The following is a 144,179-nucleotide window of genomic DNA, read 5'->3' as shown; positions in this document are numbered from 1 at the left end:
TACAAAGTAGTGACACTGGAGACTCCTTCCACAAATGTTAAATAAACGTCTCCAAAGCTTTGGAGTCGATTCCCTGATTCCTGGCGTTGTACACTAAGAGTTAAATCGGAAGGTTTGGAGTCGATTCCCTGATTCCTGGCGCTGTACACTAAGAGTCAACTCGGAAGGTTTGGAGTCGATTCCCTGATTCCTGGCGTTGTACACTAAGAGTCAACTTGGAAGGTTTGGAGTCGATTCCCTGATTCCTGGCGTTGTACACTAAGAGTCAACTTGGAAGGTTTGGAGTCGATTCCCTGATTCCTGGCGTTGTACTCTAAGAGTCAACTCGAAAGGTTTGGAGTTGATTCCCTGATTCCTGGCGCTGTACACTAAGAGTCAACTCGAAAGGTTTGGAGTCGATTCCCTGATTATTGGAGCTGTACACTAAGAGTCAACTCAAAAGGTTTGGAGTCGATTCCCTGATTCCTGTCGCTGTACTCTAAGAGTCAACTTGGAAGGTTTGGAGTTGATTCCCTGATTCCTGGCGTTGTACACTAAGAGTCAACTTGGAAGGTTTGGAGTCGATTCCCTGATTCCTGGCGTTGTACTCTAAGAGTCAACTCGAAAGGTTTGGAGTTGATTCCCTGATTCCTGGCGCTGTACACTAAGAGTCAACTCGAAAGGTTTGGAGTCGATTCCCTGATTATTGGAGCTGTACACTAAGAGTCAACTCAAAAGGTTTGGAGTCGATTCCCTGATTCCTGTCGCTGTACTCTAAGAGTCAACTTGGAAGGTTTGGAGTTGATTCCCTGATTCCTGGCACTGTACACTAAGAGTCAACTCGGAAGGTTTGGAGTCGATTCCCTGATTCCTGGCGCTGTACACTAAGAGTCAACTCGAAAGGTTTGGAGGGAATTACAAAAAGGATTGACTGCCTGATCCCAGGCTTTGAAAACTAAGATTCAATTCCAAAGTCGATCACAAAAAGAGTTGACTCACTGATTCTCATTAAGTAAACACATCTGAGCTGGTAACCAGAAGCAGGTGAAATGAGACTTCTCAGTCGTTGCCCAAAAATAAGTCATGTTTTTATTGTTACAGGTTTAAATGCTTATTCTTTTTTTTTAAGTGACGTTTTATCTTCATTCAGCGTGTCATTAATGCAGTCATGATATCGCTGCTATCATAATTCATCATCCAGTTCCATTCTAATGAGCAGATCCATCTCAAAATGTTCCAAACTCCCACCAGCTTCAGGTTTTAATCACAGTGTAACATTAAGGCTTATATTTAAGGAACACAGCATGCAGGTGACCGAGTGAGTGGTAACGCTCATGATGCACTAGCTAAAGGTCAGTAGAGTGGACGAATTCAGGAAGGGCATTTGCGCTTCAAGCCCACGCCTCTCGCTGCAGGCTGGCCGTCTGACTTAAACCGCTTAATGTAAAGCCAACTGTCTGGGGTCCAGGAGAAAAAAATATAGAAACATTTGTGAGTGAAAAATGAGCAGCAGGAAAAACGAGTTCTGTGGATTTTGGGCCTCAGAGGAAAAAAGAAAACAGTAAACGCAGGCAATTATGGCAGAGTGATTTAACGAAGCAGTTTCTCGAACAGCATTTCTCTAACTCGAGGAAACGCTGCGATGTCCTAGAGTAAGAGCTTCACTTTAAATGCGCATAAATATGACATCAGGACCTGCATACTTTTTACTGGGTTTACTAGGAAATCACGCACTAAACAACAAACAAAATAGAAAAGAACATCAAACATTATAATTCCATCGTCAAAAAGGTGTGTGGAGTGAAGGAGGCGTGGTCTTTGAGTCAGTGAAGGAGGCGTGGTCTTTGAGTCAGTCTCAGTGAATGAGGCGAGGTCTTTTTCTGTTTCAGTGAAGGAGGCGTGGTCTTTGAGTCAGTCTCAGTGAAGGAGGCGTGGTCTTTGAGTCAGTCTCAGTGAAGGAGGCGTGGTCTTTGTCTCAGTCTCAGTGAAGGAGGCGTGGTCTTTGTCTCAGTCTTAGTGAATGAGGTGTGGTCTTTGTCTCAGTTTCAGTGAAGGAGGTGTGGTCTTTGTCTCAGTCTCAGTGAAGGAGGTGTGGTCTTTGTCTCAGTCTCAGTGAAGGAGGCGTGGCCTTTGTCTCAGTCAAGGAGGCGTGGTCTTTGAGTCAGTCTCAGTGAATGAGGCGTGGTCTTTGAGTCAGCCTCTGTGAATGAGGCGTGGTCTTTTTCTCAGTTTCAGTGAAGGAGGCGTGGTCTTTGAGTCAGTCTCAGTGAATGAGGCGTGGTCTTTGAGTCAGCCTCTGTGAAGGAGGCGTGGTCTTTGTCTCAATCTCAGTGAAGGAGGCGTGGCGTGCAGGAGTGGAGGAGGCATGGCTTCTTTACCTGCCAATCTTAGTGAAGGAGGTGTGGCTTCTTTATCTGTCAATTAGTCCGTCCAGGATTTCACGATTTCAGAAACGAACTCAATCAAACAAAAGCCGCAATATTCAGAGGAACTTGCAATGTTTCAAAATTACTGCAGATTTTCCACAGATTTGGGCCAAGACGCCTCATGTGACGACATCACAACGCGCATTCAGCCAAAGCCCTCTTCGACTCACGTGCATCGAACATGAGTACAGCTACCAACAAACACCACAGTGAAAGAGTGTGCACAACTATTTTGTGCGACTGCAATTTCACCAATTAAAGTAGTTTTCAACAACAACAAAAAAGCACAGAAAACCTGCAAACCGCTCGGCAAATATTGAATCAAGCATTTTGGCCACAACAATCACAAAAAAAACCTCTCCAAAATCCTGCATGCATCAGCCTTAGTGAAAAGGCATGGCCTCTGTACCTGTCAATCTTAGAGAAGAAGGTGTGGCATCTGTATCAGGGGTGTGGCCTACGTCAGTCCCGGTGAAGGAACCGTTGCATTTGTGTCAGTTTAATTGACAATCAAACTGTATAAAACTGAATCACATGGTTTGTAAAGAAACGTGTCCTAAGAACTATGGTCATATTGAAACGCCGGCCGTGTTAAATGCGTCCCTCACACACCAGATCTTAAACGCCGTATCACGATAGACGTCATTTCACCTCAGAAACAGAGCCACGCCCCCCCGTACTGCTGAGGAATAATACAGAGGTGTGTTCTGTCCTCCTCTCACTGACCTTCACTGCTTCCTGTTTATTTATAAAAGCATTCTACATTCAATTGCCTTCATACATCACCATAACGGAAGGTCGATAAGATCCATAAGGCTTATAGCGGCGCTGTAAAACCCGATCGATGAGTTCACTCACGCTCCCGGCTCACCTTCCTTCTGATGTGGCTTCTCATTCAGGAGGAATAAACTCTCAGTACACTGAACCAGGTCAAATATTAAGTGATCGGATGTGAAATGACCTCATTTCTCTTTGTTCCTTAATTATTATTATTATTAATAATAATAATAATAATAATAATAATATGATTAGCATCATTGAGGTCTGATTAACTGATTAGCTAAAGTGGTTGTTGTATAAACCTTACTGATTAAAAGTAATTATTCGGTAGATGTTTTTATTTGAGGTAAATTAGCGAGAGTTCCGTAAATCCATCGTCTCCATACTGCGCATTCTGACACGTGAGGAACGGCGTTAAGGTGATTATAACGAGGGTAATGCACGTGTGATTTACAGTGCTGACGCTGAAATGTTCACTTCCATTAGCGTATAACACTCAGAGGCAAAGTGACTCGCTAAAGAGTGTTATTAGAATCGTTCCATTTCCACTCGGCGTTGTGCATCATACAATGAAGAGGAAGTAATTCCTTCAACTTTTGTACAGTGTGTAAAGTCTACGAAGTCATATTGTCATGATAGCAAGCTAGATGGTTTGCTAGCTAATATTTCAACATACAGCTGACTAAGTGGTATGCTAACAAGTTGGCTTTCTATTAGCTCGTGTGTAAACTAGCTGGTTTGCTAACTCATAAAATGTTTGCAGTGTTTTAGCAACTTACAGTAACATGTCCTTTCAGTGGTCAGTTTTCTTCTAAATATGTCCCGAGTTACATTATCATTCTAACAAACCATTATGCTAATCATGTAGCATAGCGTGCATACCTAAGAAAAATTCATCACAATTGTTTAGAAATTTCCTTTCAGTGGTCTCGTTTCCTTTTTAAAAAAAAAAACCCGTCCCGAGTTCTATTAGCATCCTATCAAGCTGTTATGCTAATAAGCTGGCATTCTTAACATGCTAACTAGCATGTTAACTAGCTGGTTTGCTAACTGATAAAATATTTACAACATTTTAGCAAGTTAATATTTCCCTTAACTGGTCTGTTTTCTTTTAAGTTATATGAATATTCTAACATATTGTTATACTGTGTTTTGTTAATAAGTCGGCTTTCTACTAGCTAGCATGATAACTAGTTTGTTTGCTAACTTATAAGTAATATTTAAAAAAAAATAATAAATTAAAAACTATACCTGAAATGATATCCTTGATGATTCTGTTGCGAAAATGTTTAGGAAGAGAATTAGCAAATACACAAATTCTGGTTCACTAGCATCCATGCTAACAGTGTGAGGACATTGTAATAATTCACTACAATATGAATCATTTACGTTCAAGTCTGTAATTCGGGTAGCAGCCTGACCTCGCCAGTCGATATCTTTGAATTCTTCTATTTAAAGAAAATCGAAGGAGAGAGCATACTTTTTCTTCTCCGAGCAGTCCTCAGGAAATTTTGGACGATGTAATTTCCAGTCGTGGAATATTCCAGGATATTTCATACGGAGGGATGTGTTGATGTACTTCACACACATATCGCAGAATCACGGCCACGGGAACGCTCCTAAATCCCTGAGTGAGCGCAAATGCACTGTTAGCGTAATTGAACCATTAAGCTAACTGCTACACCATAATAATAACTCACCTCACAGCATCAGCGTCATATCTACAATAAAACATTACCTAACGCAATACAACAATATTGCTAGTTACTGCATTATTGCTAATGCTTTATATTTCATTATACTGACGGCATGGTGTTTAAGCGCCGTCATAACGGAAGGAAAAGATATAATCAGCGAGTTTTGCTGCGTTTTTACGTATTTTTTTTACTTCCTTCCTCAATATTAATGGCCGCTGCATTACGCCATTAGCTCACGTGAAGTTTGTTTGATAACCAATTCAACATCACTGGAGATTTCAACATCAGAATTTTACCCAGAATGCTACCCTCCAATCTCATCATAGGAGAATACACAGAGCTAAATGCAGGGGTGCGAATAATTGTGACATATGTTTTTGTTGAAAAATAAGCCCCCCGTTTAGTACAAATTTTGACACTAAGCTAAACGACCACAAAGCCTAGAGTTCATAAAATAATACTTTTAAGTAACTAACTAACTAACTGAATAAATCATTTTTAATATTATAGAGCAGACTCTATATACTTAATCATTTTTTTGTTGGAATTTGTTTTGTTTTTGGTTCATTCATTGAAGAAAGTCAACAACCGGTTAGATAACTATCGCCATTTCCTATATCATATTTATAGCTTAGCATAGTATGACTATTATTGTTATTGTTACTCAATTAAGTACATAATCATATATCATTCTAGGAGTGATGTAACTATTACTATAATAGATTAATAATCTTAGAACCCTGTACATCAGGATTTCTGTAAAGCTGCTTTGTGACTGTGCCTATTGTTTAAAGCACCGTAGAAATAAAATAAAATGAACTGAAATAATAATAAGAAGAATTTATTATTATTATAGTATATATGCACAAAGTATGTCACTTTACCTTAGTTAGCACATCTAGAAAGAAACGTAGCTAGCACGTATTCACATTAAACTTCGGAAAGATGGACTTTATTTCAAAGTATGACATGCTAGTCATGCTAATTTACGCTATATCCTGTACCGAAGCCCCTCTCCTATATAATGGAGATGGAAGGCCATTATTAAATATGTTAATATATATGAAATATGGAGCACAGGAGTCGTTTCCGCTCGGCTAATTCAATTATCCCTGACCGCATCGCTCTCCATTTACCGAACTGATTAACGCCGGAGTCAGGGCTCTCGAGATCCACCAATCAAACACACCCATTAAACCTGAAGCCTCACACTCACACGGCTCGTGAAAGAAACGGTCAGCTAATTCCCATTAAACTTCATTCCTGCATGTCTTAATCGCTTGTGCTCTGAATTCCGTTTTATACAAGCGTTAGCATAGACCAGGGAACCTGAAGCTAATCGTTCAATTACGTAGCCGCGTGTATGAATATGACATCCGTCCTGGTGTGTGTGCTGTTTAAGAAGTGTTAAAGAATGAAACAGACGCATCGCAGCCTGTGAGAGAATAAACGCACCAGTAACTGGATAAACGAACCACTTTAGAACTTCTGTGTAGATATAAATACCTGTAAACAACTATTTTCATTATCGCTAACTTTCACTGTCGACAACAATTGTTCATTTTTAAGATTATTTAGTGGGTAAAAAATACACAAAAAAAGTTTCATCAAATATACATTTCTTATACATTAAGATTTAATTAGAATTAATAAACAAAAAACAAACAAAAAGCAAGGCCCAAACGATTTAAAAAAAAAAAAAAGGTTATACATGAACAAATACAAGAACTAGATCTAACAATAGCAATGAAAAAGAGCAGACCTAGCAAAAAGAAATTGCATAAGTAAATAAATAAATAAATTAACAAAATTATAAATAAAGTAGATAAATAGTAGTTTAAACATAGAATAAATAAATAAATGAGTGAAAGAACACACAAAATTAGAATGTAAATAAATAAATAAAAGAACATGGCATAAATAAACAAACAAATCAATTTAAATACACTTTTAATTAATAAATAAAAATAAATAATTTTACATTTCTATATTTACATAAAATTATATTTAAATATTTAAAAGACAAGAAATGTATTAACAAAATAATCATGTTCAAAAATGAATAAACTGAGCAAACAAACAAAATGATTTTTTATTTTTTTTTTTAAAATCCCAAATCCTTCCCAAAAAACAATAAAAAATAAACAAAAAATAAACATGTAAATAAATCGTACACAGACAAAACACCTAGACTTGGCAAAAACAATTATGGAAATACATTAATATATAAACAAACAAATCTATTAATTAATTAGCAAGCAAATTAGAAATAAATAAATAAAACATGAATAAAGAATACATTATTACATTGCTTATAAAAACTAAAAAAAAGAATACAAGACTGAGCTCATGAGCAACGTCTTGGTATATTTAACAGACAATCTTTTCTTTTTTTATAATTTAGAGCTTTACTTTTAGCTTAATCATCATAACGTTTGCAGCTGTTTGTTCGATATAAAGTTTGTCGCATGAGATTGATGCTTAAAATTAACAATTAAAGAAACGCATAAAAAAAAAAAGACACGAGTTTCAGTCAGCGGATCTTTTTTGTGTACAGCTGTATTACGTGTCTGTAAAAGCCATATGCAGAACACATCAGTGAAGAACCCTGTTGGGGAATTCCTCCACATGGGCTTTCTCAATGTAATATTACTGCACAGACGGCGATTCTTCTCTTGAAGCATAAATCTAGCTCTGAAAGTGATTTTCCAGAAGTCTCAAAGCAACTCTACATAATAAACCTCGCTCATGAGCTCACGCTGAACACCGAGACATCTGATGTTTTACTTCAACCTGAAGGTTTTGTGGAACTCATATTATGGGTTATTTATTACAACATCTTCACGTAAGACTTAACCGAGCTGAACAACAATGTGAAATAAGTTACCTCTGAAGCAAATCTAAAACGTTCTTAAGATGAAAATTTGGACAATTTTATTTCGTTTAGCTAGTCAGCTAGCTAAAAGGTTTACACCTTCTCAACTAGGTCAATTTCGTGAACGCAAAGTGTTAAACCCGTCGTTTTCCGAACTGCAGAATTTTACTCACTGCGCATAAAGCAGCTAGCAAGCTATCATACGAACTTAGCGTACATACAAATTTTCAGCTAGCGTCAACAGTCAACGTTACCCGAGCGACAGTACAAAACATCTGAAAATCAGGATGCAAAAAAGCATTTCAAGCATTTCACGTAATCAGTGACAACTGATTAGCTAGCTAGCTAGGAACTAGCACTAACAACATTAAACATGTCAATTCTCGTGCTTATCAAACCACTGTGTAGATTCATAGAAAAAGGGAAAAATACAAACAAACCTAGGATTGTTTCCAGAACTAGTGTTTGTTCAATGTTTAAATATGTATAACCTGACATTAGCGTCACTATTCTATTTGTCACAAAAAAAAAAAAATCAGGTGATTACAGGCAGCCCTGGTGAAATGTGCTGTGATTTTGCTGCGAATTTGAACAGCTAACATCGGCTAGCTAGCTAGGTAGGTTTGCCACCTCAGTGGCCACATTTTGTGGCTCTGTTTGCTAGTTTAAGCACTAGCTAGCTCGCTCAGCTTCACCAACAAGGCAACTGGAAGGCGTGGCTTCCCATAATATAACCACCCAACTTTCAAGTTAAAGTTGACCTGTTTAGAAACCGGTTCTAGAATATGTAACGTTCACGTCAAATTCCTAATCGTAAAAGTTGCCGCTAGTTGAGTGCTAACGTGACAAAACGTGACTCGATTTATGAGTCACAAACGCTTCTCCCCTTAGGGTAAGAGGAAACCACTTCAACACGGGTTCCTGGAACCCAGCCACGTGATTAAGACTCTTTAACAGTAGGAATACCATACAGCAGGAACCAGAGTCAAGAACATTGGTAACCTTTAACAAAGCAGATTCGGTACTATGTGTTTCCCTAAATCCAGACTGAAATATATCTCATGTAGGAAGAGATCTGAGAGTAAACAACTTCTTCCAAGACTTTTGAAATAAAAGCTAGTTTGGACATGGGTCTGTATTTATTCAGATCATGTCAGTCAAGATGCTGCCTTCTTAACAACGGCTGGACCACAGCATGTTTAATTAAACGCCGCTGAAACAACTCCATTTTCAAGGGAACTGTTAATAATAGCAGTAACAACCGGACTTAAAACTGGGAAAGAGTCTTTAAAAATGTGTGAACGCAAATCATCTAAAGGACAGTTTGTGGACTTCATAGTAGAAAAAATATCAGAGAGTTGTGAAGGTGACACTGATGTAGAGAGCGCTGATACAAGTGTGTTTCTAAGAGAACGGAGCTATAGGGTGGTATTTACTAGCTAAATGAGATCCCTGATCCACACATTGTCCACCCCGCCCTACCCCGCCCGCCCCCACCCCCCCAAAGGGAGGGCAATATCAGCTAGCATGCTGATATTTATATATTTCTGCTAGTGAAATGAATAGCACCGTGTGTTCCTCGGCTGTTTTGCATTTTACAATACGCGAGGTATTCATTTTTCCTTGAGCCTGTAATCAGCTAGCATGACCGGAGGGTCGCTGTGGAAATGGGAAATAAAAATGGCTCATGTTTAGACAAATGCAGCGAGGAAATGGTCTTGTAGTTAAATTTACAGTACGCAGAGCCCACATCTATGCGCCTCACCTCTGTGCTCGGAGACTAGCCGACGCAGAAATATATTTGTTTAAGCGAGACGAGATTTAGACTGAGATAATGACACTGCTGCGATGGTTATTCTTCACTGTGCCCTTTATTTTCATACCTCATAAGCATACATTCTCAGGTTAATATGTCCTAGGATTTAGGATCTAGTGTGTGTGTGTGTGTGTGTGTGTGAGAAAGAGAGAGAGCGATAATAGAATCTGTCTTTGGATGTCTTTGCTTCATGCATGAAAATGAGAGCGGCTGGTAGCCAGCTAGCTAACATGAGCTAATGTTACAGGATTTCTTAGAAGATTTAGCCATATTCCTAAATGCTCATAATCTCCACTAATGCTAGCTAACTAGAGCTAACCTGCAGATTTTCTGAGAGGATTTTTACATGACATTTCTTAACCTGACAAGAATTCTCAGGGTCTATTCTAAACATTCATCGTGGTTACTGCTAATTCTAGCTAGCACAACAGAAGTTCTGAGAGGATTTTCAGGCTAGTCAGAGAGATAAATTTAGCAAGCACAACAGAAGTTCTGAGAGGATTTTCAGGCTAGTCAGAGAGATAAATTTAGCTAGCACAACAGAAGTTCTGAGAGGATTTTCAGGCTAGTCAGATAAATTTAGCTAGCACAACAGAAGTTCTGAGAGGATTTTCAGGCTAGTCAGAGAGATAAATTTAGCTAGCACAACAGAAGTTCTGAGAGGATTTTCAGGCTAGTCAGAGAGATAAATTTAGCTAGCACAACAGAAGTTCTGAGAGGATTTTCAGGCTAGTCAGAGAGATAAATTTAGCTAGCACAACAGAAGTTCTGAGAGGATTTTCAGGCTAGTCAGAGAGATAAATTTAGCTAGCACAACAGAAGTTCTGAGAGGATTTTCAGGCTAGTCAGAGAGATAAATTTAGCTAGCACAACAGAAGTTCTGAGAGGATTTTCAGGCTAGTCAGAGAGATAAATTTAGCTAGCACAACAGAAGTTCTGAGAGGATTTTCAGGCTAGTCAGAGAGATAAATTTAGCTAGCACAACAGAAGTTCTGAGAGGATTTTCAGGCTAGTCAGAGAGATATATTTAGCTAGCACAACAGAAGTTCTGAGAGGATTTTCAGGCTAGTCAGAGAGATAAATTTAGCTAGCACAACAGAAGTTCTGAGAGGATTTTCAGGCTAGTCAGAGAGATAAATTTAGCTAGCACAACAGAAGTTCTGAGAGGATTTTCAGGCTAGTCAGAGAGATAAATTTAGCTAGCACAACAGAAGTTCTGAGAGGATTTTCAGGCTAGTCAGAGAGATAAATTTAGCTAGCACAACAGAAGTTCTGAGAGGATTTTCAGGCTAGTCAGAGAGATAAATTTAGCTAGCACAACAGAAGTTCTGAGAGGATTTTCAGGCTAGTCAGAGAGATAAATTTAGCTAGCACAACAGAAGTTCTGAGAGGATTTTCAGGCTAGTCAGAGAGATAAATTTAGCTAACACAACAGAAGTTCTGAGAGGATTTTCAGGCTAGTCAGAGAGATAAATTTAGCTAGCACAACAGAAGTTCTGAGAGGATTTTCAGGCTAGTCAGAGAGACAAATTTAGCTAGCACAACAGAAGTTCTGAGAGGATTTTCAGGCTAGTCAGAGAGATAAATTTAGCTAACACAACAGAAGTTCTGAGAGGATTTTCAGGCTAGTCAGAGAGATAAATTTAGCTAGCACAACAGAAGTTCTGAGAGGATTTTCAGGCTAGTCAGAGAGATAAATTTAGCTAGCCCAACAGAAGTTCTGAGAGGATTTTCAGGCTAGTCAGAGAGATAAATTTAGCTAGCACAACAGAAGTTCTGAGAGGATTTTCAAGCTAGTCAGAGAGATAAATTTAGCTAGCACAACAGAAGTTCTGAGAGGATTTTCAGGCTAGTCAGAGAGATAAGTTTAGCTAGCACAACAGAAGTTCTGTGAGGATTTTAATGCTAGTAAATTACCTAGAAAAGGGGATTTTTAAGTCTTCTTCATAAATATGCATAATTGTAGTTCACATGAGCTAACTGGCAGAATTTGTAAAGGATTTTTACAATATATATCTATTTATAATTGCTGCTAATGCTTGTAGACTAAAACGAGATAATTTTTGTCCATGGTGTTTGAAGTAAGAGAAAAAATGTCATTATTAACGTTATTATCAGTGCTATATGGATTTCTGATCACATATCCAGATGCACATTCCCACAAAGCACACAAACGTGTCACATTCAGACGTAAACACAATGTCATATAGAGGACATCGCCTCCTCCAGGTGATGGTTTATTAAATCCACACAAAAACAAATTCAGTTTGTTGTGCAACTTTCCACCTGTAACTTACTTCTTCTTGCATTATTTATGCTAGATTTATCTTTTTTTTTTTCGGAAATATTTCTATAGCTATATTCAACAATATATTGATATAGAGGAGATATGTGTGTGTGTGTATATATATATATATATATATATATACACACACACATACATACTGTATATATGTATATATTTGTATGAGATGTACTGAAATGCATTTTTTTTTCCATTTCTGTGCCATTCCTTGTGAAATGGACTTACAAGTTGTTACAACCCTCACTTGATTTTTGTCTGCATATAAATAACACTATAGAGAATTGTGGAAATGCAATCTGTCCATCATGGGTTGAGTTATATTGGTCCAGTGCTGCTGTATAACACTATCTGCTCTGCTCCGGCACATGTTCAGATCTGATACACAAAACCACTGATGGAAAATCCATGGAGAAGAAGCGTGACGATGCTGGCTCAGAGCAGAACGAGAAATAAAAATGGCACAGCTGTACTATATACGCATGGTAAAATGTACATATTATATATATATATATATATATATATATATATATATATATATATATATATATATATATATATATGTATGATCTCCCAACGTCTGTCTGAAAAGATAAAAAAAATCTAAGAGAGAGAAAGAAAGAAATAGGTTAAAAAGTAAAACGATATAAAAGCTAAAAAAAAAATAAGATACAGTGAAGTTAAAGAAAGATATCTAAAAGTTAAAAATAAAGTTCAAATAAAACACATTGAAGTATAAAAATAAAATACAATACAAAATATAAAAGTTAGAAATAAAAGAAAGGTGACGAAAGATATGTTAAAGGTAAGAACAAACAGGATATAAATGGTAAAAGATTTTTATTTTTAAAAAGTACAATACAAAGTACAAAAGTAAAAAAATATATAATAGAATAAAGGTTCTACTATTAAAGATTTAAATAAAATCTTTAAATAAAAACTATTAAAGATTTAAATAGAATAGGATATAAAATATAAAAGCACATAAAAGATCAAATATAAATATAAAAAGACAAATATAAAGGATAAAAAATGTAATAAAATATCAAAGCTCTAAAATTTTAACTGGAAAATAAATCAAATATAAAAGAAAGAGATTCATATTTGAATGATTTCTTAAATACCCCAAGAAGATTCACAAATATTCTCTTTGTACTTTACACACCCCCAAAAAAACCTGCACAAAATCACTAATTAACATCTAATTGCGTCGTTTCGTTGCCTGCCAGTGAGCCCTTGTGATTAGCCGTGACAGACGCTATTAATCTACACTGATGGCTAACAGCACTTTACTGGACCTCCCCCCTCGAAGAACATCAGTCATGAGGCGAGACTCTCTCTCTCTCTCATCTCACTTAAGCCGTGGTTCTTAACCATCCTTTATTCTGTCTGAAAAGCCATCACTGAGCAGATGTCACATTTCTGCACGCTCCGAACAGGAAAGATGCGTGACATGGAATGAATCTGATGCAAGTCCTCAATTATTTGTCCTGTTCCTTGTTTACTGAAAGGAAGAAAACAAAAATTCGGCTCTATTCATAGTTCAGTCAGAGAAACATGGGGGATTTAATGGAAACAGCGCTGTTTGGCTGAAGAGCGAGGCATCATTGTGCTCGCAAGGCCGAGCCACAAAAACAAGCCTATTCAAGCTGGAGATGTGCACTGGCACCAAATTAAAGGAAAACATCTCCATCTCGCTCTTTACCTCGTACAGATTCAATCAGAGAAATGTTCATTAAAAACACTTGTGTTGACACTATGGCCTGGTCTTGAGCTCGTGCTGAGGGCTTTCATGTCCTCACGATGGCGATCTGAGCCTGTATCCTGTACTTGTAAAAGCTTCTGAAAAGCAAAAAAAATTTTTTTATTCTGTTGACTAACTCTTTCATGCACGGCTTTCACACTAACGCGGATTCAAGGCTGTTTTAAGGAAATATAACATCCCCTCCAAATCACATTCATTTAATATCATTGTTGCCGTTCTCAATGTGGCATGCCTTTCGTATAGCTTTATAAACTTTCTACACAAAATCCCAAGGATTCCAGTCAATACCGGATTCCAGTGAATACCTGAGCTTTTGTTTGCTTGTTTTTAACTTTGAAGCTTTCTTTACCTAAGAAATCTTGCGACAGTAACATCTCTAGCAGTGTACGTCCAAGAATATCGCTATATTTTGCTCAAAGAATGGTACTTTCTATATTTTGGTCATCAACATAAAAAATTTTAATACTGAATGTTAATGTTTTTCTTATAAACACATTAGGAGATTTTTTTTTTTATTTCAGCTAAAATGTTTTATAAATGATCTTGAAAAAAGTCATAACTCGTATAACACAGTTCAATCTATCATTCTGATGCTAATATTTTCTATAAAATTTGGTCATCAACATTAAAAATTATAGACCAGAAGATTGAATGTCTGTTTATAAACACATTTATTTCAGATACAATATTTTATAAGTGATCTTTAGGAGAAAAAAAAAAATCATATAACTATGATATAATAATTCATATAACACAATTTTATTTTAAAAATTCTATCATTTTGGTCATATTTCAGACCTGAATGTTACATTTTTGCTCATAAACAAATTACAAGTTTGTTTTATTTTCAGCATAATGAAACATGAGATTATAACATATATAACATACAATTCGATTTTTAAAAATTATTATTTCTATAATCTGACATCAACATTGAATATTTCAGACCTGAATGTTACATTTTAGTTTATAAACACATTTAAAAAAAAAAATTCTCCAGTTAAAATGTTTTATATGTGATCTAAAAAAGTCATCTATTAAGTTCGGTCTATAATATTGACAATAATGTTTTCTATAAGTTTGGTCATCAACATTAAAAATTTTAGATTAACAAATTAAATGTTTGTTTATAAACACATTTATCTCAGGTGTAATATTTCATAAGTTATCTTATAATAAAAGATAGGGGGGGGGGGTCATAATTCATATAACATAGAATTTTATAAAGAAAATTCAATCATTTTGGTCATCAACATTAAATATTTTAGACCTGAAGGTTAAATTTTTGTTTATAAACAAAGTATAAGTTTGTTTTATTTTAGGTATAATGTAACATGCAATTAGAAAATACTATAGCATGAAATTGAGTTTTTATTTTTATTTTTTCATGATTATTTCTATAATCTTGGTCGTCAACATTGACTACTTTAGACCTGAATATTAAGTTTTTGCTTATAAACACATTGGAAGATTTTCTTTTTATTTCAGATATAATGTTTTATAAGTGATCTTTTAAAAGTTAGCACTCATATTACATGCGGTTTTAAGAACTAAAATATCAAATCTAATAAGAATAAATTATTTATGCATGAAAGGGTTAATCCTGACTTAAGTAAAAGTGAAAATACTTGTTTATTATTTATGTTCCTGGAATATCCATATCCAATATGAAAATATCCATTAATTATTAGTTAAAAAAAAATAAAAAATGCAAATCAATACTGCTCCCCATGATCACCAGAGCTGGAGCTATACTCTTAGAGAAAACCTTTCCTCAAGGGTTCCTAATGAAGGTGGGACCATTTTGCATAGAAGTTTACTGTTAAATTGATTAATGTTCCCCGCTGACCCTCCATACACTGTGTTGCATCTGGTCCTTCTATGGTTATTATTTCCTGTTCTTATTGCTCTGTTGTTAATTAATGTCACCTTTTGTGTGTTAATTCTGTCTAATTTGTTGGTACGAGAATGTGCAGCAGAGTTGCTTCTAAACTGTATAAAGTTCCACGTTATTTGGGTTCTAGTTCTTAGTTATACAGCGGTTCTCTCCTTTTCACCTCAGTCTGCTTCATCTGAGTAACGACAGGATGTTAATGGAGTCATCTCATGACTTGGGATCTTTTCTCAGTGATGTGAGATGGATGGAGTTAAATGGAGTCAGCATCCATTTTAACATTTTAATTTTTTTTTTTTTTTTTTGTTTACGCCTCGGGTCATTCCGAGCAGATTATAAATATCTCTCTATTGTTTTTCTTTCATGGATCAGTTCATTTCCTGACCTGCAGGGGCCCTCGACGTGCTTTGGAAAACGCTGGAAAAACAACATCTCAGCACATTTTTATGCTGAACACAGGAATGTGAGAGAATTTTTTCCTAAAAAAAAAAAAACAAGAGGAAACACACCACCAGAGGACGTCTCTGGACATGGAGAACATTTGTTGTTGTTGTTGTTTGTTCTACATCATGGTACTTTTATTTGTCAAACAACAAAATTGGGATTTAAACCCTTTGCATGTACAGTTAACATTTACAAATCGCCAACCTGAACATAGGAAAGTGAGGAAGTTTTTTTTTTTTTTTTTTTTTTAAATGCATTACAGTAAAAAGTCTGTACATTTACATTGCAGTAAGAACCCGCAACTCTCCTGCCAGTAATTTAATGAACAAGGAATGTTTAAAAATAAAAATAAAAATCATGATCAGAAACAGGGCACAAACTCTTATTTTAGTAAACATCTGAGAAACCAAACACACCCAGTGTTTTTTGTTTTTCTCATTTTGTCCTGAGGGTGTACAAACTTTGATACCTCTGTAACATACCTCTGTGGGCGGGATCGGTTGATTTTATTCCGAACGTGTTCGCCTCATCCCGAATGAACGCTCGAATGTGTAATTTGCGTTCTCAGCCAGTAGCCACGCTTCCTCGCTCCAGCGACGTCTCGGACACGTCCGTTATTGGATTTTGAACGGAACAAATGAAGTTAATAGGAATGAGATCACTCTCGTTAGGATTGATTGGTTCTCTTGGTGCAGAGCCAAAAACGCTTGTTGTTATTTATTTATCTCCTTCCAGTATTCACCTGACTACAGACAGACGGCCCAAGGGAACCGTTTCACTCGCATTACATCATCGGCATCGCGCTAGCGCAGACTTCTGCTAGCATTATGTCATCTCAGGGTTCCTCATCAGTACTGAGATAACTGGAAACGATTGGCGCAATCCCAATGTGGCACAATCCCAAGTGTTCACTTTGGAAAATGGGTTCTTCAGGGGTTCTAGCTTTCTACCTGGAACCCTTTTGGGTTTGAATCATTCCTCCTGAGGGACAGACGGAAGAAATTTCTTCTAAAGTGTACACTTCCACAAACCACTTCAAAATCTAGTCCTTTGGTTCACGCCGGTGTCAGAACCGTTTCTTTGTAGAACCCTAGAAAAGCGGGTTTCCCTTTGCAAGAGGGATTTAAGAACCCTTCATTCGCACTCTTTTTTTCTAAGTGTGTAAAGATTATGTACTTGCAATATTTTCAGAAAGGAAAGCCATGTTTTGTTCTATGAGGATTCCCCCAGAAAATCAGACTGAAAAACAAAAAAAGTTCTAGGTTCTAGATTTAACCTATATTTTACATATTAGCTGGATGTCTAGTTTGGCGTCTAGTGTGAATGTGAGGCCATTTGATTTGTAGAAACAATTCTTTGAAGAGAAGAACTCCTAATTATCAGAAGAACATATGAAGGAACTGTTGAAGAACCCTTTTTCTAAGATAGTTCCAAGTAATAAGACAGTTTACCTCAGTGTTAAATGAATCATGGGTTCTTGGTATTAACAAGACAATATTTAACAAAAAGGTCTCAGTACTTGATAGATTCTTAGAAAATTGGATTCTTCAAGGGTTCTTTATTCTGACAGTTAAAAGTTTGTATTTGTTTTCTTCTTAATACCAGTCATGGTTCTTCAGTGGATAATTAAGGGTTGCTAGCTTCAAAGAACAGGTTCTACATGCTTCATATTCACACAGGATGCTCTCAAAGTGTACACCCTTAGAAAACAGGGTTAGGGTTTCTTAAGGTTCTTTAAGGGTTTGTAGGATAATTAAAGGTTCTTTGTTTTCCTAAAATGGTTCTACTTGAATCCCTTTCTGATAGGGAGACATTTTGTTGTATGGTTCTACATTTATGGGTTCCCCCAGTAGAATAACCAAAGAACCTTTAAGGGTTCTACAATTTCTAAGAGTATGTACACTTAGAAAAGGGGGTTCTTCAAGAATTCACTGGATAATTAAGGTTTCCTAGCCTCCCAAATAGAGTCTACTTGGAACCTACTTGGAATGTCTGGTAGGGAAACATTCTGTTATAGGGTTCTATAAAGAACCAACCTTTACAGGTTGCCCAGAGGGACAACCAAAGTACTTTTAAGGGTTTGGAGTTGTCTAAGAATGCACATTCTTCAGGGTTCTTTAAAAGGTCATTGGATAATTACGGGTTCCTAGTTTCCAAAAAGGGTTGTTCTTGGAATACTTTCTGAGAGAGAAACACTCTGTTGTAGGGTCCTATAAAGAACCTATAAGGGCTTCTCAGAGAGACAATCAAAGAACCCTTAAGGGTTCAGAATTCTTTAAGAGTGTACAATCTTCAGGGTTGTTTAAGGGTTTGCTGGACATTTAAGGTTTCTTAGTTTCCTTAATATAGTAGGTTCTACTTGGGACATGTTCTGATAGGAAGACTGTGTTCTAACATTCTATTAAGAACCTTTATGGGTTCCCCTAGTAAGCCAAACAAAGTCCTATTAAGGGTTCTATATTTTGTAAGAGTGTAAGGTTTCTTTGTGTAAACATAGTAGGTTCTACTTGGAGCCATTTTTGATATGGAAACAAACTGTTGTAGGGTTCTATGTGGAATTGCTAAGGCTTCTAACTTGTTTATGAGTGTATACTCATTAACAAAAAGGGTCTTTTTTTTCCAGGGTTCTTTGGATAATTTGGATAAGTATCTTAGCCGCCTCAAAGGATTTTACTATGTTGTATCATTTCTGTAAGGGAAACTCTGTTGTAGGGTTCTACACAGAACATTAAGAACACAACGATGCCATGAAGATGGACTAATGAAGAACACTAATGCTAATCTTTCAGAATCTAGTAAAGGGTGAAACATTTTTCTCTTTTTGAAAATAAAATCCTGTCTTTTTAATGGCGCCCCCTGGTGGCCTGATGGTTCTAAGTGACTGTGTATCGCGCTTGCAGCTATACTTTGAAAATGCAAACACTTTAACTTTCCTAAAGAGTATCTTATGAGGTAAAGTTTGAACAAACATCCACCAAAACTGCTCTCGTTGGGAATTCTTCCAAAAAAATGCCTCTGAATGGTGAATGCTTTATACAGAAGGTGACACAATCAATACCGACATGCTCTCTGCGGTCCTCTGAGGAAACGTCCTGGCACAAACACACGTGCTCTGTATTTTACTGCAGTCCCTAAGGATTCTGGGTACTGAGTGGGCTTCTTTATATTTATCCATGACTTCCTTTTTCTGCCAGTGTGCTTACTTGAATGAATGAAATGTACACGATACTGCACAGGTGAAAGAACTAGTGCGAATGGAGTGCTGGTACCGTAAGGAACCCATAGTTTAGTGCTCATAGTTTAAGATTTCAAACTGTAAAGACACGGGACCGAGTCGGATCCAGAACAACACACGGATGGATGTCACATTTCACATACAAATATGCGCAAACCATGCGAAGGTGCATTTCAACATGTTATGCCCTAAAATTGAACAAGTCAAGTCAAGTAAACATGTGACATCATGTGAATAAAACAAATTACATTTCATTCAAATACACACGCAGAAAAGTCTTATGGTTCCAGAGTTAATGTTAGTCAGAGGCAGAGATTTATGGCAGGGAAGTGAAAGATTTCCGCTGGGATGAATCCCATTAGCAAACTCCCGCAAGCACAGAGACTTGTTTATTTTTCTTCAGCTCCTCAAGTTACCTCCTCGCTCTCTCTCATCATTCTGCATTTACAGGATAACAAAATCTTCTGGTCTGAAATCATATCGCTCCCGTCTCAGGCTCAAATCCCAAGGACCCGGGCTCCAGGCAGCTAATTTGTCCGACAGGTCAAAGGTACCATTTTTCAGCGATCAGCTAGCAGCGCCTGAGCCTCACAGTGAGATCCCGTCGGTCCACGTTTGTGTTCTGAGGTAAAGAACACTGACAGAGTTGCGCTCTGCCATCGCAAATAAACGTACCAAGGGAACGTGCCTTCATAACTTTGCTAATTCTTGACCTAGCTAGCCTCAGCCAAAGACAAGTCCTGAGAGTAGCGACTTCCTTCATCGACTGGGAAAACGAGGAAGTATTAGTTTGGACTTTAACGAGACAGAGACGCAAGACTGCGGCTGTACGTCAAACGGGCTGTGTGCTAAATTCAAATTAGCTTCATAATGCTAACATCGCTTCATAAACTTTGCACTAACTGATGATGATAGCTGGTTCCTGAAGACAAGTTGTTTGAATCTGTTTGATTCATTTGAATCGGTTTGATTCATTTGAATCTGAGTCATTTCAATCAGTTCAGGTAAGTTGTTCGGATTCATACACGGACTCATTTGTGCTGAACGAGCTCGATTGGGAATGATTAAAGTTACTGAGTTAACTGATTCACTGAAAGAGAGCGGAGTGAACTCGTCATGACCAAAACAGTTATAAATCATCAATAAGAGAAGTTGGTCATTTCAAAAAGATTCACTGAGTCAAATACTGATGGAATCTCAATCATGACTAAAACAGAAACAGGCCATAAATAAGTGAAGTCGATCATGTCCGAAAGATTCGCTAACCCACTGATCCACTGAATGAGAGAGGAGTGAGTCTTAGTCATGACTGAAATGATTCACTGATTCAAAGAGAACAGATTAGTTCTTCAAACTTCCAATTTGACTTTCATGGATGTTTAAGAAAGACCAAATAAAGCATATAACTTAAAATAAATGACAAAAGGATTTGATGATTCAAATACTGACAATGGAGCAAATCTTGGTCATGAATGAAAGAGTCAAATTATGATCCACTGAATGGCAGAGGAGCAAATTTCAATATTGACCAAACATTCTCTGACTCAAATACTGATCCACTGACCAAGACAAGAGCGAATCTCAGTCATGGCTAAAAGATTCAATGAGTCAAATACTGATTCACTGACCAAGACAAGAGCGAATCTCAGTCATGGCTAAAACATTCACTGAGTCAAATACTGATTCACTGAACAAGACAAGAGCGAATCTCAGTTAAATGATTCAATGAGTCAAATACTGATTCACTGAACAAGACAGGAACAAATCTCGGTCATTGCTAAAAAATTCAATGAGTCAAATACTGATTCATTGAACAAGACAGGAACAAATCTCGGTCATGACTAAAAGATTCAATGAGTCAAATACTGATTCACTGAACAAGACAGGAATAAATCCCGGTCATGACTAAAAGATTCGCTGATTCAAATACTGATCCGCTGACCAAGACAAAAGCAAATCTCAGTCTGGACTAAAAGATTCGTTGAGTCAAATACTGATTCACTGAACAAGACAAGAGCAAATCTCTGTCATGACTAAAAGATTCGCTGATTCAAATACTGATCCGCTGACCAAGACAAGAGCGAATCTCAGTCACGACTAAAAGATGATTCAAATACTGATCCTTTTATCAAGCAAGACTTGAATCTCAATCATTTTTATAATAGTATAAACCTGTGATTTGCAGCTACACTACTGTCAGAGCTGCAGTTATAGAAAACTAAATCAACACCTCAACCTTCTGACCAGAATCTAGAATTGACTGTATAATGGATAAAGGACAATCCTGGTCCTTAATATTCTTGTCCTTTATATCAGGACGTTGAGTTCCTAATATTGTCCTAATGAGGTGATATAATGAACCGCAGGCTCATGAAGGTTTCATTTATGTGACCTTTGGTTTTACTCTACTGCAGAAGAGATTAGATGGAGAGGCCAACATTAAGATTAATAAAGACGGCGGGATTTATATCCGACATTACAGACAGACGCTCTGTGATAATGAACACCTCATTACGCCCAGCTCAATGACCACGGCATAATAACCAAACTTCAGTTCCTTATTAAGCTAAAAGATTAAATTAATTTTAGATAGCGGATTTAAAAAGGAAGCTCTTACCAGTAAACGATTAACACTTTGATGTGTTTATTCGTGTGTGTCGTCCCCCTCCCCCCATCATTTGAGGTCCTACAGTACATCTCTTTTCAAGATGCTTTGTTTTTCTCCCACCGGTAAGCAAGTTTTCAGTGCGTGTCATTTCTCTTTACTAACCGCAGACGGAGATGAAAATTTGGCGCTGGTTAGGACACCCTGCTGGGAGAAGCAGAGCCAATATCTCCGGCTCAACCGGAGCACGATGCTGCTAATGTCATTCCGGTTTAAAATAAAGTCGGACGCGAGAGATTCCAGTCCCGGCGAGGGAAACGAGTCGACGCTCTCAAATGCAATTTCATCAGCTTGCTCAGTCAGTGGAAAGCTGGAGGCTCTACCAGCCAAGAAACATTACACATGACATCATTCCTCCATCCGTCCGTGCAAACGCTCGAGTGTGTGGAACGCAGAAGGAATGCTGAGTGTGGAAAACACGGCGCGCTGTTTAAATTCATGGAATTGTGCAGGACATAAAAACGACTATAAACGAACTCGTGGCGGATTCTGAACACCGAGCTGTTTGTGATCGGATCACTGGGAGAACGTGTTCGGCACCATGATGGATGGAGTTGGAAAAGAACTGCTTTGAGGAAGGACAGTGGAGCGATGCGAGCTATTCGTACCAGACCGTTCGCTCGTGTGTACGTGTACGGCGCTTAGCACTCAGCTTAAATGATTGCGCTCGCTCGTTGCAGGTTCAAAAAAGGTGACTTGTTAGCACGTATTAGCGAAGAAAATTCGATCCAGAGGTCGGGTCAGAAGGTGGCACGACACGCTTTGAGGAGACGCTTACTTTCGGCTAGTGATCCCAGTCTGTATGGGATTTTTTTGTCCTTCAAAATTTGTGGCGCAATTTGTGGAATTGTTTGCGCTTTTTTTACGGGAAAACTACTTTAACTGGTGAAATCGCACCTGAACGAAACGGTTCTGCACGCTCGTTCGCAGTGATGTTTGTTGGTAAACGAGCGCTATACGCTGTACTCATGTTCGACGCGCGTGAATCGAAGAGGGCTTCGGTTGAACGCGCATCCCGACTCGTCTCGGCCCGAATCTGCGTAAAAATCTGCGGTGATGCTGAAGAATGTCAAGCTCCTGCGAAGTTTCCTTGATTCTGCGTTCATTTCGATCACCGTCACAAAATCCTGGAGGGACTGTGAGCCCATTTTACGTTCGTGGGAACGTTTATGACGAAGAGAACATACGTACCGTGGGCACAGAATGCAAAATATAGCACCGATACGATATGCTCTATTCGGTGAAACAATTCCATCTTATCCGCGGCGTGCTTTTAAGAACGGATGTCGTCCCAACGCAGCTTTACAGGAATCCGGACGATCTACATATCTAATGAGAAAGAAAAACCCGACACGTGAGACGACACCAAGAAGAAACTGCAGGTTGCACGTCACTCTCCGAACCCACTCAGCTGCTTTAGAGCGTATTCCGGCTCAAACAGGCTGATTCAGACTCCGTGGATTTGAACACGGAGGAAATAAATCACAGACGTTTCCGGAGACATCTGGTCCTCCGTCCGAGGAAGCAGGAAGGCTCATTTGAGGTGTAATGACGGTGATGTCTAGGACACGAGCTTCCGTGCTGCGCACGCGCAGTTTCAGAATCGATTATTTCCACTGTTACATCCTTATACAAGAGTACTCCTCACTCCTCTCTCCAGCACCTCCGACTCAGTTATGATTGGCTGGTTTAATTTTGATTGACAGGCGAGAGAGTAACGCTAGTAAACGACAGTTACGCGGTCTCCCAGCACTGATCTTCTGGGTCCGTTCTTCACAGGACCTACACTCCAGTTCTCGGACATCAGCGCCCCGGGTCGGTTTTTATTTCTGCAGTTGTTGGAAAACAGACAATTTTTTTTACGTTTCACGTTTCCTTTTCGAGTCATTCGTGACGTGACCTCGAGTGAGACGAAGCCACTTCCTGGACAGCTTATCATCATCATCTGACCTCGGGAGCGTGTCCTAATTCCGGGAACGTCTTTGAGCCTGCCGTTTACCTTGAGCTTCATAAATATATATTATGCTCGACCGCGAGTTCATCCGTCCACCTCTCGACACGCGACAAGTTCCTCGTCCCCAAAACAGATGGGGAGAGACGGCGAGTGACAGAGGGGACAAATTTCATTTCACCGCCAGGCGCTTTTTCAATTTCTACTGCCCTCGGCTGCTCACGTCTCTTGACCCTCGGGGAGTGCGTGTGGTGTGTGCGCGTGTGTGCGCGTGTGTGCGCGTGCGTGCGTGCATAACCTCGGCTCAGATGTCCAAATTGCTCAATGTAAATTGTGGCGTGTCTGACGGAGTTCATTTATCAGAGCGCTGTGAGGAGTCAGAATTTGTCATTTAGATGGAGTAGAGAGTATCAACACACACACACACACACACACACACACACACACACACAGCAATCATCATTATCTGCAATGCTAACACCATCTGCACCATCTGAAGCTGCTGAAACCAGACATCTGATCAAATGCAGCCCGTGCGCACGTGTTTTACTCCTCTTACACCACAGCAATTTATCAAACAATGACTTTTTATTTTTAATCCAAGTGCATTAATCAATAAAAATCTTCTGACCAATCAGAACCGAGAGTTCCGCAGAGCTGTGGTACTGAAGTAATACTAAATATTAGCAGTGCCTTGAAATAACAGGGTGAAGGATCGGCTCGGAGAGCTCCAGAGATCGGATCAACTCGCCTCCCCCAGAACGGTCCAAACGACACAATCTGGACAGAGCGCCGCTCTCGTTCTCCGCCGGAGGACTTTCACCGTCCACCATAAACACTTTATTATCCTTCCATCAAGCTCCCGCAGTAGCATATTAATGCTGTTCGCAATTATATTATTACTCTAAATCAGGTTTAACACAGACAGGATCATTTCCTGGTTTACTGCCTTCGTGAGGTGAAAGTCACAGGAGATATTAGAGGACAAAAAATAAATAAATCAGGACGTACTGATTGTAAACGTCCCTGTTTAGGGAGACGACACGAAAAAAAAAAAAATTCCGTTTTAGGAAAAAATAAAAAACGTGTTTCTGCGAGCTGCGAAAGCAACAAGATGGCGGTTTTTAACGCCGGAGCATTTCGCATCTTATTGATTTTTATTCCGCTCGAATCCTGTTGGCCAGCCTTGAACGTCTAAACCGTTACAATTCATCTTTTCGATTATTAAAAAAAATACACATGCGACATTTTTTATGCAAAACCAACGGCCTAGAAATCTTTACTCATGAATATGCAAATTAACAAAACAGACCCTGCCCCTTTTGGTCGTTCATGAACATGCGTCAACTGTTTAAAAAATTTTTTTACGGACATCTCGTTACCGTTAAATCCGTCGAAACACCATAAAAATAACTTTCAGCGTGATAAACAAATAGTTTTACGGTTCAAACGGACCTGCGAGCGTTTGTTCAGAACACGTTCGGATCCGCTGTACGAATATAAATAAACATGCGATTCTGAATAAAAACCTGTAACGCTGAATGAATCGTTTTCAAGTCTTTCCGCCAGTTTTTGCTCGACGGACGATCCTTTTAGCTAGTTTGTAAGTTAGCTAAAAATTTGCTAGCTAATCTGATTCTATAAATATATATATTTTTTTTTAAAAAAGGATACAAACAAATTAGCGCATACATCAGTTCAGCCTGAGCGCCCGGCTGGTCACGTGACGGAGGTGTCGAATTGACGTTAAATGAAATTTGTAGTGTTGAGCTTTCCCGAAAGTCCGCTCGTACTTAACTTCAATAAAGCTGCTTTAAAATCACAGAGTATAAGAATCCCGGGTCTGATCTTCTCGCTAGTCCACAGCCCGCAAGGCATTGTGGGTAACACTTCACTCTCTGTGATTTAACTCATCACCTAAAAGCAGCGTATTGATTTTTCCGTAACGGCTTCAGAAATCTGGGAAACTTTCAGCGGGGCAATTAAAAGAGTTACAGATGTACGTCGCGTGAAGTTTTTTTTTTTCTTCGAAAAAACGAGAACGAACGTAAACAATGGAACGGTTACCAACATTCAGTGGTACGTCACATTGACGTTACGTCACATTGACGGAATTTAAAAATAATTATTTTATTTTTTTTAAAGCTAGACCTGGGGTATATTAAAACAAACGTTTGTTATAAAAAAAATTGACAGTGGCATATTCAAGTATTAATAATCCTCATTTCTGATTGGCTGGAATTTGTCCGTATTGTATAATTATATACAGTAGGAACGTATCGAACTTAATTAGAATATAAGGGAAAAAATTTTCTAAATCAGTGCTGAATATAACAGGTGTAAGAGAATGTAATTCTCTAATCTGTCATGGATTCATCCTTCACGTTATGGTTTCCATGACGACAAAAGCCATGCGCTGATGTTTTTGTTGTAGTCCTGTCTCCAGCCACACCGGTTCGCTACTCTACTGTGTTCTCCTGTTCCGTGTTTAGTCCTCGATTTCTTTGTCTAGTCGGTCTACTTCGATTTGTTTTGTCTATGCCTATGATGACCTTGTCTGTCTGTGTTTTGTCCCCCGACACGGATTATGATTTCGGGATCACCCGAGATCAAGTAAATCCCTAGATCAAGTTTAATCGCTAGCCTGACTCACCACGTGTTACGATCCGATTGATCAGAGGGCGTTGAGTAGTTTTCTAGACCGGCTGCTCTGACAGTAACGCAGCTGAAAATCACAGGTTTATATCAACGCACTGGTTCGAATCGTTTCTATAGCAACAGCTAGTTCACAGGGGCGTCACATAAAAGCCAGCGCTGTAAGTTTTTGTGACGCTTTCAGGACAGAGGAGTTTACGCCTCGCAGTTTTTGCTTTTTTTCCCCCCTGTAACAAAACGCAACTACGACGATCTTCTGGTTTCTCTGAACATCAACACGGTAGTTGGTTCTAAACTGTAAACCGCACTGAAAAGCTGCTTGTGTGTGCATTTCGCACCGTGACTGCAAGTCTAATATTCCTGTAATATCTCGGAAATAAACCGCCGCAAGCGACTTTATTAGAGGAATAATTTCAGGACCTGCGATCCGTCGACTGAATAATTAAGCATTTTAAACCCGTTACAGAGTCGTTAAAGCCAAAATGCAGGCTGGGAAATGAGAGGAGGTAAATTAAAGCGAAAGGAAACGTGTCCGAAGTCGGCGAGCTGAAACGGCGCGTGATTCGGTGAATCATGAGGTTCAGCCCGTAGGAAGTGGATATAATTATTACAGAACGCGCTACAGGCTGCATACATTTGCATGATCTGGATGACAAATGGACCTTTTAGTGTATGTCACAGGATCGTCGTCGGGGAAAAGTGTGTGTGTGTGTGTGTGTGTGTGCGAATCCACTCCCTCGTCCACGTCGTAATTACATCAAACTGTGGAATTAGTGTTTCTCTGCAGGCATCGTTTCAATTCCTCACTCTCTACTCTGTAGATAAAGCACAGAGCAACTCTATAAATCCACCCGGCTCGGCTTTTACGCCACTCGTCCTGCACACCGAGTAAATCAGTGAAATTAAAGCCTGGCTGGAAGACAGGAAGTGGAAATGGCTCGTTTTCGGCAGCAGTCATGCAACAGGAAAACGGTCAAGAACCTGGATTTCTGAAACTGAGAAAACATCACCGCCATTTTTGGGTGTTTTTTTCATGTAATGATCGATTATCATCTCCTCGGTGGCAGTTCTATTCAGTCCAATTCAGGGTTCTAAGGTTCAGGGTTCGGATTCAGGGTTCGGAGGTTCAGGGTTCGGATTCAGGGTTCGGAGGTTCAGGGTTCTGGATTCTAAGATTCAGGGTTCTTGCATGGGTCTGGGTCCTAAATGTAAAAAAAAAAAAAAAAAAAGTGAAAAACTAGTCATGTGCAACATGACATCAAAATAAATTAGTCATTTATTAAAAAAATAAATAAATAAATATTTTATAATTTTTTTTTTTTTAAAGAAAAATTAGTAGAGTAAAATAAAAATAAAAAAATCCCAAGTGACAAATGGATCATGTCAAAGCCCCCATGTGATCGTGCACAAAATCACGTGAAGATAAACGAATGGCGCAACAAGAACAAAAAAAAAACGTGAATAAAAATAACCGTGTTGTGTAAAAAAAAAAAAAATGAAAAAACAAACAAAAAAATTGTGAACAACTGAAGATATGAACGAAAATAAATGGCACGTGATAATCTCGTTAAAACATTCACTACTACACTGAGTGGCTTAGTTAGCGTTATTGTTAGCCTCCCTAGCGTGCTAGCTAACACGAGGTAAACGACTGAACTTGTAACTATAGGTATTTTGTAAACGTTGACACCATGCTAGTCGTTTTGCTAATTACTTTTTGTGATGTTACGTTATATTTTATGCACAGAAGTTTACGCTTGGTGAGGGTTTTTTTTTATATATATATATATATATACAGCGACCCCCAAAGAACGATTGTTTGTTTCACCGTTTTTTGTTTTTTTTTTTAAATTTGCATGCGTCCACCCTGCTGCGGTGTGCGTCCGGCTCAGTGGAGACACACACAGACAATTTCCATGGCCATTTTCTCAAATCCCAACGCGGTACACGGCATTCTGGCGGTCTACTCCTTCTGACATGGATGCGATTTGTTTTCCATTTCTTGGTGAAAATCAACTTTTCACTCGCTCTTGGAAAAAAACAAAACAAAAAAAAAAAACCTCATTTTCTCGGCGCGCTCGCCCGTCAAGTGAGATGACTTTAAAATGGCCGAAGCATTCGAGGCAGAACAAGTGACGGGTGATTTACTGTAGCGTCTGAGCAGGAAACACACACACACACACACACACACACACACACACTTGTAAGTGCTGCCTCATTAAATAATCAGCCTGGACTGTTAATTGAGAACAACAATAACAGTGTTGTGAAGGTCAGGTGTGAGTAATAGTGTTGTTCATAACTCTCAGTGAATTATTGAGGTCATAATTGACTTGATTAATGAATTTATCATGAATATTCATAATTGTAATTATACCGACAAATTAGTTTAGGCGCATATATAATTACCAGGACGGAATAAATACATTTTTAAATGTATCGCCCGTGTTCAAACTCGCACTCGTTATTTAGAACGAAGGACCTTTCAGTGGAAATTGAGACGATCGGTGAACGAAATGGAAATTTCCAGAAAGGATCCAAAGCCGTGACGTTGCGGTATGAAGAACGGACGACGTCACGGGTTCCCCGGTTTTCGGTTGTCCCTGTTTGGGAATCCTTACAGGTTCTATCTAGACTCCTACCTGGAACCCTTTCTGGGATCCTTTTGTGGACGCTAAGACACCTTAACTATCCATTGAACCCTGACCTAAATATTAATAAGACGATAAAGTTCAATCATTCGGAGTGAACAGCTTACACTTAGCCAATTAAGACAGAAAGAAAGACAAGGGTTCTTCGACGTTTCTTAGCGTTTGCAGTTCGACATTTTAAAGCGAGTTAAGGGTTCGGAAAGTGTTTGATTTCACTCAGACGCAAAACGACAGCTTAAAATGAGCGAGCGTCGTGTTCGTTGCCATTTCCTCGACGGGTTTGACGTTCGTCGCGGGACGCCGAGTTTATCTACAAACCAATCGTCCGCTCTGGAGACGTGACACGTATCCAAACATCATGTGTCCTACCTTAACCACGTTAGTACAAATGCAATCAATTTTAATATCCACGGGTTTTTTTTCAAGCTGTGAGGAAAACCCACGGTGAGTGATGACTAATTTGCACAACACCTGACAAGGTGAATTAAGACAAGGGCTTTTTTTTTTTTTTTTTTTTTTTTTGTGATGCATGATCCTCTCGCAGGTGTAATTAACCTTCCAGCTGCACTAATTAATTCGATTCCAACAAGGTCAAGCTCTTTAATTTGAACAATTAAGCTCCTTCCTGGTTTGCGAGAGTAACTTAGTTAGCATGTTGTTTCAATAATCCAGAAATGAGTGTAAGCAGGGGGGCAGCACGGTTGGCACACGGTGCGATCAGAGAGTTCCATCTTCATCCATCTGCCCAAGGGAGTCGACGAAATAAGAGCGATATTGCAGAAAACGAGATGCTGGCACGGACGCTTTCGAGTTTGATAGTGTTTGGAGTGTCTCCGGCCTGCTGCACCATCAGGGTAATGAAGCAGTTGGGCACAACAGTTGGGCAAGAACGGTACTAATAACTACGTATCGTCTACAACAGCACCCCCTTCAAGACCTAACCCATTCCTGTCTAATAGCGCGTAACACGCCAAATGTGACTGCCAACTGTTTCTTGGGCTGCGTCCCAATTTGGCCCCAATACAACACTGAAACGTGACATAAAGCCTCCGTCGCGGAATCGTTAGCGGTGCCGTGTTTTTATTTTGCGCACATCTCAGAACGCCCTAGGGTTAAAAGAACGCCCCTGCTTTTCTACGGATTCTTTTAGTCGGAATCGTCCATCAAGGCTACCGAAAAAAAAAAAAAACAAGCTTAAATTATGAAAGAATCCCATGAATACGCCATCCACTTCCTTTTCAGACCTGACCGGCACACAAAATGACCCGATGTGAAGATGTGAAGGGCTGATATCACGGCCAAGGGCAAGCGCGCATCCTTCTTTACATTCCGGCCGTAATGTTGCCTTTCACGGCGAGATTTATCATACGATATTCCGTCTCAGGACAACACGGGCCGTAAAGCGCTTCTTTTATGAACCCGGCATAAATAAACCTGCAACGTTGCTTGGTATTCAGCACGTAAAAGACACCGAAGAGAAGGAGAAGAAGAAGAAGAAGAAGGAGGAGAAGAAGAAGACAGTCCTGGACACAATTTACAACAGATGGTTATTTATATATTTCCAGGAGCACATTTTATTAGAAGAAGTGCAGCAAGACAAATGAGACCCTGCAGATCTGTGGGTTAATTAGCTCATTACATATTCATTTTATATCTTCCTTGGCAGAGAGAGCGAGAGAGAAGGAGAGAGAGAAGGAGAGAGATGCCACCATCACTCCCCCTACCTTATTAAACACTACTTTAACAAAACCGGGAAGATGGATTTGCACGTCCGGTCTTCTATTACAAAAGAGGAAGAGTCCCACAAGACTAATGTACAGATTTGCACAAGAAACAATGCGTTATCTAATTAGCATGATGCTAACATGTAGGTAGCGCACACACGAAGAGATTAATGAAATGCTTAAAACCAAACACGATCCTGAGAGAGGCACGTTCATCGGCGAGGACTAACAAACCGCCTGCACGGCATACACGCGAATACACCGCATGAATATTAAAGGCCACTGCTGCTAACAACGTCGTGCTAACAAACACGATGACGGGCTGACTCACGGCGGAGGGAGAAAATTAGAAACACCACACAATAAACACCACAGAAGGTTTGATGCCAGATGGGGCAGCTACAATTTGCCTTTTGTTTGTTTAAGGTCCTGAGAGTAAGTTCCGTTTTTTTGTTGTTTTGTGTTTTTTAAAAAGAGCATTCAGGACCAGACAAAAAAGCTACTACCAAAACACACTTGATTCACTTCCTCATTAGTGTTCACCTGGAAGTGGACTGAGACCACCTCACCCACCTGTCTAGTGTAGTGTATGGCCCCTAGTCTGAGAACCCTTCAAGATTCCTTGTAGAAACCTTTAATGTATGATTCTACATCGAACCTTCAAGGGTTCTCCCTCAGGGATGAACACTTGGGCCATTTCCACTAATCATGCCCTTCAAAACCATCCATCCATCCATCCATCTTCTACTGCTTACTCCTTCTTCAGGGTCGCGGGGGAACCTGGAGCCGATCCCAGGGAGCATCGGGGACAGGTTGCCAGTCCATCGCAGGGCACACAATCACACACCCGTTCATACACTACGGACACTTTAGACACGCCAATCAGCCTACCATGCATGTGTTTGGACTGGGGGAGGAAACCGGAGTACCCGGAGGAAACCCCCGCAGCACGGGCAGAACATGCAAACTCCGCACACACAGGGCGACGGCGGGAATCGAACCCCAGACCCTGGAGGTGTGAGGCGAACGTGCTAACCGCCTAAATCCAGTTCTTCGATTTGTCCCAGTGTGAGAACCCTTAAATAGACTTTGTAGAACCACTGGTGTATGGTTCTACATATGACCTTCAAGAGTTCTCTTCGAGGGATTAACAGAAGAACCGTTCACTCCTTATAGAACGTACACTTTTGGCCATTTCCATTTCAAACCTCAAAACCCTGGCGGTTAGATCTAATTCTTTGGTTCGTTCCAGTCTGAGAACCCATAGATATTGGCTGTCGAACCTTTGGTATAAGGTCCTACGTTGAACGTTTCACCATTTCTCCCTGAGGGAAAAACAGAAGAACCATTCACTTCTTCTAAAGTGGCCCTTTCCTTTACAGACATCAAAACCGAGGAGGTTAGATCAAACTCTTTGGTTCTTCCCTGTTTGAGAACCCGTAAAGATACTCTGTAGAACATTTGATATGTGGTTCTACACAGAAGCTTCAAGGGTTCTTCCTCAGGGACAGACCGAAGAGCCGTTCACTTCTTCCAGACCGGCCAGTTTCGCTAATCATGTCAAAACCCTGGACCCAGTGTGAGAACCCTTAAAGATTTATTGGAGGACCTGACATCACAGTTTCTCGCAGCTTAGAGGAAGCCAAGAACGTTCACGTCTCTGAACCTGCTAGAGTTTTCACGCAGGCATGAGGCAAACGCGGACTGAAGAAGGAAATATCGTTGTGTGCGCTCGACTCTTCGTTCTTTAGCGTTCGCGTTAAACTGAGCGCTCTATTGATTCAGTAAAGCTAAGCCAAGCAAGATATTTTAAGAAGGCCAGCAGGAGCTGGGGGTCACAAGGCCCTTAGAGACTTTTCCATTTGTTTTGTTTTTTTGTGGAGACCATTTTTGTGCACCCTTAAAACACGACTTCAATATATTTGACTCTTATCGACGTAATGTTATGCACTGTCTGGGAATAATACGACTCGGAACAAGTATTAATTTGCTGAGGAGAGCGTTTTTTTCCCCCTCGGTTTCCTTTAAAAGGTCAGTCCACTGTAAAATAAACAAATTGCTTTAATAAATAGAAACACACACACACACACACACACACACACACACACATGCTATGTGCTGTGCTCTCCATCTCACCATCTGCCAAATATGTATTGATTTCCATGCATATTTATTACAGCGCAGGTCCTCAGAGATTTCCAGGGAATTGAGGTTTCGCGGTTTACGAATTGTAAAAGCAGGGCTGCCGTTGCTTAAAGCCGGGAACCAGGATGACCCCGAGGCCAAAGCGCTTTTCCTCCACAGAGAACGCTCCTTCCTTTGAATTCCAGCACAGCCCTGTGACTCTTCTCTCTGGCTGATTTTATTTCAGATAAATTCTCGACGCCTGCAGATGCCGGAAGCTCCTGGTAGTCCTGAAGCCAGAGCCATCATTCGTTGTCCAGCTTTCCCCCCGCTAGCTGAGATCACTCATCCGTGATAAGACGGCTGTAACCAGCCATTTTCGGTAACATATTTGTTTACGTCCCTGCCCGGTGTACGAGGAAGACATGAACGCAATCTTTCAGTCCTGACTTATTTCATTTCTCTCGCTTATCAGTTCCAGGTAGTGTAGATCTGGAACCCCAGCAGTTATTGGAAAAGGACTTCTCCCAGCGAGTGGTCAGAGAGAAGAACCAATACCCAACTCCTGATCAAAAAAAAAAAACGGTCTCAAACTCCATATGAAGTTCACAAAATTCCAAAAGATACAGACTCCAGGAGGATTATTATTCTCCGCGTCGTGACGATTTAATACTGAAATTTCACACACCCGTTTTCAGACCACAGATCTCATTATAGATGTTCAGAAAGTTGATGGACATACTGGATAAGCCCTATGTAGAACCACTGGTGAAGAGCGTTTGAACATATTCATGCTCTAAAGTCGCTAAGGAAAAGGTCTGTTCATTGTTCTGGTGTAATGATCGTTTAGTTCCTTCAGCCTCGAAGATCTGAAGTGGCAACCTCTCATAACGATGATTGCTGGAGAGAACCTCCTGGGTTTTGCTTTGCATGCTGTCTGGTCCGATGATTTAATGGCGCACGGAGTTGGTTTAATCCAACCGTCCTAGCGAGTATCTCTCCAGAGATGAAGGACCTACGCGAGCATGGATTGATCTCGCCGTAACGCTTCAGAAGCCTTTTGGTTTTCTTCAGTCTCTTCATCGAGTCTGAGGAACACGAAGCTGAAAGCGTTGATATGGTGGAGGCAATCAGACATGTAGAACAGTCAGAAATATGGAGGGGGAAAAAAACAAGGCAGATCTGGTTCTCCATGTTTCTTCAAGGAACATCCAGGTGTGTGTGTGTGTGTGTGGTGGAGATTTGTAGTTGAGCATCAGGGTGTTTTATCAGGATGGAAGATTACGTGGCTTGCAATACCTCCTACGGACCGAGTGATTTATGGCGTCGAGGAAGTCTGAGTTGATCCACGGCGAATTAAAGGTTTCCAAGGAAAGTTGTTATCTGGGAAAGAAACCCTCTTCTGGCACACACACTTTCTCTCTCGCGCCGCAAACATGTCAGCCAGCATTTGATTTATGGCGTGTCATATCAGATGGTGGAAACGCCCAGGGACTGGGTCTGAGGTATGAGCGCCTTTCAGTAGGGGGTAGAGGAAGAATAAATGAAGTCCCTGAGTTACGATGAGACGGCTCGCATCATTATCAAGCGTCCCGGGCCACGTCCGCACGCTGCGTACGAAATCCTGATGATTCTGTCAAAGGCACGCTAGTTAATGTTGCCAGCTAAGCATATCGGCCTTGTGTTTTGACGGCTGCAGACGCACCGAGCCTTCATAAAAAAATAATAAAAAAAAAACTTCTGTTGACAAGTCATTACTGGGGAATGAGCTTCAGTGTTCCTGAAATGACAAGCGAAATAAGTTGTGTTATTCCCTCGCAATATATATGCGTGAATGCAATATGAGCTGGAGAGAAAGCAGAGAAGGAGAAAATATGAAAATCGCACACGGGTGTGTTGAAAAAGAAAAGCAGACGTTTAGATTTATTTCCCAGGTTCTGGCGTACGCAAAGTCCTAGAATAATCAACGTTACACTGCATGTCATCAAAATTCCTCCGCAGCCGTCACCATTGTGGTCGCCTGTGAGAACGATTACAACACGCGTGTCGTCAGCGCGAGACAACAGGAAGGAGGGGACGCTCGTCAAAGCAACGGTGAACCCTCCAGACACCTGAGCATTAAATATTGAGCATGCAGGTCTGCAAATCCGAACGTATCGCAAGTCCTAGCTGAATAGCTAAACCTTCTTCTACAGCGAAAACGTAAACTTTAAACTATAAACTGGTAGAATGTAAAGTGCGCCGTGTCATACTTCCTGTCGGAAAACAGGAACTCTATTGTTTATGATGTATTTATGATAATACGCAGTACGTAACATAGACGGGACATTTTTGCAGAGACCGTGATGTTAGTGGAGCTGCAGGGTTTGTTTTTATTGGTCAGTATAAAGCCTGTTTTTATTTTGTCGCACAGACCTGGAAACCCAACAAGTCATCGGTCAGAGTCACGGTTAAAGCTTTAAAACAAAGTGTGTTTCAAAAGCTGACATTTAAAACTCAAAGCTAAAACCCTTAACGTGACTCGGTGTCTCCAGACGATCGTTATCCCTGCGCTTAAGAAGTTCTCCCGTGAATCTGAAATGCAAATCAGATGTTAATGCGGCAGAGAGTTCACACCTGAAAGTGTCCCATCATGCCAGGGGTCACCAACAAATTGGACAAAGCCTCCAGAGTAAACAGCCCTCCATGCCTCATTAGGAGTCGAGCAGGTTCACTCTGGCAGATGAAACGGATCAACTTGCAGCTCGGCGGAAAACGCAGGAAGAGTTCAAAAACCGCCGGCGTGTGATTTCCTAATTATTCTCATTTTCCTGCTTTAATTTGCATCTCGTTATCGTCCGAGGTTGTTTATTAAAATGGAGGAGAAGGTCGTTTGGACAGAACGGTGTTAGTTACAGGACAGGAGGGAAAATTACCCCGGGTTAGAACAACACGAAGGGAAAAACTAACAGAAATATTTTTTTTGGGGGGGGGGGGGGGGGGGATTAGGGGGTGACAGAAGGGTTTTAAAGGTGGTTAGGAGGTGTAGCTTCATAGGACTGGATTGAATACTGAACCTTTCTCCTAAAATGTGTCTAACAGAAAAAATGTCAAATATATTTTTCAGTTGTTCAACCATGACTTCCTGTTTCACGGGGAATAAATATGAGGTAAGACGCAGGCAAAATTCCCTTCGTCATTCATAACAATGTTTAAGAGCGAGGAATATAGCTGTGATGTGCAGCAAAAGGTTGTTGAGCTTCACACAATGGGGCGTGTCTATAAGAAAATAGCACAAGCATTGAAAACGCCCATTTCACCATCAGGGCAATAATTAAGAAGTTCCTGTCAACTGGAAATGTTATGAATCGACCTGGAATTGGACGTGTGTCTGTATCGTCTCAACGCACTGTGAAGAGGACGGTTCGAGTGGATAAAACATCTCCAAGGATCACAGCTGGAGAACTGCAGAAGTTAGTCGTGTCTTGGGGTCAGAAAGTCTCCAGAACTACAATCTGAAGTCACCGACATCACCACAAGCTGTTTGGAAGGGTTTCAAGAAAAAAGCCTCTACTCTCATCCAAAAACACACTCGAGCGTCTTCAGTGTGCAGACACTACTGGAACTTCAAATGGGATCGGGTTCTACGGGCAGATGAAACCAGAATAGAGCTTTTTGGTAATAAACACAGAGGTGGTTTTGGTCACACAGAGAGGTAGCCGTATGGAAAAGTCCCTCATGTCCACGGTTAAATATGGAGGAGGATCTTTAATGTTTTGGGCTGTTTTTCTGCCAGAGGACCTGGACATTTTGTTAGGATACATGGCATCATGGACTCTCAAATATCAACAGATATTAAATGAAAACCTGACTGCCTCTGACAGAAAGATTCAAATGGGCCGTGGTTGGATCTTCCAGCAGGACGATGATCCAAAACATCAACACAAAAATGGTTTACTGACCACAACATCAAGATCCTGCCCTGACCATCCCAGTCCCCTGACCTGAACCCCATAGAAAACCTGTGGGGTGAACTGAAGAGGAGAGTCCACCAGCGTGGACCTCGAAATCTGAAGGATCTGGAGAGGTTCTGTATGGAGGAACGGTCTCAGATCCCTCGCCATGTATTCTCCAACCTCATCAGCGTTATAGGAGAAGACTCCGAGCTGTTATCTTGCCAAAGCGAGCTAGCACAAAGTACTGACTAAAAGGGTGCCAATAATTGTTGCACACCTATATTTAACAAAGATATTTTAATAAACCTGTGCTGTGTTTGTAATTGTTTGATGTCCATGAGAGCAGAGTAGTTTTGTGAATTATTTGAACAAAAGATCGAAATGTTAAACAGTAAAGACGGTTTTTCACAGCCTTCCTTGCTCACATTTACCGAGGGTGCCAATATTAGTGGAGGGAACTGTATATAATTAGCTAGATATAGATACACAAATACGCGTACCTATTTAATATATATATTTAATGGATTTAATTCAGATAAAATGAGAAAAGGGGGAAAAAAGAGACTGTGATGAACGATTACGGGAAAATGTCATCAAAGTGAGCTCGTGATTATTTTCGTGTTTGCAGATGAATTTGTCGTTTTCACAGGAAGTGGACCAGAAGTAAAACTCAAATCAATCTCCAACACTTCACTAAACCCCAAACCCACACGTCCTGAGAGAGGAAACAGGAAGCAGGAATTCTGCAGGATTACACCAGCGTTAGCGGATTATTAGCTTCATTTCCATCTGACACACGAACGGATTAAAGGAGATGAAGATTTCCACTCGCTGGTTTACACGCCATCGGATCAGCAGCTCACGTGGGGCACATCACGTGGGCCCAAAGCTCGAGAACTTCATCTGAAAACATTCGCAAACTTCAGTTACTCATCCTGCAAACGGAAGGAAAACGTGCTACGTTTATCCCTCTCGTGCCGTTCTGGACCTGTAGCAAACTGATGCTAATTTATTATTATTTTTTTTAAAAAAAGTCTTTATTTAGTTAGCTTTAGAATAAAGCTACGAACGCTTTACGCTAAAACGTTTTTTTACGCTGTATAAAGAGAACGTTCCGATTCAAGTAGATGGAAGTACGGCGTGTTCGGATATCTTCCCGTATTTAAACACTCGGTCTTTACATTTAAATCAGCGCCACAGGTGGAGAACTCGATGAACACCTCGTTAGCGTAAATTACCACACCGTTAGCTATTAGCTTAATGACACTGCTAGCTAGTTACCTCATGTGAGGAAACCTCAGACTCGTCAGATCACCGGCAGCGTCATTAGCGGTTCATGAGGAAACGAAAACGATGAACCGATGATAAACTGAACGATCAGCTGACGGCGACACGGACACGGTAATCAAGCTTTAACGAGGATCCACAACGGATAGATCGCTGATTATTAGCGTGTCAGTGCTGGGTCAGCAGGGTTAGCGTCCATGCCGTCGACGACAACGCAACAACCATCACGTTCGTACAAATTTTCTCATGAAGCGGAGGAAATAAAGAAACAGTCGTAGGCTCTAAAGGGAAGAGGGAGTTAAAAAGGAACAAAAACAAACAGGAAATCCATCTTCTAAATGTTTTTAAACAGTAGAGTGAGGGGAAAATGAAAAACGGATTAAGAGTAATACTTGAACAAATAGATTTTTTTTTAAAATTTAAAAAATTAAGGAACTTTTAAGAAAAACTAGGTTATAGGAAATAATTTTGGGAATTTTTTTTTTTTTTTTTTTTTTTAAAGTAAACATGAAAATAGGGAAAATGTCAATATTCCTTTAAATTAAATTAAATTAAAATTAAATTAAATTCGCCATTATAATGAAATTATTATAATCTATAAAACTCAGGTGTTTTTTTTTTTTTTTTTTTTTTTTTTTTTAAACATATTACATTTTTTATTGTAACAGTCACGAACGTTTCGTCCTCCGAGGAACCCCGAGCCGAACATCCGGCACGGATTTTAATCCTCATTTCCTCTCCGTCACGTGTGCAGCCGCGCGTGGCTAATTCACGTCACGGCAGAATGCTAAACGCCGCCGTATATTCGGAATCTGTCGACGTTAACGCGATTCCGTGTCCGTGTGTGTGTGTGTGTGAGAGAGAGATATTTAAATGCACGGCTCGAAGTCAACAAGTCACTCGCACCTCAGCGGGGCCTCTGGGACGCAGTGCGCTTTGAATAAACACGTCGTTAATTGTCACGTCGCAGCTGCGATCCCCCCCCTCCCCCGACACGTTTGTTACGCAGACGTTGATCGATTTTCAACTGTTTTCATTCGCTTAACTACGTGACGTCCAATCAGCGTAAACACACTTCTTCCTCCTCTGTGGCTTGGGTTTTTACTTTGACACTACAGTCTACACACACACACGCGCGACAGGGACTTATCGATGGACGCTCCGATTAAACGGATTCAAAATCTTTGTCTTTTTGTGTCAGGAAACAAATCTTAGATCAGTTTTAGCTATTTACAATCAACTATATATATTATATATATATATATGATTATAACAAACTTTAAATAAATACTACATCATTACTGGAATGTCGGCCATTTTGGCTCCGTCCTAAACGCTGTAATTCATATCCAATTAAAGTGCAGCGTCTGTAGCGTAACATTATTCTATAAACTCTACCGTAATGCTGTACAGTTATATACACTGATATATTACAACAACTACACACACACACACATTCGATAAATAGAAAGCGCGCAAGGATGATCTAGTGGCTGGTGTTGGTGCGCGTCCAGCCGAGAGGTTCTCCATCACACTGATTGGACGCTGAATTAAAGAAGCTGCTCGCCGCTCGTCTTCTGTGCACGCCGGAGGATGATGGAGCTTCCGCCGCTGCCGTGATTTATGAGCTAAACGTTATATCACGTTCCTGAGAAAGGACCAATCATCAGAAGGGAGAAAAAAAAAAAAAAGAGAGGAGAAATTACAGGCAGATATCAGCGCACGTCAGCGAACGCTGCGATACGCGAGATGTTAAATCTACACTGTGTAACTGCAGAATAGTTCGTATTGTTCCTCCTCTACAGGATTAAAAATGTACTTTTATTATGACCGATTATTTCAGCGCGCGTGTTAAAATTGCGCACCGATATGTTTTAATCGTTAAAAAAAAAAAAAAAAAAAAGTCGGCCATTACTGGAACGTCGGCCATTTTGTTTTCTGTCCTGAACGCTGTAATTCATATCCAGTTAAAAGTGCAGCGTCTAAAACTCTACCGTAATGTTAAACTTATCTCGCGTTATCGAACGTGTAAACGTATCGAACGTAAAACCACGTGTACAGGTGAACTCGCCCGACAGGTGACCGTTCAGAGTGAACGCTTTGGGCCGAATAACAAACCATCGGTGTTTTGTTTTTTTTCCCCGCAACAAAAAAAAAACCAGAAATAAATAATGAAAAGTCCTAGTGAGAACGGTCCGAGATTGAATTCCAGCGCGATAATTAAGAGTTACACGCTGATAAGAAACACGTCCAATTAAAAAGCGAGCGCTGACGTTAATTCGTGCGGAATGTGAAAACCGTCCCGCGTTATTGTTTATTACGGGCACAGATCTCATCGCTAATAAAGCGGCGGCTCAGCGCGTGAGGTTTTAATCCGTGTCTTCATTCGGAGTAGCTGGAGGTGGCAATTTCATCAACTTCAGTGGAGGAAACACACACACACAGAAAGAGTATACTGGACTATTACGGAGCGGCGACACCGGAGACTCCTTCCGCGTTCTCCACCGTATCGACGATGGCACGCAGTTTTCCCCGAGCCGTTACTATAGAAACGATGACGTGTTAGAACGAGTGCGTTAATATACAGCTGCTGTTATCGGAAACGAATCGACGCCTCGACAACTGCGTAACTGCAGGGAGACGCGGCGCGGCGCGGCGGCGCGCGCTTTCCGAGCGTAACAGCTGGAAGCCAGGTGCAGAACCAAACGTGCGACACGTGCATACACTTTTTATGCGAATTCGACGACGATTTGACAAATGAGCCGACAACAGGCGAGAACACGAGGAGTTCAATAATGAGGAGCTATGATGAAGAACCGGTAGAGTTCTATCTCTCACCAAAAATAAATCAATTCAGGTGTTCTTCATGAAGCCCGAACCCACCGAGTTCTCCTCGATTAAGGCGTATAAAGAAAAGCACAAACTGTGTGTACATACACTGTTCTGTACACTATAGTGCGTACACTCTTACTGGTTCTTCAGTTGGGGAAACCCTTAAAGGTTCTACGTAGGACAGAGTGCTCCCCTAAGAACCTTCAATATAACTCCCTTATATATTTTTAAAAGTGTACAGTCTTAAACAATTTCGAAACCTCTGGGATTCTTAGAACTCACAAACAAAGTGTTTTCTTCTCAAGGGTTCCAAGTACAAAACCATTCAGGAGGCTAAGAACACCTCATTGTGCAGTGAACCTTTAAGAAGCTGTTTTTTTAAATGAAGCCTACGCCCGTGGAAAATGTCGAGCGGTAACGTTTTCTTCGGCTGTCCATCGGGGGAGCACTTCTACGCAGAACCCTAAAGTAGAGCGTGTTTCCCGGTCAGAAAGCGGTTCCAGGTAGAACTCTTGAAGAAAGGGATCAGAGGGGAGTGGACAGTTGTGGAAAAGGCTGATCGTTTTTCGTCACTAAAGAACGTGTACTTTTTATCCGTTTATAGTTGCTTTAAATGAGTATAAAACCAATCAACACCTGACGGATCAGAACGCAGAACCTTCCAGCGCAGTTCATCATTTCATAACAAACAGCCATTTTGGATTTTCTATAATAAAAAAAAATAAAAAATCAAAGTGAATGAAATTCCGGCTTCTCTAACTAACGCATCGTTAAATTCTGAAATAAAACTCATTAACGTCTCCCGAGAGCGTTTTTATTTTCTTGTGTTTCTGCTGGGTTTTGTTATTGTTGTTGTTGTTGTTGTTGTTGTCGGTGGTTATTATTTTTAGCGAAGCTGCTGAGCTGAACTGATGCAACTGGGTGCAAATCCCTGAAGCCCTGATGACCGCTTTTTGAGGGTGTTCATGTCTCCAGATGGCTGAGTGTGATGGGTCCTGACAAGACCGACCTCCAAACACACACACACACACATCTCTCTCTCTTTCTTTTTTTTTTAGAACCCTTAAGGATGATTCGTGTTGTCCCTCTGCGGGAACTGTGAAAGATTCTGTGTAAAACCCTACAAGAGAGTTCCATTAGAAAAGGTTCCACGTAGAAATGCTTTAGGAGACTATGAACCCTTCAATTATCCAGTGAACCCATAAACACCCTTTCTTCTAACATTCTTAAGGCTCGTCTCTCCTGGGGGAACTCCTACGTAGAACGCTACAACAAATGGTTCAAACCTTTTAGGAGACTAAAACCCCCTTGATTATCCACAGAACCTCTAAGGAACCGGTGAAGAACCTATTCTATTCGCGTCGCCCCTGCTATGAGAACCGTTCAAGCTTCTATGTAGAACCCTACAACGGAGTGTGCTTCGTCCATTAGAAAAGGTTCCACAGAGAACTGCTTGAGGAAACTATGAACCATTAAATGATCCACGATTCTTAAGAGTTCTTCGGGTGTCTCTCTTCGGGGAACCCGTAAAGATTCTACATAGAGCAACAAATGGTTCAAACATTTTAGGAGGCTAACCCTACAAGACAGAGTGTCTTTCCATAATAGAAATGGTTCCACATAGAACAGTTTTTTTTTTTTTTTTGGAAGCTAAAAATCCTTACCTGTCTAACACACCCTTGAAGAACACTTGTTTAGTAGAACCTTTACATTGCCTTTGCGGTCCCTCTTGGGGGAACCCTTTAAGATTCCATATAGAACCCTACAGCAAAGTGTTTAGAACCCTTCAGGGTTGTTCGGTTGTCTTTCTTTTGGGAAACCCGTAAAGATTCTATGTAGAACTCTACAAAAAAAAACGTGTTTTTCGACAAGAAACGGTTCCAGGTCGAAACCGTTTTGGAGGCCAAGAACACTTAATTATCCTCAGAACCTCTGAAGAACTCTTGAAGAACCATTTTTACCAAGATGCAAACATGGCAGAGTGCCAAAAAAATGCAATTTAGCAGTGGGGTTTTTATATAAACAATATAAAATAGGCGTATTTAACGCTTTGTTAAGCTCCGCCCCCTGGGTTACTCCTACATACAGAGACGTTAATATCTTGGTCGTTTTTTGGAGCAAAGTACCCAAAATTTTTGCAAGAATGTCATGGATGGAACTGTTGATGGAAACATACTAGATATTCTTTATTTATTTATTTATGGAAAGATCGAAACTCCAGCTAGCTACGCTCCTGGACAATTTCCGTACCCTTAACGACTCTACGTAGAACCCTCCAAATAAGTGTTTGGAAGCAAAGAACCCTTAAAGAACCCTTGAAGAACCTTTTCCAAGAGTAAACCCAGTAAATCATCATCATCATCATCATCAGGATGAACTGGCTGAGTGTGCGTGCACAGATCACACGCACAGCAGATTTGCCAACGATTAAACTTTTTTATTTGTTAAAGAACTTCACCCCATAGTTTCTATCCATTTAGAGTTACCTTTAAGGTTGTGGAACATCCCTGGTTTTGTTCATCGTCTTTTATTACCGAGAAACCGCAAAAGAAGCACAAACTCCTCCGTCCTAGAAGTTCTAGATTTACGTCGGACACTGGAGACTCCTTCCGTGAATGTTAAACAAACATGTTACTATAGAAACGATAACGTTTTAGAACAAGCGCATTCACGGGATAAAGAAAAAAAGCTTAAAATAGTCATCTTCTGTGGAGAAAATCCCTTTTCCTAAAAAGTGTCCAAAGTTTAGAAAGATTCAATCCAGAATTGGTGACGTTCTCCATCATGGAAAGAAAAGAAGAAAAAAAAAACAAGTTCTTATATCTTCCTCTCTCTCTCCGTCCTCTCCATTTAAAAAAAAAAAAAAAAAAAAAAAGGACATTTGTTTTCCGGAAAGATGGGAACGTACAGATCTGACCCGAGTGATCCGTGCTTCAGTGCGCAGTAAAAGTCCACACTCGGATCCAGAGAAGCTTCTGGAAAAATCCAGGCGTGATCCATTAAGATCTGTAAAATATTCCAGCTCTGGTATACGAACTGAATCAGAGCTTTCCGTATCAGACAGGATCCCGGATTCTCCACCGAAGCCACCGATCCGAGTGGAGGCACTTTACGACACCATCCTTTTAACTCGACACGTCTACAAATTCCCAGTATATCCACTCGGATCAGATCCGAGCCAGTCCGGAGTTCTCCGGTTCTCCGTCCAGCGTCCAGGCGAGAGAGAGCGAGCTGAAATAAAAAGAGAACGACGCCGGTGCTGCAGCGTGCTCGGATTCCGAGTCTCCTGCTCCTCGGGATTTCCCGGGATCGGTGAGGAGAAGATCTGCCGCGTCGCCCGCGGAGCAGAGAGGAGACCGATCCCGAGCGTGTTGTCCGTTCCCCGTCACGCCGGAGTTAGACGAGAAGGTGAGCCGGGATCGGACGGACGGATGGAACGTGCTGTTCCTCTCACGTGAGCTGGATGGCAGCAGTACGACTCGGAACGACAGAGGCGGGAGACGCTTTGTCTGTGAGGACGAGAGAGGGGAATGCAAAGGAATGTCAGATCAAATCTTTTATTTAAAGGATCTGATCGGTGCGCGGAATACGTCCTACTCAACACACACACGTTCTGCACAATACGTCCTACTCAACACACACACGTTCTGCACAATACGTCCTACTCAACACACACACGTTCTGCACCTGGGTTTATTAAATATACAGCATACACATGTACATTACTCATATCACAGATAAACCATCACTCTCTCTCTCTCTCTCTCTCTCTCTCTCTCTCTCTCTCTCTCTCTCGTAGACCTTGTTTTTCTTCTCCTTTGGTTTCTGCTTCTTCTCTTTCTCCACTTCCTTTCAGTCTCCTTTTCTTCTTCTAATCACAATTTCTTATTCACTCATTCTTTCTCTCTCTTATTTTTAGTTTACAGCCTTCTTTCTTTCTTTCTCTCTCTCTCTTTCTCTTTCCGTCATGCTCTTTTTTCTCGCTTTTCTTTTTGTTTCTCTTCATTTGTAATCATTTATTTTCTTTTTTATAACCACATTCTTTTGTTTTTCAGCTTTCAATCTATTTTTTTTTTCTTTCTTCTTACCACGCCTTCTTGTGTTTTTTTTTTCCCTTCCTTCCTTCCTTCCTTCTTTCTTGTTAATAAAGAGCAGATGATTTGCTGCTGCTTGATTGTAAAGCGTCCAAAGTCAAACATTTTTAAATGGACGTTTGAGGTTTTTTTTTTTTTTTTATAAACACAGCAACACGTTTTTAATGACATTCAGGTTTTTTTCCTTTCTTTTTTTGTTTGATACTCCTCTCTTTCTTTCCTTTATGTCTGTGTCTTTGTTTTAATTTTCCCACTCTTCCTTGTTTGTTTTTTTCACTTTAACTCCTGAACTCTTTTTTCTCTGACTCATGAAAAACACATTTAGTTATTAGTTTTAAATTAAAATGCATTTTTAAACAAACATAATAAAAAAATAAATAAAAAAAAAAACAGGCTACAGCTTCAGCAACGTGAATAGCAATATGTATTTCACTTCATTGAAATTATAATTTTTTTTAATGAAATTAAAATAATTTAAAAAATCATTTTTTAAAGAGAAAAAGAATATAAAACACGAAACAGCCAAAAAAAAAAAAAGAAAAAAGAAGGAAATAGCAGCAGGCAAGAGATGGCCAATTAGGTCTGCCAAGTTACCATGGCAACCAGGACAGACTCAACAAATGTTGAGTGCTGAGTGTGTGACACACACACACACACACACACACTCATTAGCATATCAGCTACACTGTATTTGTCTCATTTTATCTATGAAGCAATCAAATAAAAAATGTGTACAGGTAGTGTGTATTGTGTGTATTGTGTAGTGTGTGGTGTGTGGTGTGTAGTGTGTAATGTGTAGTGTGTAGTGTGTAGTGTGTGGTGTGTGGTGTGTATTGTGTAGTGTGTGTTGTGTGGTGTGTATTGTGTAGTGTGTAATGTGTATTGTGTAGTGTGTAGTGTGTAGTGTGTGGTGTGTATTGTGTGGTGTGTAGTGTGTGGTGTGTAGTGTGTATTGTGTATTGTGTAGTGTGTGTTGTGTGATGTGTATTGTGTAGTGTGTATTGTGTATTGTGTGTTGTGTAGTGTGTGCTGTGTGGTGTGTATTGTGTAGTGTGTGGTGTGTAGTGTGTATTGTGTGGTGTGTATTGTGTAGTGTGTGTTGTGTGGTGTGTATTGTGTAGTGTGTAGTGTGTGTTGTGTGGTGTGTATTGTGTATTGTGTAGTGTGTGTTGTGTATTGTGTAGTGTGTGCTGTGTAGTGTGTGCTGTGTAGTGTGTAGTGTGTGTTGTGTAGTGTGTGCTGTGTAGTGTGTGTTGTGTATTGTGTAGTGTGTGCTGTGTAGTGTGTATTGTGTAGTGTGTGTTGTGTGGTGTGTATTGTGTAGTGTGTAGTGTGTGCTGTGTAGTGTGTATTGTGTATTGTGTAGTGTGTGTTGTATGGTGTGTATTGTGTAGTGTGTGCTGTGTAGTGTGTGTTGTGTGGTGTGTATTGTGTAGTGTGTATTGTGTAGTGTGTGCTGTGTAGTGTGTGTTGTGTGGTGTGTATTGTGTAGTGTGTGGTGTGTAGTGTGTATTGTGTAGTGTGTGCTGTGTAGTGTGTGCTGTGTAGTGTGTGTTGTGTAGTGTGTATTGTGTGGTTTGTAGTGTGTTGTATGGTGTGTATTGTGTAGTGTGTGTTGTGTGGTGTGTATTGTGTAGTGTGTATTGTGTAGTGTGTGTTGTGTGGTGTGTATTGTGTAGTGTGTGTTGTGTGGTGTGTAGTGTGTATTGTGTAGTGTGTGTTGTGTGGTGTGTAGTGTGTGTTGTGTATTGTGTAGTGTGTGCTGTGTAGTGTGTGCTGTGTAGTGTGTAGTGTGTGTTGTGTAGTGTGTGCTGTGTAGTGTGTGTTGTGTATTGTGTAGTGTGTGCTGTGTAGTGTGTATTGTGTAGTGTGTGTTGTGTGGTGTGTAGTGTGTATTGTGTAGTGTGTGTTGTGTGGTGTGTATTGTGTAGTGTGTGGTGTGTATTGTGTAGTGTGTGTTGTGTGGTGTGTAGTGTGTATTGTGTGGTGTGTGGTGTGTGGTGTGTATTGTGTAGTGTGTGGTGTGTATTGTGTAGTGTGTGTTGTGTGGTGTGTAGTGTGTGTTGTGTAGTGTGTATTGTGTAGTGTGTGTTGTGTGGTGTGTATTGTGTAGTGTGTGGTGTGTGGTGTGTATTGTGTAGTGTGTGGTGTGTGGTGTGTATTGTGTGGTGTGTGCTGTGTAGTGTGTGTAGTGTGTATTGTGTAGTGTGTGTTGTGTATTGTGTAGTATGTGGTGATTGACGCGTCATCTGATAAACACACAGAGTTAATGAGCAGCAGAAGAAATGAATATAAATAGAGGAAATTAGCATAACCGTAACAGAAGGGTTTAGCTGTTTGATCTTCAGTCAGAATGAATGTAACTTTATTCTTATTTTTATTCTTCTTTCTCTTCTTCTTATCACTGTTATTAGATCTGCAGCAGAGCAGAGACCTGAACACAGTGAATAACAAATAAAACGTCCTCTAGAATCTGTTACACATATAGTAGATATGTAATACAGGATATACAGTGCAATCAAATCATCATAATCATCATCATCATCATCATCATCATCATCATAATCATAATAATAAATTGTGTTTTTGTTTAAAGTTCACAAGTCATGTATAATTACGGTGCGATTTTGTTTAGAGAAGTTTTTATTATTCTTAACTGGAAAAGGTGACAATAAATTACTAACAAAAATCAATAAAAACAGAAAAAGGACACGTGAGGGACAGAGAAAAAAGGAAGGAAGGAAGGATGGAAGGAAGGATGGAGAAATGGGAAGAAGGAAAGATGGAAGGAAGGAAGGAAGGAGGGAAAGAAGGAGAGGTGGAAGGAAGGAAGGAAGGAGAGATGGAAGGAGGAAATGCTGAAAGGAATGATGGAAGGAAGAAAGAAAAAGAAAGTAAGAAAGAAAGAAAGAGGTTTAAAAAAAATCTTGGGCAGAGAAATGAAAGCAAGGGGGAAAAACAGACTGAAGAAAGTGTCAAAGCAAGCAAAACAGAGTAAAGAAAGAGAGAACGTGAAAAAGACCGAGCAAAGCGTGAAAGAAAGAAACAAAAAGAGGGATGTTAAAAGAAAAAGAAAAACTGGGGAGAAACTGGGGGAAAGTAATGCGTTTTTGACAAAAGTACTGCACTCATACGGAGCTGAAAGAGACGAGGAGAAAAGAGAGAGAAGAAAGCAGAGAAAACAGGAAGGAAATGGAGATCAAGCAAAAGGAAAAAGAGAAGAAATAAAGAAGAAAAAAAAGAAAAACAACGAAAAAAGAGAAAAGGGAAAATAACACAAGGAAAGAAACTGTCATTAGAAGAAAAAGAAAAGGAGGGAAGGAGACAAAAAAGAGCAAGAAGGAAAAGAAAGAAAGATGTTTGCTAATAAATAAGTATAATAATGCGGGTCAGTGTGAAACCGTTCAAGTCAGTGAACTGCACAGTGTCTTTTACCTCCTCTTCCTCCTCTTCCTCCTCCTCCTCCTCTTCCTCCCTCCATCCTCCTCCACCTCCCGCAGGTGTAAACACATCCATCTGCCCCTCGGAGCGTCTCGTTTCCCCTCCGTGTGGTCGAGAGGAGAGAGACGGACCCTCGACCCGAGCCTTCAGCTTTCTGAGAGCTGTCGTCTTAACAAGCGCCGGTGGGAAGAGCCTGCCAGCGCTCAGCTGTCTCCACAGTGAAGGAGAAAACACCATTCTGAAACATAAAGAGGACGATAGTATGGTGAGGTCGCAGGGGTCACGGTGGGGTCACGGGGGGTTCGTGCAGTCTGGGCACTCGTCTCGCGCTCTGGCCTCCAGGTGATGTCATCCATCTGGCACTAATTTGGTCCTGAATTTCCTTCCTGGGTCACAAGGTGTGACAGCTCGCTCACTTTCTCTGGGTTTGCCCTTGTTCAGTGAACACACACACACACACACACACACACACACACACACACACTTCACTTTAACATTAACTCCAACACTGTACTGTAGCTCTGAATTTGTGTTGTGAATCTCACACAGAGCATTTTCGCATTAAGTATGATTCTCTCTCTCTCTCACACACACACACACACACACACACACACACACACACACACACACACACACACACACACACACACACACACATTATTAATGGCTTTGTTTTAAACATCACATTAATGTGCACAAGATACAGAGATGTTTATAAAAACTTCTGAAAATAATACTTCAGTAAAACACCAAATCTACAGTGATCAGAAGTCAGGAACGAATGAAAGTACGCTAATAATAATAATAATGCATGATGAGAAGGAAGGAAGACTGTGAGTGTTAAGAAAGAAAGAAAGAAAGAAAGAAAGAAAGACAATGTGAGTGTTAATATATATATAAAAAAGAAAGAAATTCTGAGTCTTAATAAGAAAGAAAGAAAAAGAAAGAAAGGCAGGAATCCTTTTCCTGGATGCCCTGAGCAGGCATCTATAGGCCAAAGAGGAACCTGGCTCGCTCGCTCGCTCGCGCTCGCTCTCTCTCTCTCTCTCTCTCACTCTCTCTCTCTCTCACACACACTCTCTCACACACACACACTCTCACACACACACTCTCACACACACACTCTCACACACACACTCACAGAGCTGGTCCAGATGGCAGGCTGTGATCATTTATTTATGAGGAAGTTCACAGAGTTCTGCTAGCCTGCTCTCTGAGCCACCCATCCCACACACACACACACACACACACGCACACACACATATACATATATACTGTACACACACACACACACCACACTACTGCTGCAGTTAAAATGGCGGCACCCATGCACATTTGGCTAGCAGTCAAAGCTAAGTGTAACTGCAGCATCATTTTAATCATACAGCGTCTATTCTTAGCAATTTAACAACACATCTGAGGTAAATGTGATGTTCTGGATGGTTCTGTATCATTTCCACCGTCACTGTGATTTTACAAGCCTTATAAAAGACACCTTATGACAGAAAGTTGACGTTTTTCAATACAACACACACGACTGATGTTTAGCATTTGATGCTAAGTGTAATTACGGTGTAATTTCAGTTGTACGACGCCTTTTCTTAATAATAGCGTTTTTCAATATGGTGGCAAAGTTAGCATTTGATGCTAAGTGCAATTACCGTGCAACGTTAGTTGTGGAACGTCTTTTATTTTGTCATTTTCCAACATATCTGAGGTAAATGTTAACGTTCCTGGCAGTTGTGTATTATTCACAACAATATTGTTCGCATAAAAGTGCTAAACGCTCCCATGGATGCTAGCTAAATCTCGCCAAGTGTGATTTCTGTCTTGTAAAGTCGTTTCTTAGTAATTTAACCGCACGTCTGAGGTAAATGTCGATGTTCCTGATAGTTCTCTCGTTTCTACTGCAAGTGACTGTATAAATGATCATTTAGAGTGTAATTTTAGTCTAACGAAGTCTTTTCTTAATCATTTAACACCACATCTGAGGTAAATATTGACGCTCCTGATATTTCTGTCTGGTTTCCACTTGAATTCACGGTGTAAATGATCAATTACGCTGCGATTATAGTCGTACAAAGCCTTTTTTTTTTGTTGCTAATTTACCAGCACGTTAGAGATAAAATGTTGATGTCACCGTGTCTTTACATTGTCCGTGTAAATGACGTAACGTCTACACGTATTGTACGTGTATTTCCTGGTGCTCAGAAAGCAAATAACTTGTGTGTCACAGTGTTTTTCAATATGGCGGAGAAGTTAGTATTTGATGCTAAGTGCAATTAATGTTAGATATCTGAGGTAAGTGTCAATGTTCATGGCAGCTTGGTAGCTAAAGCTGGATTTTTAGACAACGACACCTCCAAAAGAAGAAATAAGAAATTGTCTGTCCTCACAGTGCCTTCAGTGTATATCACACTATTTTACTTTTCTTTTTTTCTTCTTCTTTTTTTAAGAAATATACAGCCATGGATGGAGAAACATCAATCATTCCCCATATGCAAGCTGTAAATATTATGTACACTCCTAAACACATCACACACGCCTTGATGTTTCAGGTCTAGCGAGCCAATTCCTGTTAAACTCCCTCAGCGTGAAGAGGCCACGGCTTAAACACACAGTGTATATTTTGCCAGATGTGGTGCGATGAAATATAAGAGGGACGGGACGCGTGTACACTCGGCCTCTGTCTTCAGTTTCACTTATATTCTGTCAGGAAAGTCAGATTCACGTTTTTCATCATGTTTTATTTTGTTTTTAGGCAGGGTTTCCTGTCACGCCACAGCGGATCTACATGCTTCACCGGCCAGTAAGAAATCCAAACTTTTGTTGTATGAATTTTATTAGGGTCAATATTAGACTTTTCCCTTTTTTACCTCCTCTGAATGTTTTTTTTTTTGCTTTTCGTGGGTTTCTAAAAGCTAGATGTCAACAAATTATATTAATAGTAGTAGTAGTAGAAGAAGTAGCACAACATTACTACTACCACTACTACTACTAACAACAACAACATCTGGATAGTCAATTTTTTGTTCTCTTTTTTACTATATATATATATATATATATATATATATATATATATATAAGGCACATATGGTTCAACAAACCCTCTTAATATTATTAAAATTAATATAATTAATTAATTAATTAATATATTAATAATCATATTAATATTATTATTTTATATCATCATCGTTGGGTGTAATGACGTACACAAATCCTCATCAAAATATTATAAAGAATCTAAATATCCTAAATAAATATTACAATTTTTGTTTTTTTATTTATTTATTTTTCCATGTTTGGTTGGGTTCTATAGAAAAATAAAACCCGTCTGTCCATCCATATAAACCTTGAAAATGACAATGAGTTTCAATTTTCCCATGTATACGAATGGAAAATTTCACACGCACGGATGATGTTCTCAGCTTCTGTTCTCTTTGTAACGTAACGTTTTAATTGCTATGCACAGCACTTCGGTAGCTCGGTGTAGTAAGTGCTATATAAATGACATTTATTTTTATAATCTAGTTTTCCCTCAGGCGGTTGCAGAGTCAGCAGTTCTGCCAGTCATCAGCACAGATTTGATGGTGCTGCGAAATCTCCTTCACACAAATCCAAACCGAAACCCATATGTGCCGTTTCTTTCCATTTCCACACAAACAAAATCATAACGTGTTTGTTTACAATTACGGGCAAGTAGCCGCATTTTAACAGGTTAATAAAGATTTAATGTTTAGAGGGAAGAGATTTACACAGCCGCGTCTTTACGAGTCAGTAAAACAGGTGGAGGAAAATGTGCTTAATGCAGCCCATGAGCTGTTAAAAAATATTTTTTTCCATTGAAGTTCCCGCCGTTAACAAGTCCATAAAGAAACATTACGGTGTGTGTGGCTTCGCTTTGAGCACAACTGAGCACCAGACTCAAAATCCTCTAAAGTTAACACGATTTTTTTCCGTTCACTAAATTTATCCACGCAGTGCATCAGTTTGACCAGAGGAGGCGCTGTTGTAAACATTATATTATTAAGTTTGCAATGAACCAATATTCAACAATGGAACAAATCACTATCATGTCTGCGCTATAAAATAACGCACAGTGCAAAGATTCTCTCGACGTCTAACACATATATAATTGTTCTTTAACATGTACGTGACCTGGTTTTAAACACAATTTCACACCAGTGATACGCCACATCTGGAAACAACGTCTTACTGTGATGTAATGTACAACATTATAAGAGAACAGTAAAAATGTTTGTTTTTTTTTTTTAATCATTTTGTTATCACGGTATACAGTCATGCTAATATATCTTTATATTCCCAATTTACTCAATAAAATAAATACACTAATTTTTCTTCTATCCAGGCAACTTCTACAGCTACTTTAAAATTTTAACGAGACATTAAAAAAAATAAAAACTCAAGCTCATATAGTTAAAAAAAGAATATAAAAAAGAAAATACTCATACTCAATATCATGTGTATGTATTTGTTAAATATTAATAACGAAATATTTATAATAGTAGCAAAATAATGTAACTATATTATTGAATATTTAACATCGTCGCTATCAACATAGTAAAGATGAAAAATCTCGTAAATGTAACCGATGGCAATTGTTAATTATGATATAATTCACACTCTTCAATTCACCCAATAAGATTTCAAAAACAAATGTACTGATGCTTTGAATTCAACATAAACCTTGATTTAGCGTAAATTTCTGAAGATAAACTTCAGGCTTCTAAAACGTTAAAAAATTATTCATTTATAAAGCTGAGAAAATAAAATATTTGTTTCAAGGAAACGCACCTGGTTAAGTCCTCTGTGGTTCTGACCCACATCGTCTTCCATAGTCTGGTTATCCATTTGGACCCACTTCGCGCTCCACGTTCTTTGTTTTTGTTCTTTTTCATCGGTACGTTTTAGAAATGGTTTTCGGGGACTGTTAAGAATTTTACAATTGCATGTCATAATTTGAGCATTAGTTGTTCGAGGATACAATGGCAAAGTGAACTCACATGATGAGAACACATTTACATGACATGGAACATACACAACAAATTCACTTTATGATCAAAGAATGTTTGATCATAGAATTTTTAACAAATTCATTTTAATAGCAAAATATGAACACTGAGTTTAGAAATATATCATTAGAATTTGAGATTAGTGATCATTTCTTTAATCTATTAAAATGACCAAATAGAACCGTATAATTCCAAGATCTTAGCGTGTATGTAAATAATAAAACAAATACACAGAATGATTAAGAGTTACAGATTTTCAGTTTTAACCTGAAATTGATACTAAATAAGTAAATAAATACAAACATAAATGTGAACAAAGCAACTCGTAGCCTGCTGGAGATACTTCTAGGATTAATTGTATATTGAGATTGTTGAGGATTTTTGAACTTAAGTGCAAAAAACAATTTTATATTCTTTTTTAAAATTTTTTTATTTATTAATAAAGTGTTTGAGGATGTTCACACATAACATGGTACATTTAAATAATATAATAAAACTAATACTTTTTTTTTTTTACCATTTATGAAATAACTACCAATGCAGCAAATTCAAAATAGTAATTTACATTTGAAGAGCTAAATATTTATATTTGTAGTCACTCAGTGGTTAAGTTTCTGTGCTAGTGACCAGAACATTATACGGCCCTTAAGCAAAATCCTCAACCCTCAACTGCTCGGCTTTTTATTTATTTATTTCGGTAGTTTCGATTTTTCACACCGTGAGGTTTTTTTTTGGCTGCCCTTTTGGAACAATGAAATCTTTGTTTAAAAAAAAAAAAAAAAAAAAGGTTTTGGGGAAAAAGAAAAAAACCTCCAGCATGCTCTCCTCACAAATCTGGAAAAAAGACGAAGGTCAAAGGTCATCATGGTGTGCACTTCTGCCCTTTCTGATGAGCTCAGCAGTTTTCCCATGATGCACTGCACTAGTCTGCCAAGTCCTGTTCAGGCCTGGTTGATCATGATAAATGCAACTGTGGTACTTCCTGACAAAAAACGAAAGAAAGAAAGAAAGAACCCAAGTTTCTGAGAGGCTCGAGTTTGTATTGTATTTGTGCACTCTGTTCAACGATTGCACGTTGGCTACACTCAAAACCACAACACTATCATGCTAACTTGAAGTGGTCCATGCTAACCGCTATTAGTATACTCTTTTCCTTCAGCGCCGTTCGTTGTGCGTAATCACTTTCAACGCACTGTACGTGACATCTATTCATTTACTATCACTCGCTGGTTTATTGGCTTACTTGAGGATAGATCTACAAATATAATCACTCATTATTCATTGAATAAAATAACCAGCTAGGTCGCCAAGCGAGTTCCCTTTCGTGGCTAGCGTGCCAGTCACACACGTTCGCTAGATCAGCTTCTAGGTCATGTGACTTCTGGAAATACCAACACGAATTGGACCACAGAGTAGACAGCTAGCTACAAGACAAGCAGTTTGTTTATTTTATCAACAGAATTTTAGTGAACAGCTCAAAGAAATATAGAAAGCGGAAGAGTATTCCAAAGTTGCTGAAACATAGTGACGGTTATCTCTCGCCAGTTTATCGGATTGCCCAAGAATGACTCCGCAGCTACCACAGCTAGCTAGCTACGTTTGTACACACATGCCTCACTGTGGAAAATGTGGGGATTTGCTGAGGAGTCTCAGTTCAGTCTCGTCCATTGAACAGAATTATGGGACTAGCTAAGCTACGAACTGAATAGCCTTTTAAAAGGGGTTCTTCAGACAGGTTCCTTCAGAGAACCTTTAAGATCTTCCAATTAGGTGCATCTGCGTGCTGGTTTGGACATTTTATCGTTCCGTCGCTCCTCGAGCATTCAACATGAACTTCAAAACTGTTCTGATTTTCCACTGAGCACGTCAGGGAACTGGGAGCGGGCAACACTCCACGCGCAACCATTCTGCCGATGACGTCATCACGGCTGATCTTTCTAATGGTTTTTTTTTCCCCCCAGCAGCCGTCCTTCAAGCATCAACGACGAGCTATAACTCCAGCTTTAATTGTTGCGCAAATTGCTCTGCGGTTGCGGAACCACCTTTGTGACGTTTACCAGCGGAGACGTTCATTGGCCACAACAAACGAGGCTCGTGAGTGTGTATTCCTTGTGTGCGTTAGGTTCTCAGAGGGTTCTGCGCCAGGATTTAATCAGAAGCATGAGTTTGTGGGGTTTTACACAAACTTTACCGTATTACATCTGCCTGCGCTGTTACCAACGTGTACGCGGAACTAAAAACGACGGAATACCAAAGTGTACGAAATATAGCGAATAACGGCGTGTACAGAATACTGAAGATGTACTGCGTACCAAAACGTATGAAATGCCAAGGCATGAGGAATACCGACGTGTAAGGAATAAAGTGTACAAAACACCGAAGTGTACAGAATATGAAAGTATTCAAAATAAGTGTATGAAACACCAAAATACGGAAGTATGCGGAACACAAACGTGTGGGAAATACAGCAGGAAAGAACAAAGAGTACGGAATTCTGCACTCCTATTTCCCATAGAACAGTTTTTACCCAGAATCCCCAAAGCAGGATTATTACCTTAGAGATCAGAGATGTGTTAACTATCACTTGACCGAACACTGTCCCAGCTGTGCAAAGAAACGCTTTGTGTAAATCCGACGTGTAAACTTCACTCAGGTGAGGCGGTGCTCGGAATGCCGCGATGCTTCATCACGCTTCATCACTCAGGTGGTCCATACATGCATTTTTCTTTTTTTTTCCCCCTTCCATGTGAGACTACGTTCTCGCGTGTGCATGTGTTGCTCATTTGTCAAATTGTCAGAGAATTTGCATAAAAATGTAGTTTTGTGCGTGTACGGGTCTGCATCTGGCTTCCAGCTGTTACGCACATCTGTCACGCCGCTATGGACGTGCGACGCTGTATATCGATACGGCGGTAACGTATCGACAGTGTAGAACGATTTCCACGATCATCGGTACACCTTTCTGGAGCGTGCTAATATTAAAGTAAGGTCATTTGTGGGTAACTTTCGAAAATAATCGAAAGAAATCTAAAATTACCCGCAATCTCCGTCTTTAATAAAACCTCGTTACGAGTCCCGATTCCCGTCCGAACGCAATTAAACGTGAGCCTTGGAGGATAAAGTAAAGCTTGTTAATACGTTTCTTTACTGCACTTGTGACCATATTAAATCTAATAATACGATATCGTGCGTGTGTGTGTGTGTGTGTGTGGGTCGTGGACCTGCCAGCTTCTCAGGCATACAAAATGAAGTTTTCTCTCATTATACAGTCAAAGTCAGACTCCAGCCTCTCAGAGGGACGTCAATAACAAACAAACTGAAGTGAATAAAGATCAGATTACTGCGTTTTGGCTGCGTAGGCAAAAAAATAATAAATCAACCCTTTCAGCATTGATTATGATAAATAGCAGCTCTCGATGCAACGAGTCGCAACATGCATGAGCGAAGGACAACGCTGCATGAGTTGAATACGCGAAGAGTACTACTAAGGGAAACGTCTGGAATCTGGACAGAAGGCGTGACAGAGCAGCCGAAAGTCGTTTATTTTCAATTAAGGTTGATAGATAAAGTGGTGACGGAAGCAGAGGGAAGTGGGCGGGGCTAGATGCATCAAATCTTAACGGGATTCACTGATTTATCGTGTACGGTATTACTAATACAAATGATCGACAAGGATTTATCCGATTTCTAGACATTTTCACAAATTTGGAATCAGAAATCATCCTTTGTCGGATCGTTTTGATAACTCCCGTCGAAAATGGGAGTGAATAGTGAAGCGTACGGAGTAGTGAAGTGAACCAAATGATGAAGGATAAGGAATAGTGACGCGGACGGAATAGTGATAATATAGTGTATGGAATAGTGAAGTGATTAGCGCATTTTAGAGCCCTCTGCTGGCTGAGAGGTGAATTACAGTTACAGCTTACAAGACTTCAACTTCCTTAACCCTATGGATGAACGGATGGTTGAATGGATGGATGGACTAAAAATGAATGGAAGAACGGATGGGGGATGGTTGGAAGGTTGGGTAAAAGGAAGACTGGATGGATGGATGAAAGGAAGACTGGATACAAGCCACATGAATAGAAGGATGGACAACTGAAAGGAAGACCTGAAGGGATGGATAAACGGATGGATGAAAGGACAGACGGATGGAAGGATGGAAAGGACAGATTGTAAAAGAATGAAGGCAGGAAAGTAAGGATGGATGGACAGATGGATGAAAGTATAAAATAGCAGATGGATGGATGGATAAAGGGACGCAGGGACAAATGAATCAGAAGTAAACAATTCAGTTTGATTCATAAATTCTTCTCAAAATCGAAAAATAAAAATGACCTCAACCAAACATCATACTACATTTTTAACTGATGTTATTTATTTGAGATTTTTTTGGGGATGTATTATTGAAATTTTTCTTTATGCATTACACATTAGAGGCCAGAGGCAGTCCACGTCGTGTCCACGCTGCCCTCCGGCTGTTTTACATTTTAGAACAATTTCTTTTGAAATAAATTCTCGCTTCATCTCGGCGACAGAAAAATAGAATTAATACCTAAATAAATAAAAACAACGGAGCTCCACAATCACTGTTTTATTTCTCCTCAGGTAACAAACACGGCTCTCTCGGATGGAAAACCCTTTCATTATCATCTATCGCTATCGCGCTAAATCTGGAGATATTTACACACTAACAGGCTCCGCGGTCGGAATTCATATCTCCACCTCGCTTAAATCCCAAACCGGCGTCCTTTCATTTTTCCCCCTGCTAAATCTGAGCCGAGTCTGGATCATGCTAATTGCTGGTGGTACCTTGGGGCCTGAGCCATGAGCTCATTATTTTTACCTCCAGAAAGCCCTCACAAACAGCAGGCCCACAGAGGGAGTGTGTGTGAGTGTGTGTGTGTGTGTGTGTGTGTTTTTTCATATTCCCCCTAAAGTGTTAGGGAGTTCCTTTTCATTTCCACAATAACAAGCAAGTCAAATATACTTGCAGCTCATTTCTCTTACGAAAAGAAAAAAAGGAGGAAATCAGAGCTAGCTTAAAGCTCACGGATTATTTTATATCATTTTACGCATGAGAGGCGAATCTTCACTTTAATTAGCTGCTATATTCAGACGCTGACATTAAATTTCTGCTTTTCTTTTTTTTTTTTTTACTCATTATTCTCTTTAACACCGCTCCTCTATTCCCGCTTTTTCTTCTTCTTGTTCTTCTTTTTTTTTTTTATCTCCGAGAGCTGTGCATTTAATTAAGCGGAGGGCAGCAACGACATCGGCTGACGCTTAAGGAGTCCCCCACCTCCCCCCACCCAAACACACACATGTACTTTCTCTTATTTCCTACACGGGCATTGATTTTTAATCTGCACGAACAATTTACACCGATCATCCTGCTCAAAAGTTTACACCCCCCCCCCCCCCGGCTCTTGATGTGTGGTGTCGCGTTCTTGAGCGTCAGTGAACGTTTGCACGTTGTGTAATTAGTCGTGTACGAGGCCCTCGGTGTGAAAAGACGGACCTCGACATCATATTGTTGGAAAGGGCTGAAATATGCAGAAGACGCTGGAAACGTAAAGAACGTGCAGGACCTGGAGGATTTCTCTGAAGAACAGTGGGGGGTTTAACTGCTCAGGACGAACACGGGACTCGTGAAGAACTCTCGCAGAACATAAACACATCGTGTCGTGGATCATCCCGGTAACGACACACGGGGTTAATAATCAAGGGTGTGTAAACTTTTGAACGGGGTCATCGTTATAAATTCAGCTATTATCTTGTGGACTATAATGTAGAGGTGTTATGTGAAATAGTTTATTCAGGACAGGACTAAATAAACAGCGTGGGGTTTTTATCAGCCGTCTTATTTTGTTAACAGTATTAAGATTTAGCAGATTCTGCAAGGGGTACGCAAACTTTTGAGCACAACTGTATACACACACACACACCTCCATCCTCGTATCTATCCAGTTATCCGCTTGAATATTCTTTCCTGCTACCCATTCATCCATCTATTTATCGATTTATTTATTTATTTATTCATACATTTACTCAACCTGTAATATATCTGTTTGGTGGATAGACGGGTGGATAGACTAATAGATGGATGGAAATAGGTAAATAATTGGATAACTAGACAAGTGGATAAGTGATGGGATAAAAACATGGCTGGATGGAAGAATGAATGAAAAAAGACTTGATAAGCAGGATGTGTGGATGGATGGATGGATGGATAAAAAGAATCAGGGAGGGAAAGGTAATCCGTCCAGTATACTGCTAGGTATTCAAATCTACACTGGGATCTGTCCAACCAGCCATTGTGATATACTGATCCATCCATTCACCCATATTTCCAACCACTCATTTTTTAATCTTTCTATCTACCCATTTATCCGTCCTTTCATCCATCAATCCAGCCCTCCTTCCATTTTTTCCCACCAAGCCATACAACCATATTTATCCATTCACCTTTCCATTGTTTTATATCCTCAAACCTTCTCAAGCATTCATATCTATATATATCTTTTTTCCAACCATCCCATCATTATCTTTCCATCTATCTATCCTTCTGTTCTTTTACCCATCCAGCACCCATATACATTTGCATATGCTCATCATTTCAACTCTTCATCCATCCATCCATTTATAATTTTACCCATCAGTCAATCCATCCATCCATCCATCTATTCAGGCTTTCAACGCATCCATTTTTCTACCCATCATGTATCCATCTACATTCTGTTATACATGTTCATGCATCGAGCCATTCATTTTTCCATATATATTTTCCATTCTTCTTTCCGTCCAGTCACTCGTCCATCCTAACAATCTTTTCATCCATTTTTCCATGTCAGACCGTCTGACATTTGACCTCTATTTATATACCGATCGATCAATCTATCGGCTCATCGATCCAACCCTCCTTCCACTTTTTTCACCATCCATCCATCCAACCATCCATAGATCTACTGTTAGACCTATTCATCTATCCTCCCATCCATCCACCCACCCTTTCCTCTGCTCAGCGATGATGAAATCAGAACAGGAAGCCGACTCAGACGGCGTATATAGAGCTGTGTGACATGGTCTGCGAGTGAAAGAGAATTTGGAGAATTGGTGTCCTGACTGTGTCCTCTGCTCTAAATGGAGAACGATTGAGGATGAACTTCCAGACCTAAACAGTGTATAATTACACAGCTGTTCTCAGGAAAGAGATATGGATGTGGGGAAAGCCCCCGTACTGGACGGATATGAACATTCCCAGGTTCTCAGCTGTGTGGGAAAACTATGAGGGACGGAGGAGGGAACAACGAAGGCTGTGGGAAATACTAAGTCTGGAAGTCGCTCAGGCTGTAAATAAAATCATGTGGTTCATATCAGCGAGATCAGTAAATCCAAACCGCGGAGTTCTCCCCCCGCCGTGCAGAGATGAGGCTCGTACGGAGGAACCCTCGATGACCGCAGTGATGATATCCTGCTCGTTAACATGCGTCTGTAAAATCAGAATGATGATGATGCTGCTACTGCTTTACCACGTCGGATTTAATATCCGGCGCAGACGGGCTGCGAGCATCAGCGCCAACTCGGCAGGTTTTTCTTTCTTTTTTTTTTTTTAAAGGCGGGGGGATTTGGAGGATGGTCATGTGACCAGACAGCAGCCAAGCGGAGAGGCTGAATCGAGGTCGAGCGTAAAGTTTAGTGGGTCAGAGAGGCTGGCAGACGACTGGTGGAAAAAAAATGTGTGTGCCAGTCCAAGACAAGCTGAGATAGAGGGAGGGAGGGAGAGAGAGATAAACAGAAGAGAGAAGGGAGTGATGAGAAACAAATCCGAGGGCAGCAAAAGGAAACAGTCTGATACAGATGGAAACGTGGGCGATGAAAAGGGGGAGTATAAAAAAAAACAAAAAAAAAACAGATTTGATTTGAAAATCTAGACGGATGGAGGAGGCACAGCTAAATAAGGAAATGGATGGATAGATGGAGCGTAGATAAATGGATAAACGGATGAATACACAGATACTACGGAAGGGTTCGCTGGATCATTAAGGGTTCTTAGCCTCTTAAAGGTTACGGAGAAGGAAACAGAGTGAACATACTGCATCTGTATACTCGAACACAAAATAATATAATGTAACACACACACATACATACACATATATATATATATATATATATATATATATATATATATATATATATATATATATATATATATATATGTGTGTATATATATATATATATACACACACATTATATATATATATATATATATATATATATATATATATATATATATATACATATACATATATATATACATATATATATACACACATATATATATATATATATATACATATATATACATACATATATATACATACATATATATATATATATACACACACACACACACACACACACACACACACATATATACATACATACATTATATATATATATATATATATAAAAACGTAATATATTCTAATATACTGCAATATACTATAATATACTCGGCCATTCTAATCCACTATGACTTCCTGTAACACTAATCCAGTAATGTGTAATATACAGTGGTTGATACAGTATATACAGTATGAACCACTGTATATATATATTCATATACAGTAGTATCCTACAGCATGCCCCATGCTATAAACTCTCACTTCTGCTGTTTTTAGGGTTGATACTGCAGTTAAAGCTCGGCCGAAATCTCTGTGAGAACTGAGAGAAGGAAGCGCAGGACACGGACGACTCTCTCAGAGTGGAGTGTGTGTTCAGTACAGTAGGTGTCAGAGTTCTCCTACATATGCCCACGCTACACTACACTACACTACACTACACTACACTACCCAGCGCACACCAACACCCCGGAATGGGGCACATCTAATTTACTCAATTTATTCGTACGTATTTTGAGCCAAATGAATGCGAGCGTTCTATGTGAAAGGCTTTTAAGTCAACTACATCAAAGCCAGCGCACTTTCCCTGGATGCGAGAGCATTTTAAATGAAAGTGAGCATTCTGCGTGAACGCGAGAGCATTTCTACATGGACGCCAGAGCGCTTTACGTGAGTGCAGAAGCTTTCTTTGTGAACGCGGCCGCAGAGCTCGTTCCCGAAAAGTTCAAGCGTCCCGTGGGAACGTGGAAGCGTTTTACGTCGTCGCCAGGCCGTTTCAAGCGAACCGGCTCGAAGAGCGATTTAAGTGGACAACGGCGTCTTATGCAAATGAGCGCATTCTCCATGAACACGTAGAGAGTTTTACATGGACGCGAGAGCGTTCTACATCGACGCGAAAGTCTTTCGCAGAAACGTGAAGGAATTTTATGTCGACGTCGGTGAAAGCAACACGTTCGTGTCGGTGCGGAAGTGTTCCACGTGAACGGGAAAGCATCTTACATGAACGCGAGAACATTCGCATGAACGTAGGAGAATTATGCGAATGCGAGAGCATTCTACGTCAACGCAACGGCATTTTACGTCGACGTGAGGGCGTTTTATGGGAATGTGAGATTCAGGGTTTGGTGCGAGTGACTATTGTACACAGACAGACAGACAAATGTACTTTATTGATCCCCAAGGGAAATTTTGGGAATGTAAGGACATATTACGTGAACGCGAGAGTGATTTTATTAGTCCGTGGCCCATTTGTACCAGCGATATGGTACACCAATTTTTTTTTGGTACAAAAATTGGTACATCTTTCGATAGAGATGACGCCAGAAGCACTTCTGTTCCAGAGAAACGTTCCACTGGCCACAAGCTTTTGAAGTGAGGCTTTTTTGTTGGGGATTTTTCTCGCAGGTTTTCAGGGAGGAATGATCTCGGGAGACGGTCATTAGGTGAGACATGTTGACTAGAATCTGATGCCGATGTTGGTGCACGCTTCAGTGGAAAATCCCACTGGAGAGCAGCACAGGAACTCGACTTACAAGTCCTTAAATGTCCAAGTGGGCTCCTGCTGGGCGAGTAATCAATAGTGACCCCTGACCTCACAGCGGGAGGCTTCGACTCATCTCAGGTCTTCAATCTTCAACAGGCTGAACGAGACAGAGAGAGAGAGAGGAGGGGGGATTTGGGTAGAGAGAGAGAGAAAACAGGAAGATCTAATTATAGAAACAGGAGATAGGAGGGATTTTTCAAAACTTGGAAACATCTTCACGCAAACCGGCCGAGGAGGACGTCCTGGCGTGATTTTAGTGGACTTTTTCACAGGTACACGATCAGACTAAAGGTGAATGTCGAGATATCGAGGAGGGAACGTTGGACAGACAGAGCGAGTCTTTCTAAATGTTTCACTCAAATGACTCAGTAAATACTGAGGAATCTTCAGAGAGACGGTATTCCAAACAAAGACAGACCACAAAACATGATTCATCAGCTTTCCCTTGTACTGTATACACAAATTTCGATTCACGAACGTACACAAACTCCTTCTATTCTTTTTCTTTTTTATCCAGACAAAGAGAACATTCATGAGTTCAGTACAGAGACGTAACAATAAACGAATCAAGTCAGCCAGGACACGTCTGCAGGTTATTAGAGGAAACGTCAGCAATTATGGGGTCCAAGCACTAAGCAAAATTCAACGTTCCTGCCCAAATTTCTTCACATCCAAGGTTTGGACTTTCGCGTGTTCTTTCGCCCAGATGCTCGGCGAATTTTCCCCGGACACTTCCCCTAGCAAATTCACAGATTCCAGATTCGATGCGTGTCGCGAATTCCTACCCGGACGCTTAGCGGATTCAGACCCGGGTTCGCAAATTCTCAAATTCAGGCCCTGGAGACGTGAACACACGATTCCAAAACACCAATTCCCTGCTGGGATGAAGAACTAATTCAGAAACCCGGGTCTTGATGCTGAGCAAATTCCCAAATCCACCTCAGGCCTGCTCCCCTAACAGATTCCCAAATTTCCTGCACCATCACTTAACGCATTCCCAAATTCAGGTCTAGACCAAATCCGTCTACACCTCCAGCATTTACCAGACAGCTCTTATCTTCCGGCCCGGGAGCTTAGGAAATTCCCAAGACGCCCAGATTCTTACCACGTCCCAAACGTAGGTCTGGATATTTAAATTTAGCATTCACGTTTTGAAAGGAATGAATAAAAACACACAGTTAACACGTCCTGACGTCAGTGTGATAAAAACCATTCGCGGAGCTCACTTTGGACTTCGGGATCCTACTACTCTGAAGCGTCGCCGATTTCTTAAGGAACACGAGCCGCATCGAAAGATCAGCGCGACCGAGAAACTGTCTCACACGCACACACACACTCTTCCGCCCAACAGCTGACACACTCCTGAGACAGCGAGGAGGCGGAGTCCACGAGTGCGTCACTGTTCTGTCTGGCAAAGTAAAGCAAAGCCGAGGTGATAAACAGGATGTTTCTGCTAGATTTCAGTTTCAACAGCTGAAATCCACTCTCGCCGTTATATCACGAAAAAACAAACAACAACAACAACAACAACAACAAGGTGACGTGGCTTTTGAGAAGGTGCAGGTTTTAAACAGGTGTCTGAACTGAAGGATTTAATAAAACCCCGATTACAGAACGCTAATCACAGGCCATGCAAATACATTCAGTTCCTCTTCTTTATAAAAAAAACAAAAAAACAGACAGTTCACACACACACACACACACTTCCGCTCCTCATGCTGCACCCACACGAGCTTCTTTAAATATCAGACTGCAGACGCGTGGTGTTTGGTTTTGCTGATCCTCACAGGCGTCGTAAACATGTTGATCTGCAAGAGGAGAAAAGAAAGAAAAAACACACACACACACACACACACACACACACACACTCTTCCTGAGGAAGAGGCCCCAACACATCAGTCAAAATTTGACGAAACTAAAACAAGTAGCAACGCCACCCTGCTAACTTCTCGCCCTGACCCCTCGCGTACGCCGGAGACGAGTCGGACGAGTTAGCAGGACGCCGTCGTTACTCCGACACTGGAGACTCCTTCCATAAACGTTCTAAATAAATAAATAAATAAATAAATAAAGCACAGAAATAGGGTTTTTTTTTTTTTTGGAGCATCCACAGCACGACTCGCTGTTACTATGGAAACGATAAAGTATTAGAACGGGGCTTCAGTACAGTCTGAGCTGCTGTTAGAGGAAACGATTCACCTTCTGACCAATCACAACGCAGAACCCCTCAGACGCTGTGTCCGGCTTATACGAGCCTCCTATAGAGCTATTACTACACTAGCTACTGATATTTAACTCACACAGTGCACTGACACACACACACACGCACGCACACACACACGCCGAACACGAATACACACACTCCGGACACACACGCGCGCACAGAGTGTCGTGCGAGTGTGTTCGTTAATGAACTCATTGTTGTCATTGATTAGTTTTTGTCTGAGAAGCGTGTTCCTGCCTCTTCACTTCCTGTTGGCATGGTTACACACACACACACACACCCTGCAGACGTCTGGCATGCCATCCATCCTAATCCATCCTTTCCTCCGTCTCACTCTGCCACCCACCCACCCACCCACACACACACACACACACACACACACACACACACACACACACACACACACACACACACACACACACACACACACACACACACGCACACAGACACGGACACACACACCTTCCCGATGAAGAAACCCAGTGACCTGAGAGTTTGAGCCTGCCGGCTATGTATAACACACACACACACACACACAGAAGGATGATGTGTGTGTGTGTGTGTGTGTCTGTGTCTGTCTGGTCCCCCAGGCAGACGAATGCTGACAGACACTTCCTCAACTAAGTCATCCCACACACACACACACACACACACACACACACACCCTGAGGAATACACAGAAAAACACGTACAAAAAACAATATAAAGAGATACATACATACACACACACACACACACACACACACATAGACAAACATGTACACAAGAATATACAAAAAGATACAAAACAAGCACAACATACAAAAACAGACAAATTCATATATAAACACACACACGAGAACATGTACACACATCTGACTCACACACATACATATAAATTTACACTTTTACATACACAAAACACACGCACACACAAAATATACACATTATATATATATATATATATATACACACACACGCACACACAAAATATACACATTATATATATCACAAACAAATACTAACACAGGAAGTGCGTGTATACAGAGACACACACACAAAACATACACGCATCAGACACACAAACACATACTTTAACAAACACACACATCGACACAAATACTGAACATACAAACACACAACACACACACAACACACACACACACACACACACTAGTATTCAACATATATTCATTCACACAATAACATACACACAGGTATACACACAAATATACACTCAAACGCACACAAACACATGAACATTCAAAACATACACACAAGAACAACATACACACACGAGAACCACACACACACACACACACACACACACACACACACGAGAACAACCACACAAGAACATACACACACACACACACACGAACATGCACACACACACAAGAACATGCACACACACACACACACACGAACAGACACACACACACACACATACACAGACACACAATAGCTGGAGGCTGTGGAACGGTTTAAAGAGGTTTCTTGTGACAGAAGGATGATCGTATCATCTCGTCTCATAGTTCACATGCAATAAAACCACAGCATCAGGTTTCTCTCTCTCTCTCACACACACACACACACACACACACACACACACACATCCGCTCGTGAGAACGGTGAGACCACGTCAATCACGAGTTCAACAATTCAGACTTTTGTTGGTTGTGATTGACAGATTCACCTTTTCCTCCACCTGAACCTCAGAGCTCCGTCACAGGAACACCTCATACATACACCCCTCAGACCCCCCCCATACATACACCCCTCAGACCCCCCCCCATACATACACCCCTCAGACCCCCCCCATACATACACCCCTCAGACCCCCCCCCATACATACACCCCTCAGACCCCCCCCCATACATACACCCCTCAGACCCCCCCCCCCATACATACACCCCTCAGACCCCCCCATACATACACCCCTCAGACCCCCATATATACACCCCTCACACACACCATATATACACCCCTCAGACCCCCCCATATATACACCCCTCACACACACCATATATACACCCCTCACACACACCATATATACACCCCTCAGACCCCCCCCATACATACACCCCTCAGACCCCCCCCATACATACACCCCTCAGACCCCCCCCCCATACATACACCCCTCAGACCCCCCCCCATACATACACCCCTCAGACCCCCCCATATATACACCCCTCAGACCCCCCCCATACATACACCCCTCAGACCCCCCCCCATACATACACCCCTCAGACCCCCCCCATACATACACCCCTCAGACCCCCCCCCCATACATACACCCCTCAGACCCCCCCCATACATACACCCCTCAGACCCGCCCCCATACATACACCCCTCAGACCCCCCCCATACATACACCCCTCAGACCCCCCCCATACATACACCCCTCAGACCCCCCCCATATATACACCCCTCAGACCCCCCCCATACATACACCCCTCAGACGCCCATATATACACCCCTCAGACCCCCCCATATATACACCCCTCAGACCCCCATATATACACCCCTCAGACCCCCCCCATATATACACCCCTCAGACCCCCCCATATATACACCCCTCAGACCCCCCCATATATACACCCCTCAGACACACACCATATATACACCCCTCAGACACACACCATATATACACCCCTCAGACCCCCCCCCCCATACATACACCCCTCAGACCCCCCCATATATACACCCCTCAGACCCCCCCATATATACACCCCTCAGACCCCCCCATATATACACCCCTCAGACACACACCATACATACACCCCTCAGACCCCCCCATATATACACCCCTCAGACACACACCATACATACACCCCTCAGACCCCCCCATATATACACCCCTCAAACCCCCCATTAATACACCCCTCAGACCCCCCCCCATATATACACCCCTCAGACCCCCCCATATATACACCCCTCAGACCCCCCCCCATACATACACCCCTCAAACCCCCCATTAATACACCCCTCAGACCCCCCCCCATACATACACCCCTCAGACCCCCCAAATATACACCCCTCAGACCCCCCCCATATATACACCCCTCAGACCCCCCCCATATATACACCCCTCAGACCCCCCAATATATACACCCCTCAGACCCCCCCATATATACACCCCTCAGACCCCCCCCATATATACACCCCTCAGACCCCCCAATATATACACCCCTCAGACCCCCCCATATATACACCCCTCAGACACACACACACACACACCATATATACACCCCTCAGACCCCCCCAAATATACACCCCTCAGGCACACACACACCATATATACACCCCTCACACACACACCATATATACACCCCTCACACACACACCATATATACACACCCCTCAGACACACACACACCATATATACACCCCTCACACACACACCATATATACACCCCTCACACACACACACACACACCATATATACACCCCTCAGACACACACACACCATATATACACCCCTCACACACACACACCATATATACACCCCTCACACCCCATATACACACCCCTCACACACACACACACCATATATACACCCCTCACACACACACCATATATACACACCCCTCACACACACACCATATATACACCCCTCACACACACACCATATATACACACCCCTCACACACACACCATATACACACCCCTCACACACACACACCATATATACACACCCCTCACACACACACACCATATATACACACCCCTCACACACACACACCATATATACACCCCTAACACACACACACCATATATACACACCCCTCACACACACACCATATATACACCCCTCACACACACACCATATATACACACCCCTCACACACTCACCATATATACACACCCCTCACACACACAACATATATACACCCCTAACACACACACACACCATATACACACCCCTCACACACACACCATATATACACCCCTCACACACACACCATATATACACACCCCTCACACACTCACCATATATACACCCCTCACACACACACCATATATACACACCCCTCACACACTCACCATATATACACCCCTCACACACACACCATATATACACACCCCTCACACACACACCATATATACACACCCCTCACACACACAACATATATACACCCCTAACACACACACACACCATATACACACCCCTCACACACACACCATATACACACCCCTCACACACACACCATATATACACCCCTCACACACACACCATATATACACACCCCTCACACACTCAGCATATATACACACCCCTCACACACACAACATATATACACCCCTCACACACACACACACACCATATATACACCCCTCACACACACACCATATATACACACCCCTCACACACACACACCATATATACACACCCCTCACACACACACCATATATACACACCCCTCACACACACAACATATATACACCCCTCACACACACACACCATATATACACCCCTCACACCCCATATACACACCCCTCACACACACACCCCCCATATACACACCCCTCACACACACACACACCATATATACACCCCTCACACACACACCATATATACACCCCTCACACACACACCATATATACACACCCCTCACACACACACCATATATACACACCCCTCACACACACAACATATATACACCCCTCACACACACACACCATATATACACCCCTCACACCCCATATACACACCCCTCACACACACACCCCCCATATACACACCCCTCACACACACACACACCATATATACACCCCTCACACCCCATATACACACCCCTCACACACACACACACCATATATACACCCCTCACACACACACACACCATATATACACCCCTCACACACACACACACCATATACACACCCCTCACACACACACACACCATATATACACCCCTCACACACACACACACCATATATACACCCCTCACACACACACACACACCATATATACACACCCCTCACACACACACCATATACACACCCCTCACACACACACACACCATATACACACCCCTCACACACACACACACCATATACACACCCCTCACACACACACACACCATATATACACCCCTCACACACACACACACCATATATACACCCCTCACACACACACACACCATATATACACCCCTCACACACACACACACCATATATACACCCCTCACACACACACACACACCATATATACACACCCCTCACACACACACCATATACACACCCCTCACACACACACACACCATATACACACCCCTCACACACACAACATATATACACGCCTCACACACACACCATATATACACACCCCTCACACACACAACATATATACACCCCTCACACACACACCATATATACACCCCTCACACTCACCATATATACACACCCCTCACACACTCACCATATACACACACCCCTCACACACACACCATATATACACACCCCTCACACACACACACCATATATACACACCCCTCACACACACACCATATATACACACCCCTCACACACTCACCATATACACACCCCTCACACACACACTCACCATATACACACCCCTCACACACACACACACACCATATATACACCCCTGAACAAAATCCCAATTCCAAAAAGTAAAAAAAAACATGTATATAGATACACACATACACATATTTATTAGAAATAAAAATAGTTATTATTATATATAATACACACACACACACACACACACATATATATATATATATATACACACATACACACACACAAAATAAATAAATACATAACTATCTTTATTTCTAATAAATACAGTTATAAGTTCTTTCTAAATTTACTTGATCATTTTTTGGATATGAATTTGACACCATTTTATTTCTTTATTTATATTTCATTAAAATACAGGTGAAGGTTCAAAAAGAAACAAGGAAACAGAATTGAAAGCGGTAAACAGTGTAAAACATCATAAAGAAAAGATAATAATGTGAACAAATGCATATTTGTTAAAACACGTTTTGTGTTTTAAAGTTGAGACTCACCTGCCCCCATCTCCCCCCAAATATTTCAAATGATTATTTTTAAATAAGTTTATTTGAAAGAAACAGGAATCCAAATATAAAAAAAAAAAAAAGAATGAGTAATTAACAACAACAACAACAACAACAACAACAACAGAATATTTAGTGTTTTTCACTTTTTTTGTTCTTATTGTTGATATTGAATTTGGATTTTCTGTTTATTGATTAATTGACTGAATATTTTCCTTTTTTTCCCCCACACATAAACCAACATCCAGATGTTCGCACCAGTGTGAAATGACTTTCTACACAAAATGTCTGATAAACTCCAAACCGGTACGAGACCAACACGTTAGCATTGTAGCCCCGGCGCTAAGCTAAAGCCATTTCCTCCGACAGCAGATGTGTCTCGGCCGATCCGCTGTGTGGAATAATGAGCCGATTGTGTGTGTGTGTGTGTGTGTGTGTGTGTGTGTCAGGTTCAGCTGAATTAATAATGAATAATTACTGTCTGTGGTTCGAGGTCATTTAGTGCGTGTCATTTCAGCGAGTTCACAAGTTTAAATCTGGCTGTAATTTGCGGTGGTATTTTGGGAGAAGTTGTTCTTTCTCTTTCTTTCTCTTTCTCTCTCTCTCTCTCTCTCTCTCTCTCTCTCTCTCACCCTCACGTCCTCCTGTTGTTCTTGCTGAAACGGGGGTTAGCGTGTTGTTTTAAACTCACTCGAGACACCAAATTTTATTTCGTTGCTCCATGGCTTCGTCTGGTTTAAACACTCGGCGTGTGTGTGTGTGTGTGTGTGTGTGTGTGTGTGTGTGTGTGTGTGAGTGTGTTAGTGTTAACAGAGTTGTCCCGTCTACATGCCAGAAAATTAACACACTAAACAGGATAACTGTCTGATTAGCGGTCGTAGCACGGTCCGGAACGATGCTAGCTCGGCACGAGACGTAACATGAACACAAACAAAACTGCTAAGAAGAAAAAAAAACTTGTTTACTTCAGAAAATTTAGCCATTCCTGATTTTTTTTTTTTTTTTTTTGTGCTAGTTAAAAATCTCAGCTAAACCTGCCGAGCTAGCTAGCCGATATATATAATATAGAGCTAGCTGGCTAATTACACCAAACTCAAACCCAAGCATTACGTACTTCAACAGCTAGCCAGATTGGAAGCTAACCGGCTAACTAGCTTTGCTATGTTGTAGCTACACCCGTGATCAATTCCGGATTTTCTGCTGGTTAAGATAATAATCTCTATGCACTGTATATATTTATTTAATTCGAAATAAAGCTAGCGCCATATACAGACATCTGAAACAGAGCTAGCTGGCTAGTTCCTGTACATCATAGGGCAGGTAGCTAAACCCGAACATAAATATTAGCCAGATACGAGGTACGGTACAGAGCAAACACTAACGCTAACTAAACACTGATTTCATTTGTTTTTTTTTGTTTTTTTTAAATACATGATAATTGCCTCTCTGTCCTGATCCCGACAGATGAGGTCAAAGGTCAAGCATGGGGAATGTCAACGTTCTTAAAGCAAAATCAAACCAAATCATGACTATTTATCTTCTTGCCCTGCTTCCCATCAGACCTAACGTAGATCCACTACGGCGACGCTGCCTGCGACGTGACCTCCACATGACCTCAAAGAGACGTTCCACGCTGAAATGCGCTTCCCCTCGCGTTAACGAGCGAGAGTTCCAGACCACAGGCTTTCTGTGAGAACCTTTTCACGTCTGAAAGTTGGACGTGCCTCTCCGGGCGGAAAGCGAGCGGAGCGGAGAGGAGGCTCAGACGTGACATCACGGGGCAGGAATGCAGCGCGCTAAAAGCACTGACGCGACTGAGCGGTCACCGTTAGCAACGTGCAACTCTATAGCGCAACTCTATAGCGCCCGGTCTCGTGTGTCCTGAAACTCCAGAGAGCGACGTGTCTAGAATTACGCAAATTCAGGAAACGTGAAAGATCGAAGATGATTAAAGCCACGTGTCTCAACGTTTATCACAGACGAGCACGGTTCTGTTAACCTATACTCCTGAGACAAGGGCGTCTAATTATAATACTCCTGAGAGACACACGCAGTGCATACTCACAGTCGGTATAGTACTGAGAAACACCTGTACACACACACACACACACACACACACACACACACACAGAGTGAATGAATTTAGAAATGTTAGTCTAGTTAGTTAGTCTTGGAGGATTTGTTTTTCAGTGTGGTGTTAGTTTAAAATTTAATGGCTCTATTTAGTTTGAGTTGTTTCGGTTGCTCCACACATTGGAGTGGTGTGTGTGTGTGTGTGTGTGTGTGTGTGTGTGTGTGGATGAGGTGTTCTCTCAGGACTGTGTCCTCTGACCCACATCCTGCACTCCTCAAACCGTTTTATTTCTCAGACGCCCGCCGTTTCTCCCCTACATTCTTCATTCATCTGCTCTCTCACTCGCTCGCTCTCTCTCTCTCTCTCTCTCTCTCTCTCTCTCTCTCTCTCTCTCTCTCTCGCTCTCTCTCTCTCTCTCTCTCTCTCTCTCTCTCTCTCTCTCGCGCTCTCTCTCTCTCTCTCTCTCTCTCTCTCTCTCTCTCTCTCTCTCTGCAGTGATAAAAGTGAAAAGCTGCCCGCCTTTTGTTTGTCTTTTCTTTGCTCTAACGGTCTCTACAGTGAAGGAACGAGCTGCATGCGTCTCTCACACACACACACACACACACACACACACACACACACGGGGGTCAGTGAGTACACACGCTACACAATGATGGTGTTCAAATCATCCAAACAAAATTTCACGCTTTTTTTTTTTTTTTTTTTTTTTTTTTTTTTAAAACGTTCACACAAACGAAATTCTCGCTTCTGATTGGTTGCCGAAGCGTCCGTCGTTTTCTTATATATATATATATATATATATATTTCATACAATAAACGTCGCGTAACCACGGGAACAAGCAGAAATCACAGTCTGACCCAGGCCGATATTTACGCTTTTCCATCAGGCTCCTAAATAAAGACGGAAAAATGACAAATAATTACAATTTAAAGCGTTATAATTTAATACGCCGGATAAGAACGTTTTCCTTTTCCGTAAACGATGTTAATGTTTACATAATACGAAATAAAAACACTGCATTACAGCATGTATATTATTCATTTGTTTATTATAAAAGTCTTCTCAAAACTAAATATTTATTATTAAAAGAAAAAAAAAAAAGAATTTATGTACAATAAAGTCAACTTTTATCTTTAAGCAACAACAACAACAACAACAACAACAACAACACTATATAAATATTTTTGTTCCTACAGCTGCAGGGCACGACAGCGATTTTGTTAACAAATAAACACAAACACTTTTATTAATCACAACAAGAAATATTACACACACACACACACACACACACACACACACACACACACACACACACACACACACCTCACATTGCTTTGAAGTAAAACATAAAAACTGCCTTCATTTTTTTTAAATTATTCTTTAACATAATATCTATACCACATTAATGCCCCCTGCTGTAATATTCAATCGTTTCCATAGCAACAGCTCGTCCACATGGGCTATTACAGTTCAGCAAATACAAATAACTGATGTGATCTTCATTTTCTGTGAGGAGACATTCATTCATCCGGCACGGACGGAAGGAGTCTCCAGTGTGAGGTGAAGCCGTGGGACATCTTCAGGACCGAGGAGTTTATTACGCTTCACTGCGTAATAAATTAAAAGCACAACAAGCTGCGGTTTTATTTATTTATTTATTTCTGTCATATTACGTTTGAGAGAAAAAAAGAAAAAAGTGTTGAAGAAAAGTTCACAGCTGCAAAATGTGAGAACGGGAACTAACGGTGTTTTTTTAACTGGAGGTTCCACATCGGTCAAAGTAACTATAAACGGATAATAAAGCACTGTGTGTCGTTCATCGTCTGAGATTTCCAGGTACAGCGGCCACGCCTCCTCCTTCAAAGAGACTGACACCGAGGCCACGCCTCCTACACTGAGACTGACACAGAGGCCACTCCTCCTTCAAGTGGCCACGCCTCTGACTGAGACACCTCCTTCACCGAGACTGACCTGGAGGCCATGCCCCCATCACCGAGACTGACAAAGAAGCCACGCCTCCTCCACCGAGACTGACCCCAAGGCCACGCCTCCTTCACCGAGACTAACACAATACAGGTTCTACACGGCACTACAGTTCATATTCCACATCTTCTCCCAAGAGCCGACGCACGATACAAAAAGATCGTAGTGTTAGCTAACGCGTTAGAAATCATAGTTATGAATGTTAAGGCGGAGCTGCCGGTCGTGTTAAGGCGGAGCTGCCGGTCGTGTTAAGGCGGAGCTGCCGGTCGTGTTAAGGCGGAGCTGCCGGTCGTGTGCACCTCGCAGCCCCGAGCCCGCTGATTTTATCCCAGTGCGTTTGTAAAGGATGAAAATCTATTTAAAACGAGTGACCGTTCCACAGCGAGGAAAATTCGGAAAAGAGAACGGATCACGTTACACCTAATCTCATCGCAAGACATTTCAGAAATGAAAATCCACCCCCGGGGGAAACATTTTATTGCGCCATCGCTTGGTAATTAACTAAAGTCGAAAATTGGTTAAAAACTTCCTAGCATCGTTAGCGATATAAAGAAGAAAAACAACCCCAGTAAAACCATTCCCTCCCAAAACCATTGCCTCCTAACCCCCTTTCCTGTGTTTGGGGATCCTCCCGGTTTGTAGCAGACACACACACACACACACACACACACACTTCCCCCTCCTCCTAGTGTATTTTTGAGGCATCCGTGAGCCGAATACTAATGAGCGTTTTTTTTTTTTGGGGGGGGGGATTGATTTCCATTTGGAAGCGGGACGAGGGGTCCTCTCTCTCTCTCTCTCTCCCCCCCCTCTACCCCCTCTCCCTCTCCATCCCTCGTTTCTTTTTAACCACTCTTTTTGTTCGACGCTAACCCACAATCACCACGACGCCTCGCTCCTGATTTCAAATCGCGCTACTTTTCCTTTTCCGTTGTGTTTTTTTTTTTTTTTTGACGCGTTAGCTACATTCAAGCTAACAAAGTGAAATTACCAGGCATTATGTTTGCCTCCATTTCAGGGGGGGCGTTTTCCCGCCCTCGTTCCGGAAGAGTTTTCTCCGCACGCCGAGAAACCTCCCAGACGCGTGTTCTCACCGCGGCGCGCTCCGATCGTATTCTGGATCTTTGACGGATATGAGGAAAGTTCCAGAACTTTTACGAGCGGTTTGTTTAGAAACGGAAGCGGATCACTCGTCTCGTAACCGACCGACAAATCCGCGGTCACAGATCCGCCAAGAGTCCCTACGACGTGCGCTACGACGTGCTCGTTTAAGCGAACACGTCTTCAGCGAGTTATCATACGCAGTTTGCGTACAAACTGCCAGGAAAATTTTTTTAAAAAAGGATTTAACGGAGAATTTAACGTCGCGCAAAATAAATTAAACACGGAAATGACTCGTTTTAATTTTTTTTTTTTTTATTTAATCATCAAATAATTTCTACTTAAAAAACGACAAATATTTTAAATTGTACTTTAAAAAAAAAATAAATTCATGAAACTTTTAATTTCACTTTAAAGATTCGGCACCAAATTTCTAATAAAAACAATATCCGGAAAAGAAACGTGCACCGTGGCATCGTGATGTTAATACTGTATCGTCGGATCGCCCGCCTCTAATGTGAGCGCGACGGGGAAAATATCCGAAATAAAAGAGCAAAATCATCGTCATAAATCCTTCGCTTCTCTATCCCTTTATTCTCGTTCTTTTCCCCCCACTTTATTAGCTCCCCCGAGAGTATAACCTCTCCAACCGACGCCCACATGTTAAGTACGTACCTGGCAACCATGTGAGAACATGAAGGCTTAAAAAAAGGGCGAAGTAGCTGAAAGAAATGCGCGTTACAGCCCGGGTTTATGGCGCACAATAACCAAGAATAGAGCTTTAGTGGCGCCGGATAATGAAATAATAACCAGAGATCTGTGGAGATAGATTTGGAGCCAACTAAATACCCAACACACACACACACACACATCCCAGCTGTGAAAATGCTGATTCTTTCTCTTGGTTCCAGAAAAGGAAAGAAATCAGAATTTAAAATAAAAACTCAAGTCGACAGGGTTAGAGGGGTGCCAATACTTTGTGTAGCGCAATACATGTACTAAAATCAGTATATATGTACTAAAAAAGTGATCTGCATGTTTAATGTGTGTGTGTGGGGGGGGGGGGGGGGGGGGGGCACTTTTCCAAATTTAAAAAAAAAACATATTTTATTAAAACATGACGTGAAGCGGAAATTCAGATCTTTCTTTTACGTTTTTTTTTTTTTCCCCTCCTAGTGAAAGAGTAAATTAATTAAATTAATTAAACCGTACTCGTGTTTTTTTTTTTTTTTTTGGGTCTATAATCTTTCCACTAATTGCTTTTTTCCATATAAAAAAGATTTTTTAAAAATTTCACTAATGTTTGGATCAGAAGAAGAAGAAAAAAAAAAAAAAAACGAAAACAACGTATCAAAAAGTCTATTTTTATTTTTATAAGCGCTATGACTACAATATTTTGTACTTCATCTATTAAACCTAGCGCTGAATTTCATCCTTTTAAATGAAATTCCACTTCGTTTTCCCTTCGTAAATGAAATCTGCAGATTTTTAGACACAGCAAATGCTGACGCGCATCACTCTGGGCTCGGAGTGTGAGGATCAATCAGGCGAAATGAAAAGGACGACAGAAACGCTGACATTTCCCCTAACGCTAACGCGTTATCGCGTCTGTCTCTCTCTCTCTCTCTCCACCGCGCGGCCCGCGGCTTCCGACTCGCTGGTTGTTCTTGCTCTGGTTTCGTCACGTCGCTCTTTGAGGAACGAGACGACACCGACACTCGTCTTCCGCTTCTCCAGTCAAGTCTAGCGGTTTTTCCAAGCGGCGATAAAGACAGCGTGAGGCTCTGGGCTAATAACGCAGGGGCCGTCGATCTTAGCGCGAGCTAACGATTAGCACACGGCAGAAAAGCGGAGTTAAGAGACGAGAGATCAAACAGGAGGGGAAGAAAATGGAAGCACCACGAGGGCCACTTTGCTGTTTGAACGCTTTCGCCAGGAATAACAATCCATAATTCATGAGCCTCCGTCTAGCCCACAGACACACAGCCAACGTAGCATTTATTATTCATCGCGTACACCTCACGTGTCGGGCTTTCAGACTAATGGATCGCAAGTGCAAAGGGTTTCGAAGTTTTCCCGGTGTTTTCGCGTCAAGGGCAACCCATCTCCGTTCTGCTACGTGGAACGAGGAAAGGTTTAACCGGCGGAAATTAGCGGGTTGAAATTAGCGCTAGCCGGAAAGCGAGAAAAACACAAAGCTTCACAAAGTCGAATATTAACCAGAATGTTTTACACCGAGCCGCCCGATAAGACTCAAATCTGCTGAAGAATGGACTCCTCCTCGCACGTTCTTCTGACTCTGAGTCATGCTAGTCGACTGGCGTGCGCGCACACACACACACACACACACACACACAGAACGTGGGAGAATTCCACACTGAGGTCATACACCTCAAATAAACCCAAGCAAATGAGAAAAGGCCTTTGATATCAAGTTCAGAACTATTTTTATTTCTCCAAATGCGCTTGGCCTGAAGGTCGGAAAACGTTTACTTAATCACGTCATCCATACCAGCTCACGTTCGTAAGCATGAACAGTCTGACAAGAAATGGCTATTTTCATGAACAGATAATGTTTTAAACATTTTCACAAAAAACAAACCAACATTTTTTATTTTTTTATTTTTTTTACATGTACAATGACCTTCACTCCAAATTCAGTCCGTCAGCTGCTGTGGTGTTAGATGTCTGCGTGTTTATGCCTTTTCGTTTCCAGTGAAGATATAAAACAGTATAATAGAGCTTATAATGAATTATTAGACTTATTATAGTGTCTTATAGAGCTTGTGGTGCATTACAGCTGCTACTATAGGCATTATGGTGTATTATATCTTCTTATTAGTTATTATCCATTGTACTATTAATTAGTACTATTATTAGTGTCACAGGCTTTATAGTGCACTACAGGGATTAATATAGGCATTATAGTGTACTACGGGGATTAGTACAGGCTTTATAGTGTACTACAGGGATTAATATAGGCATTATAGTGTACTACAGGGATTAGTACAGGCTTTATAGTGCACTACAGGGATTAGTACAGGCTTTATAGTGTACTACAGGGATTAGTACAGGCTTTATAGTGCACTACAGGGATTAATATAGGCATTATAGTGTACTACAGGGATTAGTACAGGCTTTATAGTGTACTACAGGGATTAGTACAGGCTTTATAGCGTACTACAGGGATTAGTACAGGCTTTATAGCGCACTACAGGGATTAGTACAGGCTTTATAGCGTACTACAGGGATTAGTACAGGCTTTATAATGCACTACAGGGATTAGTACAGGCTTTATAGTGTACTACAGGGATTAGTACAGGCTTTATAGTGCACTACAGGGATTAATATAGGCATTATAGTGTACTACAGGGATTAGTACAGGCTTTATAGTGTACTACAGGGATTAGTACAGGCTTTATAGTGTACTACAGGGATTAGTACAGGCTTTATAGCGTACTACAGGGATTAGTACAGGCTTTATAGTGTACTACAGGGATTAGTACAGGCTTTATAGTGTACTACAGGGATTAGTACAGGCTTTATAGCGTACTACAGGGATTAGTACAGGCTTTATAGTGTACTACAGGGATTAGTACAGGCTTTATAGTGTACTACAGGGATTTAGTACAGGCTTTATAGTGCACTACAGGGATTAGTACAGATTCTCTAGTGCACTACAGGGATTAGTACAGGCTTTATAGTGTACTACAGGGATTAGTACAGGCTTTATAGTGCACTACAGGGATTAATATAGGCATTATAGTGCACTACAGGGATTAGTACAGGCTTTATAGCGCACTACAGGGATTAGTACAGGCTTTATAGCGCACTACAGGGATTAGTACAGGCTTTATAGTGTACTACAGGGATTAATATAGGCGTTATAGTGTACTACAGGGATTAGTACAGGCTTTATAGTGTACTACAGGGATTAGTACAGGCTTTATAGTGTACTACAGGGATTAGTACAGGCTTTATAGTGTACTACAGGGATTAGTACAGGCTTTATAGTGTACTACAGGGATTAGTACAGGCTTTATAGTGTACTACAGGGATTAGTACAGGCTTTATAGCGTACTACAGGGATTAGTACAGGCTTTATAGTGCACTACAGGGATTAGTACAGGCTTTATAGTGTACTACAGGGATTAGTACAGGCTTTATAGTGTACTACAGGGATTCGTATAGGCTTTATAGTGTTCTATAGGCATTATACTAGGCTCTATAGTGTACTATAAGAACTATTATAATCTTTATAGTTATAAGATTTATGGTGCCTTATGGCCATTGCTATAGAACTGTATAATAGATCTCTTACAACTGGTCGTTTCATAAGCTTTTAACCACATTTGTAATCTCCCAGAAGCCAGACTGGATCCGACTGCTGCAGTGTGTGTAATAAGAAAATGAAAAAAAAAAAAAAGGCCAGAGTGTAAACTGGGTTGTAAATGGTCAAAGCAACAAGTATTTTACCAACAAATTATCCATCAGCCGCCTACAGAATCGACTTCCTGGACAATAAGCTACATCAGGAACAGAGCCACAGCTGAAATTCTGACTCGCAGGCGACTGAATGTGGAGCTGAAACGTTGAAAAGGTTGATTTCAGTGTTGAGGAGTAGCAGAGAGGGGGCAGTGACAGCTCGCTTTTAATCTATAAACAAATCTGACAGTTTAATAGAACATTAAGAAAATGCCGTCATCTGTTCTGTACCTCATTCAGCTGATCCTGGCTCACTCTGCCCCATCGCCATGCTTTCATTAGCGTACTTTTATTCCATTAGGCCTATAATAGATCAAATGATACACTACGAGGCCGATAATAGGTCATATAATACATTATAATGTCTCATACACCATATAATAGGCCTATATTACACTGTAAGGCCTATAGTAAGACATATAATGCACTACAAGACTTCTTATACACTATATAGCCTATAATACATTGTAAGGCCTATAATAAAACCTATAATACACTATATGGTCAATATTAGGTCATATACGCTATAAGGCCTATAATAAGACATATAATACATTATAAGGCATCATACACTATACGGCCTATAACAGTAAGACCTATAACAACACCTATAATGCGCTATAATACACTATAAGGCCTATAATAAGACCATACGTTATAATATAATACATTATAAGGCCTCCTATACACTATATGGGCTATAGCAGGTCATACAACACATTCTAAGACCTAAGCTATTTTAAGTCCTCATACACTATATGACCCATAAAAAAAAAACCCTGTAAATACCTGTACATAAAGAATATATTTTAAACGTGCCCTTTTGCAGCCAGTATGACACAACAGTTGTATCGTATTCCAACCTGGCCTCGTGTCATATTACAGGAACTGGATATTAATTATTTGATTAAGGGAACCGCCTGTACATGCGGGTTCACCGGTTTCCATCAACGCTTATCCTGAGAATCTTTGCTGCTGAAGTCAAGCTCGGCCTGTTAGACGTGACAAACGGGTCTCGACACAAACACACGGACAAACGGTGCTGCGTGTTTACACTAATACCTCTCCTTCCCTTTAACTAAACTGTTATATTTTAATTAGAGCCGCAGCTAACGATTCTGTTCCTAATCGCTTAATCGGATTAAAAAAGCTTTTACTACCATGTTCCCGGTGTTACAAATATAAATTTCAGACTAAAACTGTACTTTAACACAACAGTTTGTCCAGTTAACACACAAAACCTCTGTATTTACTCTCCGAACACTTTGAGTCACGTTTTTAACATTCGGACGCGGGGACGAGGATGAGGGCAGGGAGTGGTGAAATATTAGGAATCCGGCGAGATCGATACGAAACAGGTCGCCATGACGACCCTACAGGATTCCGTTACGTAATACAGTGACGCTGCGTTCGTTATTCAACGTTTATCCAACCATCACACGGATTACAGGCCTCCGTGCTCGTGGCGCGTCACGTTCGGCGTCTCGGGATCAGACGGACAGGTTCCGCGGCTCGGTGGCGGTTTTGCGTGACGGATCTGGGGGGTACCGATTCTATTCCAACCCCACCAGTCTCACAGGACATGTTCGGGCACGGGTTTAGAAGAAACCGGTTTTGAGTCTACGCCGTCTTCCGTCCCGCCTCAAAAAAGGTTGTTCCCTGTGACCTCACCACGAACTTCTCCTGGAGAGACTGCTGACAGAAAACAGCTACGGGTCGGCTCGTCTGGATCAGGGCGGTCAGGAAAAGCCGCAGGGCTCCTTGCGGTTTAGAGGATAGGTTTCCCCGCCGTTCCCGTTTATAACACATGGACTCGAATTTATCTTCCTGCTTTACAAGCGTCCTGCTTTAACAAGCGAAGAAAGCCCAGTGACTCCACACACCCAAACCTGTCGAATCCTGCACAGACAGACCGAGTCCTGTTACTGCTCTACAAGTTTTCACAAGAACCTTGAACCGAGGGAACCTCGTAACTAATTCATAAAATAATCTGTATTAATCATATACATATTAAAACTAACAGCAAATATGATTGAACTATTTAACTACTCTCTTCTCGCACGTCAACAAGTGTTGATTCACTTCTGATAACAGCAGCCCTGATATTAGCGCACCTGCATACCACAGGTTTATATTAATGCGCTGGGGCATGAACAGTTTTTATTTAGTATTTATATTTAAGATTTACAGAAGGAGTCTCCAGCGGAATACTTCCGTCAGGGAAGAATTCCCTCCTTTACAGCTAAAGGAGCTGATCTGATCTGACACACCACTCCAGCAAAACAAGACCAAAACAGCTCGAGGGCGGGAAGCACCTAAACTCAGCTCATTATCTGCCCTTTTGTGATAGCATCAATACCGAGCCACGTTAGCCAAGCTTCATGAGCCAAACACCACTCCCTGTCGGTTTTTTTTTTTTCCTGGGCTGGACAGTCATGTAATAACCAGCTTCGAGGTCGCTCCGTCTCTCTGAGGAAAAACCTCTCAGGATTATTCTTTCCCAGGCCGGACTGGGCCGGGTCGCTCTGTAGGCAGATGCTCCTGCAGGACCTTTAATAGCTTCAGGGCGTCGAAAAGAGGTCCATTTTGGGCTTTCTGATTGCTAGGTGTCGTCATAGGACGAAGAAATGTTCGACAGCTAGACCAAAAACCGTGTGCTAGCATGGCTAAATGCTAAATACGATATGGACTACTTTGGGGTTGTTGGGTTTTGTTTTTTTTCAGATTTTTGCTAGCATGGATAATTCCATCACACTAAAATCAAGGAATCATCGAACTCGAAATTTCTTTACGAATGTCTCCCGAAAGGTGAATATTCACCCCAGGGCCAAATATAAGACATTTATACAATCGGATTATCCGATAATATTTCTAATATTTATTAGAATGAAATCATGAAAGGGTTTAGCATCCTGTCACATGGTCAGATCATGTTTGCTAGGCGGGTTAGCTTTACAATTAGGAGCCAAAAATCTCAAATCCACTCAGGTTAGGTCATGGTTAGCTAAAAGATTAGCTTCAGCTAAAAAAACGGGGGGGGGGAACCCCTTTTAAAAATCTTCTCAGAAATCCTGTCTAGTTAGCCCATGTTGGCTAGCAATTTCATATCAGAAATCCTGTCAGGTTTTCATGTTAGCTGATGTTAGTTAGCTGGCTAGAGTTAGAATAGAAAATGGCTTGTAAAGGAAACTTCTCATAAATCTTGTCAGGTTAACTCGTGTTAGCTAGGCAAGAAGATGTGAAAACACAAGCATGTATAATTATGCTAATAACGTCCTGCTTGTATTGTAAAATATAAACCTGTGCTAATCGGTTTCATCCGAAACAATTAAAGTACAAAAAGAAAAATCCTCTCAGAAATACTGTCAGATTAGCCCGTGGTGGTTAGACGGCGTGTATCATGAAGAAACAACAGTAAAAATAAATAATATTTAAGAACATGATTTGAAGTTTGTCTCAGCTCATGTTATGTCAGGTGTTGTGTTAGCTTTTGAGGCGAAAATATTGAAAAAAAGTGATCAATATGAATGACAGTTCCTCTCAGAAATCCTTTCAGGTTATCAGGTTAGCGCATGGCTAAACTGATATGATTCCAAGTTCCTCTCAGAAATCCTGTCTTAGTAAGCAAGTTTGTTTTAGAGGTACATTTATAAACATTAACTTCTCCCAGAAACCCTGTCAGGTTAGCGTATGTTAGCTAGCCAGCTAATGTAACTGGTATAAATTATGAACAATAATGAATTATGTTCGGTTTTTCGTGATAGCAAGCAGGTTAGCTTCAGCACTTGAATGCTGAAATGTATTAATAAGATGTGTAAATAAATAAATAAATGAATAAATAAACTCTTAGGTGGTTCAGGTTGATAAGTTAGCTCATGTCAGCTAACTGGTGAACTTTAGCAATGAAAATTATGGATATGATTGAAAAATTCTCTCAGAAGACCTGTCTGGTTAGAACATGAGTCCAAAAGTGCTTCAAGCAGTCAAAAAATAAAGAGTAAACCTCGCCGTGCACTTGCATGAAGCATGCAGAGTGTACACAGACACACACACACACACACACACACACACACAGTCTGACTCATACTCCCTCCCTCTGTTTACCTCAGTTTCACTCAGTGACTCAGGATGAATCCTCCTCCTCCTCCACCTCGCTGCTGTTTCCTCGACGAGCCACGGCGTGCACATCGTGATCAATAACAGATCTTTCGTTGTGTTTGGTTACTTAACCTCCGGTTCCTGTACGGTTCTTTCGTTGCAGGTCAGCATGAGGGCATCTCAGGTCCTGCTGATCAAGTTGAAGAACACACCCATGGTGTCCATTGATGGTATGTCCTGTCAAGATGAAAGAAAAAAGTGTTTTTGGAGTTTAAAAAAATGTGACCTTAGGCAGATCTTCAGCGATACAAGCCGATATAGCTTAGGACACGGTGCAACTTCCCGTCATCTATAAACGGAGGCGGCCATTTTGGACAACCGAATCACTTTCTTCCCTAGCACAGGTTGGTTGGTAAAACTCCACCCCTCCTATTTGGCCCCGCCTCCGAGCCCCTTCCATATCCCATTCGACTTTGAAGAGCCCTTCTGAGACTCGCTAAGGTCAAAGGTCACTGATTGAGCATGCCGCATCTAAAAAATGAAGCACTCTGATTTAGCATAGCATCAGGAAGCAGTTAATATGCTACACCAGTGAACAGAAAGGACACAATATGGTGACTGGTAAACATCATTGGCTAGCTAATTAAAACAAGCAATGTGGCAATTCAAATTTAGCTAGCTAATTCTTTGCGGGTAATAAACATTAATCTAACTAACCAACTACCACTTCATGGATGGTAAACTCTTAGCTATCTAGCTACCACTTAGCGCTTATAACTTTTATAACTTCCTAACGTGCATGACTATGTTAAACTCTTAGCTAGCTACAACATCCTCATGGTTGGTCAAACTCTTCCCTAGCTAGCCAACACTTCATGATTGCTGGTCAAATCTTAACTAGTTAGCACATAGCACTTTGCTATGGCTGTTAAAATCTTAGCTAGCTAACATCAAATTAATTAGCTCACACTGTTAGTGTTAAACTTTTAAGCAGCTAGCTGACATGTCACTGTGGTTGTTGAACTAGCTAGCTAGCTAAAACTTCGTCATGGCTGTGAAACTCTTAGCTAGCTAACACATTGTTGCGACTGCTGAACTGTTAAAGATTAGTTAGCGCTTTACCGCGACTGTAAAACTAGATAACAACATGAACTTAACTTGTGGGCGTGGCCTGTGCAGTCACTTTACGTTGTACGACATACGCGCAACATAAGCGCTTTTTTGTTTTAAAGTGTGTAATTGTTGATATGGTGAAGTTGTGCTTATGTAACATGTAAGGAAGGAGTCTCCAGTGTCAGTGTCAGGTGAAGCTGTCACTTTAAGTTTTCGGACATCTTCAGGACGGAGAGGAGTTTGCGCTTCTCAAAACAAAAAGACATGGCAAGTAACTAAGAAACTGAGTAACTCTATACGGATAAAAAGAACATGCTGTTTTTTAATAAATGAACTATAATCTGTGGTAAATTGCTGCGGTGTACGAGGAGAATGTGGGGAAGCTGCTGTTATGGGAAAATAATCAACTCCACCACACCACTCAGTATTTTACTAGAACATCAGCAAAACACGTGTTCAATCTCAACATACCGTATATCGCTTAATCGAGTATCAGCATGACACACAACACAGGAAAAAAACACCCCCTCCTTCCCTCGCGCTCTCTCTCTCTCGCTCATTCTCTCTCTCGCTCTCGTTCTCTCTCTTTCACTATCTGTTTGGTTCATCTTTGACCTACTATGAAAATAAAGGTCACTTTAAAAGTCAAAAGTCTTTCTCAGCATCTCTCTATCTCAGTATCTGTCTCTCTCAGTATCTGTCTCTCTGACTGTCTCTCTCTCTCAGTATCTGTCTCTCTGACCGTCTGTCTCAGTATCTGTCTCTCTGACTGTCCGTCTCTCTCAGTATCTGTCTCTCTGACTGTCTCTCTCTCTCAGTATCTGTCTCTCTGACCGTCTGTCTCAGTATCTGTCTCTCTGACTGTCCGTCTCTCTCACCATCTGTCTCTCTGACTGTCTCTCTCTCTCAGTATCTGTCTCTCTGACTGTCTCTCTCTCTCAGTATCTGTCTCTGTGACCGTCTGTCTCAGTATCTGTCTCTCTGACTGTCCGTCTCTCTCACTATCTGTCTCTCTGACTGTCTCTCTCTCTCAGTATCTGTCTCTCTGACTGTCTGTCTCTCTTTGACTGTCTGTCTCAGTATCTGTCTCTCTGACTCTCTCTCAGTATCTGTCTCTCTGACTGTCCCTCTCTCTCTGACTGTCTCTCTCTCTCTCTCAGTATCTGTCTCTCTGACTGTCTCTCTCTCAGTATCTGTCTCTCTGTCTCTCTTTGACTGTCTGTCTCAGTATCTGTCTCTCTGACTGTCTCTCTCTCTCAGTATCTGACTCTCTCAGTATCTGTCTCTCTGACTGTCTCTCTCTCTCTGTATCTGTCTCTCTTTGACTGTCTGTCTCAGTATCTGTCTCTCTGACTCTCTCTCTCTCAGTATCTGTCTCTCTGACTGTCCCTCTCTCTCTCTCAGTATCTGTCTCTCTGACTGTCTCTCTCTCTCTCAGTATCTGTCTCTCTTTGACTGTCTGTCTCAGTATCTGTCTCTCTGACTGTCTCTCTCTCTCAGTATCTGTCTCTCTGACTGTCTCTCTCTCTCAGTATCTGTCTCTCTAACTGTCCCTCTCTCTCTGACTGTCTCTCTCTCTCTGACTGTCTCTCTCTCTCAGTATCTGTCTCTCTGACTCTCTCTCTCTCTCTCTCTCTCTCGGTCTCTCTCTTGCGCTTTCCAAGTATCTCTCTCTCTCTCTCAGTATCTGTCTCTCTCTGTGTCTGTCTGTCTCTCTGACTCTGTCTCTCTCTCTCTGTTTCTCTTGCGCTTTCCAAGTATCTGTCTCTCTCTCTCAGTATCTATCTCTCTCTCTCTGACTGTCCCTCTCTCTCTGACTGTCTCTCTCTCTCTGACTGTCTCTCTCTCTCAGTATCTGTCTCTCTGACTCTCTCTCTCTCTCTCTCTCTCTCGGTCTCTCTCTTGCGCTTTCCAAGTATCTCTCTCTCTCTCTCAGTATCTGTCTCTCTCTGTGTCTGTCTGTCTCTCTGACTCTGTCTCTCTCTCTCTGTTTCTCTTGCGCTTTCCAAGTATCTGTCTCTCTCTCTCAGTATCTATCTCTCTCTCTCTGACTCTGTATCTGTCTCCCTCTCAGTAGCTCTCTCTCTGACACTGTGTCAGTCTCTCTTCCTCTCTGACACTGTGTCAGTCTCTCTCTCTCTCTGACTCTGTATCTGTCTCTGAATCCGTCTCTCTCTCTGACTCTGTATCTGTCTAGCTCTCTCTCTGACTCTGTATCCGTCTCTCTCTCTGACTCTGAATCCGTCTCTCTCTCTGACTCTGTATCTGTCTCTCTCTCTGACTCTGAATCCGTCTCTCTCTCTGACTCTGTATCCGTCTCTCTCTCTGACTCTGTATCCGTCTCGCTCTCTCTCTCTCTGTATCCGTCTCTTTCTCTCTCTCTCTCTGACTCTGTATCTGTCTCTCTCTCAATATCTCTCTCGCTCTCTCCAAGCATCTGTCACTCTTACTCAGTATTTGTCTCTCTCTCTCTGTATCTGTCTCTCTCCAAGTATCTCTTTCTCTCTCTATTTACATTTATTCATCCAAGTATCTGTCTCTCACACTCTGTATCGGTCTCTCTCTCTGACAATGTTCCTCTCTTTCTCTCAGTATCTCTCACTCTCTCCACGTATCTGTGTCTCTCTGACCCTGCATGTCTCTCTCTCTCTCCGTCAGTATCTCAGTATGTCTCTCGCCCTTTAGAGAATCCAGGGCATGAACGCCAGCCTGGAAAGTCCCTTCCATGTAAACAGGCTGTAATCACAGAGGTGTGAGGTTTGGCAGCACACCGAGGTTCAGACGAGGCCTGCTTACACCAGACGACCTTGCGGCGTGTGTGTGTGTGTTTGCTCGCTGTTTGAGTTTCTAGGCAGTTACACATAATAATCGCTGCTTATAAAGGCAAATTAGCACCGAGCTGAAGGGTGTTCCGAGTTCACTCTGACACTGATGACTTCTTCATTTTAACTGTTTTTTTTTTTATTATTATTATTTCTTTCCTACCTGCAATTCATCATCCTTCTTTCCTGACATTTCTAACTCTTCACTCCAAAGCATGTGGAGTTAACTGTTTAAATATCTGCAATGCAGACGTTTGGTTTACCCCAGCCAAACTCAACCCTAGAATAAAAATCAAATAAATAATTGCGGCGGTTGCAAAAGTTGGGCCTTAACTGACTCACTAGGACTCGTTAGGCAGGTCGGGATCCGTCATTAGGAATAACAGTTCCGGAGAAAACTTGTGCTCGCACTCAGCAGCAGACCGAGGATCTGAACATGAAGCTGACTGATGAACAGCGAACTGATGCCTACCAAGCAGGGGAAGGCTAGAAAAAGAAAACGCCTTCCAGCCCGCAATTTTCACTGCCTGAAACGTCATTAAGAAATTTCCGTGGACGTCAAGGAAAGCTCTAGAAGACCAAGAACACTCTCAGACGCCCCTAAATGACAGCGAGCACCTGCAGGAAGGTTTAGCTAACACAGGAGCTCTGCAGCGCTGCTCGAACACACATGATCTGCATGGAAGAGTCATCAGAAGGAAACACCGTGACTTAAGAAGTCTTGAGCATGAGGGGGGATCCGTCATGCTCTGGGGTTGTGCGGCATGGATGAACGGATTCCAACAAGAACGGGAAAACTAGCTGGATAGAAAAAGCTTTGCAATGCTAGCCAACTTCTTTAACAGCGAGCTGATGCAGGCGACGCAGATGAGTGAACCGGCTGGGAAAACGGATTCATGAGGTCTGCAGGTGTACGCATGATGTTAGACAGGACCACCACAGCCTCCACAAGCGGAACCGAAAAACACCCCACACCCACGTTCACCCCACCGTCTCCAGGTGGACCGCAGATCCGTTTCCGTTTTTTCCTCTGGAAAAAAAAAAAAAAAAGCTTCAGGCTGGAGAACGCCTGCGAGTTTGATTGCTTTTACAAGCAGTGTATTTAGAGAAGCTCGGAGCGGCGAACTCGCGTGAACCCCCGCCGCTGGAAAACTGACTCTCCTGCACCACAAATGGAGTCCATTAGCGTCCAGTAACAATCTCCCACAGGAATCTCCCTCTCTCTCACACACACACACACACACACACGCACGCACGCACGCACGCACGCGTCGCCTAAAACGACCTCTACATGAACTGCATTCTGCTATTTTATAGGCATTTAAAGCAGAAAGGTCGTTAGCATGCTGTTGTCTGGAATTATAGCACAGAGCCGGACCTTCTTTTTTTCCCCCCGTAACAGACGATAAGGAGCAAATCAGAAATCAGTGGAAGCGGAAAGAAAGAACGAAAGAAAACAGACAGACAGATAGAAGTAGACAGATGGAGATCGAGCGGTTGAATGAGAAACAGACAGATAGCAGGAGATACAGGGAGATCGACAGAGAGACAGACGGGGGGGAGACAGAGCAAATGAGAGAAAGACAGAAGCAAAAACAGACAGATATAAGGAGTGACGGATGGGAGACAATCAGACACAGTAGGAGAGAGACAGACAGAATGCGATGCAGATAGGAGGATAAACAGACAGACGAGACAGACAGAAAGAGAAGGACACACAGATGCAGAAGGAGAGACAGACAGGAGGACAGACACAGTAGGAGATACATACACCTAGAAGGAGGGACGGACAGACGGACAAATAGATGAGTCAGACAGACAGAAAGAGACGGACAGGTGGAAAAACAGACAGAAAGAGAGACAGACACCTAGAAGGAGAGACAAACAGATAGAAGGAGCGACAGATAGGAGGATAGACAGACAGAGGGTGAGACACAGGAGGACAAAGACAGAAAGAGACAGAGCATTGGAGGGGAGAGAGACAGAAGGAAAGACAAACAGCTATCAGACGAGACAGACAGACAAGAGGAAGGATTACGCATTGGAGGAGAGACAGAGAGAGAAAAACAGAGCAGAAGAGACAGACAGACAGACAGGGGGAGAGACGGGAAGATAGAGAGATAGACAGGAGAGATAGAGAGAGGCAGTATGAGACACAGAGAGAGAGAGAACATTGGAGGAGAGACAGAGAGGGAGAAGGAGACGCAAACCGACAGAAAGAGAGAAAAACAGATAGCAGAAGAGACAGACAGGAGGAGAGCAACAGACAGACAGAGAGACAGGAGGAGAGACAGACAGAACATTTCTCTGGGTGAAAACTACACTCCTTTATCACAGTCTACTGTTCGGTTATTTTATTAGTAGAATATGTTATTGTTGTTTTCATCACTGTTGCTATGGTAACACTAACCTTTAGTGTTGAGCTAACCCCGGCGTATCTGCTGCTTTTGGGGCGTGTTTGAGGGGTTCAGGGTGTGTTTGATTCAGGGTGTATCCCTGCCTTGCACTCAGCGTATCCCAAGATAGGTTCTGAGTCCGCCACAACCCTAAACTGGACGTCTGGAGGACGTTTTTGGATTGGGGCATGACTGGCGGCTCCCTGCAGGACGGCAGGATCACACCGTGCGGGAGATGAAAGACGACAGATAAAATAACGGAGGATTGGAAGTGGAGGACACGTTCAGCACTCACCCATTCCGGAACATCTGGTACGGGACACGTCTGGAACACCGACCCGATTCCAAACCATCCGATTCCTCAGGATCCTGTAAAGAGAACGATGCCACAGGATTATAAACGAGATGTGATTCGTTCACCAATGATTCATCTTTCTGAAAGAGTCACTCAGCTGAACGAATCAGTATCGTTCACTACCACGCACCGAGTCATTTGTGTTCCGTGGATCAGTATTCGGATCAGTGAATCATCACGTACTGATGACCCGTTTGAGTCCTGACTGCAAACCTGTGTGCTCTACCGGCTACCAGGCTAAAACACGTGGCGGTCGCCATGGTAACTTTACGTACGATGTTGTGTCTGCTGTTAAATTAGTGAGCAAGGAAGAAAAGAAAATCAAGACAAATTAAATAAAAGAAGAGAAAGGAAAAGTATTGAAGAGGGGAAGAATACAAAGAAAGAAAGGATATGGCTGGAAAAAGGAAAGAGAAAAAGTAAACAAAAAAGGAAATAATAGAAGGGGAAAAAAACTTAAAAGAAAAAATGCATACAAAAAAAAAAAAAGAAATGAGGTAAGAGAAAGAAAAATAAAAAAAGAAAGATAGAAAGAAACGAAGCGGGTGAATGAGAATGAAGGAAAGAAGAAGAGAAAAGAAAAAAATTGAAAGACGACAGACAAACGAGGAAAGAAAGACAGAAAGAAAGAAAGGACGTGGGTGACAGAAGGGCGAAAGACAAAATGAAACAAAAGGAAGGGAAATAATAGAAAATAATATCGATTAAAAAACTAAAAAGAGAACCGAACCGAGAAAGATAAAATACAGAAAGAAAGAAAATGGGTGAAGGAAAATAAAGGAAAGAAGAAAAGAAAAAAAAATTGAAAAACAAAAAGACAAACGAGGAAAGAGAGAAAGAAAGGGACAGGAATTAAATAAAAGAAGAGAAGAAAAAATATATAACATGAAGCTGAAAGGAAGAAAGAAATAAAGAAGGGGGGGGCTAAAATTAAAGATCACAAAATAAAAAATAGGGCATGTGGGCGTGCACTAATTTGCATATTCGTGTATATTTACAGATCCTGGTATACTTAATGAGGGGAAATGTGTGGAGACGTTTTTAGGCCATCTTTAATCGTGTATTTCTATTATTTTTCACAGTTAGTTTCACATGTAGACGTTAAGGATTCTTTTTTTTTTTTTTTTGGAAGGAGTGGAAGCTGAACGTGTGGAGCAGCTGCTGGTGAAACGGATATCCGAGAGAAAACGCCGAGTCAAAGTGCACGCCGAGACAATACACGTCTTCCACCTGGAGCACCACACTGCTGGCTCAGAACCAGCTGAAAAGCCTTTCTTATACCCGTGTGTGTGTGTGTGTGTGTGTGTGTGTGTGTGTGTGTGTGAGCGAGTTGCCTGGAGGCACTACATCTGCTGAACATTCAGGAAACTCAATCACTTAATGACTTGCGCCTCTCCGAAGGGTGAAACTCGGGTCGGCCCATTCGGATGAATTACGCGGCTCGGCTGTGTCCTAATCCATTAAACGGGACTCGGGCTCCGCTCGACATCTGTCACGCAACCGGATCCAAATCTCTTCTCCTCCGGTTACCGCGGCCGGACCACTGAGCTCCTCTGCCCCGGCTTTTCACCTCCCTGCCTCCTCAGCTCTCGTTTCACCCGATACGGACCCATCGATTCATATCTGGTCGTTCTTCAGGCTCACGAGCGCTCCTCGAGCGCTCCTCGACAAGAACAATACTACATCCCGAAAGACCAGTGGAAACCAGAACTTCCGAAAACGGCACGATTACGATATTATGAGGAGAAAAAAAAATGAACGCTATACTGTATTTCAACAAGTACGAATTACAGAAATGACCCTCCCAAAAAACCCAACAAGTGGGCGTGTACAAATTTGCATATTCATATATATTTATAGATCCTGTTGTATTTAATAAGGGTAAATGTGTAGAGATATTTTTAGGCCATTTTAAAACACCTATTAATAAATAAATATGAATAAAATAAGATATTTTTTTGCGGTTACACATAAACGTTAAAGATTCTTTTTCCATAATATATATTACGATATATATAAAAGTCACAATATGTGTTAGGGGAAAAATTATTTCAATATTTTGAGAAAAAAAAAAAAAATTATGAGGAAAAAAGTTTGAAAATAAATTCATAATTTTTTTTTTCCCCAGAGAAATCCCTGTATTTCGAGAATAAAACAAGTCGGGTAATATTACAAGAAGAACGTTGCGATATTTTAAGAATAAAGTTGTAATATTGTGAGAATTATTTTTTTTTTTTTTTAAAGCAATATTTTGAGAAGATTCATTTAAGTCACGACATTTCAAGAATAAATTCGCGGAAAATTTTTTTTGAGAATAAAAGCTCAAATAAAGTAAAATTTAATAAAGCTGAAAATTTTCATTTATTATTTGGGGGAACGGCGAATATCAGAGCAACAATTCAGAGCGATTCTGTTCGCATCTTCGATTACGTAAAAATTTTTCGGAACATCTCCCTGATCCCTGATCGTTACGTTCTTTCACACCCGTTACCTTGGCAACCGCACAACTCACACCACTTTTTCAAAAGATACGAAACTAGGCCTAGATTTCACTGGCTAGCTGAACATGTTCGATACAAGATGGTTTTGTTTACAAAATGTTTACATTTATATCTAGTTTGTTTATTCTGGACATTCTGGCGTAACAGCTACGTTAGTCGACTCCGTGTCACGAGTCAGGAGTGGGGATGCACCGCATGTTCGGCAACAGAAATTATTAGTGAGATTTAAGTGGAAAGGCCGAATAAATTTGACCGGACAATGACGTGTTTGATGACGCGACCAAATAGCCTAGCGACCAGAGTGAGACGCGCGAATTTCACGACCTCCACGGATGTCGACAGTCGTGACGTTGTTTACTGTGGACACGTGCGCTTGTTTTGTTTCTGTTCCGGAGTATTCTGTCACGTCGCGAGACGTAAGGGGGTAGAGTACGGAAGCAGGTAAAGACGCATTTATTTGAACATTAACAACGTATCTAACTCTACTATATCTACTCTAATACTCGGCGAGGTGTACAGGGGCGCAAGCGGTACATATCCCCAATATCATCCGCCCTATAGAACCCAATAGAACCATTTCCTGCACTCCTGTCAATGCACTTTTTAGTTGTAGGCTACAGCGTGTTCCATTCTTTCAGCAGTCAGTCACAGGACTAACATCGGCTATTCAAGGAGCTCAGAGATGACCACATCACAATATTTTTATTTTACTCATTATTTATTTATTTAAAGTTATATTGTGCCTTGCTGGTAGCCTGTGCCTGCTGGAATGAAAAAAAAAATGTTCAGTGTTAATAAATATTTTGAAATTGTAGTTTTTTGTAAATTATTATTTAATTTGTTTTTAAAAAGGCAAGACAAAATAGTAAAAAACACATTTGCATATTTAATTTATGCAATGGTGAAAAAAATGGCAAAATAAATGGAAAAAATGCGGGAAAAAAAAAACACGTGTTCGGTTTCGGCTTCGGACAGGAGTTTTCATTTCGGTGCATCCCTAGTCAGGCGTCTTAACCGTCTTTACACGTCCTCGTGGGATCCACCCGCTTTCACACTTTCCACTTAAATACTTCATCTAGAGTTCTTGCTAACACCGCTGGAAGCTAATGCGAATGAGATTAGCGCTTCACAATGAACCGCTCCTGGCAGATGACGTGGCCGACTCGGATTAAGGTGAATGTGTCGGCGTTTGGAGATAATTAAGGCCCGGAAGACCCCGAGCGAAAATAACACGTCAAATCTGAACGTCTCTCCGAGACGCTTCGGCTACATCTTCATCTCCGAGCCCGAGACGCGCGAGAGACGAGAGGAACGCGAGAGGGCCGAGGGAAGCCGGATTCACACGGCTGCTCGCTTTAATTAAGCACTCAGACAGAATTAAGGTCACCTCTGAAGACCAGGAGGTGACGAGATCCCTCTCTCTGTCTCACTTTCAAACTGAAAGAGTGGCTTAATGATCTGCCAAACGAGGTGTGGAGGAATTTCGAGGGCTTAATTAGCACTAATCCTGAGTATTTGTAGACTTGACACAAAGGGACGACTGAAGAAATGTGCTTTGTTGGAACTAGCGCCGGTGCTAGTCTCAGAGAAAAAAATATATCTATATGTAAAACGTTAAAATTCACGTACAGTTAGCGTCCTCAAAGAGCAGCCATCTTCTTCCTACACGATGTGTTATCATCAGCAGAAAGGAAAATTCTGACATTTCCGGAAAAGTCAGCGTCGGATAGTATTTTCTGTAGAAGCTCTGCCGTTTAACATCATTTAAAAAAATTATTTAAAAAATAGTAATAATATCGGCAAGGTTTACGGGCGATTAAATCGTCCACTGCGATATTTTAACACTAAATCGCGAGCGGGGGAGGGCGGAGCTACTGTCTCTTTTTTACGGAAAAAAACCCCCCAACGTTTCCACGTTGCTCATGAAAGCAGCTCGGTAACGTTGCTACGTCGCACCACAGTCGCATGTCCGTCTGCGCCTTCTGTACTCTGGGTTGAGCAAAGCAGATTACCCATAATGCCCTGTGAGCATGTTAGTTATAAGGCATATAACGTTAGCAAGAAAATCCTCCGTGGAGCTACCGAATCTGAAATGCTAGAATTCAGGAGAAGAGACTAGCGACAAAGTAAAAAAGTAAGAAAATAAAAAAAATGTACGTGATCGTTAGCATATAGCTAAACACGGTCCTTATTAATAAATTAGCTAGCAGGTCATTAGCTAGCTAACAGCATGAAGCTAGAGGTCTCGTATGTAGCAGTCCTGTATTGTGCCCCATGCTCCCTGGGATAGGCTCCAGGTCCCCCGTGACCCTGAAAAGGATAAAGCGGTATAGAAGATGGATGGATGGATGGATGGATGGATGTATTCTCAGTCAGATTTATCTTATAGGCGAATACTAATTAGCCATTTCTCTAGCAGGTTATTAGCTAGCTACTGTATTGACTAATAGCATATAGCTATTCCTGTTTAATCAGTCAGATGTATTTGCTATGCTAACGCCAGTTGAATCGTCATCGTTACGAATAAAACATCCTGACCTCCTGCTTGTTTCCTGTTAGAAAGCATAGCGTAAAAACTTTATTAAAGATAATTCGACGTAAATCATGGTGTGATGTGTTATGACTACTAATATGAAGTACAAATGTACAAGTTAGCTAGTGCAGTAACGAAACGTCCCTCAAGATGGCGACGACGGTCCCGTCGAAAGGGAAACGACGCAAGGTCAAGCGGAAGAAAACCTACGCTTCCCACCGCGCTCAGTCGCATAAATCCTGGGATAAGTGGGCGGAGCTAGGAACAGTGCCAATCCCTGATTGGTTTAACCCAGTTGTGACAGACACATCCTGATTAACGTCTCTCGCTAGCGCAGGGATATCTAAAGGATATCCGTGTAACGTAGTGACCAAATAAAATCCTCCATCTTAGGACCAAGTCAGGGCCAAATCCCAAAATCGCTTCCTGTTCACTTTCTTCGCGCCCTACATGAAGGTACAACATAAAGGCGCGGTCCTTCCTACAGATTCAACCAAAGTGTGAAAAGGTGTTTTTGTTTTGTTTTTACTAATGACAATGCCTGCTTTCAAAACATTTCCATAACCGCGTGGGAACTAAAAGTATTGGCACCCTCGTGTTTGGCCGCGGTGTTAACAGCAGCAAACCGTTTCTCCCCGTTTAACACTAGTCTCCTCGATATGCACTTCCAAGCCACGAGGGGAAGTCGAGTAGGCCAGGAAAAACAAGAACGGGGGAGGGGGGTTGTTCGGGGGAGGTAAAGAAGTTCCACCAAGACAGACTCCTGCTGGCATGATTTCTGAAGGAAAAAAAAAAAATCTGTGCAAATGCCTGAAAGGCAAACTAGGTCTCCAAAGCCTCCAGATCTCCAGCAAAGCCTGAATCTGCTCTCAAATGATTCACCTCCATCTCTGGTAGGGGTTTAAAAGCTACCTGCGGCTCAAATCCCCGTCTCTGCAGGAAGGGGAATAATCCCGGCTATGTTTACAGGCCAAAAAAAAAAACCACGTGCACACAGACACGGGAACCCTAAATGAGACGAGAGAGGAATGTTGAATAAAGAGGAATCGCTCGTATCCTCCTCACATAAGTGATTATAATTATAATTTGGGTTATTTAAAACAAAAAAAAAATCCAAGTCGTCTTTATTCTTACTAGTCGTTATTATATTTTTACTTTCCCCGAAGTGGTGTAACACAATTCCGTTTACGGTGTTTAAAGCAATTCATTGTTCATCATTTTCTCCTCAGAACATCGTCCCGAATGCCCCCGAATCAATGCAACCAATCACGAGTTCGAGATCTCCGAGTAAAAACAAGCTCCGCCCCGCAAAGCTTGATTGGAATCTGGCGGCCATATTGTTTACCAAGAGGAACATTTGAATAATTACTGAGGATCCAGCTTCCGATCCCAATTTTGTGGCCATGCACCAAAAATCCTCCGCCCGCCAAAACTGCAACTCTAATGCGTGTAAAATCGAAGTAGGCGGAGCTTCTCATCAGGTCCTTAAGATTTCCCGTTTGTTTTGCGCCGCGTGATCTGACGAGCGACGCGTCCCAGCCCTACAGCTCGGGCAGAGTGTATAAGAACACCGATTTGTTGAGAAAGATGTACGGAAATGTTTTAATCGAAGGCGAAACAAACAGCGAGACGTTCCCGTGGCAACGACCGCATAACCGTATACATTACTGATGCAGTGGAAAAGTTGGTTAAATAAAACAATTACGAGCCATGAATGATGACCTGCGACTGATTAGAGAGACATCAGGCCACACACACACACACACACACACACACACACACACATGTAAAATCATATACGTGGAATCAGCAGTACCATACCACCCCCCCCACACATACGCATGCAACCATATATAATATATACATACACACAGCAATCCAATACCACCCACAATCTATCTCTCTCTCTCTCTCTCTCTCACACACACACACACACACACACACACACACACACTGAAGGACATGGTGGTGAGCAGATTAGAAGCAGCTGGCTCCGGTTCAACACACACATTACTGAAGGCCTTTGACTCGGGGCACATACTCAGACACTCTCTCTCTCTCTCTCTCTCTCTCTCTCTCTCTCTCTCTCTCTCTCACACACACACACACACACACACACGTGCAATTTAGGGCCAGTTAACCAATAACAGACACACTGCTTCCATGGAGCTGATGAGGTTGAAGTTGTTTATTTTCCCATAACATCATGTCACACTCCAATTTTCTATTTATTAAAAAAACAACATGATTTATTTGATTTATTTTTTTTAAATCCATGTATAGTTACAGTTAATGGTGGAACACGTTACCCTGCATCCGATTAAACTAAAGGATTTGCTATCATGTCATTTTTGACCTCGGGGAGGTTCGAGCTCCAAAGTGAGGTAATAAATAAATAAATAAATAAATAAATAAATAAAAGGACGCCTTCGCGAAAGTGCGTGTGTTGTTAGCGACAAGCTAGCCAGCTAAGATCCGCGATCCCCGAGTTTCTGATGGATTTACTTTCTCAGATCGTACCCGAACCGTACTCTCAGGGTCGTAGGTTTACGTCGACGTTTATTCGCTTAGCGGACGCTTTTATCCAAAGCGACTTACAAACGAGAAAATACAAGCGAAGCGATATATCAAGCGGAGAACAGTACAAGAGGCGCTACCGTACAAGAAGAAGCGAAGTGCGCAGAGTGGAGGTGTAAGTGCCGGAGTCGATTTATTTTTAGGGGTTGGTTAGGTGTTCACGGACGAGGTGGAAGAGGTTTAATCGGCCAGTGCGTGAACACCGCTATAAACTCGGTGAAAGCGGCGACGTCGCGTTTACTGTCGACCGTCCGGGCGGCCATTTTGATCTGGCGGTTTCTTTGGTTTTCTTTGATATCTGAGTCACGGGGTTCAGCTAGAAAGTGATCGTTACTTCACCAGCTTCGCCCCAACACACAAACACACTCCATCCTCTGTCCTGACTAAACACTGCTTTAGTTGCAGGGACGAAGAATTAGTGTGTGTGTGTGTGTGTGTGTGTGTGTGTGTGTGTGTGTTTAAAGCTGGCAACCAAAAAAAGCGGAATATGCGATAGACCACCCAGGTAGACCGAGACTGGATTATAGACCCAGTGTGAGTAAGCACGCACGTGCGTGTGTGTGTGTGTGTGTGTGTGTGTGTGTGTGTGTGCACGCACTCAGCTGTGCCTAATTAAACCCCTTTACCCCAAAATGGAGGACGTATAAACTTCTATTCGGTCCGTACAGGATTTCTGGGAGGTTTTTTGTGCGATTGTTGCGCTCGAAACCGCTCGACTTTATTGTGGCTTTTTTTTTTTTTTCCCCAAAATCTGCGATGCAACTTGCAGAATTTGTGCCTTTTTTTTTTTTTTTTTTTTTTTTGCGGAAAACTACTCGAATCAAAACAGTTTCGTGCGCTCTTTCGCAGTGACGTTTGTGGGTAGACGAGGCCTTTTAGCCGCGCCCGCGTTCGACGCACGTCTCGGCCCAAACCTGCGGGAAATCTGCGGCTACCTTGAAACATCGCAAGCTCCTCCGAATACATAGTGCGGGTTTTGCTTGACTTCGCGTTCCTCTCTGCGATTTCTAGATCGCTATCTAGCAAGTTAAAGTACAACTGACATCAGTAAACTGCACCCCTGAACATATCCGCGCTACGGTTCAACTTGTAACACTGAATATTTTCAAGATTGTCTCAATAAATAAATAAATAAATAAATAAATAAATAAATACCTCGCTATGAAGATAAAAAATGAAGACGAGGATCGATTGGCACATGGGGACGGGATCGTTTGGGAGTGTTTCGACACCAGTTTTGCGCGAGTGTGTTATTGTGGCTTCTGTAGACTGCTGAGGAACCCTGTTCTAAATCCGAGTAAAACTCCGTGTTCCGAGATGCTTTTCTGCTCACCACGGTCGTAGAGAGTGCTCATTACCCAAGGGTTCCTTTATCCCAATAACGTCCCAATTTCACATAAAGTGCTCTCGACTTCATGCGGTGCACCGCTGCCACGTGATTGGCTGATTAGATATTTGCATGAATTGGAGAAGTGTGTGGGGGGGGGGATTTCATATATTCAGATTTTTATTTCATATCTATAAGAATTATTAAATCCATGATATAAACAAACACCAAAAACGTGTGCGTCGCATCCGTTACTCATCGCGTCATAATTTTAGATCCGATATCTAAGATCGAACTGTTATTTTAGTTGTAGATTACGTCATATATAGGATTAGGATCTTAGAATATGAACAGATCTCGTGCTTTGAGAAAGCTGCGGATAGGTTCCTGTAAGTTTCGATGTTTTCTCATAAGTACACGCAGCACCTAGATAACCATCAACACACACACACACACACACACACAGAGAGAGAGAGAGAGAGAGAGACAGAAAGGAATATTTTACTGTAGTTATTTTGTGTTCATTTTCCCTCTCGCTGGAAACTTAATGAACGGACCGTCACTGTGCAAAGCGTTCTGTTTTTTCTTCTCTCTTTTACACCCACGCTGAGTCTTTATCTCTCTCTTCTCTCAGTAACTCATTACCTCATCGTTTCCAGCAGGAATCTGAACCACTCACTCAACATGGCTCTAATGACTAATCTCAAGCCCTACTTTCCTTACCGACCCCACACACACACACACACACACACACACACACACACACACACACACACACACACACCCTTGAAACACGGCCTCGGGCTGGACAATACCGAGACTCACTCCGAGTCTAGACTCTTGAACGGCAGCCAATAACAACACAGAGAGCCAAGATGGCTGAAACCGAGCGCTTACCTCAGCCACGAGGCTGACAAGATGCAGGTTTCGCTCTCTGGGGGGTCTGTATGAAGCGTTTGTCTATATCTGACCTGAAATCTTCTTTTTTTTTTAAATCTCTCGCTAACATATATCAATAATCAGTTATATGAGAAACAATACACAATATTTAACTAGCTAATAATAAATAAAAAAAAAAAAAAGATTACCAGGCTGATAAACTTATCTTTCTAAACTATCAGAAATTCCCACTGTTGAGTTAGCTAGCTAATACAACCTGACAGGAATTAGTTAGCGTGCTAATCTAGTCGAAACTTCCTAGCTAGCCCGCTAGACATCTTAACCTGCTCGACGGACAACGCGATACCTTTTTGACGCGAGCTGAAATGCTAGCTCGGGAAACAGTCGCCAAGGGTCGGTGTACCAAAAGCGAGGATATTTGGTGAAAATACAATATTAAAACATGCTAAACCGGTCGACAACATCGGTATGGACGTTTAAAATTAGCACAGCTAATGAAGCAAGCTAATATCTGGTCTTTCTCCAGCTATCGCTAGCTAGTGAAAACAAAATCGACTCGAATTTGGAAATTTTCCATCGTTTTAATCTCGCTCTGAGACAAATGCTTGCTTCAATAATGAGTTATACGAGATATATACACACACAATAGTAATAGCTAGCAGTAATTCCATGACGGGGGGGGCGAAAGATTACTCACACAAAAAAAAAAAACATTCAATTCCCATCCTCGAGTTTAGCTAGCTAATGCAACCTGACAGAAATTAGCTTGCTCATCACGTCTAACCTAGCTAGCTAGATATCGTAGTCAGCTCACCCAAAAATACAGCACCAACCCTAATTAAACATTTCCTAGCTGTGTTTTGAAATGCATAAAAGCTAGCTAGTGACGGCTAGTAAACAAATGTCAGCTCACTAAAAGTACTGACGTATGATGAAAATCCAGAATAAAGACAGACAGATGGAAATAGTAGCTTTGAAATATATATCAAAACAGCTAACGCAGCATGCTAATCTCCTCTCTTTTCCCATCTAGAACAACGTGCTAGCTAGTAGAAAACTGACAACTTCTAATTATGTAACAAAACAGGACTAGCTAGTTAGCATGCTAGTCATATCGTTAGCTTATTCCCCGAAACGAGGGCTTATCTCATTTAAAAAGTCGGCATTTTTAAGCCGCTCAACGCATGAAAAAATATTAGTCCGCTATCACGGTGAGAAAATGTCAAATCAGCATGGCTAACACAGCATGCGAATGTCCCCGGTTTTCCCAGCTACTGCAACATGTTTGTAAATCGTACCGCGTTCTCACCGTTATGTCTAGCTAGCTTACATAACATGACTTAACAGGAAGTATATAACTTGCCTTCTAGATCCTCAGATAGTCACATGAGCTAACACCACTTTAACGTCTAGCTGGCTTTTTTTCTTTTTTTTTTTGGTAATCTAGGCTGACGAGCCAGAAAGCTGTTACGAGTAAACAAACTATTTATTTCTGATCACAGATCTGAGGAATAACATGCGCAACCACACGCTATCCTCCCCGCTCTCTCCACCTAGCGCCACGTGCTAGCTGGTAGGGGGTGTCTGACTGGAAGAAGGTGACAGCTGGGCGTTTAAGGACATTTCATAGAAGTTTCTGGGCCAAATCCGTCAGCGCTGGACAGAAGCGTGAAGGAGAACGACCTTCCAAAAAACACAGCGTCCAGCCGGAGCCGGATTTATCCAACAGGGAAAATTGGCAGTAGTGGATACGGACACAGCAACACCAAGCTAACACCTCCAACCTCCAACACATCCTTCTACACATGAGCGCGTGCACAACTTCCGCAACCCCAACACCCCCCCCACACACACCCACACTACCCAGTTATCCATATCGGCTTCTCGATCCTGTCCGTTTATACTTCTCCAAAAATCTCAGAACCTCCGTTCCTACAGGACAGAGCACAATCTTTACCTACATGAACAGTTCAGATGAGCGATACTGTACATGACCTCCCAAGTACAACTAATCCAGTCTGATTAGGTCTCTGGTCTGAATAATGATAAAGTTCATCGAAATGAAACCATCAGAAAGTTTCTCCAAAACTGGAAGTTGGTTTAATTCTCTCTGCACCGATAACTTGATTTTCCTGCCCTTCTCTGCTCTTTATTCCATCTTCGGCTTACGTGGAGGAAGTGTGACGCTCTGAGCGGTGCTCTGCTGGGGAACCTTGGGTCCGGGTATTCATGTGGATGTTACTTTGACGCGTACCACCTACCTAAACACTGCTGCAGACCGAGTACACGGTAACGATATTCCCTAATATCATTGGTGCCTTTCAGCAGGAACGGTTTGAGGAACATGAAGAGTTCAAGGTGTTGACTTGACCTCCAAATCCCCCAAATGTCAATCCGCTCGAGCGTCCGTGGGGACGTCCTGGACAAACAAGTCCAATCCATGGAGGCCCCACTTCGCAACTTGGTGCTAGATACCACAGCACACCTTCAGAGGTCTCGTGGAGTCCATGCCTCGACGGGTCAGAGCCGTTACTGCGGCACAAGACGGACCTACACAGTATTACTCGGGTGGGTTTAATGATCGGTGTATTAATACTTTCAGAACAAAATGGAGCTGGTAGTCAGGACACTTCCAGAGGAAGAAAAAAAAAAAAAAAAAAAAAAAAACATGCCACGTGAGAATTTGCGGTTTGACTGGTTAAACACGTGAAGCTCCGTTGAGAATGCACAATGTAAACCGACACTTATGATTATTAGGGTGTTGTTTTTTTCCCCCTGAAACAAACACACAGGAATTTGTTGGGTTTGGATTTCAGGGAGCGTTTCCAAATCGCATTTTAACGTCCCGGCGAGCCACGATCGTATCATGTCGTTTTAGTATCGCCTATAAACGTGACGAGAAGGTTGCACTACTCATGGCTCTCGTGTCTTTGACGTGAGCGTAATAACACGTCCGTGCTCCGTAATTAACGTGTCATTTAGTGCGGGTCTCACTGAGAGCCGCAGCCTGAAAGGAACAGCACGAGTTATAATCGTTATAATGAGAAGAAGAAGAAGTTTAAGACGAAGAAGAACAGTAAGAATAAGAATAATAATAATAATGATGAGGTGCTCAAAAAATAAATAACGAAACAGGAAAACAAAACGCAACAAACAGCAGGAGCGACACGATAAAACCCGCCTCCTCGGGAGGTTTGCGTCTCAATCATAGCGTCTCTCTCTCTCTCTCTCCATCGATCTCACACCTTTATAATCACCTCTTCTTTTTTTATTTCATCACTTCCCTCCTCCCATTCTCTCCCATGCTCACTCGCTCAGAGCTCAGACAATTAAAAGCTGAACCTGCTACAGGAAGCAGATCGTTTTTAATCATCCAAAACCCCAAGCAGGTTCCTGATATCTTCCAGACAACTCGGGTTTTTTTCGTGTTTCGGCTCTCGTTTGTTGTCGTTGTTAATGCGAAGATCTTCTCTCACCTCCATCTGGCAAGGTTCCGGACTTTCTCTCCATCGCACACGTGTAATATTCTGTCTGTACATTTGAAATGCTGTTTAAAGTTTCTCATCAGCGTTAAGAATAAGTTTTGTTTGTACGTTTTTTTTTAATAGAAAGATGTTTTTCCTCCGCGCTTGTAGAAATAAAATTAATTCGATTCAAAATGAAATGATTTCATTTCTATAGTGCTGTACCAATCAAATTACGTCCCACTACATTTACATTCCACTGAATATACGCGGGACATTTTACAAAAATATTGATTACATTTGGAATAAACACTGGATATCGTATCAATCAAAATACGGCTTAAGCGTATTTCAAAACAAAAGTATTGAGGGACAAAATCTTACTGTTGAGTATTTAAATTTGTAAATACCATTTAATTGTTATCTGAAAAAAAATATATTTTAAAAGGTCAAATGTTTTTTTTGATTTAGCAATCAAGTTCTCAGGGCTTTAAATGAATTTTTTCTTTAAGTTAATTTATTCTGTGCAATTAAAATAATGGAGGTGAGGGAATAATGAGTTATTCTGCCTGCTACCACCTGAAGCAACTGGTTACCTTTGTCTTTTTTTTTATTAAATCACAACAGGAAGGTCGCTCGATTAAAACTCTCTTCCGGGATTAGAGTATATAAGAGGCATTAAATCATGTTCAGGGAATAACGATGGAGCCCATGCTCACGCGGGAAGTGAAAAGGTTCAAAGTGTCGACGTGACTGAAGATCTGTTGTAACCTGTTCGAACACATGTAAACAAACTGACAGTAACTGATGTGAGATTAAGAGTCTTGGGTTTAAACATACAGCTGTTCTGTTCCTGCCTGTTCTGTGGGTTCTACCCTGCTGCTCATCCACAGCCGTGGAGTTCCTGATGTCTCCTGATAAAGAGAGCTGACCTGAACCGTTACTGCCAGATAACGTGCAGATGTCACGCTCTCTCTCAGGTCACGTTCAAACCCTGAACACCACTCACGTGTGTTACAGTCTGCTGCTCACACAGGACTCGAAAGCAGAGGTTTATATTATAAATATAAAACACACACACACACACACACACACACACACACTTAGATTATATAGACAGATATAGACATGAATAGGAGGCGCAAAACTTTTTTTTTTTAAGAAAGCTAGCTAAAAAAGTTGGTCTGGAACTGTACAGAGGCCACGCCTCCTTCACTCAGACTGACATGTACAGAGACTGACAGTAACAGAGGCCACACCTCCTTCACCATGACTGACAGATACAGAGGCCACGCCTCCTTCACCATGACTGATAGATACAGAGGCCACGCCTCCTTCACCATGACCGACAGATACAGAGGCCACGCCTCCTTCACCATGACTGACGGATACAGAGGCCACGCCTCCTTCACCATGACTGACGGATACAGAGGCCACGCCTCCTTCACCATGACCGACAGATACAGAGGCCACGCCTCCTTCACCATGACCGACAGATACAGAGGCCACGCCTCCTTCACCATGACTGTGCGGATACAGAGGCCAGGCCTCCTTCACCATGACTGTGCGGATACAGAGGCCACGCCTCCTTCACCATGACTGACGCATACAGAGGCCACGCCTCCTTCACCATGACTGTGCGGATACAGAGGCCACGCCTCCTTCACCATGACTGACGCATACAGAGGCCACGCTTCCTTCACCATGACTGACGCATACAGAGGCCACGCCTCCTTCACCATGACTGTGCGGATACAGAGGCCACGCCTCCTTCACCATGACTGACGGATACAGAGGCCACGCCTCCTTCACCATGACTGACGGATACAGAGGCCACGCCTCCTTCACCATGACTGACAGATACAGAGGCCACGCCTCCTTCACCATGACTGACGGATCCAGAGGCCACGCCTCCTTCACCATGACTGACAGATCCAGAGGCCACGCCTCCTTCACCATGACTGACAGTTACAGAGGCCACGCCTCCTTCACCGTGACTGATAGATCCAGAGGCCACGCCTCCTTCCCCAGGACAGACAGTTCTCCTGATGTTCATGTTAAAAGTAAATCTGAATCATATTTGACTACAAGGACGTGATGAATGATAAAACTGTGAAAGGACTGACACAGAACACTTTATGGAACTGTACCGTCACTGTCAGTTTTCAGAACATAAAGCAAAATTCATAAATCGTGTTTTAAACCCCGTGGAGTTGCCCTGCTAATTAAAAACACAGCTACGACCGTTTTGATTCCAAATGAATGCAAAAACAATTTGACACTTAATCAAGCTGTTTTCATTTACTCTGCGTTATTAAAATAAATGAGTAATAAAACGTGAGAAAAATGAAATAATCCACTCGTTACCACCCGAAGCAGTCGTTTGGGCTCGGCGTTGTTTTACAGTTTAGCACCTCAGCTGGAACGCTTCTCGAGTTCTTAAATATCAGCAGTTCCTTCCTAATTAAAATGAGCGAAAATCAACAAATGCCTCCTTTACAGGTTTCTTCTGGCATCTGCATTTCAGACTACTGAGACTGGAAGAGGTGGATGAAGGGATGGAGGATTCAATGGATAACTGATTTAATACACAGAAGGATGGAGAGCTAGGAGGGTGGATGCATAGATGAGTGGTGGGTAGGTGGATGGATGAAGGACATGTGGGTAAATGGATGGGTGGGTGAACAGACAGATGGATGGATGGATGGACGGACGATGAGACGGGTGGGCGGATGAGTAGATGAATGTGCGGCTGGGTGTGTGGATGAACAGACAGATGGATGGATGGATGGACGGACGATGAGACGGGTGGGCGGATGAGTACATGAATGTGCGGCTGGGTGTGTGGGTGAACAGACAGATGGATGGATGGACGGACGATGAGACGGGTGGGCGGATGAGTACATGAATGTGCGGCTGGGTGTGTGGATGGATGAATGGATGAACAGTTGATGGATGAATGCTAGGTTGATGGATGGTAGTGAATGGCTCGATAAATGGATGGATGGATGGATTGATAGGAAAACAAATGGATGTATGGGTGAATTGATGAGTGGATGAATGGAAGGGCAGATGAGTGGTGGGTTAATGGATGAAAGGATGGATATATGAATGATATGGATATTTGATGGATGGATGAAGGGATTGTAGATGAATGAATGAAAGCTGGATAGATGGATGGACGGATGTACAAACGGATGACTGGTTGATTGGATGGATGGATGGATAGATGGGTGGTAAGTGAATGCATGGATGAAGGGATTGGTGGATGGATGAAGGTACGAGTGGTCAGGGCTTGAGTGGATGAACAGTTTTGTGGATAGTTGAATAGATTGGTAGAAGATTGGATGGATGGACAGTGAACGAGTGGATGAAGGGATTGGTAGATGTATGAATGAAAGGTGGATCGATGGCTGGATGGGTCAAAGGATGGATGGATGGATGAGTGGTTGTGGAGTTATGTGGACAGCTGAATAGATGTGTAGAAGAATGGATGGAGGTCCGAGCTTGGACAGCAGATCACAGCTTTACATTAATGCACTTGTTCTAACAGAGTATGTTACCGTTTCTATAGCAACAGCGCATTCACAGGGATTCAGTATCCCGGAGTGTAAACGGGAGTTGGTTTAATATCTCTGAAATCCAAACTCCAGTCCTTTCTTTTCCGGCTTTGAGACCAATCTCTGTCCAAAAGTTGCCCTTTTCTTCCTGCAGATCTTTTCTTCACCTTTTAGACGCTCAAGAAGTTTAAAATTGGCATCTTTTATATAGCCTCTTTACAAAAAAAAAAAAAAAAAACCTCTGCCGTGGTGCTAAAACCCTGTGGAGATAAACTTTAAAAACCCCGGTGCTCCTTTCAAACTCCTCTCTCCTCGGACTCTTTGTTGATAAGCCGTGGAAAGGTCTGCGAGACGCCGGCATCGGATTTGGACCCCCTCCCTCCCTCCCCCCGCTCCCCTCGCTGCAGTCTGAAATTGGGTCTCTACTTTCCTGGCCTTTATGCTTTACTTTTTAAACGTGCGAAGCCCGGATTAAACGCTGATTAGCATGTCACGAGGTGCGGGAGACGAGAGACGAGCTACAGCGCGGGTTTACGCTGTGGTGCTGCAGAAACCCGAGCCAGGAAGCAAGCATATGGAGCGAGAAGCACATCAGCGTGGTCTACAGGAGCAGCGGGACTGACGTGCTGAGACGGGAGGTGTGCGTGTGTGTGGGTGTGAAGCTGGAGATTTGCCCGGACCTTAGGTGTGAAACAGATGTAACTTCTAAAACAAAACCAAAAAAAAAAAAAAAACGAATTTAAAAAAAATTGCATTACCTGGAAAATGATGCAAGCGCTTTTCCTGATTCACGTTACTTCCCGGATCTTTTAATTAGTCTCATTTCATCTCAGTAGTCTCCTAAAAAAAACTATTTTCACTCCCGACATACAGGACACACGCCTACCAGCCACCTGCTGGGTGATTAACACCGCATTCCCTGCTTCACTACGCACCTCTTTCACTTCTAGCGCAATTACAAACGTTTTTTAAAAAACTGAGGAAATATTATTCCCCGTGTTCCTCCATCCCATTTCTCTTTACATGATATCACATGCCACAGCGGGTCTCCAACTTTTTACACTTCAACCGTGGAGAGAGAGAGAGAGAGAGAGAGAGAGAGAGAGAGAGAGAGAGAGAGAGAGAGAGAGAGAATTATTCATAGTGCTGATTTATTTTACACACAAACTATTGAAAAATTGTCATATTGTTAAAATGTGTAATGTTTTGCCGATTTACTGGCTTTGTTTTTTTTTTTTATTATTATTTAGTTATTTTTTTTTAAAGTAAACTTCCCACCAAAACATTTGTATTAAAACTAGATTTGAATATTCTATTGACGTTGTTTACAGAATAACATTTAAAATGGTGCATCGGGGCTTATAATATCATTTATCATTTATATATCATTTATTTTTATTTATTTTTTAATTTTTTTAAATGGTCAGAACTGTATTTGATTTCTGTGGACCGTAAATAAAAGTAATAAATATTGAAAAATCATATTTAAAAAAAAAAAAAAAAAAAAAAAAAAAAAGGGATTTTTACCAATAATTTTTTTAAACATATTTATTAAATACATAATAGAAATGTAAAATAGGTATCAGATAAACATCTCAAAAAAGGAAACGCGGATTATTTCAAGCTGATAAAACTACAGTACACTCGTGTCGTTGTAGTCTATGAATTGTGGGCGTGGCCTTGTTTGTTTTTTTATGGTGATTAAGAAACAATAGGGGCTATATACAGCTATCTAATTATACACAAATGGCATAACGCACTAATCGGTGTGAAGAGCTTTCTTCTCTCCCCTGTACGAGCGGTTTTATTAACTGCACCTGCTGCGTCTCGACACATTTAATGACATTAAAAGGTAAGATGAAAGTTGTTCGTTTTTTTTTTTTTTTTTTTTTAAGTTTTTCGTCCATTTTTGCGGCAAAAATAAACAGGAACCGACTGCAGGTAGGAATTAAAGCGGGGAACTGAAGAAACGTCGCGCCACGGGATTGGTCCAAGGAGTGTCGTATCTAATTTGCATAATATGAAGAAAATCTGAATCCAAGATGTCGCTGAACGTACGCGTCACGCACTTGCGTCGAGAATTAATAACTCGCCCGTTGCTTTGTTGTTTGCTAGCTTAACAGCTTAAGCTCAAGTTTAGTTAGTTGAACTTAAGCTAACACGGTACTGGTTCCGTGATGTCATCACACGTCTAAGCGAAATGGTCACAAACGTTCGTTCCCACTACACGAGCAGAATTTGCGACGTTTTGGCGGCTAACACCCGACACCGCCCCTTCCGTCATGGATGATTCATCGCACAGTCCGTTGGCTTTGTCGTCTGACGCATCGACTCATTCTCATGGATTCACCCTCAGGGTCATGTTCAAACACATTAGCCGTTTTCCCCGTCCTCCCAAAACCTCCATCAGATCCGAGTGCAGAAGGAGGCGAGGTTATTAGTCGGGGAAAACGGAGCACCACGGGGCCGAGCCGGCGCCGGGACAAGCGACGGGATCATTGGATTCGGTCACGGAATCGTGGATAAAACTCATCTATCTGACTCTGGGAGGCGGGAATGAGGTGTCTTTAGAGGAACGGGACGCTCAGGAGGGATGTAATGCAAACGGGTAATGAGGCAAAGCGCTAACGGCTACGCTGCAGGAACAGGAAGTTCTTGGGGTTTGTATAGCGAGCGCAGTGTACACTGAACACCGAACAAAGTGTAGAGCAAATATTAGCGTTTCTACTTCTGATGAAAAAGCTCAACGACGTGGAAATTGCCGCACGCTGGCGCCGTAGCAGGCGTGTTCAAACTCCCGAAGGAGTGAACATTCCTAGAAGTGCTTTAGTTGAATCATTTTTATTTACGAATAGTGTAATTCCTATTAATAATACCAACAGTCGATACAACCTACAGCTAGCGTTATTATACGGGTGCCAAAAGTTTCGCACCCTAGTTTAGAAAACAAGAACTACGACGGAAAAATTTACAGAAATTTAACGTTCCACAAAAGCTAATGAATAAAAATACAACACACCTGATGTTCTGATTAGACATGTTATTGTGAAGTGGGCGGGGCTTCAGATAACGTCACGCATATTATCAGTGAAATAAAGATTCTGTTTTTCTTGTTGTTACTGAAGCTTAAAAGACGATGAGTTATTAACACATTTTATTTAAAAAAAAATTTAAAAATCAGAATAATTTCCTGGAGTCCAAAATTATTGGCACCCCTAAATAACATCTTGAAATAATTGCAAGCAAATCCTTATCATCCTTTTAAAAATAAAGCTCTGTTTTATAAAATTGCTCTCCATTTCCAGAAACTTCCAGACCAGGTCCAGGCTTGCGCTGGTGTCAAACCGATTCCTCGTCCATCACCATGGAGACAACTAACGAGTTTTGGTTCAGGAGGTGCATTTCATCATATGGCTCTGCATCAGATGAGACCAGGATACGACTTTCTGGTTGCCTCTGCCAGAAGGTTCCAGCTGTAGATGCAGATAACGAGCATCTAAATCGGCAGTGAATCAGCGTTTTTGGGACGTCTACGCGCACAGATATCCCATTATGGACGGGATTAAAACATCGCGGCTGGAGGAGGAGAAGTCTGAGATCATCTGCAAGCATCTCCAACCTCGTTAGAAAGCACAGAGATGACCCTTCCTGGAATTCTCATCACGGGTGGGGCGCCAATAATTTTGCAACCAGGAAGAAAGTGGCGCTACTTAGGAAATTCAAGTACTAAATAAAACTGATTCATTGTCTCCATGTGTCGAGACGCAAATCGATCACCCCGAGCTGAACGCATTAATCGTTTAATAAATATCGCAGGAGTTTTAGATTTGATTTTCGTTCAACCTTAAATTATTTAGCTATTTATTTATTTATTTATTTATTTATTTATATAAAGCTTCATAAAAAGAGACGGTCTCCATCGTTCCACGTCCTCACGCCGTGTTTCATCATCTCTTGGCTCGCTCACTTGGGCGGCCAGCGTGATAAAAACATGCCGGTGTACAGGAGGGGTTTGTGGGTGGGCACCGCCCCCCTCCCCCAGTTGAATTTCATTGGCTCCTGATGACATCATGACGAGTCGGCGAGCTCTCAGTGCAACTTCACCAAGTGCGCTTTGTCCTGAGACGCCTGCAGTGACACACGTTTACTCAAAATCCCAGTTAGAAAATGCCAAATATACACAAATATACAGTGGAGTGCAGAAGTTTGTACACCCCATGGTTTCTGGGTGAGAAAAAAAAAAAAAAAAAAAGATATATATTTACAAAAATAAATAAGAAATAAGAAAATGTGGGCGTATCCCGCAATAATCCAAAACATAATAATTTCGGTTATTTATTATTTAAATCAACAAAAATCACAGAACTCATTATATTGTTTTATTTTATTATTAATATCCAACGTTAGTTATGATATTTATGTTGATAATGTTAAATATTTGGCCATTTGCTTACTTATAAAGAAAAATCTGACAAATGGGAAAATGTTCTGTTGCTATTAAATATAACAATAAATAATATAATAATTAAATAAATAAATACTTATTCTGTCCTAAGGGTATGCAAATTTTGCTTAAATTAAAAAAAAAAAAAAAAAAAAAAAAAAAAAAAACATTTTTTAACTAAATTTATAATATTATACACTATGAAAAAATTTTTCCAGTCAATCTTAAAATAAAGAATCGGCTTCGAATCGTAAAATGAAAGATTTTCAAGAGTTAAACTCTACAGTACTGAATTCTTCAGCCACTATCTTCAATACTGATTCATGTTTCAGCACTCAGAATTCCTTCAGCTCCATAAATTAGCAAGCACGATCTGGCTTCCGGAAAAATCACCAGTTTACTTGAATACGAAACACAAAAGTGTGCAGAACGGTTAGAGAAAAGGGAATTCACTTCCTGTTGCAGCTACTTTCACTTATAAAATCGAACAAAATGGAGGACGTTTTAATGTCTTGGCTACAAAAGAGAAAAACCCCATGTAGCTAACACAGAGCCTCGATTATCGAAACAGCTCCAAATTTATCCATAAACTGTCCGTGAGAACATTTACACAGAATCCCGACGTTCCTGTCCCGCGATTCAGTCCCGAGTTCGTGGACTTCGTGTTTTGCGGATTACGTACTCAAGATGAAATAACTATTTATTTGAAACGTTTGGTGAAATCCGTTGTTGAAAGAAAGCCGTTCCAAAACAAATGCTTAACTTAAGACGAATTATGACTAGTTATTCAATCAGTTACATTTACAAAAGTAACGGCGCTGTAATAAAGGAGGACGAGGCGGCAGTGCAGTGGCCGAGCTGCATTACTGGACGATTTAGCACGCTCTGCGTGTAGGAGGCGCTGTTTCACCATTTTGTTTGGATTTGTCGTCAAATGTTCACACACAACTTCAATAAGAGATTAACAATCACAGATGACGCTCAAACAAAACATTTCACACTTCTAATTTAAAACGAGCATTTTATATATTTCACTCACATTACAGTGCGAGCGTTTCCTGTTTATTTTTATTTTTTTAAACGCCGATTTAGGTTCGATCCGTCAAACCTCATTCAAACAACACCAGCTGCTCGATACTCACAATAAACCTCACGCCGTTTTCCCGTCGCGGACGGTGCGATAATCCCACGGCACGAGTAAATAATCCAGTATTCGGAAGAGGGAATCGTGGGTAATCCTTAATCCGTAAAACGTTCCCAAGTCGATATAATCCAAAATCCCAAACTTGAGCGCGGTCGTGAAGTTGAGCCTTCCGATAAAATCCCGCAGATCTGAAAAAGATTTGCACATTTACAATGATTACCAAATGAACTATCGTTTCTATAGTAACAGCTCGTTTAAAAAAAAAAAAAAAAACAAGTGTGAGGAGACGTTTATTATACATTTTATAGAACTTTCCTGAGTGCTTTCTTTTCTCCTTTTTTTGCACTAATAAACATAATAATCGTTAGAGAACGTCCCGTTTCTATTGAACTCAGAGGCCACGCCCACTTCTCCAAGACCGACAGCGGCGTGTATGGAACGTTGTACGGAAGGAGTCAAGGCCAGGAGTAAGGACAAGCCATAAACGTTTAGGGTGCCAAAATTTAGGGTGTATTTCTCAGAGGAAAACAAAGGATTTTCTCGGCGAGAGAACCCTTAAGAGGTCCAATGTTCTTCAAACATTATTGGTTCCTATAAAAGTTCTTTTTAAATCCTATATACTTTTAGTGTGAACTCAAAAAAAAAATAAATAAACGTCCTGTGACCTTCATGAACATCTCAAACATGGGGCTGTTCGGATGGTTAAAAGTTCTACATTCTAAATAGGTTCTACGTGAAAAGTTTTCTCACTGTGTTCTAGGGTCCATCGTAGAACCCTCTACGCTTTCCCTCAGCTAAATCAGCTGCTAAATCGATCCTTCAGGAGTAAAAATAAAGAGCTCCTGGACTTTCTTTAGCGTTCATCGCCAGAGGAACCATTCAAAGTTCCTCCACGTTCGTGAATCATTAACGGTTCCTAATAGAACCAGTATAAACGGAAGTAAAACGTCCTGTGATCTGCATGTGCAACTCATCCGAGGGTTCTTTAGACTCCGCGGTTCTAACTTTCTCAGTAGGCTTTACTCAGAAGCTTTCTGAAAAGGAAACGCTTTGTTGGAACTTGACTTTTTTCTAGTTTGAGAACCCTGCTTTGGAGTGCTACAAAAGAACCTTGGTTCCTTAAGGGTTCTTTGGATTAGTTAATGGTTCTAAATGTCTGAAGGGGAAATTTTCCCAAAAGGAAACCCTCTGTTGCGGTGAACGAGAACCTTTACACAGTCCCTTGAACATTGAGCACAAGCCAAAACGACATTAAGAGTGCTTTCTAAAACTAAAGCAAAGGATTTTCTCATCAGTGGGAACTTTGGGCTCCTCCTCAAACATTAATGCTTCCTAAAAGAACATGACTTTAATAAGAACCTATATTAGATGATGTATAGAACCCAATGAAGTTCGAACGATTCTTCGGATAGTTCTAGTTTGGAGGATATTTGGAATATTTTCGGAAAATGAAAGCTTTTGTTGCAGAACGTTTAAATGTGTACCCCAAGAGACAAACGGATCATTCTGGAGTGCCGAGTGGAACCCTCATTTTGCTCGTAACTCGATCATTCTCCTTGTGATTTCACGCGATTTAGAAAAATGGTTCCCCGAGGGTTCTCTAGACAGTCTGCGGTCGTAACGTTTTAAAGAGCTTCTACTTGGAACCCGTCCTGCCAGGGAAGTTCTCTAATAGGGTTCTACATAGGGATTTGTTAGAGGGATGAACAGAGGAACCTATTTAGACCCATGGTTCTTAAAAAGGGTGTACATAATATAATTTTGCACTAATGCGATTCATTGGGGGTTGTTTTTTTTTCCAATTAAAGGAATGCAAGAAATTGAGAACCCTGTTTCAGAGTGCTAGACTGAACCTTCTTTACCGAGATGGGAAAATAAAACAGTTCCTGTAGGGTTCTTTGGGGGTTTTTTATTTATGTATTTATTTATTTAGATGTCTAAAGAGAACCTTCTCTGAAAAGTAAAATAAATAAATAAATAAATAAATAAATAAAAAAGATTCCCAAAAGATCTTCGAGGGTTCTGTTGGTTGCGCCTCTAATGGAACCAGGAACCGGCTGCAACCGGATGCAAATATGAATAAGAACCCGCAGAGTCTGCGAATGAGATGCGTATGCTCTGAGAGTAGACGTTTATTAACACTTCCTGTGAGCTCCATGTTACCTCTCAACTAAGGGTTCTTTGGCTGTTTGAACGGTTCTAGACTTCTGAAGGAGGTTCTACTTCTCTGTAAAGAAAACGCTCGTCAGACTCCGTGCACGTCGCTGTGGGGTTTCGATAGACTCGACGCTGCAGAGTAATGAAGTTACAATAAAAACAATTTACGGTGTAAATGTTTACAGCGTAAAAAAGTTTTACAGTTAATCACAACGCACGGATGTTATTACTAATGTAAATGTGTGTGTGTGTGTGTGTGTGTGTGTGGTCGGCGCAAAACAAAGGAAAGCTCTAAAGCCTCGCAGTTTAGTTGCCCGAGAGCAGAAGACAAATCTACGCGTCGTATTTTATAGTGTTGGTTCAATTTAATGCCGTTTGTTGTTTACTTATTTCAAAGTAACCCACTAGGTGTGTTAGTACAGGACCTCTGAAGTGCACTTACACTCACCGCACGCTCAAACTTCTATATTTTAAATCATAAAACGCTGTGAAATCTTGTGTACCAAAAAACAAACAAACAAAAACAAACAAACAAACAAACAACAACGTGTTGTATTAGTATTGATGTAAAGTGCATTACAGCAGTGTGTGTGTGTGTGTGTGTGTGTGTGTGTGGCCGGTGCTGAACAAAGGAAAAAAGGAAAAGAGGAAACAAAGCACTCGGGCTTTATTGTACCTGTTGCTCATTTGCTCATTTTTGTGCATTTATATCATGCAAATCGTGTAAAAGTTGCACAAACCTCTAACTGCGCGTGCGTTAGCAATGTTTATATTTATTTTTGGTTAAATATAATTAAATTTGTTTTGTTTTTTAGCTATATAATAAGTGATATTTTCTACATTTGTCATGATGTTGCTGCACTGCAAGGTTACTTCATTGCAAACGCATGCTCTCGTATTGTCTCGCGAGTAAAAACTAGGGCATCATTTATTTCGATTATTTCGATAAAATAACTTTTTTTTTTTTTTTTTTTTACAACTTTGTGCATCATCCTGAGAGAGAGAGAGAGAGAGAGAGAGAGAGAGAGAGAGCAAACAAAACATCCTCTGAAGTTTTAATGCAACCAAACAGATCCGGTGCGTGCAAATAATCAGTCCACGCGCCAAACGCCAACAAACAAGCAAACAAATAAACAAACAAGCAAAAATCGCGGTTTGATGGGGTGGAATGGATAACGATCACAAGCGCGCGCGCGCGGTGTATCTTGTTTTTCTCCCAGTGTGACAGAACGGGAGCGCCCCAACTTTGCACCAAAAACTTTTCCTTTTTTTCCCCTAATTAAAAAACAAATCCTTTAAACAAACCCCGCGTGCTTCAAAACAAAAGTGCGTGCGCGCGAAACGAAAACACACACACACACACACCGAAGAAAAAACACTCACCTGGACAGAGTGGAGCAGCTCGCGCCTCGCGGTGGCATCCGCTGGGTGGATAACAAAAAAAAGTTGGAGCGCGTGCGTGTCCGGGCTAGCGTTGATGGGTCCCTTTGTTTCTCTCACTCTGTGCGCGCGCGCGCGCACGCGTGTGTGTGTACCCGTGTGTGTATATGTGTGTGTGCACGTGCGATGGAAAGATCGCGCCTTCTTCCTTTGAGCGCGAGTCCCGCCCTCGCGCGCGCAACACCATCATCCGAGCCGTTAATCGATGCGCGTGCAGAAAACAAATAACTGGCATTGAAACTCACGAGGGGAAAAAAATCGGGTTCCTCAAGGGTTCTTCGGATGGTTAAAGTTTCTATAGTTCTAAACGGGTTCTACTGTCACTTACCGAGGTGTTCTGTGGATGTATGATTATTTTATTTTTCAATTAAAGGACGAAAAGTCGGAGAAGTGCTAATGGTTCCTCAAGGAGCCCATGGAAACATTTGAAGTACAGATGTGGGATCCAGTTCCGCAATGCTCCCCGTGATGCTCCTTGAACATCTCCACTAAGGCTTTGTTTCTTTAACAGTTCCAGGTTGGAGCTTTTAAAGGTTTAACGCGGCCAGGTTTTCAGAACGATAAGCGGAACCTTCATTCTGCATAAAAGTAAAACGAAGAAAGTTTTTTTTTTTTAGGGGGAGTTCTCACTGATCGAACCCTTTAAAAGAAAGTGCCTCGAGGTTCTTGAGATGTAGATGGTTCCTAAAAGAACCCAACTTTTAAAAGAACCATAAAAGTGTTTCTGAGTGTAAATGCTTAGATGTTGTATACAACTCAAAAACGTTCCCCGTGATCTCCAGGTGCACCTCGGATAATGGTTCTTTAGAAGTTTAATGGTTCCGCTTCTCTAAAGAGGAGCCCTTGTTGTAGGGTTCTACTAAGAACACTGAAAGGTTTTCCCTGGAAGAACAGCCTAGCAACATTTTAGAGTGATAAGTGGAACCTTCATACCGCATCCTAAAAGTAAAACAACGGGTTCCTAGTTCTTTGGATATCTCACCAATGGAACCCATGAAAGTGTCTTTAAAACCCATAATGTCTCCTAGAAGAACCCTAATTTTCATAAGAAACCATGAAACTGTTTTTGAGTGTCGATAACGCTCCCCGTGATCTCAAGGTACCTCTTAACTAAGGGTTCTCTGGATTTGTAACAGTTCTAGCTTTTAGTTCCACTTTTAAAGAACTTTTAAGGGTTCTCCCAGAGAAACCTTTAGAGTAATGGTTCTGAAAATCGTGTTAATAAAGCGGTACTTTTCTCCAAAGGGGTCTTTGTATGTGTGTGTGGGGGCGGTGGGGGTGGGGGCGGTGGGTGACAATCCTGCTTAATAGTTCTTTATGGAACCTTTTTTTTTTGGTAAGATAATGTGTAAAATAACGATCCATAAAGCCTGCTTTGAATTTTTAATGGTTCTAGCGTTCTCACGAGGTTGTGGAATTACAGTATACATGAAGAACGTTTTAAGGATTTTCCCCGAGAGACAATCTGACATTCAAATAACCCTTTAGAGCCATGGTTCTCAAAAATGGTGTTCGAAATCTTTGTCTGCAAAAATGTGTGAGAACCCTACATTAGAGGTCTTGGAACATTAAGAACCCTAATTTTAACAAGCACCTATAAAGACCGCTAATTAACCCGATATTTTCTTTGGTTGTTGAAAGGTTCTAGTTTTCCAAAGAGGTTCCAATTTGTTGTAGAGTTCTTCTATTTTTCTGTACTTCAGAGCAAGATGGAACCGTCTTTTATAGGGTTCTACAAAGAACCTTTTCACATTCACAAACTGAACACCCCCTTTCAGCTGCTAAATGCAAAGGACCCTGGGAAGTTCATTGGATCTTCCACAAGTTCTTGGAACAATAATAGCTCCTAAAAGAACCCTTAAAGATTTTTGGTCACACTTGTTTCTACCTCTGTGGCCAGATAAGCTCCATGTGATCTCCATTTACATCTCAACATAGGGTCCTTCACCTGTTTAAAGGTTCTAGTGTTTCCAAAGATGTCGTCCTTGGAACCTTTTCATGACAAGGAAAACTTTGCTCCACAACATTAAATATAACCATAAACAGATAAAAAGGTCCTTCTTTAATAAATAAAAATGTGAGGTCACAGGCAAACTGCTGTGGTATAAAAGGAATAAAAACATTCCGGGACACGATTTACTACTTAAAGTTGGAATGTGGGAACCTCTTAGATCGGTATTTATGAATTTATTACATTTATTACATTTCTGATTATTTGCTGTAAAACAAGAACTTTGCAGACATGGAGTGTTTTTAAACTAGCTGCATTTGGTGTAAAAAAACCTCAGTTCTGGCAACCCTGCCGCTAACCTTCATATCCGTTGCTCCTTCTCCACTGAAAACCTTCGCAGAGTGAGCATCGTTGGGCAGCATGAAACCTGCCCCAGTGGACCTCTATTAGCTCTTGTCGCATTGTTGCAGTTCTCATCATGACCACTAGGTGCAGTAATAATTCGAACAATAAAAGGGGCAGCGAGCGCTGTGGTTACATCGCTCCACATCCCCTTCCCGACCGCACACGCGCAAAAACGTCACGTTACGAAACGTATAAACCGAACTCTGCGGTACGAACGAAGGCGTAACATTAAACAGTGCGACGTTATCGATAGTATCCTGTATAGCGGTCTAAAATTCCTCCATTTTGCGTCCTTGAAAAAGACATTTCATTTTGAACTAATAGAATAACTAATAGAATAGTAGCTGCAGCTGGTTACTATAAAAAAAAAACAAACATGCCGAGTGGTATAAAATCACACCCCCGAGTGTTTCCTCCCTCTTATATAACAACATACCAATTATAGCATTCTTTTTATTTATTAAAGAATGACACGTCGTGCTTCTTATCCGTTTATAGTTACATTTCGTGTTTCGCGATGTCTCCGGAACACGTCATTTCCAGTCAGCGCTTACATTATAAAGGCTTTAAACAGTAATTGTTTGTTCTCTATGCATCCATTCATCTATCTATCTATCTATCTATCCGTTTAAGTAGCCTTATCTAGTTCCCTAGTGTCTACAGTCCCCTCCGAAAGTACTGGAGAGTATCTCAAACTGACGACAGGTTGAAGACCGAAACATGAATATGATCAGAATTTCAGCTTTCATTTCCTGATATTTGCGTCTAGACGTGTTCAACAACAGACGTTTTTTTTTCCCCTAGTGATCAAGAAATATTGGAAGATGTGACTGACAGGTGTTTCTTGTTGGTGGACCAAAAAAAAACCCCATAATTTTTAATTCGATTTAATCCTAAATTTATTTTTGTATGACTTTTTTCCTTCGTTTATTATTATTATTATTATTATTATTATTAGGGATGCACCGATACTACTTTTTTCAGACCAAGTACAAGTACTTACATTTGGGTACTTGCCGATACCAAGTACCGATACGAGTACTTCACACTTTTGGGAGTGCCCCACGTCTGGAGCATGTCATCAACCGCACCTGCTGTGGCTTGACCAGTGTGTGAACCCCTAAACCCCTAATATCAGTGGTGAAGCTGAAGGCCGAAATGTCCTGCAACAGGTTCCTTTTTCAGCAAGTCATGCAGCTTTGGTAGTGCGGTATCTGTAATGTGGTGACGGCTGGGAATCTCATACTTCGGCTCAAGTACACCAGGAAGACGTCGGAATCCCGTACTATCTACAGCTGACAGCGGTTGGTCATCAAGAGCAGTGAACGGGGTAAGAGCTCCGGTTATCGTCACTGCCCGTGGGTTGTCTCTGGACATTTTCTCTCGCTTCTCCAGCGTTTGCTGCAACCTTGCTTGTCGCTGTTTCCCGCTGCTAGCATTAGCAAACTCTTCGCACTCTGCGTTAATGTTTGTTCTTTAGATGTTTAAACAGATTGCTCGTGTTAAATGAGCTATTTTTTACCCCTCCCCTTGACAGTTTAGCAGAGCCGAGTTTGCAGTCTGCTCTACTTTTATCATCATCATCACTTATCTTAAGATATCTCCAAATTGCTGACATCGCTCCTCTTCCGACTGCCTGCTCAACTGACGAGAGGTTAGGCTGTGTCACGTGGTCATAAAGCGGTATCGGTGCGGTTGTATCGGGGTAGTTTTACGAGCACGAGTACATGAGCACAGTATCGGGCCGACGCCCGAGTACTGGTATCTGCTAACTTTTATTTATTCTTTCCGTTTATTTTTTATATTTATTTATTCCCACATGTATTTATTTCCATATTTATTTATGTATACATATAAATTTAAAAAAACAATGGGGAAAAAAATCAATAAAAGAATAAATAAAAGTTCAAAAGAATAAAAATAAATTTAAAAATAAATGAACGAAAGAAAAAAAGTCATATAAAAATTAAGTTTTATCAAGTCATTCATTCCTTTATTTATTTTCCTATTATATTTATTTATCTATTTATTTACTTATTTATTTTTCATTTCTGCAGGTATGGTCCGCCGCACAGGTGTGCCCTGTTAAACTGATCGTTTAAAGAATTAATAGCTCTGAATGTCTACTCTTGGTTAGAGGCCTGAGTTTCACCTGTGAATTCTCCATTTGTTGTTAAAAAGGATAAACCAACATGAAGATCAGAGAGCTGTCTATGGATGAAAATCAAGCCATTTTGAAGCAGAGAAAAGAGGGAACGTCTAGCGGCGGCACTGCACAAACACTGGGCACAGCCAGTACGACTATTTGGAATGTCCTGAAAACGAATGAAACCGCTGGTGTACTGACCAAACAGACACCGAACGGGTCGGCCAAGGAAAACAACAACAGTTGATGACAAACATTGTGAGAGCTGTGAAAAAAAACCCCAAAAACAACAGAGAGTGACATCACCAACAACCTCCACAGGGCAGGGTGAAGGTCTCACAATCCAGCGTTCAGAGAAGACTTCGAGAGCAGAAATACAGAGGCCGTACCACAAGATATAAACCCCTCATCAGCAGTAAGAATCAGAAATCCAGACTGGAATTCACAAAGAAATACAGAGACGATCCACAAAAGTTCTGGATCTGAGATGAACCTCTACCAAAGTGATGGAAAGACCAAAGTGTGGAGAAAGAACGGATCTGCTCATGATCCAGAACATACAAGCTGATCTGTGGAACATGGTGGAGGTAGTGTCATGGCTTGGGCTCGCACGACCGCTTCTGGAACATTCTCACTGATCTTTATTGATGATGAACTCATGATGGGAGCAGCAGAACGAATCCAGAAGTCTACAGGAACATTGCCTGATAATTTACAGAGAATGAATCAGGAGCAAGACGACGATCCAAAACACACTGCCGACTCAAAGTGGAAGGTTTTAGACTGGACAAGTCAATCCCCAGACCTTCACCCAACTGAGCAGCATTTCAGCTCATGAAGAGGAGACTGAAGGGAGAACCCCCCCCCCCCCCCCCGAAACAAACAAACAACTACTGAAAGAAGCTGCAGGAAAAACCTGGAGAAGCTTCACAGAAGAAGAAACCAACCAAATATTAACTTAAATGATTCACTTACATTTACTTCAAGGCTGATCTGTTCCGATACTTTTGCTGGCCTGAAAATTGGGCGTTCTGATACTGAAGGTTCTGTGTTGTAAGTTGTTTATCACGTCTAGATGTAAACACCAGGAAATAGCTATTATAAACTATTGTTCCAATAGTTTTGGAGGGGATTGTATGTGGCCTAAGCTAGTCAGACCTAGTATTTATTTATTTGTTTGTTTGTTTATTCATCCATCTATCCATCCATCTAAGTGGCCTCAGCCAGTGACCTAGTATTTATTTATTTACTTCTTCGTGTGATCCAAGCCTGAGGGTCAATCATTTATTTCTTTACTTATTTATTTATTTAAATGGACTAAGTGAATGATCTACCCTGGCTTGTGTTGTTATTGACATAGTGACCCAGAGTAAATTATTGCTTGATTTGTGAATAAGTAAGTGCCCTGGGTAAATAAGTAAACCGACTGGCGTGATGCGGGCTAAATAACCGGGGATTTATTCATGCGAAACTGAGCTCGTGCTCCAATCTAGTGCGCTAGTGGCCAGTTACGCTCTTCAAATCGTGCTGAAAGAACCGAGGAGCCAAACGTGATGACTTTAAGTAATATTAAAGTAGGCAAGTAATATAATATAATGAGCCCTTGTACTAGATTTACATTAGGTTTAGTTGGACCAGCTGCCAAAGCCAAGCTCGTAGACCTAGTCTAAGAGCTAAGTTATTTATTCTCGAGCGTGCTCGTAGACAGTAAAGTACACGCATGACTGATTATTTATTTATTTTGATATTTTTGCAATGTACTACCAAAATCCAGACCAAGGCTAAATGTTTTATGAAGTAGGCTTCTATAGGCTAGGCTAGTGACCTAGTGCCCCAGATAACAGTTAAAGGATGAATGATTTGTTTATGTAGGCTCTGTGATTTTATGGAAGAGTTTCAGGGGTGAAGCCGGAGATGTGCTCTCTCGCTCTCTCTCTCTCACACACACACACACACACACATATATATAATTAAAAATAAATAAATAATCCGGTTATTTATTTCTATCAAAGCTAACACGTGATTTATTCACCTGTATAGTTATGTCCTTTAGCATTTATTTCTTTTAGTTTTATTATTTCCCTTTTGTTTATCTGGTTATTTATACATTTATTTATTTAATTAAACGTGTTTACACGGTTATATATCAGTACAGGTGTCCTTGTGTGCCCTGAAAGACACTCATTATTTTTTGTATGTGTTTTTTTTTTTTTTTTTCTTGAGCAGTCAGTTATGCAATCAAAAAAAAAAAAAGAAGCAAGAAGAAGAAAAACAAGTCATGAGGGCGTGTTAAGGTTCAGTTCCAGCTGACTTTATTTCCTTCCTGAAAAAAACAAAACAAAAAAAACAAAAAAAAAAAACAAAATCTGTACATGTGTATATTAACAATCTGACAGGCAGTGACTTGACACATAGAGCTGGCGTGAAGCCCCGCCCCTAAACCCTCCCCTCCCCTCTGACCCGCCCCCAAATCCCAAATGCGTTATGGCATGATTAGGATGCAAAACAGATTTTTTTTCTACACAGCATATTGCACAGAACATAAAGTTAATATAATCCAACTGTGTATATACTATATTTATACAGAAACTCCTCGACAACAATCGTTAAAGGAAGTAGGCTAAGCGAAACCATATCTGTTCTAGTGCCATGACATGTTTATAGCGCAACAACATACATAAAACACACACAATCTCTTTTTTTTTTTGCTTATAATAATAATAATAATAATAATAATAATAATAATAATAATAATAATACAGTCAACTGTACAAATTCACGATTTTTCCTAATTTTTCAGAACACAACAGCTATTATTTAGAAACCTGAATCTGTGATACAAAAGTCTATCCACCATGCCTTAAAATACGAAAACGATGAGCTATACGAGTAGAAAAAGAGAGATTAAATATCCAAACACGACGATTTCATTTTACGTTCGGAATTGTTTTTTTTTTTTTTAAAAAACGCTTTTTTTTTTTCATTGCAAAAAATGCCATAAAAAACGATCGATTAAAGCTACGATATCTGACTGAGCAAGATGTGTAATGTCCCTTTACAGCAGGGTTTCATGTCAAAAAGTGTGTGTGTGTGTGTGTGATAGAGATTGGAGCTGTAAACACAGACAGGAGGTCGATTTTGCATTAACCAACCCACCTAGAATTAAAAAAAAAAAATAAAAATTAAAAAATTAGAGAGAAAAAAAAACCTGGGAAAAAAGCTGGTACACAAATCGTCAACGAATCACCACGCCCCCTTTTTTTCCTCTTTCTTTTTTTTTTTTTTTACTTTTTTTTTAAATATAGATTTGTACAAAAATACACTGAGAAAATAATCAAACGCTCTCTTTTTCTCCAAAAAAGTCTACATTTAAATATAAAATAAAGAAATGGGGGAGAGAAAAAAAAAACAACAAAAAAACAAAAACTATAGCCCTTCTTTTTGGGAGAAGGAGTGTGAACCAACAACAAAAAACTTGATTTAAAAAAAAATTCAATGCTCAGCTGGTATATAAATACATCCTCATATATATATATATATGTATAATAAAAAAAATGGCATCTGAAAAACCAAACAAACAAACACACAATGATGGACAAGAGTATATAAAAAACAGAAACAGGGGAGTTTTGGTCCTGATTCATTTTAAAAAAAAAAGAAAAAAAAAGGAAAGTTCAGCACAGATCTGAGATTGAATCCTGAAGTTCAGAATGAAAAACAGCTGGTGATTTTTTGTTTGTTTTTAAAGTCAAACATGGCGCCATCTAGCCATTTTAAATAAACCTACTGCTAGTGAACTGCTCCACAGTCGCACACAAAACCGTGATACACCAGAGGACAGATAACATGCTTCTCTCTCTCTCTCTCTCTCTCTCTTTAAATAAAGGGTTGTCTTTACGTCTTAAACCCACCTCGTTCATAAATCCGCCCCTCCCCAGCCTCCATCTGTACCTCTAAAGCGTTAAAAAGTCACGTGCCTGTCGCAATGTTGTCCTTTTTTTAAAAAACAGATGACCGAAAACAGCTTCTCGTGCAAATCAAATCACAGTTTTCCAGTTCCGACTTTTTTCCGACAGTTCCGATTATTATTATTATTATTATTATTATTATTATTATTATTATGATGATGCAATAGGATCTTCTTGTTTCTCCCCCCTCCGCGTGCACGGACATGGACGCTCTTCTCCTCGCCATGCACGCACGTTAAGGTCCTTCCAGTCCTGTTGCAACTCGGAAACAAAAATCCCTTCTGGTTTCCTCGGGCACGCGCCTCTGCAACTCCGCTTCTCGTCTCTCACTTTGTCTTTTATTGAAATGTTTCAAAAATGTTCTCACCGATGCACAGAACTCGGTGGTGTTTGCAGGGTAGCCCTAATGCAGCGCGACTCGATGCATTTCTGCAAATGCACCACACCACGACGCATCTCAATGCACCAGCGCACGTGCGCTCCAGTCCCTTCTTGATCTCTCTCTCTCTCTCTTTAAATCAAAACGCAATTTTTGCGCATTTTTGTGTGTGTGTCTGAGATTCCTCATCCGTCGTTCGGTTGCAAGCACTCTCGACTTCATGTGAAACAGTTCTCCTTGTTATATTTATTTATTTACTTGATTTTCAGTCTTGTTGTTTCATTTCCTTTGCACTGCGTGTTTGTTTGTTTGTTTGTTTGTTAGTGTCAGCCCCGCACGCGCGCTCTCCGCTCCGCTCCTTCAGTAAGTGAACACGAGGTTGGAGATGGTCGACTCGAGCCAGTCCCGCGAGATCATCTCGGTCACCTCGGGCGTGCAGTAATCGGGGAAGTCGAAGTGAGAGCCCGCGCACGACTCGAAGCTCGAGTCCCAGTCGCGGTCGAGCGCCGGCGAGCACGAGGACGCGGAAGACGAGGAGTAAGACGAGCCGAAGCTGCCCAGAGACGTGCTGTCGAATCCGGGGCTCGCGCGACGCCCGACCTCTGCCATGTCGTCCTCAAGCTCCTCGTCCGACGACGACGAAGAAGAGGATGATATTGAAGAAGATGACGATGGAGACTGGGATAAGCACGAGGCGGAGGGAGCAGGCGAGGGCGCGCGGAAGGCGCGGTGCGAGTCCTCGTACAGACTCTGCGCGTCGCCGAACTCTGTGGAGCTGCTGAGGGTCGGGCTCGCGGGGACGCTTCCTCCTTCTCCTCCTCCTTCTCCTCCGCTCCCGAGCACGTAAACTCTTTTGGGTTTCTTGTCCGACTTGTTGGACTTGTAGAGCGCGTGGTGGTCTGCCCCGGCGGCCGGCTCATGCGGCGCGGCTTTGTGAGCCATCTTGTGCGCCTTGCTGTGGCCGCCGCTGCCCGTTCTGGAACTTCCGCTCTTTTTGGAATGCGCCTTCAAAATGGCGCCGTGGGGGCCGGTAGCTCCGCTCGCCTTCTCGCTGCTCTTGGAGCCTCCGCTCGACTTGGGCTTTTTCCGCGGTCGGTACTTGTAGTCCGGGTAGTCGGCCATGTGCTTGAGGCGCAGGCGCTCTGCCTCGCGGATGAACGGGATCTTATCGGTGTCCTTCAGCAGCTTCCAGCGCTTCCCGAGCCGCTTGGAGATCTCGGCGTTGTGCATGTCGGGAGACTGCTCCATGATCTTGCGCCGCTCGATCTGCGACCACACCATGAACGCGTTCATGGGCCGCTTGATGTGTCCGCTGGGGGTCTTGCACCAGCCCGGGTCCACGAGCTTGTCGGATCCGGGGCTCGCGGATGACGAGGCGCACAGATCCGCGTCCTTCGCCCCGGAATCAAAGCTCTCCGCGCCGCTCGTTTTCTGCACCATCTCGGCGCTCGCGACGGCAAAATCTCACCCGTCAGACTCCTCACAATTTCTAATAAAGCTGCTGAAAGAAGAAGAAAAAAACAAAGTCCACTTTCTTTCACGGCAGTAGTCCTGAGAAGGGTTTATCCGTGTTATTTATTATTGGGTTTTTTTTTTAAGTTCGCACGCGGGGAGTTAGGATATAAACTCAGTGAGCGGACACACACTCCGGCTCGCGCCGTGTCCGTTCTCCGTTCATGTTCGCGTTAAGAGTCGGTTAAAGAGCGTGCGCGCGCGTGTGCGTGCGTGCGTGTGTGTGTGTGTGTGTTTCAGCTCTTTCTGCATAACCGAGCTGCGAGATGTTGTTGTTATTGCAGCAGTACGCTTCCCATCTGCCGTGCGCGTGCAAAGAAGTTTTTCGGTCGTTTTCGAGCAGCCACAGCTCGCGCCGCTTTATGCCTCCGCGAGGCCAGACCGGTGAAAGCGCAGCAGCCAATCAGCGCTTGTTGTCAGCCTCCCCCAAGCTGAGAAGACACGCCCCCTGGCCGCTCCGATTGGCTGTAAAAAGGAATCTAATAATAATCGGCGCGTGCAATGAGCAGCTTTGGCTCTGACCTCATTCCTGTAAACTTATTATTTATTTTTTTAAGAGAGCGAGACAAAGCTGATGAGCTCATGAAGGTGGCTTAATAATCATTTAAATTCATTTTTCTTCTTGAAACACGTGTTTATACATAAACATACATACTGATCAGCCTGCATACACACACACACACGTGCTGAGCATGCATATAAATAATCTATAATTGTCATTTATAAGCACATGTATAATATAGAGCATATTTATATTTTTTTAAAAAGGCTTCTTAGACGCCAACAGCACGCGAGCTCAGGCGCCTTATGTTGTGATTGCAAAAAAAAAGGAAGAAAGCCCTATTATTATTATTATTCTGAAAACCCCGCCCCTGAGGGAAGAGCCCGTGTCAAGCCACGCCCCTTCACATTTCAGTAGGAAGGGAGAAAAAAAAAAAGATTTAGTTCCATGCTTTCTGGCTGGACAGATGTGGGTCACCTGAAGGCGCGTGCTGAATTCTGTTAATGTATTATTATTATTATTAGTAGTAGTAGTAGTAGTTGTATTATAAACGAAATCGAAATTATTATTATTATTTTGTATGTTTATAATCAATCTAATTTTCAATAGTCAACATTAGTCGGTTGTGATCCTTACACAGAGTGAGTGTGTGTGTGTGTGTGTGTGTGTGTGTGTGTGTGTGTGTGTGTGTGTGTGTGTGTTTTACCCAACGCTAGATGGCAGAGTGGAGCTGAGAGACTCTCCAGCTTTGTGTATTTAAGGCTTTCTACTGTATTACAACAGGACATGGATTCAGTGCCGAGTTACATAATTGCAAAACAAACGCAACATGAACACGAGCGCAAAACCATTTCACAAATATCTTCACAGATCACATACCAAAATATTCTGCAACGTCCTACTCCACAGTCCTTCTTCCCTTCCCTCATCCACTCTAGCTTTAACAAATAAGCAGGAACAATGTCCAGTCCAAGAAGTGTGTTGGTGGTGGTGGTGTTGGTGGTGGTGTAGCTAATGTCAGGATATGTTCTAATTTACTCTCCGTTCATTTGGAGAGAAAAATGGTACTAAACTGTACTTTTCATACATCTCTCCAGGTAAAAAAGTGTTATAAATTTACTTTGAATAAAATAAAAAATAAAATCGGTTTCTCCAGATAATCCGATTGATCTAACACACACACACACACACACACACACACACACACACACATTATATATATATATATATATATATATATATATATATATATATATATATATATATATATATATATATATAAACGTGTCTTCACTTTTTGTCCTTTGATTTAAATGTGTTCTACATTTAGTGTTCATTACTACTCATTAATCAGTTTCCTAATTGCCCTTTTGTGTTCTAATTTAGTCTCAACATCTGTTAATTAGTGTCCCTGCTATTAATTACTTCCATTAAAGCATCAACTTAGTGTCCCAAGCTAGTATCCACTCATATAGTAGGCTATGTAATGTAGTAACAGTATATACCATATATTTAGTATAGGAATGTTAAGAATTATAGAAAATATAGAATAGAAATTTAGCATGCTAACTTGGGATAAGTTGCTAGAAATTTGAAGTTCTACCAAGCTAGACATTTAGTGTCTTAACTTATGAACTATAGTTAGAAGTTTAATGTCTTAACTTAGGAACTACTGCTGGAAGTTTAGTGTCTTAACTTATGAACTACTGCTAGAAGTTTAGTGTCTTAACTTATGAACTATAGTTAGAAGTTTAGTGTCTTAACTTAGGAACTACTGCTGGAAGTTTAGTGTCTTAACTTATGAACTATAGTTAGAAGTTTAGTGTCTTAACTTAGGAACTACTGCTGGAAGTTTAGTGTCTTAACTTATGAACTATAGTTAGAAGTTTAGTGTCTTAACTTATGAACTATAGTTAGAAGTTTAGTGTCTTAACTTATGAACTATAGTTAGAAGTTTAGTGTCTTAACTTATGAACTATAGTTAGAAGTTTAGTGTCTTAACTTATGAACTATAGTTAGAAGTTTAGTGTCTTAACTTATGAACTACTGCTGGAAGTTTAGTGTCTTAACTTAGGAACTATAGTTAGAAGTTTAGTGTCTTAACTTATGAACTATAGTTAGAAGTTTAGTGTCTTAACTTATGAACTACTGCTGGAAGTTTAGTGTCTTAATTTATGAACTATAGTTAGAAGTTTAGTGTCTTAACTTATGAACTATAGTTAGAAGTTTAGTGTCTTAACTTTGGAACTACTGCTGGAAGTTTAGTGTACTAACTTATGAACTACTGCTGGAAGTTTAGTGTCTTAACTTATGAACTACTGCTAGAAGTTTAGTGTCTTAACTTATGAACTGTTGCTAGAAGTTTAGTGTACTAACTTATGAACTACTTCTAGAAGTTTAGTGTACTAACTTGGGGTCAACTGCTAGAAATTGTCTGCCCTAACTCAGAGTCCATTGTTGTAAACTTGTTATAAACTTCAGATGGCTAGTGTTCATTTTGTCAATGTAATAAACCTACTATAATATTGATTTTATTTTATTTTTTTAAATAATAAATAAATAAAAAGCAGCTTGAATGAACTTCGGTGATCTCTATGAACAAGCTGTTCGAGACATTCTGTCCTTGACTTACAGCAATCTGTTCTTCACCTTCACCACCTGCAGTGCAGAAGAGGGGCAAAAATAACATGTACAGTACATAAATCAGTGTGGAGGACTAACAACGGGCAGCACTTTTGCTCGGTTGTAACAAGCGTATTGATGATGATATGGAGTAAAGCATATTTAACCAGCTGCTCGGCTCGGCTTTATCTTATCTGTCCCAGCAGCTGCCTGCTCGTGTCCCGGTTAATCAGTGACAGGGACGACGTTTGGGGTCCGCTGCTGCAGTTTAGCTAGTGTCAAACTCTGATTTCAGGAGTTCAGCGAGGGCAAGTAGAACATCTGCTCTCACCGGGCAACGTCCCATTAGTCCCTTTAGAGAAATGCTTACTTTATAGATGACAACATTACCTTTCTCCTCACCTGGAGTTACACCAAAGTCCAGAAGTCTGCTTGTGTTTCTCAGTTTGTCTTATTTAAAACATTTTTAAACAAAGTACGGGATTTCAAGTGCACTACTTAGGTAATAGCTTGTACACCGTAAGCAGTGAACAGTGTGTTCAGGTTTTTACACCTTCTACAAGTTCACTATGTAGGATATGAAATAATAGCTAACAAAAAGAAAGACTAATATGAAGATATATGACTGAAAAGAAATGAACATCTAATTGGAGTTGAGTATATTATATGTCGTGAGGCATGAATAGGCCTAGTGGGTTTAATTTCACAAAATGGCTTCCACACTCGTTACTCAGCAGCTTATCGAATAGCACTTGATCCAGCACAGACTATTATTTTGTCATTTTATGTCGTGTTCAGACAGCTAATTGTGCTCCCAACGTGACAAAGACGCAAGATACGAAATTAACGTGTGCACGCTTGATGCACTGTCCTGTACTGCAAAAGGCATCACGGTGTGAAGGATAAGCTGACTGAGCCCTCAGCTGTTATTATAGAGTCTCTTCTACGACACTATGCTTAACTGTGTCTATAAAAAGTCCTCACCATTTGTGTCCACTGCTTTCATGTTTGCGTCCTTATGTAGTTCGGGAGATCCTCTCAGCCTGCTTCGCTGTCCAATAACGGTTCATTTTCTGTTGAGAAGAAAATAAAGAATTCAACAGAAATAGTAAAACTGCCACGATTGTACACTAAATAATGTACACACACACTACATAGTGACCTACTTTTCAATCCAAACAGCACCAACTTTATCTGAAAAACACCTTCCTAACCACACACACACACACACACACACACACACACAAGACCCAATCAGAGGTGAGAAGAGGTGGCTGTAATTGGTGTTCTGTCACTTCTTTGCTGTTTTTCCTCTCACAGCCTTTTACTTCACGTATTGATTCGCACTGTTTATGTCACTTTTCCACTCACAATAACGTTCTCTTTTCCACAAATAGCTATTATTGATTGATTCGTCTGGCTTCTAGTCTGTAGAAATCGCCTTATCGTCCTCCCCTAGAGTGGCGTAGAGACGTAAGTCGGTTTATCGCTATTTAGTCTACCTCGTACCCATGTCTGGCTGCGTAGTGGACTTGTGCGCTTTATAGGGTGTACAAGCTTTTACGTCATACCCTATACCACCCTATACTACTCTGAATGAGTCCCATAAAGACGTCTCCATCCATGTTCTGTACCGCTGATCCTACACAGTGTTGTGGGGAGCCTGGAGCCTGTCCCGGAGGAACTCGGGGCACAAGGCGGGGGACACCCTGGATGGGATGCCAACCCATCTCAGGGCACAATCACACACACATACCCATTCACACACTACGGACAATTTAGAGATGCCAGTCAATGCATACAATGCATGTCTTTGGACTGGGGAAGGTAACCGGAGTACCCAGATGATACCCCCGAAGCACGGGGAGAACATGCGCACTCAGAGCGGGGATGGGATTCGAACCCCCCAACCCCAGAGGTGTGAGGCAAGCGTCCTAGCCACTACACCACCGTGCCCCCAACCCCATAAAACCTGATGTCCAAATGGACAGTGTGCACTACATAGGGTGTAGAGGTCATTATTTCTTCTTTCCCTACATAGTGGACTTGGCTTAGACATCATGTAGAACTCTATACATCGTGTAAAAGCCCTGATTTGACAACACCCTGTGTATTGGAAGTAACTCCAAATGGCTGAATTTTTCAAGTTTAGAGCTGAGAGTCTAAATCCACTTGCGTGCGTAACCCGACTCTGAATACGAGGAACTTTCCCCGAGTAAACATTGATGTAACTTTTGTTATAATCGGTTAAGTTTTTATGTCTCGTCAACGACGAACAAGAACAAAAAACAGTAACTTGAATAATACGCTCGATTAAACGGTTTGGACACAGGTCTCATCTCCAGCGTGTCAGAGGATAATAATCAACATGCCGACATCACAATTAACGCTGGAAGGTGTTATAAAAAGATCCACGCCGAACGTTCTCCACTATTTGTGTCTCGAAGTAAATGACAAAAACACGTTCCTGTCACTAACAATCACACGCGTGCACGTAGGAAGTGTCGGGGTTTTATTAAAGGTATTAAGGAAGTCTGAGTGATTAGATGATGAGATTAGACTAAAGAGAATAACAGGTCCAGGATGTTAAAGGAAGTCAAAACAAGAGGATTTCTAAAAATCTTATTCTATATACAGTAAGAAAAAAAAAGAAGTTTAGCCAAAAGCGAATTTTACTCCATTACTATAAGACTTGTGTGTTTATTTCCTATTTATTCTTTTTTTATCCATAAAAAGTCCAAAAATTACTGCGACATACGGTGACACGTGGCTGTCACGTGATCCGAACACTTACCCATAATCCCTCACTCTCTAGTCACTACATACGCATGATTATTTTCCGTTAGTGGACGTTTTGCCACGTTTTTGAACATTTGAAAGCGCTCGTGAACTCCCACAATGCACCGGGACAGGATAGTGTCCGAATACAGCGTACAGAGCAGTGCGACCATATAGATTAATTTTCTTACCTTGTTATCACTGTGATGATAAAATTTTATTTTTTTTGTCATTTATTTTTTATAAGCATTACATAAAAGTATCATCAAAGTAACCTTTTCCTTTTAAAAAATAATTTAAAAAAAGAGCAATTTATTAAACACACGCTGGGATTCGAACTCACAACCTTCTGGCTGATAAAGACGAGATGTGCCACATCATCACATCATGCATGAAGGGGCTAATCCTGAGCCATCAAGGTGTCTGAATGAATACATGTTTACTGTATGCAAAAAATATCAATTCTTTCATAATACTGTATATTTATATTCAAATATTCAAATGATTACTTATGATGTCATAAAAACGGAATAAATCGGGGCGGTTTTTTAATGTTTAGGATTTCTCTCATTATAATAATTCATAATAGTGAGAAATTTAATTTCTCAAATCAGATCCCGCGCTTCATATCGAGGTTGGAGGATGACGCGTAACCCTTGCAGGAAAGTCCAATCGTGAATTTGCTGTTGCTTTTTTGTCTACAGATGAAGTCAGGGCTTCTCTCTGCCCTTCCCCTCCTCTGAGGCTGCCAGAACACACACACACACACACACACACACACACACACACACACACACACACACACCAGCAGCAGCAGAAGCACTTACTTCTGCTTTCGCCTGCGAGCGAGCAAAGCATCTCCGCCTCACCCGCTGTTCCTCTTCCCATCTCTCGCCTCGTCTCGTCTCTCTTCCTTGCAAAATTTGGACGAGACTGGAAAGGAAAGAAATAAACACTTGGATTGGGAGCTTGGATGAAGGAGGCACCAAATGGAGAATCGTAACGCTTTGGGACACAGCAGTAGATGCCATCTGTACATGGATGATGTGATTTCAGGCCTGTGGATGCTCAGCTGCAGAGATGAGAGGGCGAGAGAGATGTACAGACAGAGGAAAAGTAAAATAGAGAGAGAGAACGAGAAGAGCAGCAAACATCTTGCACAGCTCTCTCAGAAACATCGCAGCTCTCTGGAATTTTTCACTCGTCGCTCCACCTGTCTGGTTCTCCTTTCCGGCATGTCACATATACTGTGGATTAGCGCTCACTCTAATCCATCATCATCGTCGTCGTCGTCGAGAGAGAGAGAGAAACTGCAGGAGAACCATGACACCGTCATGACGTCTCGGATTTCCTCTGGATTACATCATTAATCTCAGTTCTGGAGCATAACGAGGAATTTCACATAGCGCACGCGAAACTTTAGAGTTAGAATGAATGATCATCAGTCACTTTTTCCACCCAAGATGTTTTTACTCTTCAGGTAAAATGATGCTCATCAGGTTCTTCTGGAACGATTATTTTGAATTAATTCATTAAATTTCTCATTGTATGTGATATCAACTGTATATGATCTGTTTCTCCTCTGGCTAGAACAGCAATATAATTCCCGTACGATTTTATAATAAATCTCTTCACCTTTTGACTCATTTACATGTTTTTTATTAGCCTTGGGTGTTGGCTTGTAACCATAGAAACCTGGATGGGAGGATGATGGTAGGATGAACAGAAACTTAGTCGAGGTTGAGGAAAGTGTGAGCGTTAATCTTTTTCCCTACCCTTTCAGATTATGCTAAGATTATATTAGGATACTCGACTACACCGAGGAAAATACTTGAAATCATAACGTTTTTAGCGTGAGTATTTCTCTGAATGTATTATTTCACCTGGGTATTTTTTTCCCCCTATCAAAAGGGGCGGAGCTTAATTAATTTGAATGAGCCTGAGAATTTTCTCCACGTGTATAACTTTGCCTCAGTGTTTTCTGTATGTAGTATTTAGACTCAGTATTTTCACTGAGTTTTATTTGGTCAGTATTTTCTTTACATGTACTGTTTTGCCTGAGTATTGTTTCTGTAACACATCATTTTACTTGAGTATTTCCTCCATATGCATTGTTTTGACTGAATATTTTTTGTATTAATTCAGTATTTTTTGTATGTAGTATTTAGACTGTGTAATGTTTCTATAGGTATTGCTTCACCTGAGTATTCCATCAGTTATTTCATCTGTATATATTAATTTATCTGATTATTTTCTAATATGCATCATTTCACCTCAGTATTTTCTAAGTATATATTATTTCACCTCAGTATTTTCTCAGTATGTATTAATTTATCTGATTATTTTCTAATATGCATCATTTCACCTCAGTATTTTCTAAGTATATATTATTTCACCTCAGTATTTTCTCAGTATGTATTAATTTATCTGATTATTTTCTAATATGCATCATTTCACCTCAGTATTTTCTAAGTATATATTATTTCACCTGAGTATTTTCTCAGTATGTATTAATTTATCTGATTATTTTCTAATATGCATCATTTCACCTCAGTATTTTCTAAGTATATATTATTTCACCTCAGTATTTTCTCAGTATGTATTAATTTATCTGATTATTTTCTAATATGCATCATTTCACCTCAGTATTTTCTAAGTATATATTATTTCACCTGAGTATTTTCTCAGTATGTATTAATTTATCTGATTATTTTCTAATATGCATCATTTCACCTCAGTATTTTCTAAGTATGTATTGCTTCACCTGAGTATATTCTCTCTGTGCTTCATTTCATTTGAGTATTTTCTAAGAATGTATTATTTCACTTGAGTATTCTATCAGTGTGTATTGTTTCACCTGAGTATTTTCCCTGTGTGCATCATTTCATCTGAGTATTTTTTAAGTATGTATCATTTCACCGGAATATTTTCTAAGTATGCATCAGTTCACCTCACTATTTTCTAAGTATGTATTCTTTCACTTGAGTATTCTATCAGCGTGTATCATTTCACCTGAATATTTTCTCAGTATGTATTGCTTTGCCAATATTTTGTCTCTGGCACCGTTTTAGAAGATTTATATATGCACTAGTATATATTTATATACATTTACTTTTATTACTTTCTGTAATAAAACTATATTACGTTATATACATTACATATTTACATTTCTATTTATATCATGAAAGTTTCCCAGTGTTAATTATTATGATGATCCTCATCATGTTTCTAATAAAAGATTGATCAGTGACTGATTCTGCCATGTTTATTAACCATGTTTTAACTGTAACTGTGTTGGGATACAAACCTGATCTCATGAGTAATCTCTTCTAATAATCATTCTGTTTTATACTCACTAAGTTTTAAGCAATGATATGAATACTGGCTAAACTCCAAACCTTAACTTTAAGACTTTGGATAGTCTTTATTTCAGGAATGCAAACGCTAATGAGGCAAAACAAACAAACAAACAAACACATTGCAACATCAACATCTATTTCAAACCATAAAAAGACACATTCTCTCTTTACAGGAAACTAAATAAACAAAACTGGAGCGAGAATCTAATTACGTCTAATTACAGAAAAAATCAATGATATATTTCATTATGTTGCAATTTTAGAACTAATTGGTTTACAATGTTTTTTGAGTGACAAGTGTAGTATGGATGTTTGGAAACTTTGTTTCAAGTAACCAAAAACACAACCTTTCATCTTTCAATGCTAAAGACAATTTGATGTTAAGTGTACAATGTATAGTTCAGGGAAAGTGTTCTTCCGTGGGTTCTTTGTATAGTGAAGGGTTCTAAGCATTTTTTTTTTTTTTTTTAAAGTTTGGAATAATAACCAAATCATATTAATAACCAAACTAGCAAACAGAGCTGCAGTTCAAAACATCCGCATTTAAAGGCATGGACATCAAGCAAGCAGGTTTCATTAATAATACGCATTTTATTTCATTCTCCAGTAAGTGTCCAGAATAAGCGATTATCGCAATCTCCCTCTGCGCTGTACAAAAAAAAGCTATTTCTATTAATTCTGTTAATTCCCTGTGTGCTATTATGTTATAATTCAATCTGTATTCTAGTTAAATAGTAAAATATACTCCGTGCTCTCTCTCAGCGCACTAATGATACTCTACTGTGTTAAATTATTGCCTCATATCCATTTCAGCCTTATGCTTTTGATTCCATAACCGTCGTTTAATTTCCGAAAACGATTTCCATCAGAGTGCACTGCAGATGTTCAGCTCTCTGTGTAGCTAATAATAATGTAAATCATGAGCTAAAGCACGTGGGGCGTCAAAGCCGAGGCCCGAGAAACCTCTACACACTCCAGGCAGCAGATGTAGTGAGTGAAACAGGAGGGTGTTAAAGCAACAGTCTTCCTCTGAACTCTCCGCAACCTCGTCTGGTCGGTGAGGATCTGATGGATTTGATGAGGTTCCACAGACGGCTGGGCCTCATCCCCAACGGAGACGCAGTGTTTCAAATGGATGTCTGCGCTTTGTTGCCAAATCTGGACTTTCCCAAAACTCAATTCAAAACCGCCTTTCATCAGTCATTTCCTGTCTTCTCTCCATAAAGCGTCTATTGTAAAGGTGAAATGATAAGGACGGGGCCAGGGGGGAAAACAACAACAACAACAACAACAACAACGTTTAGGAGACCTACATCTGCTCCATTCAACACCTAGAGTTCGGTTTGAGACTCATTAGACCCCCACTGTGCAGCCGAGAAAAAGAATAACGGTCTTAAATGTACAGATGTTGTACATTTGGGGGAAAGGTTCTAAGTGGAACCCTACTTCTGAATGTTTCCCTGTCAGAAAGTTTTCCAAAACTCTAAAATAATTCATAGAGATTTACCTTTGAAGAACCTTTGAAGCGTTCTCCAAAACGTTCAAATGTTTACATTTTCTTCTATAACCCATAAAAGTTCTACGTAGAACTGTACAGCGGAGTGTTTCCCTGTCAGAAACCCAAATAGAACCCCTTTTAAAAAATAAAAAAAAGGCTGAGAGCCTTTCCAACATATCCTTTCCCCAAAGAACCCTTCTGTCTAAAACTGTATGAGATAGTTCTTCAAGGGTTCACTAGATAATTTAACGTTTTGCTCATAACCATTCCTGATGCCGAACTCTCTACTTTACGGTCCTCCATTCCCCCGGAGGAACAAGCGAAGAACCCGTACACTATTAGAACAAACAGGTTCTCCAAGTGTTCCTTAAGGCTTCATTGGGTAATTAAGGGTTCTTAGCTAGGTGATCTCACCTAGTAATTTTAATCTAGTCACCTAACTAACTATCCAATTAACCCTTAAGGAACCCTTAAAGAACCTCTTTTTTCTTAAGTCATTGCTCCTTATTTTCCTCAACATCTAGAACAGTCAGGAGTTTAACATTTAAGCTAAAAACGTGGTACACGCTAAGAAAAAAAAAGTTCTTCATGGGTTCCTTGATTCAAGGGTTCTTAGACACCTGAAAGGTGTCTACTATGAGCCCTTTCTGGTAGGTGATACCCTGCATTGTAGGGTTCTACACAGAATCCATGAACCTAAAAAGAATTATTTGCCTTCACTGTTTTCTTCTCAACATCTAGAATGTGTTGTGTTCTACTGGGGATCCGTTCTGATAGGAAACCCTCTGTTAATGGCACCGGGGTATTTCATTATAAGTAATCTAGTGACATAACTATCTAGCGAGAACCCACAAAGAACTTCTTTTTTTGGAAGAGCGTAGATAGCACGATGAGCCTCTGATGTTCTCTCGGCGTTCGCATTCTAGTCGGAATTGATTTTCTTTGCCAGTCGCAACCCAGTCGAGAACGTTTATTTAACCTCATGCGTGAACAAAGACGTGTTTTCCGAGGTGATCATCTTTTATAGAGACACACACACACACACACACTGTTCCCGGAGTGGAGGGCAGCTTCCTGCCAGGCGGTGTTATTAATCCAGCACATTATTTATGCAGAGATTGCACCGCCGCCTGATTCAGCTCATGAAATGTTAATGTTAATATATTCATAAGGAAATTGTTCAGGTCTAATCTGAGACTCAGACACTTATCACCGAGTGCCACTTGATTCTCGTCTGTGCCCGTGTTACCCGGACGCCTCGCTAATACAAAGCTGCGACGTCTCGACGCTCGCTCGCCTCTCACAGGAAACATATTTACGGTAGGCTGGCTGGATCTTCTGAGCTGGGAAAGTGCGATTTCCTCCAAATTCGCTCATCAATAACAAACAATCCACAAAAAAAAAACATAATAGTAGTCCATATACAGGAAGGTAAGAAGCAGTGGCTACGTCCCAAACCACTTGTGAACGTCAGGTATTTTGTCGCAGTAGTGTGTGGTTCGGGACGTAGCCGCTGATCCGATTCCATCACGCGTTTGAAAATCTTTCAAATAAACGTTCACGTGGGCGTTAGGCGTCGTTTAATCAAGAGGATAATTACTTCTTTTCCTGGCACATGTAAACTTGAACTTTTCTCAAATAAATACAACCAAAAAAAAAATCACTGTTGGCATGAATCCAAACTGACAAGATGCATTAAGAGAGAGAGAGAGAAATACTATTAATAATAAAGCAGACAGATGTTTTCCAGTTCAACTCCAAGCCTCTGCTAGCTGAAAATTACTTTTTTTGACAGTCGCATAGCAACTGGCGAGGCGGAATAAACCCTCGTCATTTGCACAGAAGAGGCAATATGATGAAATAAGCCGACACCCAGGTAAGAGTGTGAGCGCCAGGCTGCGTGTGATTGCATCTCGTCTCTGCGAGTGAGAGATAGCGGCCTTTAGCCAGCCGAGGAGGGGAAAAAACACAAGGAAAGAGTGTCTGAGAATTTATCTGTTCTCTCAAGCGCCTGATCGTATACTGAAAAACTTCATACGTCCGCAAGTTTAAAGGGAAACTTAAAAAAAAAAAAACAACATTATTAAGAATGAATTACTCCTAACAGGCAGACATTAAGGGTCAAAGGACTCCTTGTAGGCAGATATTAGGGGTTGAGGACGCTTACGGGCAGACGTTAAAGGTCTAGGATCCTCGTTAGAAGACACAAAGTCCCTTTGCAGGCACACATTCTGGGGCTAGGACCCCTTCAGGCAGACAGGTAGCGGTACAGGACAAGCGAGTGGGATGGCTTACAGGCTGACTGAACAATTTTAGACTTCCTTGAAGGCAGACTCTGAGGGACTCCTAGTGTGAAGGTATTAAGAGTCTAGGACACTTATATGCAGACCTTAAAGGTTTATGATTCTTGGAGGAAGATACTAAGAGGCTACGGCGCCTTGTAGGCAGATAAGAGTCACTGTGTTCCTGCATGCCGATATTAAGGACGTATGACTCCTTGTAATTAGATATTAAGGATTTAGGATGCTTATAGACAGACATAAAAAGTCTACGACTCCTTGAAGGCAGATTTACAGGGCTTGTGCCTTCTATGCAGATATTAAGGGGTCCAAGGCTCCTTGTAGGCAGCTGGTAAGGAACAAGGCCTTCTTGAAGGCAAACAGAAAAGGTCTAGGACTCAATGAAGGCAAAAGCTTTAAGCAGTAGGCTTAGGTTATTCAAGGGCTGGGGGTCCTTGTGGGCAGATATTAAATGTCCAGTGCTCCTTGTAGTCAGACATTGCTTATTTGCAGACCTTAAAGGTCTAGGCTCCTTAAAGGCAGATACTGAGTGGCTGGGACTCCTTCCTGGCAGAAATTGAAGGTTGAAGTCACCTTGCAGTCAGACACAAAATGATCCAGGACTATTTGTAGGCAGGCATTAAGGGATTATGGCTCCTTGAAGGCAAGTGTCTACCTAGTAGGCAGTTATAGAGTAATTGGGATGCCTGACAGGCAGATATTAAAGGACTAGGACTTTTTTGGAGAAATACATTGAGGGTTTGAGACGGCTAGCAGGCAGAGTGAAAATGTTCGGGACATATAGGCAGACATAAAGGGGCTAGGACTCAATGAAGGCAAGTCCAAAGGAATCCAAGGGGTGTCAGTGGTAGAGTGGTTACTGAGGGGCTGGGATTCCTTGTAGGCAGATATTATGAGTCTAGGAAGCTTGGAAGTGGAGAAGACGTCACAGGCCAGAGGAAGGGTCTAAGACTCCTAGGAGTACGCGGTCTGTTTTATTGCACGTCCTTTTCTACAGCTTTTCACACGGAAATGACGTCAAGGTCATAGGTCAGACACCAAGTGCACATGCCCAGCAGGACGTTTTCTCCCGTTTTTGCATTTCATCGTGGAAATAAACTGAAAACACGCGTGCGGCCAAATCATAAAAACTTTTTCAGATTCACCCGTGTTACTGTAAATCTCAGAGTACTAATAACCTTTTCTCTCCAAACGCCAGAACGGGAAAACGAAAGTCTCAAAACAGAAAGAAAAGAAGAAGAAGAAGAAAAAAAAAAAAAAACACGAGGTGCCTCTCGAGACAGCTGTCCTGTTGTTCTTGCTCAGTGTGTTGAGTGTGTTGTGAGATCCCCTGGGTGTGTGCATGTGTGAAGATGTGACAACAGGATGTTCTCAGTGCAGCCTCCAGCTTCCTGCAGCGTGTATTTATAGCTGCTTCGGTTCTCCATTCACCGAGCAGGTCCAGGAAGCCACTCGCCAGTGACGCACACGCTAACACACTGCACAAGCTTGACTGAAGCGATAATGTGCAAATTGCACAGGTGTCGACTTTCTCATGTTTTATGATGTTAGTGTGGAGGAGGCGTGCACCTTTCTCCGTGTGTGTGTGTGTGTGAGTTTCTTTTGTTCTCTGTAATCAGATATTAGTGTGTGTTTTTACGCTGCAGTGAAAGTCACATCTTTATATTTCTGGACCTCCATCAGACAACCGAGCGCTCTTTAATGGAAAAGCGTCTGCGGAAGCTTTTTGCATGTCTGTCTGTAGATATATTTACTGCAATTGATTTTTCAGTTCCTCCTTTCAGATTGAATATATTGCTATAAATTGTCCTGGGAAATTATACTCGTTTCTGCCTGCGCTGGACCCTTATCATGATTGCGACAGCACTCAGTCACAAAACAGCAAACAAAGCCAAATGAATAGTTACACAGCTGATTCGAAATTGATTTCACGACTAAATTTGTGGCAGGATCGTTTCGATAGTCACGACTCGCTTCTGGGTTTTCGTCTTTCCATCGGATTTCACTCTACCGCATTAGATTCACCGCAGCTTGTAGTAGAATCCCGATCCAAGGCCTGAGCTGAGCTGTTCAGGATGAAGAGGGCTTAACGTTGGCTCTTTTAGCAGTCCTGGGTTTTGAACCTGGTTACCCGCACAGAAGTTACTGGAAAATGTGGCTCGATACAAATGGGATAAACATGCAACACGCACACACGTTTAAACACATGTTTTGGATTTACGCAAATAACAACATTAAATCCAACCTGCCTAATTGTGAAGGTCCTTCTTGTGCTGCCACTGAGCCACCACTGCCCCCAGTGGTTAAAGTCTCTGGGTTACTGATCAGAAGGTCAGGAGTTCAAGCCGCAGCCCCAGGCTACCATCGTTGGGCCCTTAACCCTCAATCGCTCAGTTGTATAAATGAGATAAATGTAAGTCTCTCTGGATAAGGCCGTCTGCCAAATTCCAAAAATGTAAATGCCAAAACAGCTCCGAG

At 41.3% G+C, this 144,179-nt stretch overlaps 2 protein-coding genes across 12 annotated transcripts; both read right to left on the bottom strand.

Moving 5' to 3' along the window:
* Window positions 1-41,585: 41,585 nt before the first annotated feature.
* Window positions 41,586-118,378, bottom strand: LOC108262770 (uncharacterized). 11 transcript variants are annotated; one of them, XM_053686837.1, is made up of 9 exons: window positions 118,225-118,354; window positions 114,683-114,872; window positions 92,175-92,248; window positions 85,555-85,785; window positions 63,543-63,650; window positions 54,416-54,587; window positions 53,388-53,520; window positions 48,567-48,810; window positions 42,885-44,546 (listed from the first exon to the last, which is right to left on the bottom strand). In XM_053686837.1, the coding sequence occupies exons 7-9, from the start codon at window positions 53,489-53,491 to the stop codon at window positions 44,205-44,207; spliced, it is 690 nt and encodes a 229-aa protein (XP_053542812.1). In that variant the 5' UTR covers window positions 53,492-53,520; window positions 54,416-54,587; window positions 63,543-63,650; window positions 85,555-85,785; window positions 92,175-92,248; window positions 114,683-114,872; window positions 118,225-118,354; the 3' UTR covers window positions 42,885-44,204. The 11 variants fall into 11 exon arrangements, 8 of the variants coding, with proteins under 8 accessions (XP_053542812.1, XP_053542741.1, XP_053542781.1 ...); XR_008398139.1 differs by having other exon boundaries at window positions 41,586-44,546; window positions 48,567-49,004; window positions 53,388-54,587; window positions 118,225-118,378; XM_053686766.1 differs by having other exon boundaries at window positions 53,388-54,587.
* Window positions 118,379-125,072: 6,694 nt separating this feature from the next.
* sox4b (SRY-box transcription factor 4b) lies at window positions 125,073-129,009 on the bottom strand. The gene has a single exon (XM_017464885.3). It carries the CDS (start codon window positions 128,568-128,570, stop codon window positions 127,491-127,493), a length of 1,080 nt encoding a protein of 359 aa, XP_017320374.1. The 5' UTR covers window positions 128,571-129,009; the 3' UTR covers window positions 125,073-127,490.
* Window positions 129,010-144,179: the final 15,170 nt, after the last annotated feature.

This window comes from Ictalurus punctatus, chromosome 1, assembly GCF_001660625.3.
Source record: "Ictalurus punctatus breed USDA103 chromosome 1, Coco_2.0, whole genome shotgun sequence".
NCBI lineage: Eukaryota > Metazoa > Chordata > Actinopteri > Siluriformes > Ictaluridae > Ictalurus > Ictalurus punctatus.
The sequence above is the reverse complement of the archived record's forward strand: the minus strand, read 5'-3'. Positions and strand labels throughout refer to the sequence as shown.

Excerpts from the sequence above, each read along its gene's own strand:
- LOC108262770 (XM_053686766.1), bottom strand. The coding sequence starts at position 53,491 with ATGAAAAAGAACAAAAACAAAGAACGTGGAGCGCGAAGTGGGTCCAAA. Across the intron at positions 48,811-53,387 it reads ACCACAGAGGACTTAACCAG|AATGGTGTTTTCTCCTTCAC; the intron begins GTGCGTTTCCTT and ends TTTATGTTTCAG. Across the intron at positions 44,547-48,566 it reads AGGAAGAGGAGGAAGAGGAG|ACAAAGCGTCTCCCGCCTCT; the intron begins GTAAAAGACACT and ends TCGTCCTCACAG.
- sox4b (XM_017464885.3), bottom strand. The coding sequence starts at position 128,570 with ATGGTGCAGAAAACGAGCGGCGCGGAGAGCTTTGATTCCGGGGCGAAG.